Raw genomic sequence first — 144,179 nt, forward strand, 5'->3', positions numbered from 1 at the left:
AGGGCGTGGGAGTGCACATTTCTGCAAAGGTGTTTCCATTTGCATCTACCGCCGATCTTACGCAGACGCGGCCGCTTGTGCAGCTCCCTCCTGCTCCCCAGCGCCCTGAGAGCCACATCCCAGGTTCCAGTTCAGTATCATCGGTGGGAAGGGAACACATTCCTCCCGCTTACTTAAGAGCTTCACCGTTACTTTACCACAGAAGACAGTTACAGACAGTCATGCCCTTTCTAAAGGCACTTAAATGACCAGGATACCGCTGAATATGGGCAACAGTGAAAACAACAGACACTGTTACCTAACACGGATGGCCTGCCTGTCATCACACCATATCCTGGTTTTTAGTTTGAAGATCTGCAAATAAACCTTGCAAGGGTAGCGTTCATCAAGTGCAGAGGTACAGGAAAATATCATTAAAGTTCTTTTCTGTAAAAACGTACCTACCTGAGCTTGAAAGGAATTCATGTGCCAAACTATTTTATATTAAATATTTTAAAAGAAAAAAAATTAATCACATTTCCTAACTTCATTTTTTATTTATTGTTATTTCCAAAGCAGATACGCTATGATGAGATATTTTTAAAAATACAATTATCTATCCTCAAAACCCTGGTTATGCAGGAGACTAGAAATCTCTTGTCAGAAGACTTTTTATCAACCAGTAAAGTATAAAGATCAACCTGTACTCCACTCCACCAAAAAGTTCAAGTGATATTATGTCTTTACAAAACCTTATTTTTCAAGGAATGTCTTGCAAAGAAGCAGCTTTTATAATTAGGAAGTAAATCAAAAGAATACATTAATGTCTTGTGTTTGCCTGATAATAAACTGAGAAAACTCACAAAACGAATTATTGATAGATTTTTTTTTTTTTCTTTAACCAAAATAAAAGTAGGCTTTAGATTCACCTGGTAAGGCCTTACTTGGGCAGTGCACCAATACAATTCACTGAACTATATGCTTTCTATAGAATTAGGAATTAAACAAACCCCTTTTAGAGACTGACCTGAGATGACATTTAATGCTGAAACCAAAATAAATAACCTAGCAAGAACAAAATTTTTAAGATTTCAATCATTTCAACTTTGGAGATATTTGTTCACCAAAATTAATCAACATTTCTAAAATAGTTTAATACAAAATTATAAAAGAAAAGTGCATTAAAAGCAGAACCTTTAAACTCTGGCGCAATTACAATTATTCTGAATAACAGACTGCAGCCAGGTATACACACTGACATCCAAGAAAAACCTCAGGATATACAAGTCCAGCATCACAAGAATAAGTCAAATAAGGCTTTTTTTTTTTTCTCCCTTAAAAAAATATACAATACATAAAGCAGTTTGAAAAAAAAAAAGTAATATTATTTAACAGTTTTCTGACTTAAATATTTTCACATAACAAAAGGTTTTATATCACTATCAATATTACTTATATACATATGCCAGAAGTGTGAACAACAACAAAAAATCAAAAGATGCCCCTTCAAAAAATAACAGTGAAATGTCTCTTTCTTCAGGAATCTGAAATGAGCTCCTCTCTTAATATACAAAGTCCACACAATATTTATATAATAAAACTGCTCTCTTCTGAAACCAGCGAGGCAATGAGAGAGAAAATAAAGGCGATTATTTTTCAGGAAAAACAAAAACAAAAAACCAACCCCAGCTTTATGTCACAATGACAAGGATATCCATTTATTAATAAAACGAATACAATACTGATCTGAAGTGCTCGTTGGGAGGTAAAAACTCTGTCGCTCTCTCTGTAACTGGGACTAGTGCTTATTTACAAAATATACTGTTCGGCCACACAGAGGCCCATATATCTGTATATGTACATATGTATTTATATACAGAACATATAAATAATTTCAAAGGAGAGATTCACATGAAGTAAAGAAGTTTCCATCTTTGGAATGCTGTGGGAACGACACACACTCTGCCCCAGGGTGGGGAAGGATTTGGTTTGGGACATGTTCAACGTGGCACCATTGATGATACTAAAGAATTCCCTGAAATAAAAAATACACCTGCTTATGCACGAAGAGAAAACCATGGGGCTCGTACAGGTTCTTACCCTCAAAGTACAAATACGCTCTTAATTACTGAGGCGGACAGGGCTGCAGTCCCTTTGTTCCCAGGAGACCATTCTGTGATTTCTGACCTGCAGCGCATGGCTTGTGCTTTCTGTGGCAGCCGACCCGTGTACCCGAGTATCAGCTCGGGCAGCGCGCGTGGCATCAGCCCGCGCGGACAGCCGGATCCTCACCTGTGTGTCAGGCTTGCTCTACTCCCCGGGTGCACGCCCCCGACGCTGCATTCCTGTCACTAATGATTAGATATTTGTAATGGAGAGAGAACTGGTCCAGCCACCTCTCAAGGTACTAGTTATATTAACTTATGGTAGACTAAAAGTTAGAGTCAATTTCTACTAATTTCAAAATTCACAGAGAAGAAGATGGAAAAAACTTCCCTGCGTGTTGTAACATTTTTTCCGAACTTCATGCACCTATCTTATGTTTGTTTCATGAGCTATGCTTCTTATAACAGAAAGCATGAAGGAAAACCTATCTGGGTTTTTCCACGTTAACTTGTGTCTTTGCTAATACAAAGAAATCACACTACAATGAGAGTAAGATCCAGTTAATTTCTTTTTAACTAGACGCACTGGCCACGGAGTAGGTGAGACTGCTGATGTAGTACCTGAGTTCAGTGATTTGCAGATGAACGACAGCAACGTGCTTCCATCTTTCCCAGCTTTCTTCCTGAAGTCTCTGAAAGTCAATGATTCTTTAGATAATTTTATAGCTAAAAATTTTATAGCTATTGTGGTAACATTTTTAACACTTCAGGCTTCGAAACAGAAATCCCAAGTGTTTTGTTCTTCTCCACACTTCGTTCTGGAAATGTCCTCAGGGTCAGGCTGCGTCAGAACACGTTGGCCAGGGTCTGCCACTCGCTCGCGGGTTCGGGCACCACCTCGTCCAGGTGGAGAACACGGCTCAGCACCTCCCCTCCGTGCTCCTGGGCGCTGCCGGGCTCCTGCAAGGTTCCTGCCATGGTGATAAAGAAAGAGTCCCAGACATTCACTCGCACAAAATGATTCACATTTAAATAAGGACAACTTAAACGGAGACAAGAAATTCCTAAGTTGATTTGTTTTCCTTCCTGGTGAAAAAAGAGCCATCTGAGCTGCAGGTTTCATAATTCCGTCGGTGACGGCAATTACTGTTACTTGAATATGAACGCACACAGCGCTTGTTCCCTATGCTCATAAAGGCTATGTTAATATGACATCCTTGATGAGCGATTACTAATTAATACTAGTGATAACGACAGGCACAATTTTTCTAACAGAAAGTAAAGCACAAAGCACTAGCGTGTAGATGTTAGAACTTCCTCTTCCTCAAAAACTGCACAACATGAAGGGTCCTACCCCCGTGGCTCCCGGAAAGCCCTGGGCACCACTCCCGCCACGCTCAGGCCGTCCAACTCCCCTCGTGGTCACAGCACCCAGAGCAGCAGAGTGAGCCCGAGACGCAGGCTGTAACCCTCCCAGACTTGTCGGAGACACTCCGCGGGCTGCGTTCCATGCCCCCCGCCAAGCCCCCCGCCCCTGCCTGTCTCCCTAAAGGGCGCGGGCATTCCTGGACAACACGGGAAGCAAGGCGGACAGAGGGACGCCCCCGCCCTGCCGGCACCAATGCCGGGGAGTCAGCTCGGGGACACGGAGACCCGTCTGCAGAGCCACAGGGCACAGACTCGCCCGACCCGGACCCTGAGCCTGAGCCTGAGGCGGGGACGCGGGGCCAACCCCGCGGGGCGCAGCACACAGAGCGCCGCGCACCCTGCGGCCAGGACACCTCACCCGCGTAGCTGTGGGCCCGCTTCATGTGCAGCTTCATGTTGCTCTTCTGCGTGAAGCCCATGACGCAGTAGTTGCACCGGTAGGGCCGCTCCCCCGTGTGCTTCTTCATGTGCACCTGCAGCGCGCTCTTCTGGTTGAAGGCCTTCTCGCAGAGGGTGCAGTGGAACGGCCGCTCCCCTGGGGACAGACAGCACGGTCAGCGTCCCTGACAGACGGCGCTCGACGAGCACACACAGCACACAGTAACTCCGAAGAAGGGATGCGAGTTCCACAACAGGCTGAGGACGTTCCTCGCTCAGGATGCTAACCCGCAGGGTTCCAGCAAGGCCACTCCATGGGGAGCCACGAAAGACACCGTGATCAAAAGCTACGGAAAGTCCTAGAAGCACCCAGAAATAAAGGTAGAGCACATGTGGCTCAAACAAAACGTTTCTAATCCATTTTGAGCAGAAAAGCAAAAACACATTAAGGACACGGGAAGATCAAATCCAATTGACTAAAAGCATGATTTACACAGTATGTTTCAAATGGTACTTAATTGCTTTCAAGCTGATGTGGAAACTGACAAATGGAGGGAAAAGTTGCCAAGCGTGGCTTCTGCTGGGAGCCTGCCCAGGTGAGTGCCTGCCCTACGGCCACACTGCGGAGCCCGGCCCTCCCCACGCGGCATCTCTCTCTGCTTCCACCCCCTGCGGCCCTGGCAGTCCTGCCACCCCTTGCTGTCACGCACCCACTTCCAAGTCCCAGGGACCGGGTCCCTTCCTGCCCCAGGGCCTGGCACAGACTTTCCCCTTGGCCTAGAAGGTTCTTTCCCACTGCTCTGCCTGGCTGCCTCTTGGGGTCACGTGCCAGCACCCCCAGGACTGCCCCGGGAGCACCTGGTCCTCAGCCCCCAGGTGTCCCTCCACAGCCGACGACAAAGGAGGTCTTCCTGCAGCTCGCCTAGGGCAGGCAGAGTCCTAAAAATGGCCCCCCAAGGTCTCCTGCCCTGAACCCTGGGGCTGGGACTATGATGACGTCATGCCTGAGAAAAAAGAACGGCCACAGAGGAACCAGGTCGCTAGTCAGATGACTGGGGGTGACCAAAAGGGAGATTACCCTGCGGGCCCACTCTAATCACACCGCCCTTAGAAGCTGGGATTCTCTGGAGACCGAAGGGGAAGTTGAAGACATCAGGAGCTGGAGTGAGGACAGGGCACCCACGTGAGCAGGGACGTGGCCCCAGTGACAGCCACAAGGTGCCCACTTTACACACACGCCAAACCCTTCACATGCATCTACGCCATTAAAAACGGCAGTCATTTCTCTTAATTACGCTTTTGAATGAATGCATTATGAAGTAACAGCACGGCTGTTTTTCACTCAAGAGCTACTTGCTGGACACCCGGTGGGCACTGGGTCTGCGCTGACAGGCAAGGGGCATCCCTGAGGACGCACGGCCCGCGGGCCGGGAAGGGCTGCCGGGCACCTGCTGACCACACAGGAGGCCCTCACGCCAGCCGGGGCACCAGCGGGGCAGGGCCTCTCGGGAGGAGGCATCCGTGTGAAGGTGGGTCAGAGACAGCCGGCAAAGGGACAGAAGGGCCGGGAAGACGATGACCCGCCAGGGAGCACCGGGAAAAGGGTGGGCGCCAGACAGAGAGCTGGATGGGGGGAGAGACCTGCCCGTGGCCGGGGGGCCTCAGGGGCTCAGGGAGGCCTGGCGGGCTCTGCCGGGGGTGCTCAGGGGGAGCCTCCGAGGGCTCTGGCCCGGCTGCAGGGTGAACAGAGGCCTGGAGGGGCGCGGGGAAGACCAGCGAGGGTGGGAGGCCGAGCCCGTGGTCCCGAGGAGACGGAGGGGCAGAGGGAGGAGGAAGCCCGGGGGCCGCGGGGGACCCCGAGGCGGGGCGCGGGTGCCACGGTCCCCGCGGGGGCAGCCGAGGCCACGAGAGGCGGTGCGCGCGCGTCAGAGGGCACAGAGGCGGGCCAGGAGGCAGAGCGGGGCGGGGCCTGCCCCTTCGTGTTGTCGTCTTCCCTAAGGTAAACGTGACAGACAGGCGGTGACAGGAAAAGCCAGGAAAGGAGGCTCTGAAGATACGCGAGGGAGACGGGCCGGGAAGGTGCGCTGGCCCGAGAGCCTCTCTTTCCTGCGCTCGCCACGCCAACACAACAGCTTGTGCCTGAAGAAGTTGGCTGCGTGATAAACTGACGCACGATTAGGAAAAAAACTGAACAAGCAGCCCCTGCTTCACAAGTAACGTGCTGCGTCATAAATGAATATCTACACACCGCATCTTATCTTCTCACCAACCAGCGGCTTGCGGCAAAGACTGCTAAACCAGGGTCCCGCCGCGTGGTCACCTGTGTGGATGCGGCTGTGTCGCTCCAGCTGGCTTGGTTTGGCAAACGCCTTCTCACAAGTGTCACATTTGAACACCCTCGGCTTCTGAGAGCTCAAGGAAGGACCGGCTTGATGTGTCTGCATGTGCTCCTGGTAAAGACAAACGCACACGTGAAGAATACTGAAGATCACGACAGAACTGTACAGACTGGAAACAGGAGAGGAAAAACCAGTGCAGGAAGGCCCGTCAGTGGGAGGAGGACCACAGGCTCGCCTCCAGTCAGGACCCTCGTGGGCGTTCCTGGAGCAGAGTCCGAGGTGGTACCCAGTGGATGGGAGGCCGGGCCTGCGGCTTGCCAGGGAGACCCAGGCTCCCCCCGAGCCCCTGGGCTGCGTCTGGGCGGGGCGGTGTCTCGGCCTCCCTCCCTGTCGGCCACCATGACAGCTGTTAGAGGACCCGGTGGGTATTCTGCAGGATGTCCCTCAACTGAGAGGTGTCTGACGTTTTCCTCATCACCAGACCAGGGCTGTGGGCTGTGGGCCACGGGGAGTACCGTGCCGTTTCCATCCCACACTACCATCACTGCTGGCGCCGACTCTGATCACGCAGCTAGCGTCTGTCAGGTTCCTCCAGGGAAGGGCGGCCATTTTTACCCCCTCCCATCACGTGCCCTTGCTGCCGCTCGCCCCTAAGGAGCGGGGCCACCCCCTCTTGGGGGCAGCGTCCACAGGGGCTACTCGGGATTCTTCCGCACGGGAGACTAGCGTGCTCAGTCGGTCACGTTCCCACCAGTAACGACCCGTGGGGGTTTTGCACTGTGGGCTATAATCCAAGTCTACTTTGTTTTCTCGCCCCGGCTGTTCCAGCTTTGGCCCCTAGGAACTCTTTCAGTTGCCCCCGTGTCCCCCTGACACGATCCCGTCATATACTGCGTGTGGGTGTGATGGGGACTTCCTTATTTTCTGGCACAATGTAATTTTTAAAAAATTCCAGATTTCTGAAGGTCATCAAGAGAAAGTAACTTATAGGTATTAAAATGCCAGATTTAGTATTTCAAACTGTATAACACACCACTTTAGATGTTTATGGAAAAGTTATGTCGTATATAGTAACATATATGATTTTAAACATCTTAAATTTTCTTTAACCATTTTTATTCTTTTCCCTCTTTAAAAGGATTTATTCTCTATCAGGCTGTAACATTAGTATAGTTATAATTTCTGCACTGTCTACTAAGAGCTAAGTGCAGTGCTTAAGTACTTTATATTCCTCAAAATAACCATAAAATGTAAGTATTAACATCCTTATTTTATAAAGTAGGAAACTGAAGCTGTAGATGTTACATGACCTGACCAGGAGCACAGAGGTTCTAAGCGACAGAGTCAAATTCACACAGAGGTCGGACGGGGTTGGGGGTCCCTCAGTCATAAGTAGCACTCGCCAACCTCGCCAAGCTCGGGCTGCAGCCTCTGCAAGAAGACTCCAATTGACAGTCAGTGTTTTGCTTTTAAAAAAGAACACGGAGTCCTCTTTTCAGAACACATTAATACTGGGGTTTCTCATCTCAGAAAACAGTAGAAAAAGAGGTGAGAGGTGCAGGCAGATGTAGGCCTAGAGAACAGAAACTCAGTTTACTGACTGCCTGCCTCCTCTAAAGGCCCTGAAAAAGCACGTGCGGGATTCACTGTGCAATCAGGCGTCACAGGATTCTCATGCTTTTGGTAACTAAGCAGCAGCAGAGGAGGGGCTCTGGCCCAGAAGTCACAGGCCGGGACACTCCCCCTGACCAGTGGCCCTGGAAGTCACATCACAGTACCCTTCCTCATTCTTTCCTCTACCGCGTGGACGTCCCAGAGTGGGACCCTCAGGTTGCCTCCAATGACTGGCAGCTACGAACAACGCTGACCTAACCCTGAGCTTGGGCGGGCATATATGCCTTTGTGCCGGCTCTCGCGGTGGGAGCCGCTATCGCTTGGTTAGGTATCGCCTAATTCCCCTGTAGGACGCCAGACCAATTCTGCAGCCTTGCCAGCCATCACGGAAGTTCCTGCTTCCGCAGAGCCCTGCTCACAGGTGCCGACAGAGCTCTCATACGTGTCCCCGCGATGGGAGAAATGGCATCTCAAGGTGATCTGTAAATATGTTCCCCTCCACGGGCCTTTCCTCGAAAAGAGATGGGAACCGTGTCGCCCACTAGGAAGAGTCCTGACCCCACTGAGTCCTAAGCCCGTGCAGCGCCTCTGACCTTACGCGAAGAGCAGCGACGCTGGCGGGAGGGCGGCGGGGGCGTACCTTGAGGTGCGTGGCGCGCTTGAAGGCCTTCCTGCACACGGGGCAGACGTGGATGCGCTCCCGGCCGTGCAGCTCCCTGCTGTGGTGCAGCAGCAGGGCGGCCGAGGCGAAGGTGCGGCCACACTCCAGGCACTGGTGCAGCCGGCCCTCCTTCCCGGGCTGCCCACCCTGGGCCCGGCTAGGGGACGCGGCCGCCACCTGGAGCGGGTCAGAAATCCCGGCTTGAGGGGACCAGGCACTCCCGCCCCGAACCCAGCCCCCGAGCTCGGCTGTCATCTGTGGGAGGCGGCCGGCCTCTCGGCCTCCCGCGGGAGCCGCTGCAACGGGCGGCTCAGGCGCGCCTCAAGCGCACTGACTGGGCAGGCTCCAGGGAGCGGAGCGCGGCACCGGCTGGGAGCCCAGCCGCAGACCCGGCCCCCAAGTCACTGCCGTGGCCGCTGCGGGCGAGCTCCTCACCCCTCATCTTTACTTCTCTGAAAGCTTCCAGGAGTTTTTAGGCCTTTATATGTGGAACTCTATCATTTACTAAGTGTTCTGTCCACCCTCACCCCCGCTGCCAAACTGCGTTTAAGAAAAAGGACTAGTCAAAGGACAAATAGGTCATGTACACACACGTGAATGTGTATACTATGAAAAAGTATAGCAAGACTTGAAAGAATCAGCAAAGGTATTACAGGAAATCCTACAAAAAGAACAAAGGCAAGTAAATGGCCACGTGCAATCTGATCAGTGGGCAAATAAAGAAGATAGTGATAAATTTAAAACTAGATTTCCGCATTATTGGAAAATCATGGAACCAACGAGAGCCAGTGTTAGCCCCCCACCCCCGGGTCCTCCCTGCTCAGCACCTGTCTCCCTCGGGAGACACACCTCCTCAGGCTGGCCCCGAGCCCGGCCATGCAGGACTCCCCAGGACCCTCCACCCATCCCTTCTGAAGCTACATTTTTTGAAAACTATGAGAGATTGTGGATAAAACGTGTGCAGTACCTGATAGGTGATTTCTTCACAGGCTGCCGACGGCTGTGGAGTGGGGCTCACCAGAATGACCTGGGGCGAGCCCGCACCCCCAGGGCCCGAGAGAGCGGGGTCCGTGAGCAAGGCTGGGAACTGCTGACCCTGGCAGAGGTGATTACTGCTTTAGAAGTTGCAACATGATCAAATCCAGTCGTAATTTAAAAGATCTCTTATGGTGCAGTAACTTCGGAAAACAAGCTGGCAGGTCCTCAAACGCTAACCACAGAATCACCATATGACTCAGCAATTCCGCTCAGAGAAACGAAAACCTACATCCACTTGAAACCTTGTACAGGAATGTCCACAGCAGCACTATTCACAACAACCCAAACGGGCAGAGAACCCGGATATCCATGAACTGATGAACGGACAGACAAAGTGTGGTACAGCTATACAGTGGAACAGTATTCATCAATAAAACAGAATGATGACAACACGGCTACAGTGTGTGCAAGCCAGTGCAGGAGGCCAGTCACAAGGACCAGAGTCTTATGATTCCATTTATGGGAAGTGCCCAGAATAGGCAAATCTACAGACAGAGAGTGGATCAGGGGTTGCCAGGGGCTGGGGGAGACGTGCAGGGGTGGGGTGGATCTGGGGTCGAGGGAGGGACTTGGGGAGTGACTGCTAACTGCTAATGGGACAAGGGTTCTTCTCAGGTGATGAACTGTTCTAAAATTAGATATGGTGATGGTTGTACAGCTCTGCAAATATACTGAAGACCATTAAATTGCACACTTTAAATACATGGGTGAACTTTACGATATATAAATTATATCTCAGTAACCTTGTAAAAAAATATATATATAAAGAACATTTGTTTAAAAATAGACATACAGTTTTGCTATACCATACAAAACTGCTTTGAGTCTTATTGCCACGCCAGCACACCTTTATCAACTGACTGTGAATCTGAGACAGAGAGAGAGAATGGATGTGGTGAGGGTGATGCAGGGGGTGAGTGCAGAGACCATGTTCAACCTAAAGGAACCAACACTGTACTGCAAATGCTGGCTCCATGCTAAGAATACAACGTGAACTGCGACAATTAGAGCTGATTCTAAGCGTAGTTCACACACCATCAAAACACTCACTCCAAACCATGAATATGAAGCCTCCCCATCCATGCACAATGCTAAAGGGGTAAGGGGTCACGCGACCATAAAGAACATGGCCCATGTCGTTGGGACCCGCAGCTGAAGGTGACGGCTGCTGCCTCGTGTCCTCACGGGACTGACACAAGCTGAGCTCCAATGGGGAAGACAAAGAGCTGAGGAGCAGGCGGGGAGATGGAAAACAGGGCGAGATGGCACTGCGAACGCTCCCTCCATCAGAGAACCTCAGGTGCGCTTCTGACTGGAAAGACACTACCCAAGGCAGATGGGGAAACAAAGGCAACGGGGTAGAATATGGGGTATATGGGGCAGAAAATAAATTTACAAAGTCATCTAGAGTCTAGAAAAAAGAGAGCTTAAATTAAGATTCTTTACTTTCCATAGGCAATTTTTTTAAAAGTGAAATAATATTTTAGGTATCTCCATCCATCAGTCCAATTTTCTTACACAAACGTGGGATGGACTGAAAAGTTCCTATGTACCCTAATAAAGCATCATGTCCACTACCCCCCTTACATAGGGGAGTTAGTTGAATATTGCTACCTTCAAATAGCAGTTACTGTTGCACTTTTATGTGTCTGTGGCTGGCTTTGGCCCCCACTCTGATTAGACAGTTGGTACCCAGTATTGGTACCCAATTTTGAAAAATTAATCAAATTTGTCAATCAAAATTAATAAATTCACATTTCCTTATTTTATTAATCAAGAACAAATACAACTGCTGGCCAGAAATTCTGATACAACTGAATCAGTGCTGGCTCAATAAATTCATATATTCCCAACTAAAGCTAAGACATTTGAGACTATTAGCTCATACAGGTTTATCAAGGGGAAATTACAATTCCTTTTTGTTTTGAAACGACAACACTGTAGAAGAGATCAGCAGTTGTCAGGGGAAGGGGAAGAAGATGTGGCTAAAAGGGCAACCTGAGGGATCCTTGTGGGGATGGGCGTGTTCTGCGTCCTGACTCTGCCAACAACAACACCTGGAGGGTGCGGTGCCCTGGTCTTACAAGATGCTACCACTGGGGAAACTGGGTAGGGGGTCCATGGGATCTGTATCATTTCTTATCATTGCCTGAGAATCCACAATTATCTCAAAATAAAAAAGCTTAATTTAAAAAAAATCCTGAATACGATGTGATTTACTAGCTTACAGTTGGTGTTTCAAAGGCTAATATTAAGTATTCTTAATGCAAATGCCCTGATTCAAAAATCAAGTGCCTAATAAAATAAATGCTCAACAATTAGCTATACTTACAGAAATGATGACCTGAATCCGCTAAAATGGCATCATCTAGAAGTCACTTATTTTTGGTTTGCATTATTACTTGCAGTCTGTTTCTTCGCTATATTTCATTTACACTGAGGTGGAAATTGTAATAATTCTCATTCCCTAAGTGCACAAGAATTTTGTAGACCCCTGAGCACTGGCTGAGAGGAGCAGGGTTCCCCCTCAACTGCTCAGGGGGCCCAGGCTGCAGAGTCAAAATCGCCTGGGAAGGAGCGTTCTGGTCGGCCGGGACAGAAGCCCCTCATGTGCAGTGTCCCACGTGTTCCCTGGGGAAAGGGCCGGGCATGCTTGCAGGGGACCTCACAGGGCGTGAGCCCAGAGCGAGCAGAGGACACATCACTGTTCTACAAAGGGAAAGAGCGAGGACCTAGAAGAGCTAACCCATCTTCCCGCAGTCAAAACAGCCAGCACGCACCTGTGGCAGGATCAGAAGAGACCCTGCTCTGGATGCCACAGCCGTCAGCGTTTCCCTGCACAGTGAGAGCCCAGAGCGGAGACGAAGCTCCAGCCAGGAGAGCAGGTGAGCGTCTACTCCGCTGCCCAGCCTGCCTCTTCACAGCCAGGGACACGCACAGCGAGACACATGCACAGCCAGTGGCACGCACAGCCAGGGACACGCACAGCCAGGGGCACGCACAGCTGGGCACACGCACAGCTGGCAACATGCACAGCCAGGGACACGCACAGCTGGGCACACGCATAGCCGGCGACATGCACAGCCAGGGACACGCACAGCCGGGCACACGCACAGCCGGGCACCCGCACAGCCAGACACACGCACAGCCAGCGACACGCACAGCCGGGCACATGCACAGCCAGGGACACGCACAGCAAGACACATGCACAGCCAGTGACATGCACAGCCAGCGACACGCACAGCCAGGCACATGCACAGCCAGGGACACGCACAGCTGGGCACACGCACAGCCGGGCACACGCACAGCCAGCGACACGCACAGCCGGGCACATGCACAGCCAGGGACACGCACAGCCGGGCACACACACAGCCAGCGACATGCACAGCGAGACACGCACAGCCGGTAACACGCACAGCCAGGGACACGCACAGACAGGCACACGCACAGACAGGGACCAGCAGACAGGTCTGCTGTCGAAACTCTGACAGCACTTTACTAGAGGGATTCGTCACTGTAATTAATCATCCTTTCTCATGAGTTTTCTAATTAAACTCTGAAAGGTTTTTCGGCATCTTAAGCTCAATGCGTTATCTAAAATGTACACCCTTCTATCCAGCACATCTACTGCAGGGATTCATCTAAGAACATAAGTGATAAAGAGCATACGAATTTCCACCCTACTAATAACAAAACCCTGGATGCAACGTAGTGCCCCTCAGTAAACTCATCTATAAGACGAACGGTGGTACAGTCATTACAAATGTCTGCACTGCTAAAATCATTGATGGGAAGATATTCACAATATAATTAACGAGAGGGGGAAAAGTTACACTACACGATATACACGTGAGCTCGTTTCTGTAAAAGTTAGAAAATACGCATCTGTACGTATGCACAGAAAGGTTTAGGAGGGTATGCACACTCAGAAACGTTAAGTGGAGTTCCATTTGGGTAGTGGATTTTTTTAAAATGCTTTTCTGTATTGTCTGCATTTTCTTGTACTCCCCACTTTGCATTTAACCAATTACTTTTAAATTTAATCAAAAAAAAAAAACACTTCAGCTTTGAAAGAGCGTATTCAGAACACACACTCAGGAAAGTGATAAGTAAAGTTCCCCGGGACGACCCCGTGGGGCGGGGGGAACACAGGAACCCACCTGAGAAGCGATGTTCAGCGTGACCGTGTCCAGCCCCCCGGAGAGCAAACCCTGAGTGTCAGCCAGGGTCAGCGTGACGCTGGCCTCTCCCCCCACTCCCGATGAGGACATGACCAGGTTCTGGGCAGATGTGGCAGACGGGGACATGGGTGTTGTCAAAGGCAGGCTTCCAGCTGTGGCATTAAGTTCTACAGAAAAGGCAAAACGGGAAAGTAGGTAAGTCCAATGTTATTCGCACAGGAAGACAGTTTTCATAAAGGAACAAATCTGTCATAATCGGCATTCACATTGCCTAAGCTTGTGAAAGTGCATCAAGGAAATCACAGTATCTTTGATTCCAACGTTATGGCAAGGCTTTTGTAAATATCTACATGTCCTTACACGTAAATGTACTCTGCTTCTGAAGTGTAAACAGAGAAAAAGCCCTAAAAGAGAGTGAAAAAGTGACCCTAAGGCCCAGTCACCGCTGCCAGTGCAGAAGGAGACTCAGACAAGAATTTCCAGGACACTGTCCTCATCCAGGACCAGAGACCAGCCTGGAGAGAGGAATGAAACGGGACCCACTGAGCGACGACCAGCTCCACAGTGAAACATCTGACAACTCTGCTTACGTTCACCTATTCTGAAACACAGGCAATCAAAATCAACCTCATGCAATCCTTTAAATACTAATCTATCCTGCAGGACACCTTAATTTTCTTTGGAGAACAAAACAAAACACTATAATATTTTCCCCTTGTAGCTAATGATATAACAGAAAGGAAGACATCTGGGACAGATTGGGCAAAGAAAGGAAGGCCTTCTCTTCCACAAAACTGAAACTCATGCACCTACTGGCAAACGAAATGGGCTTAGCATGGTATTATCAAAGTCCTGTGGCGGGCACCAACAAAACACAATTTTTTTAAGTTTTTACTTGTAAGCATAACACACATGCACATGCACGTGTACACACACACACACACACACACACACACACACACACTCCTCACAAGCTGTCCTTCCATTCATCTAGCAAACGTGACTTATCACCCACTTGCGTCAGCCACCGTGCCAGGTGCTAGCGACCCCAAGATGACACCTGAAGCAGAAATTCCGAACACTAGTCCCTAATTAGGTCTGAACACAAAACACCACGAGACTCCCGCGGTCCTCTGCTGAGACCTGGGTCTGCCCAAGTCGGGCACAGGGAACCAGGCTACTTACTTGTAACTGGCGTCCTCCACAGATCCACACTCCCGGAGTCCCACACTGTGCTGCACACACCTGGAACCTTCAAAAGCAGTACAACCATTAGGAGGCTGGGAGTCTCCGCTCTGAAGCAGCCACGCGGCTCCCGAGAACCTCGCCAGCCCCCCCTCGCTCGCGTCTGCACAGCGCGCGTGCCCGGCCGCCAGGACGGGAGGGGAGTGTGGATCTGCAGAGGTACCCGGGCCACCTCCTCACCAGGCATCCCCTCCACACACCCGAACTCTCGCAAACGCATGCAGGTGTGACTCTATCGGGAGGGGTGAAGATGAACAAGAAGGACCCTGCAGGACCTGGCGAGGAGCAGCTACACGAGCTGCCGTCCAATCAGAATCCCTAAGGAGAGGATGGGGTCGGCCGGAAGGGCGTCGGGCTGAGAGAAGCGCGGTGGTGTGAGGGCCACACTGGCAAAGAGCACAGCCACAAGCTGGCAGGGCTCACCCCGGAGGAGCCCCCAGGACTCCAGACCTCAGCACAACTCCTGCAACTAAGGAGCCGCAGATCTTCTCCCCTTCCAACCAGTGAACTACGTCCGACGTTCCGAGGATGGTTAAGGTAGTGGAAGGTTCCAGGACGTGCAGCACACGGAATGCAGAGAAAACAGAAGCCTGCGAGTTCACTAACTAAGGGGAACCCTGACACAAAGTTCAGAGAAAAGATTGAACAACTTCACGGGAGGCCAGAGCTCATATTTCAACTCAAACAGCGTGGTGAAGCAACCTTTAATACTGTTCTTAATTCAAGAGACTTCCCACAAGAAGGATGATCCTAGTTCAGGCAGAACTAGTCTCAACATGGTTGAAAAGAACCTGTGTTTAAAAATTTTCTTACGCATGCAATTAAATGATTAAAATAATTAAAAACTAATTATATTTAATATAGAGCTCTTAGCCATATGAAAGTATTTGCTTAAAGCTCTAGAAACCATAATTTAAAATTCAAATTAAATACTCTTAACAGGAAAATTAAGATTCAATACTGAAGTAAAGACTGTAGACTCTTACTTTTAGTTCCCACTTATTTTTTCTTATTTCTTCTATTCCCCTAGGACACATCACAGCCATCTAAGCCCTACTTCACTTCATGACTCTAACTCAAAAAGAGTAACCTTTAAAGGATTAACAAGTTCTGTACTTTCATCAAACCCACTCTGTTTTCAGTCTTTGTTGGGATAAGTTTTCATAGCCTCTAAGAAAACTTAACGATAATTTTGGAGGGTTTCATAACAAGTTGACAAGGTGCGAGATCATTTTTTTCTTGAGATTAACAAAAAAGTGGTGAGAGGAGGCAGGGAGTCGGGAACGGGAAACATGCCCTGACTGGCCTCACCCCCAGGCAGAGTGGGAAGAGCGTCTGATTTTAAAGTGCATCCACAGGTGGGGACCGTTAACATTTCTGAGCTGTTGGGAAATAAGTAATTGATTGTACTTAAATCTAGGAGAAATGGAGGCCAAAATAACCTCACAAAGAACTAGCAAACAAAAAATTGATCTTTTCTCTCACTGAAAGCAGAACTCAATTTATTCATCAAAATTATCTTAAAAAGGGACTCAGATGACAATGAAAACACAGCGACCCAAAACCTATGGGATGCAGCAAAAGCAGTTCCAAGAGGGAAGTCTGTAGCAATACAATCCTACCTCAAGAAACAAGAAACATCTCAAACAAACAACCTAACCTTACACCTAAAGCAATTAGAGAAAGAAGAACAAAAAACCCCCAAAGTTAGCAGAAGGAAAGAAATCATAAAGATTAGATCAGAAATAAACGAAAAAGAAATCAAGGAAACAATAGCAAAGATCAATAAAACTAAAAGCTGATTCTTTGAGAAGATAAACAAAATTGATAAACCATCAGCCAGACTCATCAAGAAAAAAAGGGAGAAGACTCAAATCAACAGAATTAGAAAAGAAAAAGGAGAAGTAACAACTGACACTGCAGAAAAACAAAGGATCATGAGAGATTACTACAAGCAACTCTATGCCAATAAAATGGACAACCTGGAAGAAATGCACACATTCTTAGAAAAGCACAACCTTCCAAGACTGAACCAGGAAGAAATAGAAAATATAAACAGACCAATCACAAGCATTGAAATTGAGACTGTGATTAAAAATCTTCCAGCAAACAAAAGCCCAGGACCAGATGGCTTCACAGGCGAATTCTACCAAACATTTAGAGAAGAGTTAACACCTATCCTTCTCAAACTCTTCCAAAATATAGCAGAGGGAGGAACACTCCCTAACTCACTCTATGAGGCCACCATCACCCTGATACCAAAACCACACAAAGATGTCACAAAGAAAGAAAACTACAGGCCGATATCACTGATGAACACAGATGCAAAAATATTCCACAAAATACTAGCAAACAGAATCCAACAGCACACTAAAAGGATCATACACCATGATCAAGTGGGGTTTATCCCAGCAATGCAAGGATTCTTCGATATACGCAAATCAATCAATGTGATACACCATATTAACAAATTGAAGGAGAAAAACCATATTATCATCTCAATAGATGCAGAAAAAACTTTCGACAAAATTCAACACCCATTTATGATAAAACTTCTCCAGAAAGTAGGCATAGAGGGAACTTACCTCAACATAATAAAGGCCGTGTATGACAAACCCACAGCCAACATCATTCTTAATGGTGAAAAACTGAAACCATCTCCACTGAGATCAGGAACAAGACAAGGTTGCCCACCCTCACCACTATTATTCAACATAGTTTTGGAAGTTTTAGCCACAGACATCAGAGATGAAAAAGAAATAAAAGGAATCCAAATTGGAAAAGAAGAAGTAACGCTGTCACTGTTTGCAGATGACATGATACTATACACAGAGAATCCTAAAGATGCTACCAGAAAACTACTAGAGCTAATCAATGAATTTGGTAAAGTAGCAGGATACAAAATTAATGCACAGAAATCTCTTGCATTCCTACACACCAATGATGAAAAATCTGAAAGAGAAATTAAGGAAACACTCCCATTTACCACTGCCACAAAAAGAATAAAACACCTAGGAATAAACCTACCCAAGGAGACAAAAGACCTGTATGCAGAAAACTATAAGACACTGATGAAAGAAATTAAAGATGATACAAACAGATGGAGAGATATACCATGTTCTTGGATGGGAAGAATCAACATTGTGAAAATGACTATACTACCCAAAGCAATCTACAGATTCAGTGCAATCCCTATCAAACTACCGATGGCATTTTTCACAGAACTAGAACAAAAAACTGCACAATTTGTATGGAAGCACAAAAGACCCCAAAGAGCCAAAGCAATCTTGAGAAAGAAAAACGGAGCTGGAGGAATCAGGCTCCCTGACTTCAGAATATACTACAAAGCTACAGTAATCAAGACAGTATGGCACTGGCACCAAAACAGAAATACAGATCAGTGGAACAGGATAGGAAGCCCAGAGATAAACCCACGCACATATGGTCACTTTACCTTTGATAAAGGAGGCAAGAATATACAATGGAGAAAAGACAGCCTCTTCAATAAGTGGTGCTGGGAAAACTGGACAGCTACATGTAAAAGAGTGAAATTAGAACACTCCCTAACACCATACACAAAAATAAACTCAAAATGGATTAAAGACCTAAACATAAGGCCAGACACTATAAAACTCTTAGAGGAAAACCTAGGCAGAACACTCTATGACATAAATCACAGCAAGATCCTTATTGACCCACCTCCTAGAGAAATGGAAATAAAAACAAAAATAAACAAATGGGACCTAATGAAACTTCAAAGCTTTTGCACAGCAAAGGAAACCATAAACAAGATGAAAAGACAACCCTCAGAATGGGAGAAAATATTTGCAAATGAAGCAACTGACAAAGGACTAATCTCCAAAATTTACAAGCAGCTCATGCAGCTCAATATCAAAAAAACAAACAACCCAATCCAAAAAATGGGCAGAAGACCTAAATAGACATTTCTTCAAAGATATACAGACAGCTAACAAACACATGAAAGAATGCTCAACATCACTAATCATTAGAGAAATGCAAATCAAAACTATAATGAGGTATCACCTCACACCAGTCAGAATGGCCATCATGAAAAAATCTACAAACAGTATGGAGGTTCCTTAAAAAAATAAAAATAGAACTACCATATGACCCAGCAATCCCACTACTGGGCATATACCCTGAGAAAACCATAATTCAAAAAAAGTCATGTACCACAATGTTCACTGCAGCTCTATTTACAACAGCCAGGACATGGAAGCAACCTAAGTGTCCATCGACAGATGAATGGATAAAGATGTGGCACATACATATAATGGAATATTACTCAGCCATAAAAAGAAACGAAATTGAGTTATTTGTAGTGAGGTGGATGGACCCAGACATCCACAGACAGACCTCTGTCTGTCACAGAGAGTGAAGTAAGTCAGAAAGAGAAAAAATACCGTATGCTAATACATATATATGGAATCTTAAAAAAAAAAAAAAAAGGTTCTGAAGAACCTAGGGGCAGGACAGGAATAAAGATGCAGATGTAGAGAATGGACCTGAGGACACGGGGAGGAGGGAAGGGTAAGCTGGGACGAAGTGAGAGAGTGGCATGGACATATACACACTACCATATGTAAAACAGCTAGCTAGTGGAAGCAGCCACATAGCACAGGGAGATCAGCTTGGTGCTTTGTGACCACCTAGAGGGGTGGGATAGGGAGGGTGGGAGGGAGACGCAAGAGGGAGGAGGTATGGGGATATATGTATATGTATAGCTGACTCACTCTGTTATACAGCAGAAACTAACACACCATTGTAAAGCAATTATACTCCAATAAAGATGTTTAAAAATAAATAAATAAATAAATAAATAAATAAAGTATTCCAAAATCAAAAAAACAGAGGGACTCAGGTAAGAACAAAAAGACAATGTTAAATTCCTTAAAAAGCTGTGCTAAATTTCAAGCCTCTACTACTAATAACTTTCTGCCTCTGAAAGGGTACTTACAGCATACTTGCCCATTTTCTAGGAAAGCCCTTTGTCATGGGTGTTACCTGGATCGGATCTGGAAATGGCCTTCAAACCCGTATCACACACCTGACCAAAAGCACATGCTCTCGTTCTGGATGTGAAATTCTGACTCATCGGGGCACATCGATTTATTTGTAAATCCCTAAATGGTAACAGCCTACTTCCAACTAAGGCACAAAGAGCGCAAAAGCTGCCCTAGAAGCTGCAGCCCCCCACATCCTGCTCACACAGAGAGTTAACGACGACAACCACGCGCACAGTCACCATGCTCTGATCAAGGGCCTGCAACATGGCTTTTACCGGGTGACACTGAAAGTTTGTATTTTGGTGCTCATCTTAGAAGAGGCATGTTCAATCTCAAAGTCATTTCAATTTCAGTTCTTATTGGTGTGGCCTGAAGCTCAGCCTGGGGCTGACTGATTCTAAGATAAATGTTGCCCATTAAGATGCAATCTCTTGACAATAGGATATAGATGAAATCAGCTACTTAATTATAACTAGCACTAGTGGAATACGCAAACCTCTCTAAAAACATCTGCCTAGAGTCAAGGACCGAGTGGTTCAGTGTATGAAGAACGGTTTCCTATATTCAGGGTTATTCAAAGACCCCAAAGGTATCTGAGATTGTAATACAACTGAGTTGCTTATATAAAATTAATCCTGTATTTATAATAACTGATACTACATTATTAAACACATGTTCTTTAATTATGAGCACATCTTTTATTTTCTAATATCATCAAACTCCTGAAAAAAAAATTTTTTAATAAGGTACCAAATTAAGCTAAAGTGGCATCAAAAAAGAAAAGAAGAGAAAAGTTCTCAGCTGGCTCTACAACAATAAGTCTAAAGAGAAAAAAAAATTACATCAGAAGAAAGGGGCATGCGTGTTGTTTTTAAAGAAACATCAGTGCATGGCATACAGGAGCCCTGTACACAACTGACCGCTCTTCCCCTGCCTGTGAGACCATCACTCTGTATCTGTGGAGGCAGATGTACAAGGTGGAACACCTAATGTCTGACTCACAGAAGACAGAGGTTTTACGAAATGCAGGTGGCCAGAACAGAGCCCTCTGCATTCCTGGGCTCTCCCTCCATCCCCTTCTCCATTCTGATCAGAACATCATCAACTTTAAGTAATCTGCTGTACCAGCAAACGTCCAGGGTCACCAAGTAGTGCAAAACACCCCTCCATTTAAAGGGAAACACCTAAAACTCTCCTTGTCTTTCCATCAATTTGCCCAGGACTCACTACAGACATGAAGCAGGGCTTCCAAGGAGACATAAGATTCCACCACCTACAGCCAGTTTACTCCTCAGGGAAGCAGGAGGCGGGGAGAGCCTGACCTCTCAACATTCCAGGACAGAGATCCCCACCAGAGCGTGACACCACTCATTCGGGCCAAACACAAGAGACACATCTTCATGTCGCAACATGCACCACGCACCGCGCACCGCGCACCATGCAGGGTGGCAGAGGTGATCAGAACCCTAGAGGTGATAAGAAAGAACGCAGTGTCTAGTCCTTAACAAAAAGATACAAACTAAGACTTTCAGGAAACAGCTGCAGAAACAAGTTTGCTATGTAACTTGAGTAGTACATGATATGCTGTAGATGTCTTACCTATTACAGGCTAAATTATAACCTGAAAGTACTAGCTTTCACAGCTACTTAGCATATAAAACAAAGTTCCCCTTAATTGCAAACAAAACAAAAAGACTCTCATTTCAAATTAATAAGTAAAAGAATTCAGTTCTGGGATACAATTTTCTTAGAGCCCCAAAATTAAACAAGCAAACCGACGCAGGAGGGACAGAGTTAAGACCAAAGTAGAGACAGGAAAACACGGAGAGCAGTGGTACAGTGGAAACGATCATCGGCCAGAAGTCCAGATTGTGGATCTGCCCAGATCCGCCAGCACGAGATTCCAACAAGGCTCTTGGCCACCCGGGCGTCAGCGTACCCTTCAGCAGAGGAGGGGGTGGGCAGGAAGTCCCTCAGGGCCCTGAGCGGAACCTGACTGTGTGCTGCTGCCTCAGCTCAGCGCCTGCTCCAGTTCAACAAGTCCCCACCCTGCAGCACCCGCAGCTCCATCGGGCCCGCGCTCGCGGGGGAGAAACGCCCCCCCCACGGCCAGAGCTCCCGCCTCGGGAGGCCGCCCCCACTGGGTCAGCCGCCCCCCCCCCGCAGACGTGCTCCCTGGACGCCTTTCTCCCCTTTATGTATCGCTACTGCCGTAATTCTACACTGACTTACGGCTTCTTCAATAAACGTCTGCTCTATTCGTTTCTAGGATCCAAAATGCAAGGGGACCGTAGTTGCCTTGTTCAACGTTACACACCGAGATTTAGTATACTTCTTACCATATAGTATGCACCACAATCTTTTGTGAATAGAAGAATTACTGGATAAGAAAGTATTTCAATTAAGCACGAAAAAAAGTCTAGCTGGGGGTACAAACATATCTAAAGATTAAATTCTTTTTCTCAAAAAATGATATACAGAGTTGGAAAATAAAGAGGGCTAAGAAAGTAATGAAATCTCTACAAGGTAAGGAAAACAGATATGTCATGCTCAACTGTTAATGTTTACTTATGAAGCTGTGACTTATTTTACTGGAGCTCTTTTACTTTTATTTTTTATTAAAGTCTATATTTCAAAACCTTAGTAAGATGCCTTCTTTTAATTCTGCCATCCTACATTCAGCTGGCACCCAAACATTCCCACCACAGGGCACAAAGTAACGAGCCAGAGGCACTTTCAGCCTGGGTGACACGGGGACAGCTTTGTGACTTGCAGACATACACAATGCCTTGCATATTTGAATAAGATTATTTACCTTTGTTCTTTAGAAGGTGGAAACAACCTTAAAAGGTTAATAACACTTGAGACAGCTCTGTGTCCTAGAATTATACATAAGCCACTAATCATCACAGAATCACATCAAACGTATTAGAACATGCAGTTGACACACTTGTCACGCGAGAAGACAGGCGACTTCTCTCCGCTGACCAGGTGCAGAGCCCTATAACTATGAAACGTTATGAAGCCTCTCGTGGCTCGATCATTAGCTGCATACCTGAAGCGTTTAATGTTGCACTCTGTGAGAGAAGTTGATCATTGCTTATGGTCAAGGTGGCACCCGTAGATTGATTATTGATTGCAGGTGCTGATAATCTTATGCTTCCGTTCAGTTCACTACTTCCATTAGAACTGTGCTGTATAAGATCTTGACCTAAACAGAAATTAATACTGTGATATCTGAAAGTAACACGTTAATTCACATACTGGCAAGTATGTTAAACATATAATAACATCCTTTTAAAAGTGAAAGCTATTTCATTTTTAATACTATTTAAAGAGAAAAAAAAATGAAAGTAAGACCAAGAAATACACTTCCCAAAAGGAAACTATTTGTTCACACTTTTTAAGCTATAAAGTTTTTAAGTGCTTCTTAAGAGTTCTACTTTAACCCAGCATTTAGGCACTTAGAGCTACACACTTTGTTGAATTAAATTTAAACCGAATTGGAAATACTTCCAAACATGGTGGACCCCCAGCTGCAGCATCGAGGGGCACGAGGGAGGGTACCAAGGCCTCCCTTGCGGCAGCAGTGGCCGCTACAGGTCTCCTGCGGGAGGGTCACTGCCCCACGGCGCTCTGGACGCGCACAGCAGGCTCAAACACGCCGTGATGTCTGTACTCCCACCGAGAGACATGGGCTTCTGTCAGCTTCATTAGCTTGTAACCTTTACATTACAGCATAATTGTACAATGTAATCAGATAGTATGGAAACAGAGGAACATGAAAATTAAAAACCCGAGCTGTTTCAATGAAAACCAAAAGACAAAAGGATGCTGCACTCAGCTTCATAATCACCAACACCCTCATGCCACGCAAGAGAAACATAACTGGGGAATGAGGCTGTGCAACAGGGGTGGAAATGTGGGCAAAATAAAACGTGCAGAACTCCTACCAGCAGAGCAGACCCATTTTCAAAGACCTGCGGATAAATGCTCAAAATCGTGTAGGCATCGTTTTTCTGACTCTCTGCTTGATGTGGCTTTTTATTAATAACTAGACTAAAGACATCAGGTAAGAGGACTTTTACTGTACAAGATAACTGGGGGAGACTGAGGGCTCTCCTCACCTTTTACCCAATGTCTAACTTTTTTCCCAAACAGCTTATGAATTGCTCAAGGTCTGTACACCTTAATTGAAGTAATATTTGCATTCTAGCATTCATAAGCATTTATAATTCTGTGCATTCATGGAAAAAAGAGCATTCTACAAAATAACCGAAAATTTCTATAGCATAGCTAGATGCTTTCCACAGGTGACCACAAATTAAAAGTTTTTCTAGACTTCTCAGAATGGGATAAGAAAATGTTGAGTTAGGAGTCCCCACAGCCAATTCTCATTACACACAATAATGAGAAGTAAAGGAATAAGAAATCTTAAGCCCAGAGTTTGGGCAACCCTTATTTCATCAACTGACAAAGATTTCTCCTAGGATAACCCTTTTAAGCTATTTTTTTTTAAATTGCAGTTATATTCACCTAATACACTAAAAATTAACAATAAAATAACTAAATGACTGATAATAGGAAAACATGGGAGAAACAGAAGTACAAGCCACAAACACAAAAACACATTTGCCGAACTATAAACAAGAATCCCACATTATGTGCTTTTTGTATAGGACTAGCACAACCCCTCAAATATTGAGATTATGCAAAAAAAGTTAATTCGATCAACAAAACAGCTTTCTGAAAATAACTCTTCCATGTTTCCAACATTAAAATTCAAATATATATGTATATATATATATATATATATAAATACACATATATTAAATAAAAAAGAAGAAAGTTAGTGAATTAGATAAAATTCAAAGTTAATTTCTACTGCCTGTTAGCATCTAAAAACCACTGCGTGTCATCGAGAAGCAAAGCTCCATCCAGGAATAGTTCCTCAAACTTCTCACATACACTGAAAGGAATAAAGACACCCGTTAAGAAAGAAAGCTTTTGGTTTTCTTCTCAATAACTCCTCTTTCTTTTCCAATCATGGCTTTTGCAGAAATCTCAGGCAACAGGGGTAATAACTACACTGGCCGCTCACACGGCTGTCGGCCCAGTGCTCCAGCCGCCGCCATACTGTGTCTCCAGGGAGGTTACTTTGACCCCAGCAAAATGTTTTTCTTTTCTTTTCTTTTTTTTTTTTAAAAACCAACAGTCTCATAAGGTGGTTGTGAGACTTAAATGAGTTACTATTTGCCAGTCACTAGAATAGGACCTGGTGCACTGCCGGGGTCAGAAAGACTGTCGCTGAATTTCAGAACCACTCAGTTAACATGACGAGCTCACAGCTAAGAGCCACGTGGGCAAAGCGCACCTGTGAAATATGCTCCAAGCTCACTCAGATGAGAACATACTGTGAGAATTAATGCTCTGTAAGGGGAAGAACTGACCATGAGCATCACAGGCCTGGACCAGGGAACACATTAGCTGGTGACTCACACGGAGGATCAGCTCGCCAACCTCGATGGCCTGGGCTGCCAAAGGGTGTCTTCCACCCACTTATCTAGTTGTCGATGTTCTACCATAATTTTCTACATAATCTGAGAAGAATTCTGAAAAGGTCAGGGGGGTAGGTATCTGTAATCTCCTAGTGTAACCACTTATACCGATTCAACTCCTTTACCTCAAAGGAGCATGGTAAGAATTATGAAGCCATGGTTTTCTACTCTTGGCTAAACAAAATATATTTGACAAAGCTAACTGGCTCAAACTGGACATGCCATGAGGAACCACCACGTTTAATCCCTGGTATCAGATGGGGACTGCAGGATATCATTCTCACTAAACTGGAGTTTCTCACATAAATTACAAACACTTCCTGAGGCACTGGATTTAGGCAAAGCTCAGTCTTGCAGGAAAAAGATACAAAAAAGAGTTACCTAAACTGCAGGTGAAAGGATTTAAAAAATTTTAAGACTAACCGGAGATGGTCAGGGTAATTTCCTGCGGCGACCCCGAGGACGACGCAGCGGTGGGCCCAGCAGCCTGCGCCAGCACCTGGCTCAGGCTCGAGTTGTTAATGGTCAGGGTGATCTCGTGGGGGCCACTGGAGGTGGACACCAGGCCTTGTGATGTCATCACCTGAGAGAGGTCTTGCGTCCCTGGTCATCGTTATAAAACAGAACAAAGCTGGGCTTAAAAAAATAATCATTTCCTCCTTTTTCATATTAAAATATTTTAGTGCAACTGTTACCTTAAAAAGAGAAGGATTCAAAATACAGTGTCATCTCTAATTCCTTCAACTAAAATGATTTAAAAACAAACAAACAAACAAAAAGCCTTATGATGAAATAGGAAGCCGGTTCCATGAATGCAATAATCTCTGTGCATATACTGACTAAACATCACTTATCATCAGAAAAGCTTATTCTTAGGACGTTTATTCGTTAAGCTTTATAAAGAGGAAAAAAACAGCACCCCAGTGTCCCCAAACCAAATCTGTGACTGTCAGCAGCGAGCCGAAACTCCAGCTGTCACACTCAACTGAAGCGGCAGCTCTCACCACTGCTGCTGGTGGTCAGCACGGAATCCTGCTCCGAGAGCGGGCCTATGGTCAGGTTGGCAGACGTCACCGTGGGCTGCAAGGACAGGCCTGAGATGGGCTGGAGGACCACGCTGGCCGGGACCGTACTGTCTGGTGTCTGAAGGGAGCTGTGCTGCGGGGCCAGGCCGGGCTCCGAGGTCGGCTGCGGAGCAAGCAGGTTACCCTGCTGTAGCGTCTGCTGCAGGACGCTTGGGTCAATCTGAAAGCACAGAGGTTGTTGTGATGGAAATGTCACGCCGAGTGTGACTCACACCACCTGAAAGCACAGAAAAGCCTGGCGGGCGTCGCACCTGTAGCGTGATATTATTAATGCTGGAAGCGTCGATCCCAGAGATTTGAACGCTGGGTGCAACCAAGTTAGCAGCCAGCTGTAACTGTATGCCCTCGAGGGTGGCCAGGCTTCCATCTGTCAAAGACACTGTCCAGTCGCCACCAGCTGCAGAGGAAGAACAGGAATGACTGCGTACCAGACACTTTCTCAAACAGGAAAAACGCACTGGGTTTCTAAATACAGAAGTTCTAAATACATATCGACATGACCTAGCTAACAAATACTAATATTTACTTTACACAAGCACGTACATATCTAATTTAATCATCACAAAACAAACCTTGTGAAATAGAAAATAATATTATTCATTTTAAACACATCAGGAAACTAGGCTCAAAGAGATCACACTGAGTAGCCCAAGATTTAAAACAACGCTATTATTTTGTCTTATTATGCTTTAATTGTGCCATGGGTCACGAAACTGAAAGAAAGCCACTTAAGATGTCCTGTAGCTATTAACAGTTGCTACGTTATTTGTGAGTGCACAAAAAACCCAACTGACTAAAATTTAATGCTTTTCAAATACTGTGTGACCCAAGAGCAACTGGATAACTCTCGTATATGAAAAACAAGGTTCACGGGTAGCTATAAATTACGTCTCGCTATTAAGTTTGTGAGAATACTAAAAAGGAAACAGGTTTAAGCCCATCAAACTAAACAAAGAGTTGAAGCGTGAAATGCAGAAGTGATGTTAGAAAGAATGGGAAACGGAAAGGAAGCTGCGTCTGGAAGTCAGGACTTCAACCTCCCGCGGCCCCGCAGGAAACCCTCAGGAAAGGCAGTGTCCTGAGGCTGAAGGTCGCGCCGCCCCCGCCCCCCCCCCCCCAATCCCGGCGTCGACAGCCCTGGTGCCTGTCAGCCCTACTCACCGGACACGGAGGCGGGAAGGACGGCCTGCCCCAGCAGGCCCTGCTGCAGCAGACTCTGGTCCAGCTGCCCCGCCAGCACGGGGCTGTTCATGATGAACACGCTGGGGTCGGAGGAGGGCGGAGGGGGCGCGCTCACGGGCTGCGGCCCTTCCGGCGGCCCCCGGGGCCCGGGCTTCCTGGCTTTCTTGGGGTCCGGTTTGTAGTGAAACTGCATGTGAGTCTTCCTCCGCCCAGACGTGCGGAAACGCAGCTCACAGTGGGGACACTTGAACGGCTTTGCTCCTGTGTGCAGACGCATGTGAACCTTCAGGCTCCCCTTGGTGGAGAAGGCGTTGCTGCAGACGTGGCAGCTGAAGAGCTTCTGACCTGGGAGAAGGAGCCGAGCGTCAGCGGGCCGGCCGAGCGCTCGCCCCCGTCGGCCATCGGCCTGGCTGCCACCGCGCTGCGTCCACCGACCCCTGCGCTCCCCAGGGCCCCTCGCTCCGGAGGGCCAGTGGCTGGAAAACTTAAAAGTAAGCGAAGTTCACTGTCGAGGATCCGAATTCAGTCTTTCCACGACACAGAGGCACGGCGAGCCCTGCCGGAAGCGGGGGCCCGCCCTGCATCTCGGGCTCCGCTCCCTCCCTGATTTTACGAAGCATGAGCTCACGCCTCACAGGTCTTCTCCTCTGACAAAGGGGAGCCCGAGCCGCCGGCACAGGTGGACGCCACCTGGCAGACTGCGCTCCGGGCGCACGTGCCCAGCTCCTGGGGCGCCAAGTCCTCTAACGCACATGGGCCGCGGGGGGAAGAAGGCCAGGCAGGCGGGGCTGGGCGCGGCGTCAGAGCCCCGACCCTGCCCTGGAGCCTCTGCAAGGAGAGAGCCCGCCCGCCCCTGTCGCCCTCTCCTGCTCCCGGAAACCACCACGGACTGTGCCCAGGGCCGGGCTCGGCGACTCGCCCTGGGACTGGCGGCGCCTGCTCCCCTCACACTGCTCGGGGCCTCAGAAGTCACCTGAGAGGGGGCCCTGGAAGGTGTCTTCCCAGAGACTTTCTTCCTAGTCCTGACACCCGGGGGCCAACACGGAGGCTTGGTGCGCAGGAGGCGTCCTGAGTGTCGCCGGCACCTGCCACGTGAGCTACCATGCGAGACCCGGGACGCAAAGCCGCTAAGCGGGTCCCTCCCGACCCTCGGCAGCGCCCAGGGCTGCAGGGGAGGGTCAAGCACAGATCCTAAGGAGACAACAGAAGAACTGTCCATAGAATAGGCAGCTGAAGGACTTCGTGTATCTGTTTACTGAATTCCACACACGAACCCATCAGAAAAGAATCACAGGGCTTTACGCCTATGTGTGAAATTCCACTTGTACTCCCTTGGTCAATTCTGCTTACGGCCAAAACTTCAGAGTGTAAATTGGTTTGATAATCATAATCCTACACGTCCTAACAACGCTAACATTTACTCCGTGTTTACCAGGTGCTACTTTTACTTTTCTAGGCGATTTAAACTCCCAGCGGGGGGAGTGGGGGGGGGGTACTCGTGTTAGCCCCATTTTCCACACGAGGGATGGGCAGGTCAGAGAAGTGGCTCACAAGTGAGGACAGACTCCAACCGGGCAGAGGCCCAGGGCCCGCCTTCTCACCCACGAGGGCGCACCGTGCAGAATCAAGAAGCAAAGGTTGAGTACGTTTTACTTAGGATGATTAACCTTCAGTTCCTCACATTAGATGAAGAAAATGGCCATGAAATTTGGACGTTAATTGTTTTCCTTTATCAGATTTTCCCCCCACAGAAACAGAATTGCTACCCGGTAAGTGTAATCAGATTTGTGAAATCCCCAGTTTTCACAAAATTTCAACAAACTGAATCTCTGGCCTGAATGAGACTAAGAGTTAATCTTTCTAACACAGGTATTTAACTCTGACTGAGACAACTTATAACGCCACATCTGAGACCTAGATCCTTTCCTTTGGTGTCAGAGATCACTTTCTCCATGTTGGGAATCACAAATCTTCTATATTCATTTCTTCGTGGCTCCTGATTTTTAAGCTTCCTATCATCTTGAAAGTATGTGTGCAAAATACATAGGAACAAGTATAAAGTGCTGTCGGAAGGCATCTACCAACAGTGCAGGTGTTTGTTCTTACCTGTGTGAGTCTTCACATGGCAGTCTAGGGTAGATTTAACAGTGAAACTCTTCCCACATTCATCGCATTTATATGGCTTTTCTCCAGTGTGGATTCGAACATGCCTAGCCACAAAGCATTTGCAATTAAGTGTCTTTCTTTTTAACTTTATACGCATTTACAAACAACTTCATGATTTAAAATTTATAGCTATCCATATAAATAAAAATTATGCGTGACTATGTACTGAATAAATTTAGCAAAACTTTTAAGCTTCACTCTATATAAATAATACCATAAACAAATCCACAAGACAACAAAGTAATCTGCAAGACCAATGAAAACAAGGCTAACTTTCTTGAAAACCAAAGAGAATCTTACAAATCAGCAGTAAGACAAGAAATATCACAGTAGAAAAACAGGCAACACACAGGCAGTGTAGAGAAGAAACACACGCACCCAAATGCCACATGAAAAGGTATTTCCTAGACTCAGAATTTAAAAGGAGCACGTTAAAATGACAAGCCACCCCTTTCCTATCAGTCTGATGATGACCCACCGTCGGCTGGGTGGCCTGGGAGCAGGTGCTCAGAGGCTGGGGGATGTAAGCGGCACAGCCCTCGAGGCCAGTGGGTGTGTCCATCAGCACTGACCCCGGGCGCCCACACAGGTGCACACAGAGCACAGGACAGTGGGGCTGGCCTAGTGCTTCCACACTGAAAACTAGGCAGTCATCAACAGGGGTCTGGGATGCCCACACGACAGAACAAGACGTCGCGATGAAGGATGAAAGAGGTGGGCAGGTACTGACAAAGTTGTCTGAGACCCCACGATATGTAAAAATTAAACCAAGACCAGAACTGCAAAAGTTAATGCTGACGTATGTGTAGACATTTCTGAAAAAACACACAGAAGAAATTGCTGATAGCACTTGTCTCTGGAGAGGGGAAGGCTCTCCCTTCATCGCCTCCTCCGCTGTTTTCAGTCCTGGTTCGCTTCACAAGGACACCTGTCCAGTACACAGTGGGGGCAGCTGAGCCTCGAACGATTGTTAAATGAAGGACAGAAGGAGAAGGCAGGTGGGCTGCCAGGCGCAGCAGGCTTCTCGTTTCCAGGAGCACCTGCCGCCTCGCCCCCTCACGGGGGGTGCAGGCGTCAGCAGTCCCGCCTCCGGGGCTCACCTGCTGGCCCGGCTGGCTGCTCGTCAGCACCACCCGCCGGCCACGCGCTGCAGGCCTTCACAGCGGCGAGAGGACGCCCCCGGGGCTGCCCAGCACGACGCCCTCATCCCCGATTCGCACTCCTGCCTCCCGCTGGGGCCCTGCCCCTCCCCACAGCCAGCGCGCTGCTCCCCTGTGGCCCCCGCCCGCTCCTCTCCGTAGCTGAAGGTTCCAGCGTCTCACTCTCGGCCTCGGAGTCACGCCGTCATCTTCTTAGCTCGTTCCTCCTCCCCACCCGCCGGGACACGACGCCGTCTCGGCCCCGTGACCCAGCTCGGCCGGCCGTGCCCACGGCCCCTCGCCCGTCTACCCGTCCCTCTCTCACTGGCACACGTCCCTTCCCGGCCGGCAGGAACACAAGGGCAGGGGTTGCTGGCTGCGCTCACGCGACGAGCGCTTCCAGCCTAGCAGCTTCTCGGCAGCCCGCCTGCCCTCCCGTCACGTGCAGGGCTCTGTGCGACAGAGGGGCAGGAAGACGCCCGTTTGGCTTTCCGAAGCCGCCGGCTCTATTACTACCCGCCCTGAAATCCCGACGGCTCCTCCCTTCAGTCACCCTCTACCTCTCACCCAGCAGTTCCACCTCCTGAGGCAAAAGACGAGCGCTCGCCCCCCCGGCCCCCCAGCACCGTAAACGAGAAGCCTGCAAACGCTTTAAGAGAGCGCTGCGCTTCGGCCTTCTCTCCTGGAGCCCGGCTGCCGGCTGCCCTCCGCCACTCCGCCAGACCACACGTCAATCACCGCCTCGCGGCTGACGTGGCCTCGACCCCCAGCGCTCGGGCCACCTCCCCGTGCGAGCGAGCCTCGCGCCATACGGACCGGTCGCCCTGCGGGGCGGGCAGGCACCCGCTGCTGTTCTGTGCGCCTGCAAGGCTGGGCTCAGCGCCGCGTCTGCCTCAGGAAATGATTTTTAATTCCTTTTACTGCTACCACCGTCACACAGAAATAAGCACAAGCAACCCACAGAGCAAGCAAACTTCTAGCTGACGTGCTGAATGAGCTCGCAAGGAAGCCTCAAAGCGCACACGGGCCTGAAACCAGAACTCAAGAAAGGCAGAAGCCACTCTAGAGGCGCCAGGTTCAGACAGCGCACCAAGGGCTGCAGAGGAGCGCACGGACCGCACGTCCACCCCGGGGCCGCGGGGCCTGCACCGCACCTGACCAGGTCGCTGGGCTTCTTGAAGCTCTTGGGGCAGTAGGAGCAGCAGTTGGCGTGCTTGGGCTCAGCCTCCAGCTCTGCCTGCCTGTCCTTCATCTCGCTGATGCGGTCCTTCTCGGCGGCCGACTGCACCAGCACCTGCTCTGAGACGGTGGCACTTTCCTGCGGCCGAATCTTGGCCAGCTGTGCCGTCTCCTCCTCTGTGAAGGTGATGACCTCGGGACGAGCCTTTCTAGACACATTTTTTTCAGAACTGTCTTCCTCTTCCTCCAGACCCATCTCTAAACAAAATGTAGGAAAAAGGATCAAATCCTAATAAAAAACTAAGTTGTAACAGAACAAGTAAAACTAAACATTTAACTTAAATATGTAAAGTTAAAATTAGCAACTCAGTGAGGCTATATTTGGGATGGTAAAGGGTTTTTCCCCACCACTGTCTGTTGAGAAGCTGGTCAGGGCGGAAAGGCCATGCCTCGGGGGAGGGGTCACCGACAAGGGCAGATGCCGTGGCTGCCCGTCTCCTGCCAGCCTTGCCAGCAGGCCGGCAGTGGGCTCCGACAGGGTCAGTGTCCGCACGAGTCAACAGCACTCATACACACAGACGTTCATTTATCAACACGGGCGCAAAGTGAATTAGCCTAAGAAGATGAGCAGCCCAAAGGAAGAGACCAAACTGATAATTAGCCAACAGCCACCAATTAAAAAGACTTACTGAAAGGAAAAAAAACACTTAAAAAAATGTATGTTTAAGTATTCTCTCAGTGAAATGTAAGGATATATTTACATCCATTAAAAAAAAGAATAAGCTGCTGTTAAAATGCAACTGAGAAGGAAAAAAAGGTTTGGCTGGGGACAGGGGACGGGGGACAGGGAGACTTTATTATTCCACAGATGGCTAAAAAATTTTTTTAAAAAACAGCAGAAACACTAAACAGCAAAATGGACGGCGGTCAGAACCAAAACAGTGAACTAAAAACTGACGGATGGGCCTCCGAGTCGCGCCCCCATCTCAGCACGCTCACTCTGCCAGCATCAAGTGCCAAGGGCGTGAGGCGCACCGTGCTGGCCGCAGCACAGACAGGAGCCCAGGCCCCGGGACACCGTGTAAACTATCAACAGCATAACTCACGCTGCGTGTGGAACAAGGTCGTTTAAAAAATTTAAAACGCTGTGCACTGGCGCCATGTGTCAGGATATGCAAGGTGCACGTTCTGTCACCGTAATTTCACTCTGGAACTTGCTGAAAAGAAATCATCTCGTAGGTACAAAAAGCATAAGCACAAAATAATCCTCCTGGGATTACTATACTTGGTGTGGGAACTGGGGCCATCAGCTCGTCTACCGTTTAAGTTAGCTTCACGGTATCTCGTGTCGATCAGATGAGAATGTGCGTGGTGAATAAGCACAGCGTCGAGGGTTAAAGCCCCCTGACCGCCAGCTCTTCCTGTTACACTGCAGCACTGGGCAGCCACTGTGCGTCCAGCAACAGGAAACTGTGTAATGAAACACAATGGAATCCTGTGCAGTTGTTAGAACTGATGTACATCCGTGCTCACTAATCTCAAATTCGCCTGTAATAAACACCCATAGACGACAACACTGCATTTAACGTGATTTCCTAATAGGGAATTCAGGTCCCCCTACGCGTGCGTACGTGCGTGCGTGGGCGACAGCCTGCCTGTGCGGGGATGCTGGTATTTTGGTGCCTGGTGACCAGTGAGGTAAGAAGTTTTCCTCTTCGTGCCTCCCTGAATCTTTCTTTCAAAGAGCAAATTATGATTGCTTTCATAATCAGAAAATGAAATAAGTTAATATACGGGTACAAATCACCTCTGAAATGAGTTAATCACTAAGTTTCAGCATCGGCTGATGATAAACCTGAATCAACAAAGGGACCACACCTCCTCCTTCTGCCTCTCCCGGTGCTGACCCAGCCGAGGGGACTGTCTGGTGCCTCTTCATGTGCTTTTTACAATGAACTGTGGTTCGGAAACCCTGCTCGCAAAACGGACACTTGTAGGGCTTCACGCTCATGTGCGTGGCCGTGTGCCTGGTGAGGCTGCCGTTGGTTGTGAAGGAAGCGTTGCAGACGCTGCAGCTGAACGCCTTTTCTCCTGCGACAGCAGAGACGGGGTCAGAACACGTTCGTTACTTGAAAACCGTACGCAATCAAAGCAAAGATGCGCTCAACAAGCTGCAAAACCGAAGGGCAATGTACTTGCTGTGGTCCCCAATTTTTAGGAATTGAGGGTCTTTCAAGAAGAGGTTATTTTAAGAAGACGGACGGTCATAATGAAGCAGACAGACCATACTAAGCCCTGACAAGATGTGAAATCACTGCTGGTGGACAAGGAAAATGGTGCGGCCACTCTGGAAAGGCCACTCTGGTTTGGTAAACCCCAAGGTTTAAACAGCTAGCGTATGACCAAGCAAGTCCACTCCTAAACAGAGAAGCGAAAACTTGCATCCACACAGAGACGCACAAAACGTTCATGGCCAAGATTACTCCTGACGGCCGAAGAACGGCAACACCGCAGCTGTCCAACAGCTGAGCAGCGGACAAGCAGAACGCGGCCTCCCCACACAGCGGACTACCAGTCGGCTATACAAGTAAGTGGGACCCGTGCCACAGCGCGGATGGACCCTGAACACGTGCTGAGTGAGGGAAGCCAGTGACAAAGGGCACCGTGTCGCATGGTTCCGTTTACAGGAAGAGCCCGGAACAGGCAAATCCACACGGACAGGAAACAGGTCAGTGGTTGCCTGGGGCTGGGGGCCCTGAGGGGTGTGACGAAAATGCGCTAGAATTCATATGCTCTAGAATCACGTATGGTTTTCCTTGTGTTTACATCCAGTGCGAGGCAGACAATGACCTGTGTGTGTCTTCTCGTGGGACTTGAGGACCCCAGAGGAAACGAAGCCACGTCCACAGAGCTTGCACTTGTAGGGCTTCTCCCCGGTGTGTGACCGCACGTGCTGCTTCAAGTGGCTGGACTTCTTAAAGCCTTTGTTGCAATAGTCACATCTATACACACAACACAGACCATGTTAATTCACAGCATGATCACAAATGCAACACCTGAGAAGGGAAGAAAAGCAAACACTCTTCACCAACAATCAGTAAACAATCAGGCATAACTGTTACAAAAACCAGGTATGCTCTCCAACATTTAAAACTCTGAAATACTAGCAAGAAAAACTTGTTAGATCAAATTCTGCTCAGACTGTACCCTTAAACACATTTTATTATTTCAAAGTTAGTAAAACCTATAGCAATCCTCCAGGAGAAATAAAATTTGATTAACTACAAACTATTCCTTTAAACATAACAGGGAATTTATTATGTGCTATTTTCTTTACCAAGTCATAAGACGCTGCGAACCCTTCCGCTGCATTAGGGTCAGAATCACCTCTGAGCCTAGACACTTGGAAATGTCAGTTCGTATACTCTTTAGTTGATAAAATACTTTACCAAACAGATGTTACTAGAGCTATTTTGAATAATATATAAATATGCAGTGTTATTTTCCTCTCAGTTGCTATGAAATATATTAAAATTAAGGATGAAACAATTATAAATTTCAAAATTCCTATTCACATATTAAAAAATTTTTTTTAATTCTGAAAGCTTATTCCATTTTATTTCCCTATTTTTTCCATTTCCAGATTTTAATCTGTGACAGGAAGGTACACAGAGCACACAGCTCAGCACACAGCCGCAAGTTCTTAATAAATGTTGAATGAACGAATGGGGAATGAATGAATGAATGGCCAGAAGTCCAGGAACGCCCAAGCAGATGTCACAATGGAATCACAAGAAAATATTATACTAATCTCACTTAAAAATACCGATGCAAAATCCCAAGTTAAACATTATTCAATAAGTATGAATAATGGAATAAATGGAAGTGAATAAATGGAAGTGTGACTAAAGTAACAGGAGGTTATATATGAAACACACAAAGAGCCTTGGACAAAAAGGCACAATATAAATCCAAGTTATCTCTGAAGACACGGTAACAGTGGCCTAGAGTGGGGACAGAAAGCTACAGCAGAATAGTTTACGGGCACAGGCTGCTGCATCCAAACCCCGCCAATGTCACTGACTAGATGTAGAAGCTTTAGCAAGTGAGTCTCTTTGGTCTCAGATACTTTCTTTATAAAACAGGGGTGACAATAGACCCTGTTTCCCAGAGCTTTTGTGAAGCTGCAGGAACGGTGCAGGTGGGCGCTGGGCGCAGCAGGACGGGCTGAGGTCTGAGCGTGCGTACCCGGAGGAGCGTGTGTATCTGCAGGAGCGTGTGTACCTGGAGGAGCATGTGTATCTGTAGGAGTGTGTGTACCTGGAGGAGCGTGTGTATCTGTAGGAGCGTGTGTACGTGGAGGAGCGCATGTACCCGGAGGAGCGCGCGTACCCGGAGGAGCGTGCATACCCGGAGGAGCGCGCGTACCCGTAGGAGCGCGCGTACCCGTAGGAGCGCGCGTACCTGTAGGAGCGTGTGTATCTGTAGGAGCGTGCGTACCTGGAGGAGCGTGTGTATCTGTAGGAGCATGCGTACCTGTAGGAGCGTGCGTACCTGTAGGAGTGCACGTACCCGGAAGAGCGTGCATACCTGTAGGAGCGCCGGCTCTGCTCCTCGCTGTCCTCCAGGAACGGGGGACGTGGCGCCTGCAGCTCCAGCTCCTGCTGGGATGACTCCTGAATCAAACGACTTGCCTAAAACGTAGCAGAAGCACAGAGTGGACTGCTTGAACATCTATGAATGAATACAAACACCTAACAACTAAGGATAAGAACACTCATAAATGTGGATTTAAAAGGGAGAAACCTCAATTAGGTCGTTGCAATCAATTGGGCCAAATTAATAACAAAAATCATCTATACCAATTTTATTGAAGAAATACTTATTTTATTTTCCATTAACTTGCTTTAATACGAAGTTTAACCAAGCATGAAACTGATCTTTCCATATTTTTTATGTATATTAAGAGACTACTCTTTCATCTGCTCTACTCTTACTGAGAGTGAACAAAACGGCCTGCTTTCTTAAAATACTAAGTCCCCTCGCTTGTCACAAAATCACGGGGGGAGAAAGCATGTTCCCAGCCCAGGAGCAGCAGGCCTGGGGACAGCAGCCCCTTAACCCGACACTTTCTGGCCACAGGTGGTGCAGCCCAGGGACTGGGCAAAGATCTGCAGGAAACACCCATGTTCAGCGGACAGAGCGCAGGCTGACCTTCAGGACGTGGGGGACAGGCGCAGGAGGGGCCAGAACAGTGGAGAACCTGTCTGCGTGCATGCGTTTCCCCTGGTTTCCGGGACCCGCCCCGAAAAGCCACGAGTGAGCGGGTGTGCAGTCTTGCTCAGAGGGCCGAGTGAGGGCAAGCCACAGAGAGGCATGCCCCCCACCACCCAGATTCAGCACCTACCGTCAATTACGCAGCTTCGAGCTGGGGAAACATGCTCTGAAAATTTCACTGGAGGGTCCAGGTCCTCCACTTGGCAAAAGTTACCCACAGGGGCTTTTAAAGAGAGAAAACAAGGACTTCCTGGTGGCGCAGTGGTTAAAAATTCTGCCTGCCAACGCAGGGGACACGGGTTCGAGCCCTGGTCCAGGAGGATCGCACATGCCGCGGAGCAACTAAGCCCCGTGCGCCACAACTACTGAGCCTGCGCCCTAGAGCCCGCGAGCCACAACTACTGAAGCCCGCGCACCTAGAGCCCATGCTCCGCAACAAGAGAAGCCACCGCAATGAGAAGCCCGTGCACCTCAACCAAGAGTAGCCCCCTCTCGCCGCAACCAGAGAAAGGCCACACGCAGCAACGAGGACCCAACGCAGCCCAAAAAAATTTTTAAAGTAAATATTAAAAAAAAGAGAGAAAGAAAACAATTGATTTGCCAATCATTTTCACCACTACAGAAAGATTTCCAAAAATGGCAAAATCAATACCAAAACAAAAACTTAAATGCCTCAAACTTGAATAAGAGATGAAAATTTTAAATGATGCATTTAAATATGTATCTTTAGTATGTCAGCCTTCATTATATTTTCATTCTAACACGTTTCTTTTAAGATTCCACAAATTAAAATGCTTAGGTTTTCTCGCTAAAGCAATGTGATATCCTTCAGATGTTACTGAAGTCAGTTACACTCTCCTGACTTTCCTGACTTTTAACCAAAAAGGTAAAGCCACATCATGGGAATGGAATCTTAAAACGAAAATGTTTTAAGGGAACAGAAGCCCTATCTGATAAACATTGAGGTTTTCACAGGTGATGCAGCAATCTTAAAGTTGCAACAAGTTAACATGCCCTCTTAAGTAAGCAAATTTTAAATAATTACAGTGAAGAATAAGATAGAATCTGCTCAATGATGAGACTTCTGCAATACTCACTACATTAATGGTATCAGAGCTAGGAACCGGAAGTAAGTTCTGCTGATGGAAGCTCGTGGACAGGGCTTGAGACTCCAGTGTGCTAGAATCTTGTAACTGTTGGACGGGTGGAAACTGAGTCTGTTGATTGTATGCATCAGTCACTGTAAAACCTGAAATAAATTAGAAGACATGAGTTCTACAAAAAATACTAAAGTTGCACACACACACAAAACCAAAAAAGGTTGGTTTTACAAATAAAGGTATTTAAAGGAACATGTCTACTTTCTGAACGGGAATCAGGATTATTAGTTTTTATCAGCAGGCTCTAAAGTGACCTGCTCACAGGCAAGAGGCTAGCTCAGCTCCCATCCTTGCAGGGCAGGCTGACACACCAGCCACAAATAAGTCCCAATTTCTACTCAATTACCTTTCCTTGGCTAGAAACCAGGCGTAGAATGGTCATTAAAGTCCCTTTCTGGAAAATCTGAACAGACTACAAAATAGCGTGTGCGTGCATGTGTACACACACACACACGCTACCCACGCAAGAGGTTATCTGGTTCGATAACTGGTCATAAATTTGAGAAGAGCACTAAAACAAACACTCAAGGTTGCTGTGAGGTTAAACCCAACCAGGCGCAGCTCACTGGAGAGCCGCGGGGAAGCCCGCCACTGACCCTGTGACAGGCCCGCTGGCTCGAAGGGCTGCGGCGGGGGGGCCTGCTGCTCGTACTGGCCCACGTGCCCCTCCAGGGTGCGCTGCGGGACCACAAGCCTGTCTGAAGACAAGAAGCACAGACGAGGGCGGGAGATTCGTAAACCCGGAAGCCGCTCCACATCTACCAACCTGTCCAAAAGGATGCTTCGGTGAGTTTCCAAAAAGCAGCCTCCTTGTTTGGAAAAGACAGTAGGAAGACAATTCATACAGAGGGTACAAACTTACATACGTTGGGTTAAAAAGTACAAAACCCTGCTCACAGACCAAATACTTCTTGGGACGCCCATAAAGCAAACAGCAAGCTGACCGGCCAACCATCTGTCAGGCCCGCAGGAGGCCGGAAGCCTGAGCCGACTCTGTCACTGAGCTCACCGTCCCCCCGGTGAGCCGGCGTCTTTCTGCAGCGAGGCCTCCCCGCAGGAGGCAGCGCGCTGGCCGAGGGGCCTCAGCTCCCGCAGCCAGCAGCACCCAGCCCACGGCCTCACGCTGGCAAGTCCGGGAGCCGCGCACCAGGACACGCGTGATCACGCAGATGGGCGCTCAGTGAAAACCAAAGACTCTCTCGCGGTAGGCTCAGGGGTGAAAGTGGGTGACAAGCAGCGCGTATCGAAAGGTCCCGTTTCTACCATTCTAAAGGCACCGCAGACTCTCTCACGCTCAGACACACGGCACAAACTGCGCTTTAAAAGGTCAGAGACGAGAGGGCCAGCGGGGACTGGAGTACGAAGGGCTGCAAAACTCCTGAGAGTTAAAAGCCCTGAACCGCTCACCTTCATCTGCTTCCAAAGGCTGACCCGCCATCTGCTGGCCGAGCCCCGCCTCCACGCCGGCGGGCGGCCCCAGGTCCAGCACGGCCCCGGGGTTGTCGGCCACGGCCTCAGCGGTCGGCTGCAGCGCGGCGTTCTCAATCTCCACCTGCACCTGGGTGGGCACGTGCATGCCCTGCTGGTCCACGGCGCCGTCATCTATCGGGCAGGCCTGCTGGTGCTGCCGGAGCTGCTGGGCAAGCTCAAATCTTCAAAAAATGGACAACAGTCCGCAGCGTCAGCTGCTGTCAAACACCACGGGCACGCGAGGTGCGATTTATTCAGTGACAGTTTTCATTTTAAACTGTTTCACTTTGAAGTCGTGGCAGCAATCCAGTTGAGAGTTAAACACTACAAATAATCTGAAAGAAAACCCACGTGCCCTTATCGCTAAGCGCTTTCACAGACTATAGGGGCCTGAAGGCAACAAGGATTTTTCAAAGTCTGAACAATACAAAAGATGCCACGTATCAAAGCTCAACTCTCCCAATTCAAATTCTGCGATGAGCTGAGGTGTTCAAAACAAGAAGTGCACGAGATGAGGCAGCGCCCTGACAGGCTGCCTTCAGCGCTACACACACGCGCGGGAGAGACGGGGCCCTCCTGCAGCCTGCCAGGCCGTGCGCAGCTCACTGGCCAGTGGGCCACAGGCTGCAGGACCTGGACCATGAGGCATGTGGCCGCGATGGTTTTCTGCAAGATCATTAGTCCTGTTAATATTACTTTCACGTGTACAAAACATACCCGGCATAGTTTCATCAAGGCCAACAATTTCTCTTTCAAAGAGAAAAATGAACAATGAATTCAGTGAATGAATCAAAAAAACTGGGGAAAAAACAAACAAAAAACCCCAGGTCAAACAATGATCTGATTAACAGGCTGTGCAGTATCTCAGCCATGAAGGGGCTACTCCAGTCAGACTCACACAAGCTCTACCCGACGCTGGATGCCAGAATCACGTGAATCTGCCGATTCAGGATTCCATTCTGAGCTCCAAAAGCCTTTCCTCTTCATCTTCTGATATCAAAAACCGTCACTTCTCAACCACTTTTACGGAGGAGGGGGGTAACGAAAATGTGCTGAAAAGCAGCAGAGGAAAGAACACGCGCTGTCACACCGCCGCCACAGGGTGACTGCACAGTGGTGTCACGGGCCCACGGGCTCCCCTCCGCCAGCCCGAAGGAGAGGAAGCATGCCCGCTGTCGTGACTGGTGGAGCCTGCTCTTCTGTTCGTCTGCCTGGGTGTCTTCACAACTCTTACGACAGAGACTGTTTATTTTTAATGTAAGTGTGTGTGGCATCTTAGGAACTTCCAAGACTCCAAACAAAGGGATCAAACGACTGGAGCTGCTGCCTGCTTGCAGGCAGGTTCAAAGTACACGCCATCTGCAAGATAAACCCCCAACTCTGCAATGACACACCTACCCGTCCTTACGCTGCCACCTGAAAGTCACGCACACTCTCCCCTGGCGTAAGCGTGGCTCGCGTCCCTCAGCGGAACCCTGGACAAGCAGTGGCCAAGGCAACACCCCACTGACAGAGATGACCTGGCTGAAAGCAGCTGACCCTCTTCCCAGAAATCACACCACTGGCCTCTGAGCCTGTGAGCTCTACTCCCAACACTACCACAAAAGTACACCGTGAAAGCCAGGCGCCTTGCAGAGAGAGGCACTATTCACCATGCTCTGGGCAAGCCGTGACCACGCCCCACTTCTCTTAGCAGGGCACCGCTCTTAGGCGATCCTGCTACGGGGAGCAGGAGCACGCACTCTGAGCGTCTCCGCCCCCATGAATTCCCCAGTTCCTGAACGCGTGTGAAACATAGAACTTCCTCCATAAAATGCAGCCAAGTATAACTGGATATATGATTGGCAAGAGTCCCCCAACTGACACCACCAATCTCATATTCCCTAGATGGTCTCAAGAAGCACTTAAACTCCTCGGCTACACAATCAACTGTGCCAAAATCGAGGACAGTCAATTCTGTCAAGTGTGCTTTGGCATCCAGAGGGATAAAACCAAAACACTCTTTCTCAGAGTTCCCTTATTCTAACAGTTGGGAGTTTTGTTTGGTAGGTAATACCTGGACACAGACATCCGGGTTAAAATACGGCTCAAAGGTAAACATTCTAGGGCAGAAGGCTAATATTCTTTCCTGGTAAGCCTGGTAACTCTTGTTTTCAAAGTCTCCTAGGAGGTGGTCGTGGTCACCTTGTCCAGGCTTTCCATTACAATACAGAATTCTGTGGCTTCACAGAAGCACCACTGAATAAGCTCCAGACACAGTCAGAAATGTGTCTCTGTAAGGGCTCTTTGGGTCACCTCCACTTACAGATGAGGCAGCCCTCTAAGCAAGCAAAAATCTAAGTGAGCTTTAGTGATGGATTTATGTGTTAGCTAAAACATATTTTCTTTCTGTCAACAACCTACAATAATTACCATTCAGATAACACTAATGATATGCCTGGAGATCACAGAGTTGACCAAGATTTTCTTTTCTGAAATCTTCATTACCTCATTATAGTAGACACTGTCTATCTAGCATTTTATCTACTACTGATTATCAGTTTTAAGAGAGTTTAGAAAGCATTTAGGCCAACACTGACTACTTCAACACTACATTAAAAATACAAATGATGTGCTTTAGTCTATAGCTCTCAATAGGTCATTAAACACTGATACAGAAGTTTCTTTAGCTCATACACCTCCCGCTAGAAGTAATAATAAAGGAAACAAAGACAACTATTTCTTCAAAATGCTCCCCACCATCATCTGGGAATTATAAGGATTGTTAAAAAGTGACCATCAGAATTATACCTACCTATGGGTTTTCATGTGCTTTTTGCAATTTAGTGAGGTCTTAAATGTTTTCTGGCAATAGGGACACATATAGGGACGAAGGTCGTTATGGATGCCCATATGTCGCCGTAAGCTACCACCAGTAGTGAAAGCTCCATTACATATCAGACACTTGAAAGATTTAAGTCCAGTGTGCGTTCGGACGTGTGCTTTGAGCACTCCTGCAGAAACAAAGCCTCTTCCACACTGAGAACATTTAAAAGGCTTTTCACCTGTATGTGATCTAAAAAGAATAAAAATGGTAATGAATAAGCGTCTTACGCTTTCACACTGCTTCCTAATTTAGCACGCACTCTAGTAATTCTCTCCCTTGGCCACCCCTTTGCTGAGCTCAGCAGCAGAGACTCAGCTCTCACGTCCCCACAACGGGACCTGAGACTCAGCGCTCAGGTGACTCATCTGAAGTCCTGGGGCTCGCATACAACCGACACAAAACCAGACCCCACATCCTCTTCTACGTTCTGTCCTCTTCTCATGACCCCTCACTGTCTCTCGTGATCAGGTTTCTGTCAATACTTCCTTTTCACTGTTGCTAGCACCTGATGAATACAGCCGAAAAACTGTGAAAGAGCATAATCCTAATGAAACAAACCACATACTTCTCTGACATGTCCCAGAGATTGCAAATACTGAAATATAATAGGAGAGTAAATAAAATTCAGTGGCGGTTTGTGGGTAAAACATTTTGGTCAAGACACTGAAGAATGAAAATATCAATTACCAGTAAATATTCTGGGGTCAAAAGTGACATTTTAAATAACAAAAGCTAACACTACCATTCTTAGTATTTCCACAAGTCACCAGATCACTAAATCACTGTAACTATAAATTTCCATCTCTGAATCTACGTTACCTTACCTGATGTGTTGTTTAAGATGGCAAGATTTTTTATAGGCACGATGACAGTAAAAACACTTGTATGGTCTATCTGCTTCATTTACAAAATTATTATTAAAATAACTTTGAAAAAGCTGGTTTCTTGGAATGGGCTGGATAAGACCTACAAACCAAAAGAAAATCAGGAATAATTCACTGTCAATGCTACTAATAAATGTCAAACGGCATCTGCTTTACCCAGAAGATAAAAAATCCTGAGGAGCTAGATTCCAATGTTGCGACTAATTGCTATTTTAATTTGTGTTAGGAACTCGCTATTTAAAGAACACCTATCAGGAAACACTTAATAGAGTTAATATAAGATAGATACTCTTTTCGACATAAGGAACATTTATACTGTCACAATTACTTCTGTTTGTTCTAGAGCCAATTTTTCATGGATTTCTACATTTAACTTTCTATATGAGCATCTGTTGGCATGCAATTTATACAACTACATCAACATTTAGGTTAATCAGAGTTTTTAAGTCCCTTATTTGTTCAGTATGAAGACTGTACCCTAGGTACTATAACAAATTCAAGACAGAAATGATTCCAACATGATCTTTTGTTCTAAGAAAGTCAGGGTTTTCATATAAATTTTATTAAAAGAAAATCTGTAAACAGCAAAATTACAACCTTAAATATTTCAGGTTTTACATACTTTCAATGAATAAAGAATGCCCTTACGTTGACCGTGTAATAAGTATGTCTTGATCAAGCAACTGAATTATTTATGAAGTTCAGGACAAACATACATTTGAACCCTCTGAGTTACTTAACGTTTACCTGGAACAACAAGAGGAAGGCGTACACTGTCAGTTCTACCTGGGCTGTTCCTCCTCTCTCCCCGACAACGCAGCTATCAGCCAGGACTCTGGCCTGGCCACGCTCCCTGCTCCCTCGGCTGTGCCACTCACCTCCCTGCGACGATTACCAACAGGCACCTCCGCGCACGCTGCCGTCCAGACTGTCCCTAACAGTGCGGCTCACGGCTCAACCCTGTCCCCTAAAACCTGCTTGTTCCTCCCAACTCTCCTAGTTGTACGTAAGGAACCCCAGCCTCCTAGTCATGCGGGGGCCAGGGATTTCAGACTCTTGGAGCCGCTCGTTACGTTTGCCAGTTGCCAGTCCTGGAGATCCCACTTCTCCAGTGTTCTTAAACTTGTTTCCTCGTTTCTATTTCCACTGCCACCATTCTCGAACAACGGGGGGAAAGACGGCAAAGCTGGAGAGGATTTGACATAGAAATAGAAATTGCTTCACTCACACGTGAGACGTAACTGAACGGACCCGCACTTCCCGATGCTGCATGAGAAGCTCATTTACTTTTCAAAGAGAATTCAGAACCTCCCTTGTGGGACTTCCCTGGTGGTCCAGTGGTTAAGACTCTGCCCTCCCAAGGCAGGGGGCACAGGTTCGATCCTGGTTGGGAAGCTAAGATCCCACATGTTATGTGACACGGCCAAAAAATTAAAAAATTTAAAAAAATAACAGAACCTCCCTTATGATGTGTGTACAATCCACAGGGCACACACTCGATGAGCTGCCAAACCTTCTCCCATTTCACGAGGATTCAGGACTGGGGAGCTGCGTGGGGACCACGCAAAGACCTTCCCTCCGGGCGCTCCAGCATCGCTCTACCCTTCACGGCATCGCCCTGCTTTTTCCCAACAACTCCTCTCTCGCACTCAAGAAGAGAAAACTTCAGTCCTTCAGTCCACCCCACCACCTTCCCCAGGACACACGTGCTAAGTCTGCTGCAGACAGGCTGACACGCCTGGTGCTCAGAGGCAAGATGGCCATACAAGGGCTGATTCCCAAACCCAGACGCACGTTCACTCTTCTGCGTGGCTCTGTGTCAGACACGCACCTAGACCAGCCTCCTGAACGTTCTGCTCTGCCTTCTCGTATCACCAACAGAAGAAGGTCCCTGCCACAGTGAGCTGGGACCCTAACGGCAATCTGCTCAACCGCCTCCCGTGGTCTGCCACCGAGAACGGGGCCACTGCGACCACCCGGCTCGGCCTCCTGGCACAGGTCCCCACCTCCCTCCACACCCACCGCCAGCTCCTACCCAAGCAGCTTCGTGATGTGATCCTTAACGAGCCTCACTTTCCCACCTCCACGCTGACTCATTTCTGTCCCAGCACTTGTTGCTGCTGGTTCTCTTTCCTCTTTCCCCACTCCCTGGGCTAGAGCTTCTGGAGCCTGAGGCCTGCCCCATGGTCACGGATGTAGCCCTGAGCCAAAGAGCACTGGCCAAGTAGGACACGTGGATACGATCGAATATATTAATGATCCTGTTCTCAGTGTTTACAAAATCAGAGAAAGAAGGGAAGGAAAGAAGCACGCACAAATTCCAACCAAGATCGTTGATTCACGGTCTGACGGTCAACCTTTATTGGACATCTACTTTCAGGGAATCATGTTAGATTCTATGAAGAGAACAGAAAACTCAAGTGAGTATTTTCCAAACTGGCAGCCAAAAAGGGTGGCACCTCTGGTCACTGCGAAGCTTGTGAAACTGTGAACCTCAAATGCTCTGCAAGGAAGGTCCACAGGCAACACATAACAGCAACTGTTAGGCACAGTTCCCCGGTATCTTATGCAAACAGGTTCAGTAACTATTAGCATAAAGTACCACTTAATTAAAACTGTAAGCTCCAAGTAATATCTGATAAGCCATTTTCTTGTTCATTGCTGAACTTAACGGAATGAGTGATTTCTAAGAAAAACACCAATAAAAAAATTTAAAACTCTCCTCCCACAATTAAAATGAACTGTACAAATATACAAACGTGAGAAATTAATTTTATAGACTTCATCAGACAAGATATACATTAAAAAGCAACACAGGAAAGTGAAATAATTTTAAGCAATTAGTTATATAAATTATTTCTATAAATTGTATAAATTCGTGAAAGTAGGTAAAGTAAATGAAATTCACAAGGTAATTTTTTAAAAGTAAAAAGCCCTCCTATAGTTGTCTTGTATCTGTTTCATAGGGAAAAAAATAAGATATTCACAAATAAGAAAACAAAAGTATTGCTTTTGCCATTTCCCACATCAAAAAAAAAAAAAAAAAAGCCATATTGGGTGCTGGGGGCATGGCTGTGCAGGGGTTCACTGCCTCCCAGTCAGACCTGAGGGCAGTTAGCAAAGCGGGGTTCCAGGTGAGCACCTCCCTAGCCTGCAGTGCAGACACAAAGCTTGTCACACGGCAGAGCCGGGCTGCACCCCTAAGGCTCCAGGCTGCACCCGATTTAGCACCTTCAGAGAGCTCCCCACCCGTCTGCCACAACAGGCCCTGACTTCCAGCCTGCACTGAAGCAGCCTGACGCCAGAATCTACCGGGAGACTTCAGACTGGCTGTCCGTGCCAGGCCTTGAAGCTGTGAGCCCTGTAAGGCCCACAGACGTCCCTCCTCTCCAAGTCACCCCCATTCTGGTGCAGGGTCCCCCCTCCAGCCCCACTGTTCTTCCAGCTCTTTCTCCTGTGGCTTCTGGAACCTACGTTCCACAGCAAACAAGTTCTCCATCATAAACAGGTCCCATAAACAGAACATTTAGTTACTCCTTTCTTTTCCGAAACAGTGGGTCTGTGGTCGAACGGCTTGCCTTGAAGCTCTGGCTCCTCAGGACCATTCTGAATCTGAGGAGCTCTAGCCTCCTGTCCCGGCCCATCTCTGTCCCCCAGTCTGTCTTCGCTTCCTCCCCAGTCCCACCTGCCCTCCACGAACCGAATCCCTTTATCCAATCCCTTGCCAATATGCACTTGTGCAAGTCCTCTGGCCCTTTCTCAAATAATTCACAAGATCATAAAAAGAAAAACAAAAGAACGTGCCCAGTAACACCCCTCAGAGACAACCATAATGAACGGTTTAGTATCCACTCTAACAAAAGAGTCTGTAATGTGAAAACATAAGTGGGATCAACCATACACACTGTTCTGGAACTATCTGTTCCTACTTCATACATATACTTAACTCTCCAAGTCATTACATATGACATCATTCCCATCGCCCTTTGGATGCCGGCAAGGAACTCCACTGTACCAGTGTACCCAGTTCCCTTAATGCACTTCTGGCGGACATTCTGCCTGTTTCTAACTGTACACTACTGCAGGGCTGCAATAAACAATCTAGCACATACAGCTGTTACCTTAGTGTCTCCCCACTAGACACAGAATTACAGCCTCTGGGCAGCATCCAGGCATATTTATTTTTAAACAGAACCCCAGATGATTCTGAGATCTTTGGGGGTGAGGGTAGGGGTCCCACCTTGAGCTCCTCAGAAAGTGAAATAACAGGCTTCATTTTTCCAATGCTTTATTTTTCAAGTCTAATAATTTTACAAAGTTCTGTTAAAAAGCTAGGCTAATTATAAGGTCGTAATCTTTGAAGAAAAAAATTAAAGGTGAATTAAACATACATAAAACCCCTAAGGTCTTGGCCTCATTATGTCATTTCTACTAGACCATCAGTCCCTTTATATATATATATGTGTGTGTGTGTATTTTATTTTAAGGAAACTACTAATCTTAAAGAAAGGCATGGATAAATTTCAGCTAATATGCCTCAAAAACAAACTAGAGATGTCCTTAAAACTTCCTAAAATTCCTTCTATACTAACAGAAGAAAAAGCTTTATCTTGTTATGGTGCTTGGGGAAAATACAACTTAGTCTTACAAGAGCTACCATAAACCACAAAAGAACAAAATGATGACAAACATAACACATATTATATATCACACATAACATATAAAATAAATTTGGTATACTAGGTTAGACAAATATGTGAAAGAAAAAGCAAGATAAATGCACTAATATCAATATGATTAAAACATGAATATAAACTTGGAAGATCAATCATTACAGCGCTGAGGTTTAAAATAATAGATAACCAGGGACTTCCCTGGTGGCACAGTGGTCAAGGCTCTGCGCTCCCTAGGCAGGGGGCCCGGGGTTCAATCCCTGGTCAGGGAACTAGATCCTGCATGCCGCAACTAAGAGTTTGCATGCTGCAACTAAGGAGCTGGCGAGCTGCAACTAAGGAGCCCATGAGCCACAGCTAAGGAGCCTGCCTGCTGCAACTAAGACCCGGTGCAACCAAATAAGTAAGTAAATAATTAACTAATTAATTAATTAATTAAAAACAAAACAAAAGCCCACTTTTAATTTAAAATAAATAAATTAAAAAAATAATAGATAACCAAAGCCTGGCTCACTTCGAAGAAAATATTTTCCAAACATCTATGCTCCGCAAAAATGGTGGCAGCATACACCATTACACACACTCACACATATGCACAGTCATATATAGAAAACACAGTGATTTCTTTTTTAAAAACATAGATATGTCATATACACATATGATTTGAAAATCCAGAAGCAGCTACAGATCAAAATATTACGATCACCCTGACTCCAATACTTCCCCAGTCTGCACAGTTTTATTTAAACTTAGTTCTTGAATTTAGAAGAGAAAGCATTTAGAGTACAGTATACCGCATGTCTAGTGAAAACAGCCGCAAGTGCAACGAACTACTACACGGTATCTGTGTTCAGTAAAGACTAGTGGTGCTCGATGCCAAGATCCAGTGGCCACCTGGGCCCCTGGCGGCTCCTCCACACTCCTGCGCCGGGGGCGCAAGGCTGACGGGTGTGGGAGGAAGTGAACTTTACTGACCACACCCTGACCCAGACGTCTGAGGACCCAGGTTCTAGTTCTACCATGAGCTCTAGTTGTAGAACCTAAAAGCAATGTTAGAACCCTCTCTAGGGCCCACTTTTTACATGTGTAAAAATGAAGAGTGAGGAATGTAGGCAAGTTTGGGAAAGACTATTTTTAAGTTCCCACGCAGCTCTGGAAGTTTTTAGAATTGCACAACTATATGGGACTATTCCATCCAACAATGCTCCCTTAATACGCAGAGATTAAGTTACTTGCTGTAGTATTTTCTGATGCATTCTAATACTTTCCTAAGTGACAGTAATTAGTGTAAAAGGTACTGAGCTTCACGTAACCAGACTGGACTGGAACATCTCATCTCCCAGTTAAGTCAAATAATTGTAACCAATCTATGCTAAACCCTCTCTGGCATGTTTTTATCAAGATCTGTCCCCCAAACATAATTACAGTCACATTTTTTCTACATAGCCCCCAAGGAGCTCAGATTCTGAGAGAAGAGACAGACACAAATACAAATAACGACGAAGTGTAAAATAAATATTTAAATATTTTACATTTTACAATGTGAAGCCAGCTCTATGAATCACTTCCCCCATGTGTCCCACTCAGCCTAGAACAAAGGAGAATTCTGCTTCCACTAATTTAGTCTAAGATACAGGTGTCTGTGAAGCTAAAAGCACAATGTTCTCCATTTTAACCTCGGAAAAAGTCTGGAGAATCAGGGCTCCAGTTCAACTCAACTAAGGATTTGTAAACTTAAGGGCAAGAAACCCACAGGCGTGTAACCTGAGTCATGGCAACCTGAAAAAACTGGTAATTTGAGGGTTACCCTCAAGCATGAAGGATAATTCTAGGGCTGCTAAGTAAGTTTTTAGTCTGTCCTAACTTTTAGAGATTTTTTTGCATTTCAAGAATAACACAAATCACTGAGAACCTAGAGACATTAAGTGAAATTGGTCTGTTGTTTTGTTTTGTGAGCTGCCACAACTGCACAAGGACATCAGAGTGTTCTAACCTACCATGGGAGTTCCGATCAGTGTCTATACCCTAAACAATTAAACACCCTAAGAATCACAGCTCCTAGGAAGCTTAGCAGAAATCATGCGTAAAATCACTGCAGGCTGGTATTTGGGGAGTATGCTCTTGAACTTGTTGTCTTTGGGGGTTTTCCCGTTTCTTCTAGAGTTAAGTCTGATAAGTACATTATTCTAGAAAAAATCCATTTCATCTAAATTTGCAAGTGTATGAGCAAAAAGTTGTAGAGTATCTGCAAACAATTTTTATCTCATCTGTATCTATGCTTACAGCTTGACTCTCATTCCTAATATTACAGATATTTTCTCAGTCTTTAGTTTACTAGAGATGTGTCAAGCTATCTATTTTACTGTTAACTTTTTAAAAATTGTAAAATTATGTTCACTAGAATTTTGTCTTCTATCTTAAATTATTATACTTATTACTTTTTGCTACTTGCTTTTTTATTTTTCTATCTTTTTGAGTTATATATTTTATTTATTTTCATTCTTATTTTTTAGTAAGAAATACTTCTTAAAAGCTGTTATCAGTCTTTTCTGGTAATAGCTTTGGTCCATCCAACTGTTTATAAAAATGTTCCCATTTCTAGGACGTAATTGCAGTTTTGAGTCTTACCTTTCCATATAATGAAACTTTAGATAGCTATTTTCTATTAATTTATGTTTTCATTGAACTGTAATCAAAGACTGTATTCTTCACAGTACCTATTTTTGAAAATCTGAAATTTCTCTATACCCTCGAATGTGATCAACTTCTATTTCATGCATATTTAAAGAGTGTGTACTTTGGAGTACAAGGCTTTAAAGCCATTCAATCACCCTTTTTATATGTGTGCTTCAAACCCTCCTCAGTCTCGCTGTGTTTACACCAATCTAACTGAGGGTCTCTCACTATGGTTCAGAATTTGAATATTTCTCCTTTCTTCTGTGTTTGGTTTATATATTTTGATGCTACGCTCCTAGATACATAAAAGGTCGTGACTACTGATCACTTTATTAGGGGACTCTAGCTGATATTAGTCTACAGTATCTCTCTTTTTTACCATTTAAGCTTTATTTACATTAAATTATGTTTTGTTTGATATTAATTTCATTCACAGACTAGATTATCTCGCCTAAGACGATGAAATACAGGAGAACTGCATAAAGATGTAAATTCTTGCACAGAACTTAATGAGTTTCCTTTAATCTTATTTTAGGACCTACAAAAATCATTTTTCTGAAGATTCTCATAAACAGTGTTTTCTTTTTAGTTAGCTAACAAAATCATAATTTACCTTGATCATAACAACACCAAGCCTAAAAAGAACTTGGAAGCTGGCAGATTTACCTTTTAAGCCAAAGGTTAAAGCAGCCCAGATAATGATCTGTTACACAGCACGCGGGGCTTCCAACATGTAAGTGACATAGCATACTGGGTGCCCCACTCAGGACACCCGCCCACCCCACAGGTCCACTGAGGTACAGTCTTCCTCGGTGAGGACTCACATATGAACATCTTCACTTACACAGCACCTCCCTCCTGCCGAGAACATAATCTGAGCAGCAGCTGAGCCAGGACTAGGATCTTAATCTAACTGTGAAACTTGCTGGCCCATAAAGCAAAACAATGCTTAACAACAACTCCACTAGCACCACCCGCACAACTATCTCACTAGGCAAATCGCCATGTTCACACGCCCTTTGCGAGGACCAAGGGCGGACAACCTTACCTACGTCCGTTATGAGGATCGGCTCCTGCAAGGGGATATCGGGGACCGGAGCGCTCGCCTTGCCGACACGGACCTTTGCAGGTTTACGCTGGTGTCTCATCTTTCTTAACTCCGTGTGTTTAAAGTGAGAAGCAATGTGAGTCTTCCTGTGGCCTGAGGTTCGAAATTTCTTGTCACAGTGGGGACAAGCAAAAGGTCTGACTCCTGATAAAAAACAAAATAGACTGTAAAAGTATTCCAAAGAAATACATCTCAGTTAACGCCAACATAAAATTCTAGTATTTTAATACTGATCTGAATTCTCAATTTGTTGTTTCATGCCATATGTTTATAACTTCATGGACATTATAAATTAACATATAAACATGTTTATATGTTTATAACTTCATGGACATTATAAATTAACAGTTATTTTCCCTTGCTTGCATACAGTGCACATTACAGATGTTAAGGCAGGTAATAAGAGCATTTTAAGTAAAAAAAAAGAGCATTTACTATTTTCAGGAGAAAGCCTAAAATTGTAAAACCGATGTTCAAACAACTAGTAGTCCTTAAGACACTAACGTGAGTAAGGCTGCTCTCCTCTCTGAAATCATCCTGTCTGTAACTGGAGTAACGACGGGGCCCCAGGCTTGCTGCTGGGATTCTATACACTTGTGTTTGAATAGCACTTAGCAGTGCCCAGCATTTGGTAAATGAGCAGTAAATGGTGGCTGTTTGATTGTAAATAATAATGTCACTGCTGCTGCTGCTGACAGTAATAACATCCTCTTAACAATCCTCTGCTATGACTTCCCTTTTCTGAAGGAAACTTCCTTTTCTTACAATTTTACTGGCAAATGAAAATGCAGATTCCAAAGAAAGGCATATATCAAAATAGTCTCATTTCAGCTTTTTGAAATACTCATCCACAGGCTCAGCTCAGCCCAGGAACCTCAAAGGGTTAGGAGAAGTTCCTGCTAATGGGTGCAGGGTTTCTTTTGGGGGTGATAAAAGTGTTCGAAAATTAGATAGTGGCATGGGTTGCACAATTCTGAACTGCACACTTTGAAAGAGTGAATTTTATGATTTGTGAATTATATCTCAATAAAACTGCTATAAACAGAACTGGAGCCTGAATATGAAAGTTCTTGTGCCTTAATACTGATGACAAAATATCTGAAAGGTACAGTGGGTATTGATATTAAGGTCTCAGCACAGACACTCCCAGCCTGAAGTGTGCCAGCTAAAGCCCAGAGGCCCCACGGGGGCGATGCTGGCCTCCTCCTCGGGAAGGCCCTCCCGGGCTGCATCTGAATCCCGTCACCCACGGCGGTCTCCCTCCTCACTCCCTGCACTCCTGCCCTCACTCGTAAGTGGTACAGTTTAACGCTCCCTCTTTAGGCCATCGGCGCCGTGAGGACCAAGGTCACGTGGACTTTGTTCAACAGCGTGTACCGTGTGCCCAGTCCACAGAAGGTCACTGTCACGCTCGTTAAAATAAAGAGCAACGAGTGCTCCACAGGCTCAGCCGTGACCGCAGACCCCGCTGTGAACCACCTGCGGCGGGAGGTCCCCCCGTACCTGTGTGCAGGCGAATGTGCACCTTGAGGCTTCCCGAGGTGGAGAAGCTCTTCATGCAGCAGTGGCACTTGAACGCCTTGATGCCCGTGTGCGTTTTGACGTGGGCCGTCAGCGTGCTCTTCACGGCGAAGGCCCGGAAGCACTGTGGGCACTTGAAGGGCTTCTCGTGGGTGTGGATGCGTATGTGGCGCACCAGGTCGCTGGGCTTGCGGAACTCCTTGGTGCAGCAGGGACACACGTGCCACCGCACACCGTTCTCCTCGCGGATCGACCCTGGGGGAAGATTGCAACAAGAACGGTCCAGCTTGGCCTCGAAACCGCATTGCACCAAATATTAATGTCCTTCTAGGCTTCAATTTAGACAGCACACCATACCTATAAAAAGCTATAGACCTTCTGCCACAGCAGAGGCTATATGATCAACTGTGGAAAAAGCTGAAATCTCCGTAACTGAAATGACTGATGACTATGATTGAATCTTGCAGAAAATCCTAACAGTCCCATATGAACACAAATCATAGCCTAAGAGAGACAAGAACGCTAACTAGACAGGTACTATGATATAAATCAAGAATTAGCAGGGCAGACTTAGTCTGCTATAAGTGTAAGTAACAGTAGATGTGATCAAATGACTCCAAAATTAACTCAAAGAACATGAAAAGAAGGAATGAAGTTACAATAAGTATTGTCTGAGCTGATCTGTTATCACTAATAAAAAAATGCAAATAAAAATAATGAGGAAATGGTAAATTCTTATGCTATAGAAAGGAACTGATAAATAGTTAAAACAAAGAAATAGCATATTTGATCATGAATGAGTTCATGATTTATGATCAAATACAGAAGATTCTTTTGCAACGCTAAATATTGCGTTTGGCCAAAAAGTGCCTTTGGTTTTTAAGTAAAAATAAAAGATGCACTTTTCATTTTCACCAAGAACTTTATTGAACAACGTATTCACCCTTTTGTTCCACTACCTTCTGCCATTTTTCAGGCAACTTCATAATTCCATCTTCCTAAAACTTTTTATCTTTTTGAGCAAAGAACTGTTGTAGGTGCCTTTTACAATCTTCCAGGGAATTGAAATTTTTTCCATTACAAGAATTTTGTAAAGATCAAAATAAATGGAAACCTGAAGGTGCAACGTCTGGTGAATATGGCGGATGAATCAGAACTTCCCAGCCAAGCTGTGACAGTTTTTGCCTGGTCATCAAAGGAACATGCGGTCTTGCGTTACCCTGACGCAAGACTATGCGTTCTCCGTTGACTAGTTCTGGATGCTTTTTGTCGAGTGCTCATTTCAGTTGGTCTAAATGGGAGCAGTACTTGTTGGAATTGTTTGGTTTTCCGGAAGGAGCTCGTAATAGAGGACTCCCTTCCAATCCCATCATATACACAACATCACCTTCTTTGGATGAAGACCGCCCTTTGGTGTGGTTGGTGGTGGTTCATTTCCCTTGCCCCACGATCTCTTCCGTTCCACATTATTGTACAGTATCCACTTTTCATCGCCCGTCACAATTTGTTTTAAAAACGGAACGTTTTCTCTTCATTACATTTAAGTAGAGAATCGCATGCGGAAATATGGTCAAGGTTTTTTTCACTTAACTCATATAGAACCCAAACATCAAAGCGATTAACATAACCAAGCTAGTGCAAATGATTTTCAGCACTTGATTTGGATATCTGGAGTATGTCGGCTGTCTCCCGCGTGGTATAACATTGACTGCTCTCAATTAATGCCTCGATTTGATCGCTATCGACTTCAACTGTCTACCCGACAGTGTAGCATCGTCCAGCGAGAAATCTCCAGCACGAAACTTCACAGACCACTTTTGACATGTTCCATCAGTCACAGCACCTTCTCCATACACTGCACAAATCTTTTCTTGCGTTTCGGTTGCGTCTTTACCTTTCTTGAAATAATAAAGCGTAGTATGCTGAAAATGTTGCTTTTTTTCCTTCTCTTCAATATTAAAATGGCTACACAAAAATTCACCAGTTTTGGTTAAGTCTTTTTTTAAATGCACGCTGATACGACAGCTGTCACATACAATCTAACAAAATTGTTTCGAATGAAGTTAAAGACAACTAAGTGCTACTAGAGCCATCGTATGGAAAAAACCAAATGAAACTTTTGGCCATCCCAATACTGTTATTCAACCTTGATCCAGGTTTGAAGCTATTCCTCTCAGAAGAAAAATCGCAAGTGGAATTTATGGAAATGTAATTAGTAAAATAATATGTAAATTGGCAAATTCCTAGTTTGGCAGAATCAGCTTTTTAAACTTCAATTAGATGTATTCACCAGAAATTAAACAGACACCTAAAATAAGGTAAGGAATCCACTTGAAATCAAAGAGATTTGGGCCATGCTGATGAAATTCATCAGAAAATTTTCACTCTTTATTTAACTGTGTCGTTACATAGTTTTATTAGGGAAAAGAAAAGCTCTTGTTTCCTTCTCTTTGTTATCAGTAAATACAAGGAATTTTCCTTATGTGCCAGTGAATCCATAAGGAGAGAAAATGTATTTTCCTGAATATAACACTCTTTATAGGACTAATTAACATAGAGAAAGAGGTTAGGTAAAAGAATGAAAAGTAATATTTTTCTAAAAACAAGAACAAAGAGAGGAACATACACACACCACAGTGGGTGGGGGGAAAAGAGTAGAAAACAAAGGAAATGGTTTTTAAAGTGAGAGAAAGATATTTATTTTAGGTGATATTGCTTATACTAAGGAAGTCTAAAACTTAAGATTGCTTAAAACTAATAGGTAAAAATTAATTTAGAAAAAGTGCAATAATTACCTAAAGGTCTTATCATGACAAATCAGAAAAACAACGTACAAAAAGGTAAGACAGAACCATAATATCTATCAGCTAAAATTTGGAAATCATCTCCCCAAATCAGATTTTTTTTTCAAACAAAAATGAAAATATGTCTTTAATTACATAAGATGACATAAAACTGTCACCAGGTTCTAATTATTTCTGGGAATGAACTGGAAGAGAGATACAAACGGGCAGTTGAAGCGGAAGCTTCAACCTGAAGCTGTCTCTAAATCTGGCCTGCATATATTTTGTTTGGCCCAGGGAGTGTTAGAAAAAGAAAACTGAATCCAGATTTCTGCCCCTCTGACAAACTGAATGATCTGGAAAACCAGTTCTGCATTCCCACATGGCAATCTTTCCTGGTGCTGGGCAACAGCTTTTCTCTTCAAATACATTAATAAATTTTAAAAGAAAAAACATGCATAATCATCTTCAAGACGAAAAGGCATTTACTAAAATTCAACGTCTAGTTTTAAGTTTTAAAAAACTGCCTAAAAACAGGAGGAGGTGAATAAAACATATCAATACAACATTTGACTTGACAGGAAAATACTAAAAGCAATCCTATTAAGGTGAGGAAAATGTCCACTATCACACTGCCATTAATTTATCATGTTTGAGCGATACTAGCCAATGTAACTAGATAAGATAAAGAAATACACAGTAATAACTATAAAGGAAAAGGTAAAATCATTGTTTACAAGTGATATGATTATACACCTAAAAAACTAAAACTCAGAAAGAGGCCCATATTTTAGTAAGTGAAAATCAACATCCTTCATACCTACCAACAAAATCCAGAAGAAGATTTTAAAATACTACTAAAATATGGGAAAAAAAAGAAAAGATCTGAGTAAATGGAAATGCATACCCTATTCTTTTTTCTTAAGTTATTCTTTTTACTGAATGAAAGATTCTTTAAGTTCTATAGTGCTTTACAATTTTCAAAAGTTTCACACACATGATTTCATGTAATACCCTATTAACCCTATTCTTTGGTATAAAGACAAAAATTTATAAAGGCATCAATTCTCTCTGATTAAATCACTCATATACAAATACCAATAGGAATTCTTTTAGAACTAGTTTTGGAAGTTTAGCAGTCGCTTTTAAAGTACATATGAAAAAACAAATATGTGAAAACAGTAAAAAATACACTTTAAAGAAAAGTGTAGTGAGAGAGGACTAGGCATCCTAGTTACAAAACACACGATAAAGCTAAAACCACTTGGTATCACAACACATGAATAAAAAGACAGATTACTGGAATAAAGTCCAGAAAAGACCCATACAGGTTTGAGAGTATAATATATGATAAAAGCAGCATTGCTTTCCAGCGGGGAATATGTGACTTATTCAATAAATGGTGTCTAGGCAGCTGGGTGCCCATCTGGAAACAAAAAATAAAACTGAGTCAAAGATTTGGTTTAAAATATGAGAGTAAACAGATAGTAACTGGACATATCATGGTGATCGTTTTGTAATGATGTATAAAAAAACGGAAGTATAAGTGTTAGATAAAAGAGGCACTTTTTCCATAATGTCAGTGTTGAATTCTAAGTATTACACGAGTCCAAAAGTCATAAAACACTGACAAATTTGGCTACATAAAAACAAAACATTTCTCCCCCTTCTGCTATAAAAAAGAAAATACCTCTCCCTTTTAACTCAAAAGCCAAACAAATTAGAAAAGAATACGTGCCGTAGATACAGCTCACAAAACACTACTAGGTAAAGAGAAAACGAATGCAGCAGAACATTTAGCACTTGGAGGATCTAGGTGAAGGCAAAAGGCAATTCTCTGTATTCACTGTTCCCACAACATTTCTGGTAAGCCTGCAATTATTTCAACATCAGTACTTTAAAACAATCTTTACAGAACTTACCCTCTGGGAGCTCTGACACTTCCAGAAATGCACCCTACAGATATACACGTATCCACGACAGCATTATTGGTACTGGCAAACACCTAAATATTATTTACCCATAAAAGTGAATACTATTCAGGCATCTTGTAAAACAAGCTATCAGGTGGAAAAAAGTGAACCACAAAATAATATGTACAGTATGCCATACATCCTGCTAAAAAACAATAATATATAATGTATAATAATATGCCTAAGCTCGTTTAAAAGACACAGAAGACCCCAGTGACGGCAGCTGCCTGAGGGAGGGGCGCATGGAGGACCAAGATGAGCAGGGAGGGGACTCCCCGCTTTCCACTGTACCCCATCATGTACCTTTTGAATTGTGGGGCATGAGCAAGTTTCACCTGCTTTTAAAATAACTTAAAAACATACGTATTCATTACGCACTTGGTATGTGTCAGGCGCTATTCAGTTCTCTTCCATTTATTCTATCCCTTTTATCTACCCCTTTTACAGATGAGGAAGCTGACATTTTAAAGGTTAACTGACTTTATTACAGCTTCATAATGATTTATACGTCACAAGTTTTATGATAAATATAAAAGCATCTGCTAAACGTTTAACCGATACACAAAATACCTCTTAAAATAACAAAGCAAATTCTACTAAAAATATTCACTCTCACAAAACTGAATAAATCAAATAGTGATAGCTATAGATGGCAGAGTTCAATTTGGAAATGTAATTAAGGTTAATTTTAAGCTGTTAAGAAAATGTTATGACTTACGAGACAAGAATAGTTTGCTCAGGGTCTTCTTAGGGTATCAGATGGTATCAACTACCCCTGAAGAGGTATTTTCAGAAACAATCATTACATTAAACGTATACTGGTCCCTATAAAGTTTTAATCAAGGGGAATATCTTTATATAGAAACATGTCCCCATAATAATTTTCTCATCACAATATCAGAGAGATGGTTAAAACAAAAAAAGCTGGCTCCAACCTGTAGTAAGGATCACATTTAATCTAAAATTTACTAGAACTACATAAACTTGCTAAGTGCTCTAAGTACTTCATTTATTCAAGTATTTCAAAAATTAATTTGCATAATCTTTACAAACTCGATGAACACACCACTCCACATTAAAACAACGTACAATAAGGTTAGCTGCAGTTCCATTTTGGAATCTCCATCTCATACTGCTCAGTGCGAACGAGAAAGCTGTCTCTAACACCTAAAGATAAGGGACGGCCCAGGACGAAGTCTCCCTCCCTCGGTACTCTCAGGAAGCCAGGTCTGGCCTCTCACCTGAAGACGGGCACGCTGCCTGCAGTCACACCAGAGCACGTTCATCGGCTCAGCGTGGCGACTAGCAGTTAACTCGTACGGAACGTTGTGCAAGGACTATGGGTTTCCATCAGTTTATCAGGGGCACGTAAAGGAGACGTTCAAGAATGCACAGCTAACGTGTAACCTACAAGGCTATCACATAGCTATTAAAAATATGTGGCAATGGCCCTTTATTTCCTTCTTGCCTCTCTAGAGCCCAGGAAAACCCAGACAATAAACTGCTTAGATTCCATCGTCCTATTTTTCACTTGGGGAGGAGGGGCCAGATCAAAAGAAAAAGGAGAGTAGGGCCGCAATGTTCTGTGGGTTGAGAAACGAGGATCTCACAATCGTACGTTAACAATGAGAAAATACATTTTCAGAAAGAAGTGTTAACCGAGATGACAGGGTTACTCCACGCTCTCCAGAAAGAAAGCACTTGCTCCCAAGACATCTCAGAGGGGCAGAGTAGTTATATTCACTGAGAAACTATTTTCAAAGGAATGCTTTTCCCAAAAGGCAGGAACCGATTTTCTTCAAGAAAGATGCAGTAATGCCTGCTCCCGTGCGATGAGCCATACTGAGCGCCGTGGGGTGTTCGGAAATGAAGGGAACGTATTCTAGCTGTCCTCAAGTGACATGAGGGACCGCGGGGGTCCTAAACATTCTAGTCTGTAGGACTGAGACGAGGGAGACTTGTGCTCCTACGAGGAGGCGGCATGATCTGGCCTCAAATGACCACCCGGAGTCTGCACAGAGAACAGGAGAGGAGGGTGAGGAAGAAGACATTCATGATGCAGAAAAGCCTGGGGAAACCCGTGCCATTCAGAAGACGTGAGAATGTTGAGAGAACGGCAGGAATCCAAGTTTACCATAACAGAAGCTTGCATCCAGGTGACCCGGGAGGGAAGACCGAAATGCACGCTGGGGCACGCTGAGGAGGGCTTGTGGGCCGAGAAACGGAGCAGGTGCCGGAGCAAGTGTGGCAGGAAAGGGCCGAGGGTTTCGAGCAGAGGGGCTTTAGAAGCATGAGGCGGCGGCACTGGGGGATGAAGGGGCAGAGACTGGCAGGAAGGGCTGGAGGGGACAAGGGGCCTGACAGCGGCGGGACGAGTCAGGAGGGGCCCTAAACACAGGGACGTCGGTAAGTTTAACGAAGTTTACGATAAACAAATGCTATTAGGTAGACGCTACCAGAGCCCTCAACAAACATACCACCTTCAGAAGGAAAAAGGAGGGCGTGTTCCTTAAAAAGCAGCAATAGGCCACCCAAAGTGTCTAAACCTTAAAGCATACTAAAATTACCAGGTAGAAACGGTGATTTCTTCTTTACAATCTTTTTTTCTTTTTTATCCGACTTCTCTGTGGTCTCCTGTTCTTCTTCTCGCTCTGCGGCCGCAGGGTCAGCTGGCTCCCTTGAAACGCTGGGAGCGTCTGGAGTCTGGCCCTGAGCAGCCGCGGCCTTGGCGTGGCTGGGGTCGCTGGGATGCGCTGCAACTGGAATTGAAGACAGCCCACTGTTTTCTAAGGCTTGCTGAGACAGAACAGAACTAGGAGGTTAGGAGGCACGATGCCCACACCTGCCCGCCAAAGTCAATTACAAAGACGCGACCAAGCTTGACCTACGGAACTCTGACTCCACCCCACTGGGCGTAAGAGCTACATCGCCAAGCAGTCATCTCTGAGCGAAACGCCCAGCCCTTGGAGGCTGAAACATCCCTCCTGATATCTGACATCTCACCTCCACCCAAAATCTGGTGCGGCAAGCATTTACAGTTCTAAATTCAAGGGCACTGAAATTAATTCACTTGCCTTTTAGCAATTTTCTCTCAGACAACTCTAGTTGTCTGTAACACATTTAGGAATCACTGGTTGAAACCACAGCGGGGTCACCCTCACGACATCAGCCGTCATGACAACCTGAGATTCTTCACACCCTGGCCAACTTGTCACCACAAAGGTAGAGGGGAGAGGTTAGGGTTCACATCAGTAAGTAAACAGAGGGAGAGGAGAGAGAAGGCCGTCTCTGCTTGGGAATGAAGGCGGTGACTACGGAGCTGGGCTGGGAAGAAGACTCAGAAGAGCCCTCTGCCCTCCACGCGCTCCAGCGCCACACGAGCAGGGACGCTCACACACTGTCAAGACAGGCAGTGCTATCTCCAAGGATGCGCGGCGGGAAAGGATGAAATATTCCTTACCCTCTGTCAACACGGATAGATACAAGGAAGTTCTGAAAAGCCTACACTTTTCAAGAAAATTCACTTACAGAGAAGAAATTAGAGTTCTAAACTTTTTATTTAGCGAGTAATAAATCATTTCAAATACTGCACTGTCCATAAGTAATCAAACAAGCATATTTTGTTTCAATGTAATTTTTTCAATTACGACACATTTTTAAGGAAGATCCCTTTCCTTTGACAAGACCTGAATATGTTGCGTTCAGTGATGATACCCAGTCGCTGAGAAACACAGACCGGAGCAGGTAAGTGTGTCTCACCTGCAGGATGTCCTGGCTGACCCCCACCGTGATGCTCAGCTGCTGGGCAGCCTGAGGCGGCTGGCTGGACCCCGCAGGCCCCGGCTCCGACAGCTCCAGCAGCTGCTGGATGACATCGGCCACCGCCTGGGAACTCTGCTGACTCGGAGCAGACGCGACCTGGGCTTCCGTCTGCTGAAGAGGTAAAGTCTGGAACAGCGTGGCCTGAAACACAGCAACATTTCGTTAAAAATACAAACAATTACGTTAATTTGTACACCAATTTTTTTAAAAAAGGAAAGAAACAGGCATATCTCCCTTATGAGCATTAAAATCCCAAAATTAGTATCCCACATTTTTTTTTAACATCTTTATTGGAGTATAATTGCTTTACAATGGTGTGTTAGTTTCTGCTGTATAACAAAGTGAATCAGCTATACATATCCAAACATAAATTTTAAATAAAATGCCTCACTGATTTTTAAGTTAGACACAAAACTGGCCCTTAAAAAAATATACTCAATGAATGTTTCTAGCACAATTCACGTCCTGTAAGTGGTGGCAGAGACCATTCCTTCCAGATGGGGTGAGGCGCACAGACCTCATCTCCCTCTTAGTCCATTAAAATGAAGGAGTAAAAGAGTTGCAAAATATAGAAAATAAGAAAGAAATCACTGTGGTTTAAAAAAATTTTTTTAATTCCCGAAAAACAGGGGCATTGGAGGAATAAATGCTCTGTAAAGCTACAGCCAAGAACACGTGAAGAGAGAGCTGATCTGATTCCTCAGAAACCCAGGAACGTGAAACGCATACACAGACGAGGGCAGGGGCAGAGACCTGCCCTGTGCCATGCTGTAATGGTGGGTAACAGGGCGTTCTACACCGGCCCAACTGACGGGGCGCGCTCCACCGAGAGCGAGCCCTGACATAAACTGCGGGCTTTGGTTAATAATAACGCACCAGTGCGCATCCCTCAGTTGTAACAAATGCACCACACCAATGCAAGGTGCGATAATGGGGATAATAACTTATGTGAGTTGCTGGAGAGGAGTCTACAGGAGTTTTCTGTACTTTCCGCTCACTTTTACTATTAACCTAAAACTGCTCCAAAAAATAAAGTCTATTAATTAAAATACTTAACACTGACAATGAATCCCCTGTCTTCCTCCATAGAACAGATGGCAATTAGGCACTTACCTTCAGGCAAAAAAATGGGGGATTGCCTCTAAAAGAGATAAAAATGAAAAAACTATTTGGGGAGAGCTAGGGCACCCTTTGTGGCCCTTAGTTCCGTAGATTAAACAAAAAATCTTTTACATTCTGCCACCAGGGACCCCAATTTTAAGAGCTGGTTCCCTGGCCAATTATAAGTAACCCTGGAGTTCAACCAGCTCTGTTCACGCATAAAAAGTTCAGAGGCAGGCTTCCTGATGCCCCCTTCTTAAATACAGGCAATCAAGAACTATAAGACATCTGAAAGAAGGAGGAGTGGGGAGATGCACAAGACAGACAATTCAATGACTAGAAGAGAACTTTTAAAAGAAAATGCTGATTAGATTTCAAAGGAAAGTACATCAAACCAGAAAAGAGTATCTTGAAAAAGAAACAATCAGATCACAAGGAAAGATCTCAGAAATTAAAAACCTTACTAGCTTAAAAAAAATTCAAGGAAAGAATTATAAGACAAAGTTGAAAAAAACCCTCCAAAGTAAAGCAAAAAGGTCAAGATTTAGAAAATGGGAGAGGAAAAATAAGAGACAGTGTTCAGGAGGCTGAACACTGATCCCTAGACAGTCCTGAAAAACGGTACGTATAACCTGACACAGAGCGCTTTTACACACGCAGATGAGGGTAAAAGGTGGCGTGGATCCCAGGTTTCCAAACCCCTATACTACAGTTTCAGTTTTTTTACTGAGACTATAAATTTAAAAAATGATTTGCATTATCATTCCAAGTAATTCACTACATCTACATATTTGATTTGCATACTGCCAGAGGAAATGAATATTTGCTTGATTTATACATTGAAAATTTTATTTAAAAAATACTCAGTCCAAACTAGAATTTAAGACATAATTATTAGACTCTAATTATTTCTCCAGTTTTAGAACTTCTTTACAACATCCTCCCTGATCAAGAGTAAGTTGAGGAATCATCTTAAGCTGCAAATATTGTGAGAAAAGAAAAGAAAAAGTAAACACTAAATGTGAACTTCATGCTTGGGAACTAAATACAAACTAGGCCTATTTTCTAGTTTGGTAGGAGGCAGCTGATGACTTAACACAGACTATCGTCAGACGGCATTCATGAGCTACTTCAACACTCCTGAGACTTGTACGTCCAAAGTCTCTGCTGTTGGTTAGGACACTGAACTCTATGCTTAGATGCTGCCATTTATGATCAATTGAGAGGGTAGTAGAAGTAGCAGATCAAGGCTGAGCTATGAAAGTCTACAAAAAAGGAGTAAAAGGGGGTGTGTTTGGGGGGTCATACAATTTTAAATACATGTACTGAAAAATACAATTGAGTTTCCCAAAAGTCCAAGGTCTCAGGAAAAAGTATCACTGTCACATTAGACCTGGAGAAATATTACTTTAAAGAGAGAAGTGATTCTTAAAATAATAACATAAGGATAAAGAATATTCAATAATAATCATCAATAACACTGTAGGAACTATAATTTCATAAATTAATGATTACATGATTACATTTTGTCTTATTTCTAACCGGTTCAGATGACAGTCCATAAATCAGAATCACGTAATATTATTCTAAAGTTTTTAAAAATTTGATTTCCTTTCACTCATTAAACAAACAAATAAAGGTAGCACCATACTTCCATATAGGAAACTTTCATAGCACCTTTATGGTACTAAATACTATTCTAAATAATATTCAATTTTCAAGGTCATAATTAAGATGACAGATTTTGGTAAAAGAATACCTTCTATCAACCAGCGTACTAAGCTTACCGTTAAAACGTGAGCAGTCTCTGCAGCACTTGTTGAATTCTGTGGCCCACCCATATGCATCTTGCTGATATGAGTGTTCAAGCTACCTAAACTTTTAAATACACAACTACATTCTGTACAATTATAGGTAGGGCCACTCTTGACCTTAAAAAAGAAAAAAGAGAAAATAAGTTTTTACAATTGTTAGATTAAAATATTTAAATTATGGCAAATCATAATTTACCATTCAATTAAAATGACAGAAATAATCTAACCCTTTATCATACCTTTTCTTATAAGTTAGATAGGTCTAGAATCAATGACCCAACTCTTTAAACAATATTGCCAGTATGAGATTAATTGAAATTTCAGTCTTTTCTATAAATCAGAACTGGTTCAAGTGAAAAATCATAGTTTTCAGTTATTGTGCTCTAGTAAAAAAATGTCTGACATGTTCTCAACTTCTTAAACGGTCAAGCACAGTGTTCAATAACGAAGGCCAGACAGTTAGATATAATTTTACTCTGAGCCTTGAACATACAAGTCAGGATGGATGGCCACACAATGTATACATTTTCCATCACCAATTCCAATAGTCCACGGCAGGGACTACTTTTTTTTTTTTTTTTTTTATAGTGACTACTTTTTAACACTGTGACAGAGCCAAGAGTGGAATACAGAGCAGTAACACGGACAGGGCCACCCAGGCACAGAGGAAGCACCTGCAATATCCTCTCTGCACTACTCAACAAGCCCAGCCGGCTCTGAACTTGGCTAAGACCTCCCATTCCACCTAGCACCTTGTTAAGAATGAACTTTACAGCTTTAGACTCATCACAGAATTAGATAATGTTACAAACACTCTTTAGAGGTTGTTCCTGTCCCACCGCAGGTCCCAGGGTGTCCCCAGGCTGGGGGCAGGCGAGTCCCCGGCCTTCCCTGAAAGGGTTTCCTAAAGCCGGGAGCAGCAACGAGCACGCCCTGGGACTGTTCCAAGGTGCCGTTTTCCAGGTGCTGTGCATTTAAACACACTGTTACTCCTCAGCAATCACCTTTACACAGAGGGAGCTCCACAAGAGTCACTTACACGGCCCAAATTTATTCTTCTCAGATCGAAAGGTAACCTCACGAATATGTATACGCTCTTCCTAGTGCCTCTGGGTCTTAGATAATAAAACTTAGTCTTCAAAAGCAACTTCATTGCATATGAAATTCTCAGTCTCTTTACAAACTATATGAAGTATGTAGGGTTTTCTTCATTTTAGCGTTACTTAAGGATTTACTCCAAGGAAAAAATTAAAAGATATACATATGCTTTTAGGAATGTGATACTTTTCATCCTCCAAAGTATTATAGTTATATAAAATAAATGATCCATGATAAAAGTATTTGTGTTGCTTAAGTATTTCTTCATAATCTACAATTAGACTAAATAAGACACCAAATCATGACAATTAATAAGAGCAAAGGTGGGGACTTCCCTGGTGGTCCAGTGGCTAAGAATCCACCTTCCAATGCATGGGACATGGGTTCGATCCCTGGTCAGGGAACTAAGATTCCACATGCCGCAGGGCTACTGAGCCCGCACGCTGCAACTAGAGAGAGGCCCACAGGCCACCAGAGAGAAGCCTGCACGCCGCAACAAAGAGCCCGATGCAGCCAAAAATAAATAAATAAATAAATATTTTAAAAAATAATAATAAGAGCAAAGCTGAACCAGTTTAAGAGAAATACTTCCAGAGTTTGCAAATCAGTATTACCTGGAGACAACAAAAAACTTAGGAACATCAGTTTGGCTGAAATAGCTAGCTAACATGCAGCATGGAGGGAAGTACACCGACCAGGACTCTGCTCGATAGAAAATGTGAAAGGGCCCATATGCAAGGTCAGAAATACTAGCGCCACAAAAATACTTTCTCCTCAATTTCCTTTCTTGTCTTTCAATTTCTTACACTTGGAAGTGTCTGTGTTTCAGGTTCACTAAAGGGATGACACAGGCTAGCACTCAGACTGATGGACCATAAGAATGGTATTAGGATTATTTCCACACATTTACTCATCAGAGCTATAATACTGTTGGTAAAAAGACAAAAATAGTATTTTATATTTCTCCCATGTATAATAAGCCAGAAAGGTTCAAACGTGTGTATATATATGTGTGTGTGCGTATATGTGTGTGTATGTGTGTATATATATGTGTGTATATCTGTGAGTATACGTGTGTATATGTGTGTGTATATCTGTGTGTGTCTATGTGTGTATGTCTTGTATGTGTATATGTGTGTGTATGTCTGTGTGCGTACGTGTATGTGTGCATGTATGTGTGTATGTCTGTGTGTGTATGTGTATGTGTGTGCATGTATGTCTGTGTGCGTATGTGTATATGTGTCCGTGTATGTCTGTGTGCTTATGTGTATGTGTGTGTGTATGTGTGTATGTGTGCGTATGTGTATATGTGTGTGTGTATATGTGTGTGTATATATGTGTGTGTGTATCTGTGTATATGTGTGTATGTCTTGTGTGTATGTGTATATGTGTGTATGTCTGTGTGCGTATGTGTACATATACATATATATGTATTTTTTTAAACAGGGTCTGCTCTGCACAAACTCTTCATCTACATTTAAAATGGAGAATTTCTCAGGTTCACTCTTAACTCAAGAGCCATCCGTGCAGCCTGTGACATACTGCACACCTGTGAGGACCACACCCCCAAGTGTGACGCTTACCTCTGAGTGAACTCTCTGCACGTGTGACTGGAGATTCCCTTTCTGAGAAAAAGCGGCAGGACAAAAGGCACAGGCGTGGGGTTTTTCACCTGTATGCTTAATCATGTGAGTTTGCAGCGCCCCCTTCTGGTTAAAAGCTTTTCCACATTCGCTACATTTAAATGGTCTTTCACCTAGAGAGGGAGAAAAATGATCAAAATATCATTCCATACCGTGCGAGCATCTGATGGATTAAAAGAAAGTACTTAAGTTACCCACACTCAAGACCCCGAACCTACCCCTCCAGGCAGAACGTTACCCTGTGGCCGCAGACTCACACATCCCACCACCTACTCAAAATCTCACAAGTAACACCAAGGTTATCAGCAAACTACGGAAAAGGCAAGATTAAATTTCAGGTCTAGCTGGCTCTAAAGCACCTTTTCTTCCCTTAAGGTCCCACGGGAAATCACCCAAAAGTAAATGCATCTCGTACCTGTGTGTATCCTAATATGCCGAGTTAACTGACTTGGCTTTTGGAACGTCTTTCCACAGTGTGGGCATGAATACGTGAATCCACTCCTGTCGATGTTCCGATTATAAGACCTTGTACTTGACACCCTAGTATACATAGAGGGAAAATACTCAGTAAGTCAAATCCCTTGTGTCACCACTTCTAAATCAAAATCCTATGGGAAAGGTTAGCCAACTGGCCATCAGAACGTGCTTTAATGAGAAATCAATCACATATAAGTGTGTAGGACACACACACACACATACATGTATTAGTTTTGTGTATCAATATCATAACACTCATTGTTTTGGTCGGGGAGGAGGCAAGTCGGAATGTCTCTTCTAGATAAAGCTTCCCCTGTGATGATCAAACACAAAGACCTGTGCAGGTGTGAGTTCTACGCCGACACGAGTGTGCGCTGCCTGCTCCAGGCTCCTCCTGGATGCCGATGATCTCCAAGGTTCCATCTCCAGCAACTCAGATCCCTCCTCTGAGCGCCAGCCCTGGGCACCTAACTCTCTACTTGACATCTCCTGAAGGCTCCCCGGCGCCTCAAACCTAGCAAGTCCCAAATGAAACCCTGTTTATTCTCAGCCTGCTCCGTTCCACAACAGGAGACGGCAGCTCCCAGCTGTGAATTAAACCTTAGAAGTTACACTGGATTCTTCCTTCTCCCTCACCCCGACTTCAAGTCCATCTCCAAAAGCTGCTGATCTCACCCCAAAACACCTCCAAAGAAGCTCCCGCCTCTCCACCCTGCAGCCAGCAGCGTGGCCCTAGAGCGGCGCCGTCATTCTGTGGCCCCGACCCACGGGTCTCCCTGCTTCAACCTCACCCACACGGCAGCCAGGCCGCGGCCTGAAGGCTGGGCAGCCGGATCCGTGTGCAGAACCCTCCCAAGTTTTCCCACTGCCCTCGGGGTAACACCCGCGTTCCCGGATGGGCTCAGCGCCCTCCAGCTCCAAGACCCTGCCGCCTCGCACTCAGCCCCGTGAGCTCCACTCCACCCCGCAGCCGGCTCCCATCACACCGGCCTCCCCCTGCGGCTCAGACTGTGGCAAGTGCCCCCCTCCCCGCCCACCAGGCCCAGAACGCCCCTCCCCAGACCTGCAGGCCCGCATGCCCCTCCTCCTCACCTGGGTCCCACTCCAAATGGTCCTCCTCAGAAAGGCCTACATCAGACAGGCGCCTCAGCGACTGCCCCAGCCCTGAAGCGTCACCCCAGGTGAATCCAATTTACTTCCTTCTCAACACGCCCACTGTCTGAAACCCGCACTGGCTAATCCGCTTGCTTGGTCACTGTCTCTCTCCCCTGCTAAACGGCAGCTCCGCGAGACGGAGGCGGCCGGCCTGGCCCCCGGAAGGCCCAGCAGCCAGCGCGCTCTAGCGCACGGTGGCCACATAAGTACCTTCAGTCGCCTCTCCAAGACCTTTGGGGACAATCAACAGTGCCTGTGCTAGAACGTCACCAAAATAAAAATCTAGTGTGACAGGACACACGCATTATATTTTGGGAGTTTAAAAATCTCCGAAATAACGAAGCATCAGGTGGGAACCACATTAGTCAACAACCAGTAACATGAAGGGAGTGGGAAAGACAGGAGAACTTTGACCATATGGAGATGTGCAGTCCACGCTTCCAAAACACAGTGCCGAAGAGAATACATAAACTACTACAAAGCATTCAGGCACTTTACAAGCTTTGTCAACTGGTGTGGGACCTTTTGCTGTGGTGGTGCTGGTTGTTAAACAGCACAGATAGCTCCTAAATATTGGAGCTTGGAAGGGTGGCAAGTTAAACTGATGATACTGTCATTAAAAAGTTAATCAATACGGGCTTTTATAGTTTGTTGTAGAGATCAGCTCAACGAGTGTGACCACTGATCATCACCATTAGCTAACTTAGCACAAAGGGCCAGGAACAACTCTGCATTTCATATCATTAAGAAAAGGAAATAGCAGTAAAAAATATATAATCAGGAATAGGTCAAATACAAAATTTCGAAGCCATGTTAAGTTTTACTAGGAATAAATGTATATATGTATGTAAATATAGGTGTGGTTGCTAATATTATGAGCACTAAAGCCAGACTATTAGGGATTAAATCCCTAACACTTGACTTATGGCTGTAAAACCTTGGGAAAGTTACTTGGTCTCTCTAGCCTACCTTTTCTCATCTGCAAAATGGGGACATAAAAGTATCAGGCCTGAAGGGTTGTTTGTAATGATTAAATGAAGTTTTACTTATATATTTATATACACACTAAGCACAGTAACTATTTAAACATGTGCGTTCTAAATAGGTAGTATAAATAAACCAATTCAGTAAAAAGGGTGCTAATGTGGCCTTTGTGAATCCACTCTACACACCTTGTTACCTGCCCATAAAAATGTATTGCCAATAATACTTTGTTCTACACCTTTTAACATTTTAATATAGCTAAAAACGTCTACCCACACAGTATGACATTTAAATTTTCGACCTTTCCTGTCCTACTGTAGACCCGACACATAACACATGCTATGAAAGACATCCCGACACCACGTGAGATGAGTTGCCCTGTTCTTGTTTCTAAAGCAGCCAAGACATGTAACCGATCAACCAATCATAGCAAAGCAGGCCCATTTTTAATGTGCTGTATAATTGTTTCTAGCCCAAGCAAAGGCTCACACCTAACTTTATAGTGAGTCTTCATGTGCTCCTTCAGCTGCGGTGGCGTCTCGAACCCCTCCCCGCAGGCCTTGCAGGCGTGAGTCCGGCTCGCAGCCAGCTCCTGGCGGTGCTCCTCCATGTGGACGGCCAGCTGGCTCTGCAGGGTGAACTCATCCCCACACTCAGAGCAGATGAGGTTCTGCAAAGGGAAAGACCGCCCATGAGCACAGCCAACACTTCAGAGCCATCGCCTCTTGAAAGAACTCACACTGTAAATGGCTGATACACAAAGTATGCTTTCCTCTGGAACAAACACTATTTCACCTCTCAACAAATATACCATCATGTCCACATATGAACATATAAAAATGATCTCTTTCCTGATAGAAACATAGGGAAAAGGATGAGAGAACAATACAATATCTGAGCAAAGCGAATTGTTTCAAACTGGCTGCTGGGTAAATGGCATTTTGTCCATCTATGCTGTGAAAACTTTAAAGAGAAGCAGAATGACTTCAATACCACAAAAGGGTCAGGAAAGAATTTAAATTAAGATGACAGTTTAACAGACTACCTTAAAACAAAATGACAGCTGGTAAATTTTTAAATGGAAACACCTATCATTCTTTCAATCTGGTTTATGGGTAGTCGATTACGAAAAGTCCGCGACTCTGTCCAGAAGTGCCTGGCTGAGCACCTGAACAGAGCTATGGAATAAGTATAAAATACACACAGGATTTCAAAGACTTACTGAAAAAAAAAGGAAGAATGTAAAATAGCTCAACTGTTAACATTTGAATTAGAATATTTTGGATATATTTTCATAAATATATTAAAATAAAATGTATTTCATCTGTTTTAACTTTTGGAAATATAGCCACTATAAATTTTAAATTACTCAGATTTCAATTAGGATAGCACTGGTCCAGATGTTCTGGAGTTGGGTCTTGGTTCACGTGAAGGCTGCCAGTCACCAGCTGTGTGTATCTGGGGGTGTTGCCTGCTCAAAGTCTGTGAAACAGTGGTGACAGCAATGCCTGCCCTCACAGGGTTGTTATAAAGTTAAGTACAATGATGCATGTAAGATGCTGAACGGTGCCTGGCACAGAGGAAGTACTCAGTAATGAACTGCTGACTCAGTACAAAGTTCAATGAGTTTACTCATGTGACCTTCTATAATACAATTATTTATTTAAATGATCCAAACATGGAAAAGAATGAGTGTAACTTGTCAATGAGCATAAACTATTATTTCCAAACAACAAAATATATAGCTATTTCTTCCCATCAGACTGTCTTCTAATTACTGCACCTGACAGTCTCGTAAATGCATAGAAAGAGCATTAACATGAGGTTGTTCACTGATACTACTCAGAGCATCCTTTGCAGAAAAGACAAGGATGAATGGAATACTCTGAGCAATCCAATAATGACGTCAACTTAAGTAACTTTAAATTAGTGTTACTATATAATAATTTAAGGAAATAATGAACTACTATCTTGTTAGTATCTTGCTGATAATAAAGAGATCTCTTTCTTGGGAACTGTCAAAAATTTAAAAACCACCTAACAAAATTTGCTGCCTATCTTGAGTGTGGCACTGGGGACATCCACACCCTGAATCTGTACAGCAAAGTATTCTCCTTTCACTAATGACTTACACACAAGATAAACCCTGACTTGTTACCCTCCCACCCGCACCGTGCTTCTCTCATTGCTTTGGCTCAGACCCATCCTCTTTTCAGGTACTTTTTCACCAAATGAGCAGATTAGTATATTTCAGGAGACATCTACATGGATATTACTCAGAAATTGATCAGAATTTTCTGAGTGGAAACTCTGGTTTATGTACAATTTGCTCATACGGCGAAAGCAGGATCAAGTACATGCTGGGCCACAACCGAAACAGGCCTCATGATGGAAGGTTTCGTGCTGCCGCCGTGTTACACCCAGCCAGACCCAGGAGCCAGGTTGGGCCTCCCTCCCTGCCCAGGACCTGGCACCTCGAGCAAGTCTTAGTGGGGAGTGCAAGGCCTGTGGGCAGCTGGCGGACGTCCACTTTACTGCGTTCCCCGCAGTCGGAGCTCCCGGCAGGCCCTCTAGGCAGAGGCAGAGGCAGTGGCTAGTGCCTGCCCCAGAAGCAGGTGGTCCTGGGGGAATTCCAGTGATCGCTAAGTGCCCAGCAGATCATCCAGGGAAACATATGGCATTCTTATCAACCCCCATCTGGCTGAAGATATAATAATTTTTTAAAGTCAAACAGAGTATAAAATACGATAAATACTAACCGCCTTTAGGCTACTCACCCCGTAACACTTGCCCTTCCTGCCTCCCCTCCCCCGGGGCCACCCATGACCTTTCTCTGCACCCCCCTTCCTTCTCTCAGAGCCCCCAGGCTCCAGTGCCCAAGTGCTGTCCTTGCTCCTGCCCGGGCTTTCTCAGCAGCCATCCTTCCCTTCCTACAGGAGTCTGCCTCAAAATGGCACTCAGTGCAGGAGAAAAACCTTAGCCCACCCCACAGGACACCGCCCTCCTCTAGCCCCGGCAGCACTGGTTTCCACCACAGTCCACTGGGCTCCTCTCTTGGCAGGTGCCACCCTGTCCAGAGGCAGGACGGGCTGGGGAGTGGAGGGCCACCTCACAGGGCCCCTCTGCCCTGTGAGGGGGGCGGGAAGCACCGTGCAGACCGGTCCATCCTGCATCACCTGGCTGAGTCTCGGTGCTGCCGGTGGAGAGACTACACAGGCGGGGAATCAGAACAGGCCCTGCTTCTGCCCGGCAGAGGATGTAAGGCCAGCTTCCAGCCGGGCTCTCTAACACCATCGGAGGGGGGGATCTGGGTGCCACCTCCTTCCGCCAGGAGACGGATGCAAGATTAGCTCCCGACTGAATCCCCGGGGTCAGGGGAGCAGAGGGCCATCTGCTTCCAGGGGACAGGGAGCCGGATGGGGTGGACGATCGCTCTCCCCTCAGCCCTGCCGAGTTCGTCAGTGGGTACTTGGCTGGAATAGGGTTGGCAGTGTCAACAGGATTTTCTCTTGTGAGGCCACCCTCTTCCCAGTTTGGGCTGTTGGCAAGCAATCTTCTGGCGTGTTTCCGTCTATGCCTGGTGGCAGAAGGCTACAGGCTCTTCCAGCACCCTGTCCACAGGACGGCAGGCAAAAAGCAGCTCAGGGGACTCCCTGCCACATGTTCCTCAAGTCCTGAAAGCCCTCAGCTGCCCGCCTCCTTCTTCCCACCCTCAGGAGCCTCTAGATCTCTTGGCTGTGTGATCTCTAGGTATTTTCAGTTGTAAGAGGGGCACAAAGGGTCTACTTCATCTTAGCTGGATTCTTATCAGTTCATTTTAAGTGCAACTAAAGCTAAGGAATTATTCCTGTAGTCGATACTAATATACCACATTCAAATCAATTAACTAAGAAATAAAAACATCCAAAACAGGCAAAGGTAGCTAAAATGCATTATTTAACATACACAGAAAAGACTGATAATTGTGTTCCGGTATCTGTTCTTCTTCTGTACAATAATGGGTTTCTTAGCTGAGCACGCGGCTGGGTGCCGACTTTCCTAACGCTAACCACCTGTGTGGCGACCATGCTCCTTCCACTCGACAGGATGGCAGCAGGCTTTCACTAACGACTTACAATCACGAGATAAACCCTGACTTGTTACCCTCCGCCTCTGGACCTGGCCTTCCCACAGCAGGCGGGCCACCTCCCTCCCTCCCTCCCTCCCTCCACTGTAAGCCACACTGTACAAGAAACACTCAAAGAGAGCAGAGCATGTGGGGTCCTGGACTACCTCGGCCTCCCCACCAGCTCTGTACTGTACAACACCAGACTGTTAGGTGAGAGAGGAAAACTCCGAACCTGTACCCGAACACAACGCTTTTTCTTAAAAAGAGCGCCCTATTTTTTACATATTGCCAACACATTTTCACATCACAAATAAGCACTGCAAACCTTTTCTGTTGTTGTTGTTCTGCTCATGAGAAATCACTAGTCCTGAATTCCTGTTCAGCATGGGGTTACTAAGGTCAAGTTACTGAATATCACTTCTCAACTTCCAGAGCCTTCTCCCCGGCAGCACAGTGGCGCAAGGGCAAGAAGATAAAGCATTTTCACAGTTTCCATTCCCAGCTTCAAACCACAGTTACACAAAAGCCTCTCTTCTGACTATTCCAACCCTTTTCCTCTCCTGTGATTATTTACTGATCTAAGAGAGAATCTGTTATATTCCAAGAGAGAAAATAGAAGAGAGGTTAGTAGTAATAGAAATGAAAGTCAACTGGTTTCAGAAAATACACGCTTCTCAAAGGCCTTTTGGGGAAAAAAAATTGGACGTCAGAAACTATGAACTGTTTACGTTCCTCAAAGGCCTTTTGGAAAAAAAAAAAATCTGGAGTCAGAAACTATGAACTGTTTACGTTCCTACAACAGTGAAAGACAAAGACAGCTGGAGCTTCACCAACGCAATGAGGATTCAGATGAGACCAGGCTGCACAAGCTGCCGTCACAGCTGCTGCGCGTGACGGGGCTGCCACCTCAGGAGACAACGTCACAGCAACGAGAGACCGACACAAGCACACGGGGTGAAAGCAGACATCAGAGACTGTGAGCTCCACTGGGGGGACAGTCTGGAAAAGAATCCGGACAAAGGGTGTGGAAGAGAAAACAGAATGAAGGGAAAGTTTTGAAAATAAGGTATAAAAACCTAAGAGCGTCTGGAAATGATGAATTACCATTATTTCTCTTTCCAGTTATGGAGGAGGCAGAGAAAAATTTTAAAGGTGTATCTGAAGAAGCATTAGGATGGAGCACAGCAGTTTCGCTGGCCTGCATCGGTGGTGTGAGGCTGGCAGAGGTGCGGGGCCTCGGCTCCACACCCGCCCTATACCATCACCCCCAGGGCTGGGTCCACGCGGGGCGCCGGCACAGGTGGAACTGCTTCAAGCACCTCCCCCCACCCCACCCGCCGCCGTGAGCCCCCTAGAGGATTCTCACACACACACACACACACACACACACACACACACACCACACACACACATACACACACACACACCAGGCTTCACCCCCTTGCTGATCCGGCCTAGACCGCATGTTACATCATTTCAACCCTCTGCCAACACCTGACCCATTCGCTATCCGGTCACACACGCTTCGTAAACCGGAACCTTGATGCAAACAACCATCTGACCTCCTACCGGGCTGAAGGACGCTGTGAGGAAGCCACATGCTCCCCTCCCACCCAACACACACAGATCCGTTCGCAGCCATGATCCCTGTAGTACGTGTAACGCAACCCACGTAACACAACCCACATATCTGTCCCTGGTCAGGCTCTGTTCCCACTTCCCAAAAGCAGGCTTCCCATACCCATGCCTCTCTCCAACCACCTCATTCTTCTGTGAAGACAAGGCAACGTCTCCATTTCACAGAGAAAAGTGAGGCTGTGCAGCCCCAATCCAGCCCGAGAGGGAGGAGGCAGTGACCATGACAAACTCGCAGGGGCCAAGGGACAGCAGACGCCCTCAAGGGAAGAAACACGACCCTCGACAACCGTCCCACGTCACGTGGACGACTGGCTCAATACCGTTCAGTTTCAATGACATCGTAACGTTGTGAAGCTGGCTTGCAGTAGTTGCTGTGGTTAAAAAGCAGGGAATGAGTGAAAATCAACGTGAAACAGGAAATTTCAGGGTTTAAAAAGCTACGCAGTACCTAATTTACATACAGTAGTTTTTCAAATGGCTACTAAGTTACTTAAGACATAAATACTAATTGGACCTCTTAGATTTAACTACTTCAGAAAAAGAACTCTTAGTGTTTGGCTCAGTGAAAAACTTGCTGAGACACAGAGACTAAGGAAGCTGCAAACCGAGAAAGGGAAAGCTGCCCTAAGCCAGCAGGCAGGGCCTGGACTCCCACTGTCACACCTGCGTCCCCTGTCCACCTGAACCTGTCCTCACGCTTTTCTTCCAGGGTCAAAGGCAGAGGTATCTCTTCTGCTCACAACTCCCTTCTCCACCTACTCTCATAGGAAGTCAGTCCTTGCCCCTCCCAATGGCGATGTCTGAAGATGGATTATTAGAGCAATGTTAAATTCTTGAGTGTGGTAACTGTTTTGTGATAATGAGGAAAAGTGTCTTTGTTTTTAGGGGATACAACTGAAATATTTAGAGGTGCAGTAGTAACGTGATGCCTGCAACTATTTCAAAACTGTTCGAAAATTCGAGGGGTGAGATCTGGTTTACTTTAAAACCCCCCATGTACTAGGTGAAAACAAAACAAAACCAAAAATCTCATCACCTAATTATTACTTGTAGATGAGGTTGTACACCTGAAAACTCAGAGAATCTGGTAGAATAGCAGGCTACAAAACTAATATACAAAAATGCACTGCTTTCCTATAGACAGATAACAAATAATACATATTTGAAAGACCTGTTAAATGATATTTTTAAAAAATGTTAAAACATTTAAGAACAAATTTAAATAATGTGCTGAACCCATCTGAACAAAACATTACTGAATGTTTTGACAATAAAGATTCAATATTTTAAACATGTTCAATTCTCCCCTTTAACAATCGGAAAATTTAATGCAATCAAAATTAAAATACCAATTAATTTTTAATTAGGCAAAATTCTAAAGTCCACATTAATAATAAACCAGAAAAGTAAAATAAGAAACATACAAGCATTTGTTTATCATTACAAAGAGAAATACAGCAAAGTCAAACTGGAAACCAAGAACGCGGTCCCAGGAATGGGGTGGGGTTACAGAACGGAGCCAGTCTCCTGAGTGCCCCTTGTTTGCATCTTTTTGACGGCTACTACTTACCACCCTAATGTTCAAAGACTAACTCCCCGGCCCTCAATCCCTACTCTGCCTGCATGGGGCTGTCGCTGGTCGTACGAGCCCGACCCTAATTGAGGGCAGTAATCTGAGGGCCGCAGATCATAAGAATGGCAAGGGGGCCTAAAAGAGAAAGCAAACAAATGCAACAACCCTGTACTGACTTCAAATCCGAAACGCGCTTCACGTACAGTGGTTTGGGCCAAGCAACTGTGAAACGACTTCCAGTGTTAACACAGGACCACCGAGCGCGTGAGGGGAGGGACGTGTGCGCTGCTGCGAGCCGCGTCCCGTTGTGGAGGAAGGGACACACAGCCAGGAACTGCGGGGCAGGTGGGCGCCCTGTGCAGAGGGACTGGGGTGGAGGAATGAGTGTGAACTCAGGATTTCTGAAATACAGGTGCGCCCTACAGCTTGTGGACCTGCATTAGAAGACACGGTGGGATTTTAAAAGATAGTGACCGTACACTCGGGAAGCATTTCTAAGCACATCACAAGACCCGGAAGCTGTCAATGAACAGACGGCTCACCGCGGCCACACACAAAGGGCAGAAGCAGCCCACCCGGAGGCCTGCTGCGCACGACACAGGTGCACACAGTGCGCACAGCGTGACACCGCTCGGCTGCTGGAGCCACACCTAGGACAGAGTCAACTGAAGAAAAAGCGCAGGACACTGCTGCGGGGTGGTATCACTGGGGATGCAGGGACGTGTGTGCGCACTGAAAGCCCCTGGGGGGTGCAGCAGAGACTGCTGTGCAGGCAGCTCCCGGGAGGAGGGCTCAAAGTCGGGCCTGATGGAGACTTAAGTCTCACTCTAACCCCTTCTCTGCTGTCTGAGTCTCACTGTGTGACCTTATTCCAAAATTAGACACTTTCTGCCTTTTAATATGAAAACAATGGCCATTTCTGGACAGCGCTACAGATGAGTGAGACAGGCAGGCCTGCAGTCTGCAGGAGAAGGTATAAAGCAGCTTGCGCTCTCGAAAACATAGCATGGCATTCTATAAAGAACTTGAAAAAGCCTTGTTAATTCAGTAAATCCAACTCTAGGAATCTATCCTAATGAAACAATTAAAGGTACATGCAAAGATGTATTATTTATAATACTGAAAAAGTATAAACAACTTAAAGGTTAAATAATAAAGGAAATGGTAAAAATATCATGATGCTATATCCAGATGCTGAAGACTTTAACAAAGCAATTTAAAATAGTGACATGGGGAAAACACTCATGATTCAGTAAGTGAAAGAGGAAAAGATGTATTCACAATGTATTAAAGGAAAAGAGTGGGTTACAAAACAGTATGTATTTGCACTAAAAAAACTATCCTTAGGTATATAAACTATTATGGAAAGTATATGTATAGCCAAAAAAAAAGCCTGAAAGACTACACAGCTGACCCTTGAACAACACAAGGGTCTAGAGCGCCGACCTCGCGCAGTTGAAAATCCGAGCATAACTTCAGGGTGGCCCTCCACGCCCACGGTTCCCCATCCTTGGAGTCAGCCAACTTCGCACCATGTAGTACTGTCATACATACTGACTGAAAAACTCCACGTTTAAGTGGACCCGCACAGTTCAGACCCGCGTTGTTCAAAGGTCAACTGCATATGCGTTCTCTCCCACTGGTGTGATTATTGGTTCTTTTATGTTACTTTTGTTAATCTTTAGTTTCTAACTTTTTCCAAAATAAACATGTATTACTTATACAATAAGATTTTAAAAGATAAAAATAAATTATTTTATATAAAAAATTAAAGACATAAAAAGAAGACACAAACCGATATACAAAGTATAATAAACTCAATTTTCAGGATGCAAATTTTATATATGCAATTTAAATGCTGTATGTTTTTCTGTCTCAGGAGGAAACTATACCAAGCAGTTATCTGTAATTATCCCTGGGTGACTGCTTTTTACCTTTGCATTTCCCTAGCTTTCTATGGTAACAATGGGGGGTAATACTTTAAGCAACAGATGTGTATACGTCACAGCGGGCCCGCCCGTCCCAAGAGCAGGCAGGCCGCTCTGGTGCACACCAGCGGCGCGTCCCTGTCATCCTTCACTCTGTCCCAAGACTGGGCCTGTGGCCCTTTCAGGACTATTCACTGTGGTGCATAAACTGTTTTGGGTCATCAAGAATTTCCTCTCTTCTCCCAAATTCCCACGTGTCAGACGATCCAGGAGCCAAGCAAGGAGATTCTACCATCTTCAGAGGCAGAAAATTTACTCTTGGCCACTCAGAATCCTAAAAAAGTTAATTTTTATTAAGAAAAAAAGAGTGGGGGGCACCTCTGCCAGCCACTGTGGACATACTTTGATCCCCCAAATATACTACACACTAAAATGTCTCTGCCCCAAGGTGCTGACATGACCCCGAAATAAACACTTTACCAGTGACCTGGAGACTAGCCAAGGCAAATTTAATGATAACTGACTCCTTGAAACCTATACGAAAGGCTTTTTAAAACTAGTTTAACCCTAACATCCTCCTGACTAAGGATCAGATGCATTTTAAAAATCAGTGAACAAAGTATAGGCTGAAATAATTACCTCTTCCTTCTCATGCAGCATAACATGTGCTTTGAGACTAGCCACTCTGGAGAATTTCTTGTTACACACGGGACAGGTGGGATCCTCCCCATTGTGGGTACATTTGTGAAGTGTCAAGTTGAACTCAACATTAAAGGTTTGGGGGCACTGGTCACATCGATGTGGCTAGGTGGAGAAAAAAGTCGAGAAGCCACTGAAACACAATCTTTCCACAATCAATGTCATTCAAATATTAACAAGCACCATAATCCACAGATAAGCTTTCTAAGGAACTTCTGAAGTCTTTCTGGACCTGAAGTCAATAAATCCAAAATGCACACAGTATAACTCCTTACAGAATTTCTCAAAGGAGTATAAGGAGACACCACATCTATATAGAAAATATTTCTAATAAGAAATGCTGCATATAAATGTATCAGAATGTAGCCGCTATGAAAATAAAAGTGAGACACTTCAACTCACTGGGTGGGATTTTTTCCCTTCTTTTATGACAACTCCACTGCTGTAAACAAAATCACTTCAAGTAAACTAAGTAATTGTGAAAACTTTCACTAGATTTTAACAGAGCTGCTTATCCCCATCTAAAATTTCCCCCAAATGGAAGGTATTCTGCCACTTACTAGTAGAAAGATAATCACTGGTATTTCTCATGTAAATATCAGGACCCTAATGGGTCAGTGTTTTCAGATTCTTCAGCTTGGGAGAGTAACGCCCATGGGTACTGGTGTCAGTACCACGTTATCATAGTTACAGCAGCATCATTCATGCCGAAAGTAAGGCTGGAGTTGGTCAGATCCCGTCCTCCAGAAAAGAGATCCCTGGTGTTTTTCTGGTCTCAGATGGCTCACTAGCTTACATCCTCCTAACCTAGAGAAAAGTCGGCAATCACTCTTTTCACTGTAGTTTTAACTGCCACTTTCCAACCAACAGGCAGCTCATTCCGTTAGGACACTAACACTCTTGACATACCCCACCAGGGGCACCGCAAGGGAGTTCAAATACCTATTTAAGGGGGTGCTGCTCCCTGCGGAAATAAGATCTAAAACATCTCAAATACCTTCTTAAAATGCAAGACCACTTAAAGGTACCACTCCCTGCTGGAGAAAAACACATCAAGATAAGGGAAATTGAAACTACTGAACAAAGTCACATTTTAAGATTATTTCTTTGTCCATTCATAAATAACTTCATTAGATTCACCAGACTAGTTCTCACTTTCTCTCATTATCTAATGATGGGTAGAAATACAACTACAACTAAAAACAAAACATCAAAATACTTATTTACATAATATGGAATGTTCCACAATTTAGGAACAAGAAAAATGTTTACATGTTGATTTTTACAATTCCTCCAGTTTCAACGCTCACATTTTTGACATCCCTTTTTAGAATACATACCTTGTCATTTCGCTCGTGATCCCTCATGTGGCGTTGAAACTGGGACTCTTTTGGAAAAGATAGCAGACAGATTTCACATTTATGGAAGTTTGGAACTTGATAGGCATAATTAGTGTTCTCCGCATTCAATGTTAAAACTCCATCTATAAAATTGCATAAGTATAAACAATAAATACCAGTTGTTATTCTCAGCACATAAATGAAACTAAATTATTTGGTTATTGTTTCGAAACCAAATTATGTCAGATTTATAAGAGAATTCAGATGAAATGAATGGTACCTTAAATTTTTTTAATGGACATGTTTTTAAGTTAGAAATGAGAAACGTTGAGATGACTGAGACATGGGGCTACAGGGTTCTAACCCCTGTGAACAGGACTGTTAGAAACCTGGAACTAAACTCCTGAGGCTTAATACCCACTCAACGACACACAAAAGCCATCGTGTTTCTTAACCTTGCCTGCCTGCTCAGTGCTATTTCTAAGCCACAACAAATCACAGAGGCACTTCTCCTCTAAGTCACTTTGAGCGTTCATCAATAACCCAGTTTCTTAAATCACTCAGTACACAAAACTCTAGTAGAAATATAAAAGCTGATTCACAAATTCAATCTACCTCTGAAAACTGCTGCAAAGCAAGATAAAGTCAAAAAGGCAAAAACTTTTGTTCTCTCACACAGTTATGGTTTTAGGAAGGTAAAGGATTGCAGTGCTTTGAACAATCCTCAAGTTTTACAGTGTGCTTTCTAGTGTACAGTGTGCTTACATTTAGGTAAATGGCTATAAACTTAAAAGTATTTTCAAACAAGAATATGCAATAATCACAAAAATTTACCAAGAACGTCATAAAATAAAGACGTCCTAAACGTCTTCAACTCTTGAAAATAATACTCCAAGTCTTAAAATTTCGGCACAAATATACAATCCATATTAACTAGACAAAGACAGAAATATGTCACGTGCAACTCTTTGTATCCAGCTTGACCCCAAAATATTAGAAATTTGGAAGTAGGGTGAGGGGTTAATTTTAAGACTCAATAAAACTCAGGAATGTCTTCTATTTCTCAAACGTCCATGTGGTGAACACAGCATTCCAGCATTTTCTCTAGACCTTTACATGCCTGTTCTGAGCAAATGGCCTGCAGTCCCCTATTTGGCCAACAGTCCTCCTGGTCTACAGCAGAATCTGCTTAAAAGCAAGAGCTGTGAAATTCCAACGATGGGAGGTGGGGTGAAACCATGCTGGAGACAGAGCAGAAGGGGATGGAGAAAGCCGACAAGAGCTCCAAAAAATCCTCCCGGCAGATCCACCAGTGAAACAATTCCAGTTTTGATAAATACTGATGTAATTCAAAAGACTGTAACTTCATTCAGAAACAAAGTGGATCTACTAAGGGAAAGATATACATAATTTTTATTCTATTTATTCTTAACTCTATCCACATTCAAAATCTCTACACCAAACTAATAACAAAATGTTGTATGACTCCCCAGGGCCAAATAAAATGATTGCTGGGACCACATTAATTGATATATTATTCCCTTTGGAAAAGTCTGTACTATGGGAAGAAACACTAAAGGCACAAGTAAAATATCTGTTGACAACTGTGTTTTAAGAACTCAGTAGTGTTTTAACCTAAAGCCGGAATACAATAAGAAAAGAGGCCCTCAACTTAATTTCTAAAATGCAATATTAAAATGCTATTTCAGGATGTAGGATGAAACAATTTTCATAGCCTCTATGTTGAAACTACTTAATATGTTATCTAAAAATGAGAATTATTTTGATTTAATTAACTGCAATTGATAGATAAACCCCTGAGATAAAAAATTGTACATTTAAAACTGAAAAATGATGTCATTTTGCTTATGAATTAAGACTTTTCTAGAAAATAGTTTTATCCTAAGCAGCAAGACTTCGCTCTTTAACAAAGCTCCAAATGTAATAAAATGACTTTTTCAGTAGGTCCCTTCCCGCTGTTGATAACGTAATATTAATTTGGTTCAATGACAAACTTAAAACAACAACAATTCAAATTACAGCGTAACTGGGAAGGAAAAAAACAAAACAAATCATGTTTTAGTTTCCACGTTGAGTCTAATTTTAAAGTCCACAGCATCTCTAGACTTTCACTTTGCTTCGCGGCTGTTTCTCTCGGCACTGAGAGAGCAAAGCCTTTCTCCAGGGCTGGGGGGTGCTATCCCCACACTCGGCTTTCTTTCTGCTCAGAGTTGACCCTTTCTGGGAGAGTCCTAGGCCTCAAAACAACCGCTATTATGCACCAGCTCTTCAAGTTCGTTCTCATGTCTGGTCCCCAGAGTACTTGTTCAGAAAGAGGTCTATGAAATTCACGTATCTTTAGGATGGGCTTCAGGAGATCCACCAACGCCAAGAAAACTACACGCCAACATACACGCGTGTGCACGTGTCCACTGTCGGGGGTGAGCGGTCTCTGCAGCCACAGGCCCCCGGATCTCTAAGGAGCTAGAGACCTAAGTTAACGTGTGATCAATTCACATCAGTCCTCCTGAGTATGGCTGCCTTTTTAAGAGGCAGCTACAACTTCACACGAGACGCTGGGCCGCACATATTCCTACTGCTTCCCCAGACAGAATGGGAGTAAGCACAGAGCCACTGCATCTGGCAGGGCTCAAATCTAACAGCTCATCCAGAACAGTACTTTTCACCTATGTGCTTCTGCCCTCCGAGAGGACGGGGAGGAATCGTCAGGAGATCTCACTGGTGCAAGGAAGCCTCAGGAGGTAGGACCCCAGGCAGGACCCAGACTGTCCCCATACACACGTCCCCTCACACACAGACAGGCCCACCGCTCTCCTCAACTGCTCACCCTTCCTGCCACCAGGAACTCCACTTCACTATCAAAATTAAACAATAACCGGTTTACGAAGATCAGAAATTGAGCACCTTTGCTTCCTTGAGAAAAACTTGAAGACCAGTTTCAAAATCAGTTTAACTCTTTACGTAGAGATTCTAAACAGTATACAATAATAGTTGTGTCTCTACCACCCCAAAATGATAAAGCCTATCACAGAGTTGTGCAGATCAAACAAGATGACGCTTCCTGGTGCTATGGGGACAAAAGCCTATCAACCGTCTCGGAGCACGGCCACCTCTTTAATGCTCGTCCTTGCTACTCAGTACCCTACCCATCACTCCAGACCGCGCTCTCCCATGGGAACTACCCGCAGGCAGGCCTGGCATGTAACGGCGGGAACCAGATGAGCTGGCTTTCAAACTGCTCTTCCCAGACGGGCCCAGCAGGTCAGGCCGGCCAGCTTATCTGCACGGCAAAGGTCGTCCACATCCCCTAGGTCGGAAGAACCTAGGTGCATCTCTTCTGCGCAAAATACCTACGATGTGACACCAAGTTCCAGCAAAACCTACTGAATTTATAGCATTCGGGGATTTAACTCAAATTCGCATCTCTTGACTGAAACTCTTAAGCACTGTGCGTTTAAGATCTCAGCTACCCATAAATCCTGATGAGGCATTTTCAATTTCTAAAGTAACTAAACCCCAAACTTTTAATGTTTTTATTTTGTTTTGAATAAAAATCGTTGTTCCAAAATAGAGTTGCGCTCCCCATCCTCTGCCCTCAACAGGCACTAGCCTCACTTCCCTCTGTCCATCATTCCCTACATTCCTCCAAGAACCCAGCTCTGTAACCATCAACCACCTGCTCCCACTCTGTCACCCTCTGACACCACAATGCTCTCTAAAGTCACCAAGCAGGCCTCTGGGAAGTCTGACAGTCATCCCCCCTACTTCAAATCGGTACCACCTTGCCTCATCTCCACCATTCTTTCCCCTCATTTCTACTTTTTTTTAAATTCCTTTCTACTTTCTTTTCTCCCATTTTCTACTGCTCCTCCCACACTTGTCAACATTCAGGTTTTAGCACAGCTGAGCTTTTTTAGGTAAAACTCTGAAGTGAAATGGGCAAAACTAATGTAGGCTGTGAGATATCAGGACAGTGGGTAGTCTCACGAGGGTGCTGATTGGATGGAGCATGATGGGGATTTCTAGGCTGCTGTTAACGTCCCATTTCTTAATCTAAGAAATTATATAAATAATTATATGAATTATTAATATAACCCATATAATCTGGGTGATGATTATATGAGAAAGTTCTCGTTGTGAAAATTCACCGAACTGAACATAATTTCTATTCTTCTCTGTATGTTGTATGTCTGCTTTGTCCCTGTATCTCCAAAGCATCGTATGAGGCCTGGCACAGAATGTGTGCCTAACAAATATTTGCTAAACATGTGGAGATAAGACACAAGCTAATGACTTTTTGGGTCTCTTCCCAGCTGTTTGAGGCTCCAAGACCAGAATGTCTACTTCTACTTTTAGCCTCACTGACTCATGCTCTCCACCTCGAAATTACCTAACTTCACTTTAATATTCTTCCAGCTTGTTATATATGCACTAACTGTTCTTATTTTGTACATATACTGTTGACCCCTGAACACCGCAGGGGTTGGGCACAGATCCTCCAACAGGCAAAAATCCAAGAAACTTACAGTTGGCCATCCATCTCCACAGTTCCTCCGAATCTACAGATCCGACGCACCACAAATGTGTGGTACTGTAGTATTCACTACAGAAGACAATCCACGTGTAAGTGGACCCACGCGGTTCAGACCCGTGTTGTTCAAGGGCCAACTGTATACCTTAGCCATTTGGTGGCTCCTAAGAGCCAGGTGAAATGCACCTACGTTATTTTCTTTGTAGAAGCTCTCTCAGAAAACCAAATACTCTGGGTTAACAGCACCAGCCATAAGCATCTGCTTTCCTCTAGGAAAGAACAAACATATGTCAACTCAAAAGTGGCTGCACCGAGAGAGGTGGGTAGTGTCAGGAAAGACCCTTGTACTTTTTGAATTTTACCTGTTATCTATTCAAATGTGTTTATTTATACTATTAAGTAGGTACTCATTTGGAAATGAAATATACTCATATGGAAAAGTAATCCTCAAAATACAGACCAGGGAAAAAGCAGTATGTTCTAGATGCTACCATTTCTTTAAAAAAGAAAGGAAGGGGCAGAGATATACCGTGCATTTGCTTACATGTGCATAAAATATCCCTGTAAAACTACAGAAAAAAAAATATAGCATCAGTTGCCCATATAAAAGGCAACTATCTGACTAGGGAATGGAGCTGGGAAATGGAACTTCCTTATTTTTAAATTCTGAAACATTATAATGTATTAGCTGTTCAAAAAGATTTAAATTAAAAAGTAAGAAATAAAATTTACTTGGGGGAAAAGGTGAGTTATATAGTCCATACCCTTGTTTTATAGCTAAGGAAAACAAGACCCCAGAGAAGTTAAGCTGCTTGGTCAAAGATCACACAATTAGCCAGTGACAGAACTAGGAGTAATTTTCAGCTTGTAATTAAGCATGCTTCCACGACTCTTAAGGTCATGGTGTCTGAGATGAGACCCCACTTTCTACCTTGTGCCTAGTGCAAAAACAGCAGATGAACTTGGATTTTATCAACAGCATCTCATACCAATTGTAAGCCTAAGCCTGTTTATGTTCTTTCAGTATAAAATATATTCAACTGAGAGCCAGGCCACAGTCCCTAGTTGTCGAAACCATGAGTAGTTTCAACGAGACAAAACACTGGTACTGGTACCATGGTAAACGATATGAAATATATCCGTGACAGTTAAAGATAAATAGTTGGTCAGAAACTCATGAACAGTCCCTAATAGGGCCAGGTTGCTCCTTTTCTTACAGCCAAGGCTTCCCAGGAACAAGTCCAGCTTTACTCAGATGTGCTTTCAATGCCTGTTCTGGCAGTATCTGTATGTGTGACGTCTTCTTTTCATGCCTCAGTTGACTGTATTTTCTCTTATTATTTTTAAAAGGAATATCAACCCTCTTCCACATATTTGCTTTTATCACCTATAAATTTTTATTTTTAAAGAAAGACTTTAAACTCATGTAGATGTACATTCAGACTTACACATACATTATCCAAATTTAACAAAACTAAGTATGTTAAAATTATAACAAAATAAAACCCTAGTTATCTATAGCCTCACCTTCTGGCTAAAACACAGAATTCTAGGCTCAAGGTCTGAACGTAACAGAGCTTTTCTGAGAATGATCCAGCAGTGCATTGCTGAGTATAATGCTTCTTTGGACACTGCAAAAAATTAATTTTCTATACATATGTAGGATAATTTCTTGTTGATCTGTTTGCTGTCACTATTCTGTTTTTCATCTCCACAAACATACAATTTATGGCAGCACCGCAACAGCAATAAGCAGAGCTAGACAGTGCCATGGAGAACTGTGGAGAGTTCACTCCGAGAAGCAGTCCCAATTTCCAATAAAATATGCATGCGCCTTACATGCTATTATTAATGTATGTATCTTAATACAGAGGTATCTACAGATTAAAATATGGGTCACAGGTCACAGACCAGGGAGACAGTGAAGTCTCAAGGGCGGTCTCAGTCCTGCCGATGGTTAGTGAGGGGGTCTCTGCAACCCAGATGACCGCTCAGTTCAAAGATGAGCGTGGGGCTTCCCTGGTGGCGCAGTGGTTGAGAGTCTGCCTGCTAATGCAGGGGACACGGGTTCGAGCCCTGGTCTGGGAAGATCCCACATGCCGCGGAGCAGCTGGGCCCGTGAGCCACAATTGCTGAGCCTGCGCGTCTGGAGCCTGTGCCCCGCGACGGGAGGGGCCGCGATAGAGAAAGGCCCGCGCACCGCGATGAAGAGCGGTCCCCGCACCGCGATGAAGAGTGGCCCCCGCTTGCCGCAACTGGAGAAAGCCCTCGCACGAACCGAAGACCCAACACAGCCAAAAATAAATAAATAAATAAATAAAAATCAAGTAAAACTTTAAAAAAAAAAAAAAAAGATGGGCGTGATTTCCGTGTTGCCTACTCAACAGGGTTGTTGTGAAGATCCAAAGGAAAAATATTTTTTAAAAAGGTAAAATGCACGCCCAAGAGGATGGTTAAAATTAAAGACAGACAAAACCAAGGATTTATGAGGATATGGAGCGACTGGAAATTTCATATACTGCTAGAAAGAGTGAAAACTGACCAAAAGAAGTCAGACATGAGAAAACTTTCCATATGATTTCACCTTATAAAGTTCAATAAATGGGCAAAACTAATCTAGGCTGTGAGATATCAGGACAGTGGTTAGTCTCACGAGGGTACTGATTGGATGGAGCATAATGGGGATTTCTAGGGTGCTGTTAACGTCCCATTTCTTAATCTAAGAAACTATATAAATACTTATATGAATTATTAATATAACTCATATAAACTGGGTGCTGATTATATGAGAAAGTTCTTGCTGTGAAAATTCACTGAACTGAACATAATTTCTATTCTTCTCTGTATGTTATATATCAACAGAAGGTTTACCCCAAAGTAAAGTGCTATAATATGCAACTTTCCTTTTTATTCCTGTTTTTTCTTCCAGACTGGGGTCAACTAACTAGGGTCTAGCCTTTCTGGTAAGCAGAGTCTCATGGAACACAGCCACGCTCTCTGGTTTACGTATTACTGTGGCAGTTTTGGGGCTGCGACAGCAATTCAGAGTTACAGCAGAGACCTTAACGCCCACAAAGTCTAAAACATTTACCGTCTGGCCCTACAGAAGGAGCCTGCTGCCCCTGCCCCAGAGGGTAAACCGGGGTTCCATACCAGCCAGCCAGCACTACTGCAACCCCTGCAACGTCTGTCACCCTCCAAGCTCCGTGGCACCCCAGGGACGTCCCGGAGCGATACAGGCATACAGGGCTGGCATACACCGTGCTTTACCTTCTACAGTAAATAGCCTTCATATTTACTTAGGCATAATCTCCTTAAAACTAAGACCTTTGTCTTAGTCATGGGATAGAAAGACTGGACATTCCCCTAAATAATAATTTTCAGAAAATTAATGCAATAAAGGCAGCTATCTCTGTATTTCACCATTCTGCCCGATACCTATGTACTTCACTCCACGTCTTCTTACCCCACCCGCTAAAGGCTTTCTGCCAAGCATTTTCAATAAATGCAACAATGAACATCAGGGCCTTGGTTTGCTACACAATGATTAGCAATTACATATTTCCTAAAAATGTGCAGAGATAGTGTTTTCTAAGTGTGACAAGTGTACCACCAGCAGTCTGTGAGGTGATTTTAGGCAGCACAAGAAGAACTCAAAATTTTACTGGCTATGTATTTATTTTAAAATGTCTTAGTATAAAGTATACTTGAAATTTAGTATGAGGTACTAGCACATGGATAGACATACAGACCAATGGAATAGAACTGAGAGTCCAGAAACAAACCCATACTTCCATCGCGAACTGATTTTTCAACAAGGGGGCCAAGACCATTCACTGAAAGAGCAGTCTCTTCAGCGAATGGTTCTGGGACAAGCGGATATCCACGTGCAAAAGAATGAAGGTGGACCCTCACTCCACACCACACACAAAAAATAGCTCACAATGGATCAAAGACATCAATTTAAGAACTAAAGCTATAAAACTCTCAGAAGAAGACAAAAGGAAAAAGCTTAATGACTGTGGAGTGGCGATAGTTTCTTAAATATGACACCAAAGAAAAAGTAGGTAAATTGGACTTCATCAAAATTTAAAACCTTTGTGCATCAAAGAATGCTATCAAGAAAGTAAAAAGACAAGCTACAGAATGGGATAAAATATTTGTAAGTCATATATCTGATAAGGGCCTAGTATCCAGAATATATAAAGAATTCTTACAAAAGCCACAAAAAACAAACAACCCAATTAAAAAATGAACAAAGGATTTGAACAGACATTTCTCCAAAGATACACAAATGGCCAACAAGTACATGAAGAGATGCTCAGTGTCATTAATCATTATGGAACTGACAAGCTGATTCTAAAATCTAGATGAGGGACTTCCCCGGTGGTCCAGTGGGTAAGACTCCGTGCTCCCAACGCAGGGGGCCCTTGTTCGATTGCTGCTCGGGGAACTAGATCCCACATGCATGCTGCAACTAAGAGTTCACATGCCACAACTAAGAAGCCCGCATGCTGCAATTAAAAGATCCCGCATGCCGCAGCTAAGACCCGGCACAGCCTAAATAAATAAATAAATATTTTTTAAAACCTCTCAAATCATATTAAAAAAAATTAAAAAAATAAAATCTAGATGAAACTGAGAAGTACCAAAAATTATCAGGATAACCATGAAAATGAAAACCAAAGTAGAGGACTTAACATTTACACTACCAGATACCAAAACTTGGACTAAAAGTAATTAAGACAATAAGAAATTGAATAGGCAGAAACCAAAAAACAATGGAAGAGAACTGAATGCAAAAACAATTCTTCACCTCCATAGTCACCTGATTTACAACAAACATGATACTACAGTACAACAAAGGATGATCTTTTCAATAAATAGTGCAGATTAATTAGACATCCACATGTAAAGTCTTGACCTTTCCACCATAAACAAAAATCAACTTCGGTTGGTGTATCAATCTAAAGGTGAGAAGTAAAACAATAAAGCTTCTAGATGAAAACATAGGAAAATGTCTTCATGATTATAATTGTCAAAAATTCCTTAAACAGGTCCCAAAAGTACTATGCATAAAGGAAAGGACTGATAAATTGGACAACATTAAGGTTAAAAACTTCTTTCATGAAAAGATTATCCTTGAAAGAGTGAACACGAAAGTACAAAGAACTCATATGCAGTACACATAAAGAACTCCTATGGATCAATAATAAAAATACATGTTAACTCTTCACCAAAAATATATAGATGACAAGCATATGAAAAGATGCTCAATATCATAAGTCATAAGGGAAATGCAAATTAAAACAGTGAGATACCCAATAACACACACCTATTAGAAGGGCTAAAAATCCAAAATAATCAATAATACCAAATGCTGACAAGGATGTAGCACAACAGGAACTCCCATTCATTGCCTGTGACAGCACAAAATGGTGCAGCCACTGTGGAGAAGTTTGGCAATTCCTCACAAAGCTGTTTATAGTCTTACCGTTTGATCTAGCAATCATGCTTCTTGGCATTTACTCAAATGAGCTAAAATCTTATGCCCTCACAAAAACCTGCACATGAATGTTTACACCAATTTTATTCATAATTACCAAAGACTGGAAGCAACCAAGATGTCCTTCAAAATGTAAACAAATATACTGTGGTACGTCCACATAATGAATATTATTCAGCAATAAAAAGAAATGAGCTATATCAAGCCATCAAGAGACATGGAGAAATCTAAAATGCACACTGCTTAGTAAAAGCCAGTCTGAAAAGGCTACATACTATATGATTCCAACTGTCTGCCGTTCTGGAGCAGACAAAACTATGAAGACAGTGAATCCTAACGTAAACTATAGACTTTATTTATAATAATGAATCAAAATTGGTTCATTCACTAAAACAAGATGTTAATAACGGGAGGCTGTGAGGAGAAAAATAAGGAGCATAGTATACAGGAACTCCAAACTATCGGCTGAACTCTGAGCAAGCCTAAAAACTGCTCTAAAAAGTCTACTAACTAAAGACAAACAAACATTCAACTCAGTAGGAAAATGGCAAAAGACTTAAACAAGAGCTTCACGAAAGAGAACAAATGGTTAATAAACATAAAAACCTTATTAGCACAGAACTGCAAATTAAAAATCAAAATGAGATAACACTACACATACCAGGAGGGCTAAGATATTAAAAGGACAGACAATGCCAAGTGCAAAGACAAAGACTACAGAGCAAATGGAAGGTTAATCCCCTGCTGGTGGGAGAGTAAACTGGTACAATCACTCACCATTGCCCACCATGACCCAGAAACGCATAAAAGTTCCTAGCAGCACTTATGTGTAATAACCCAAAACTGGAAACAACCCAAATATCTATAGTAGAAAGGATAAATTAAATGATAGTATGTTCATATAACAGAATACTATATAACTATGAAAAATGAACAAATTTCTGCTATATAATAACAAGGATAATCTCATAAAAACAAATACTGAATGAATGAAGCCAGAAACAAAAGGGTACATACTATGAACTCAATTTAGTTCAAAAACAGCTAAACCTAATCTACGGTATCAAAAGAGGACAGTGGGGGTGAGCAGGTAATAGAACGATGGGAACTTTTAAGGTACTGCTAATGTTCTGGCTACATATGGAAATTCATGAAGCTTTTCACTTAAAATCTACACACTTTTCTACATAGATGTTCTATTCAATTAAATTAGGCACCCAAATACAATAATAAAGGGGTTTCAAAAAACACATTTCTGGCTTCTCCTGAAAAAAAATCATTAGCTATGGCAACAATTAAATGGAGCAAAGTAGGAGCCTGCCCCTGTGGAAGAAACAGGGACTCTAATTCTGCGAAACCCCAGAGCCAGCTATTAACTGCTATCACCCACTACCTTTAACCGCCTCGCTAGCTTGCATTAGTGTCTGAGGTTTTGAATTCAGTTAAAGAATTGAGGTATTAAGAGAGCACAGTCTGTTCCTGCAGTTTATTAGATTACATACATTTTTCATTTTAACCCAGAAAAGCAACAGGTTTCACGTTCGCTGAGAGAAATGCTAGGGGAAGGCACCCAGCCTCCCTCCCTCCCTCCTTCCGAGCAGAGTGGCCTCAGCCTTGACCACACAGTGGAGTCTCCTGTTAGCTTTAAAAGCCGTGATGCACCCATAGGCTCGGACGTCGCTGGATGAGGCCCGGTCATCGAGAGCTTTAAAAGCTCCCCACATGACTCTATAATGCGCTCCAAGGGTGAACACCACCACCCGAGGCCTTGCTGTGATATTTCACGTGAGAGAGTTCTACCACAAAAAAGAAGTTTGAAAAATACTGCTAATTCCTTGAGCACTGTCTTTGCGTATGGAGACAATGTAAAAACGCTAATATACATTAAGCATTTTAAAACTGCTGAATTGACTCTACCTAACGAAGAATTAGGTTTACTATGGTTTTCCCAGGCTAGGTTTGTGTCAAAGACCAAGATTTTGAACCCATGTTAACTCACTACTTGATGCCAGGATCATAAAATCTTTAGATTTTGTGTCTTATCTAATCACACTTTCTTCAAAATACTAAATACTCCAAGTTTCTGTCTACCTAAAAAGTTCGATTATGGAGAGTACAGGTTGCTCCTTTCTGAAGAAATCTTTTCATCCTCCAATACCTGATATTGATAGAAAGTAATTATTTTAAGCAGAATCTATCTCTCCTTAACCGTTACCCACCAATGACACCTAGTTTTACCAGGGAAGCAGAGTCCCCTTAAAGCCTCAGAGCACTTCCCCTGCTGCCCGGTAAGAAGTTCAAGCTCCACTTCTGTTAGCTATGCCAGCAGTCTCCTCCCCTTGAAGGAAGATTACAGAGTTCCTGAATTCATGGGAGAAAATCTAAAATGGCCTGAATTGGTAATCTGAGCAAGAAAGGAATTGTTTATTCGTTTGGCTCTAGGTCTGCCTGTCTCAGCTCTCTGGAAATGAGGTATTACAAATATCCCTTCAACAGAAAACAGAAACTTAGCAGGAGGCCAACTAAAGGTTCAAGCTAGGGAGAAAAGGTTTGCACCATGCTATTGGAAAAACAGAAGCCATACAAGATCCCAAAATGTAGTTTCCATCCAGATCACATTATGGCTTATTAAGAGTAAACTAAAATAACAATGATAAAAAAAATCCTATCTCACTCATCTTTATATTCCCAGGACAGTGCCAGGCACAAAGGCAAGTGCTCAACAAACGTTCCCCCATCAATTTATGTAATAGATGAGGCTTACTTCTTTACTTATGTCCTAAAGCTAATTATTACTTTAAGAAACGTTTTTATGCTACTGACAAGGGATTAATCTCCAAAATATACAAACAGCTCATACAGCTTAATATCAAAAAAACATACAACCCAATCAAAAAATGGTCAGAAGACCTAAATAGACATTTCTCCAAAGAAGACCCAGAGACAGCCAACAGGCACATGAAAAGATGCTCAATATCGCTAATGATTAGAGAAATGCAAATCGAAACTACAATGAGGTATCACCTCACACCAGTCAGAACGGCCATCATCAAAAAGTCTACAAATAACAAATGCTGGAGAGGGAGTGGAGAAAAGGGAACCCTCCTGCACTGCTGGTGGGAATGTAAATTGATACAGCCACTATGGAGAACAGTATGGAGGTTCCTTAGAAAACTAAAAATAGAGTTGCTATATGATCCTGCAATCCCACTTCTGGGCATGTATCCAGAGAAACTCTAATTCGAAAAGATACATGCCCCAATGTTCACTGCAGTTCTATTTACAATAGCCAGGACATGGAAGCAACCTAAGTGTCCATCGACAGAGGAACGGATAAAGAAGATGTGGTGCAGATATACAACGGAATATTACTCAGCCACACACACACAAAAAAAAGAATGAAAGAATGCCATCTGCAGCAACGTGGATGCACCAAGAGATTATCATACTAAGTGAAGTTAAGTTAGAGAAAGACAAATATCACATGATATTATTTATATGTAGAATCTAAAAAAAAATAATGATGCAAATGAACTCATTTACAAAACAGAAATAGACTCACATACATAGAAAACAAACTTATGGTTACCAAAGGGGATTGGGGGTGAGGGGGAGAGATAAACTAGGAGTTTGAGATTAACATATTCACACTACTATATACAAAACAGATAAACAACAACGACCTAACTGTATAGCACAGGGAACTCCACTCGATATCTTATAATAACCTATAATGGAAAAGAATCTGAAAAAGAATATATGTATATGTATAACAATCACTTTGCTAAGTTGCATTAAAAAAAAAAAAAAGGAAATGTTTTTGAGCAGGCCTCCTCCTCATTTCTGGGGGTTCCAGTTTTGACATCATTTTCCTTGGGAAGCCTAGACCACCAGTGCCTGTTATCTGCTGCCATAAACAGGGTTCCTGCCGTCAGAGGACACACACTGTCCTGAGACCCAAGGCAGAGACCTCGTCTCTCTTCTTAAACCCTGCACCCTCAGCCCCTAGCACCGTGCCCACCTATGACAAGAAGGGCTTCAAAATGCTAGCTGAATAAATGAATTAACCCACATGTAGGGCTTTATAGTTATGAAGGCAGAGCAACGCAATGGACCCTTTGGACTCAAAGATAGATTCAAATCCAATTCTGACACTTACTAGCTGGGTAGACCTTCCCTATCACTTAACCTCTCTGAGCCTCATTTCCCCTATAAAAATACAGGAGAAATATAGGTGTTGTGTAAAAATCCCCACCTCCTACCTTCCACGTTTTTCTTAGAATAAAATTCATAACGAGTGACACAGAAAAACAAAATAATTTCAGATTATGAGAAACACCAAAATCGTAAACTGTTAGAGCAACAGTCCCCAAACCTTTTGGTTTCAGAACCCCTTTATATTCTTAAACATCACTGAGGACCCCAAGACCTTAACTTTCTACAGGTTAGAACTACTGACAACTGCCCTGTTAGAAATTAAAACTGAGCAACTTTCAAAACACTTATTCACTGAGAAATAAATCTATTACATGTTAACATAAATACATATTTTTGGGAAAAACATACTCTCCAAAAAAATAGTAAGAGGAGTTTTCACTTTTGTACATCTGTTCAAGGTCTCCTTGAACAGAAGACAGGTGGATGCTCGTATCTGCTTCTGCTTTCTCTCTGTTGCAATATGTTGTTTTGAGTGAAATACACGAACACAGCGCAGCCTCACAGGGTTGGGCGTCGCCACCACGGCTCCTGCTGAACAGTCAGCAGTTCCACCCCTAATGGCCTGTGTATGATCAGTGCAATTGTGAACCAAGTGAAGAAGCCCAACGGACGTAGTATCACTACGAGAGTATTTACCTTGCAGATGCCTGAAACTGTCTCCAGAACTCCCAGGGGTCCATGAACCAACTCTGAGAACCGCTGTGGTAGAGAATGACTGGGTTAAGGCAGGGAAGGCAACGTTCAGAAAGGTCTAGAGCAAGGAGGCCTCTCTCAGGAAGCTGAAGCCCAGAACGAGCGAGGGATGGATTCTCAGAATAGAGAACAGCAAAGGCCCTGAGGCAGAAACAAACGTGGCCTCGTCCAGGAACAAAGGACTGGGGGCCAGGAAACAGAACGGAGGCAGACGAAGGCCAGATCAATCAGGATCCCGCAAGGAGTGGGGCTGTAAGTTAAAGGGATGAAGGATCCTTCGGACAGTTCGGACCGGGGTGTGGCCATCTTATTTACATTTGAGAGAGGCCTCCGGCTGACAGGTGATGGAGACCAGTCGGCGAGCTCCCACTGAGGCCCGCCTCGCAGTCACACTGGAGGGGGAGGGAGTAGGGCCGACTGAAAACACGCCTCTGAGAGAGAAGCTACAAAATTATGAAGCGCCTTGGGGAGTAAGGGAAAGAATTATTTTTCAGTTGGGGACCTGAAAAAGCAGGTGAACGGTGATGCCATTTGGTCAGACGGGAAAGACGGGGGGAAGAAGAGGTCCCAGCCGTATTCCAATGTAAAGTTCACGTTCTTCCTCAACCCTAAGCCTCTTCCAAGTAACTAAGAACTGGGGGACACTGCACTTTACGTTATTTTTTGCGTAAATCATACTGACGAAAAAAAAATTAACGCTGACCAAAATAAGGCCCGATCAGGGAGCAAGGCCTTTAAGACCTCCTTCCAGACACCATCAGCCACTAACGAGAACTCTGAGCAGCCACGAGCCAACTACAAACGTGCACACCTGGACTGTTCTCCAGCGACACCTCTTCCGCGGAAACTCGCGGGCGCTGCACCCCGGCTCCCATGCCCGTGAACTTCAGCAACTGCAGTCAGAGCACTGACAACGCCGCTAAGCTGACACCTAGTCTCTCCCCCTCTCTTCCCAAACGCCGCAGCGGCAGAATGGAACGGACGCAACGGCCTTCCTTTCCAGACACGACCTCTTTCTCTTCCGAAACCCGGGGCGCCCGCCCGCCTGGGTCCCGAGCCTCAGGGGAGGGTGACGCTGGGCCACCGAGCCCGGGCCCGGAAGACGGTGCACCTGGACGCGAGCCCCGCACGGTCTCGGCCCACGTGTCACCGCGGGGGGACCCGCTCCCGAGCCCCCCGCGGGCGCCCCCCCGGGGCCGCGGCAGCTCGCGGTCGGGCCGGGCCCGCCACCCCCGGGGACGCACACCGGGCCGGCGCCTTCTCGTCAGAAAGGCCTCCCACGACCTGCGGCAGCCGGGCCGGGAGGGCGGCGGGCGGGGGAGCGGGAGGAAGACGCCGAGGACGGGGGAGGAGGACGGAGTGGGGAGGGGGGAGGAGGAACGGGGGGGAGGAGAAGAGAGAAGTGAGGAGAGAGGAGAGGAGGGCGGCGGCGCGCGCCTCGCCCCCGGCCCCGCCGCCCGCCCGCGCGGCCCAGGAAAGTAGGCCCAGCCCGGCGGAGGGGCCGGCCGCGCCGCGCCGGTATCATTCCGCCCGCACCCTGCGACCCGGCAGTCGGGCGGCGGCAGCGGTGGCGACGGTGGCGGCGACGGGGCACCCACCCCGGCCCGGGCCTGGCCCCCGGCCCCCGACCCAGGCCTGCTCCGCCGCCCCCGGCCCGGCCCGCTCCCGGCTCCCCCCGCGCCGCATCGGGGGACTATATTCGCGCGGAGCGGCACAGCGCGGCCGGCCCGGGGCCGCTTACCGGTGTCGCCGCGCGCCTTGCTCTCCTTGGGCTTCGGGGGGCGGCCCCGCGGCATCGTCGGCGGCGGCGGCGGCGGCGGCGGCCCACCCCTCGGCCGCACACACACTCACACACATACACTCGGCGGAGCGCGCACGCGCGGGGACCGGGCGCGGGGGCGCGGCGCGCACCCGGCCGAGCGGCGGAGGCGGGCGGAGCGGCTCGGGCGGCCGCCGAGCCCCGGCCGAGCGCCCGCGGGCCTCACGGGGGGAAGGCGCCCAAGCGAGCGAACGGGAGAGCTCGAACCGTGCCAACTTCGGCGGGTTCCATGGCCCGGCGGGCCGTGTTAGGGGCGTTGGGCGCGGGCGCGGGCGCGCGGTGGGGGCGGGGAGCGGCGCCGTGCGCATGCGCGGTCGGCCGTTCGGGCCTGGGCGGACGGAGAGCGAGCGGCCGCGGTCACCTAGCGGCGGGGCCTCCCGAGGTGTTGGGCAGCCGAAGTCAACGCAGCCGGTAAGGCCGTCGGGAAAGTAAGTAGGAAAGGTGTCCTTGTAATGGGCAGAGATGGTGAGAAGGAGCTTTCCAGGTGGAGGCAGATGAAAGAAACCCAGCCACGGGTCCTTCCTGTGCCGCGTGCGTAGTCTGCGTCCTGTGTGTGTATGTGCGCGTGTAATTCCAGGAAAGCTGAGCGCTCCGTCTCCCCGGGTTGCTTCCGGAAGGCCTTTGAGAGCATCCCTGTGAAAACCACAGGGGCAAAAAGACTGGGAGCCTAAATTTACCCAAAACATCGACCTTGGACTGAGGAGGACCCACCCAGAAGTCACTTACGTTCCTATCCTCTGATGTAATGGCATTAAAATTTACGATTTCACATGTGTCCATCTGTTATTTTTGTTGTTGTTGCCCATACTGACTTAACCCGAAACCCAAACAGGAACATGATGGCAGAGTGTTAGGTGAGGTCAAGCAAAGCCAAAAGAAAGTAGTCTAACATCGTCTTAGTATCCTCAGAAAAATTAATGCCAAGCCATAAATAATGACCACCAACTACACGCAGGGTATTATGAGGGAATACAAAGGTTAACAAGGCAGTCTGTCCCCCCGAAAAACTTGGAACCATGGGGCAAGAAACACAAAACTAGTCAAAAATCCACAGAGAACCTTGAGAAGACAAGATTAATTATAGTTAGAAAAATAAATACAAAAGACTCCTCTCTTAACTGAAACTTAGTAAGTGGTTGGGTGCTAACAGATGGGAAAGGGTTTTCTACGTGGAGGCAATAGGGTAAAGAAGGAAAAACTAAAATGAAGAGTCTTATCTGTTAGGGGCTTTATATACATCCAATTCCTGAAAAAACTAAACACGCTCAGGCAGCCAGTGAATGGCAAATGGGATTTAGCAGTTAACATTTCCTGTTCTTTAACTTCTTAGTATGTTTTAGTGCCTTACATAAAATACTTCTAATCCGTACAACATTCCTTCAAGGTACTCTTTTACAAATGAGATTCAGAGAGGTTAAGTAATTTGCTTAAGGCTACATAGCCTGTAAGCAAATCCAAGACCCAAACCAAATCTGCTTACCTGTTAATCCCATGCTCCTAGTTGCATCAAAGCAGAAGTCTACATTAAGTTTAGACAAAATATGACAGTACTACCATATGCATGTTAGGGCTGGAGTACCTTGTAAGGCTGAGAAAATAGATTGGAGGCAGATAATAAGAATCCTTGGTCATTTATAAATCAATTTGGATGATGGTGATGTGTTTGTGAATGTATACCCTATTTCTGAAAAGGATTTGAAGCAATTTATATCAGGGTAAAATAAATACATGAGGAAATCAGGACAATGGAAAAAATAGAAAAAGTGAGTAAGCATCCAAACTAATAAAATCCTTATAAAAGGCAAATAGAAAATCAAACTCCAGGTTTCTTAGCCCAAGCAGAAAAGTAGACATAATTAGTTACAAGATTCTCACTTTATCCGTGAAAGAGAGCTGCACCTCTACCACTGTACCCCCCATAGGATTATTTTTTCACCATACATGCATACCTACACATATCTGCAGAGACATTTTTACTTTTTCCCTTCTGATTTGGATGACTTTTATTTCTTTTTCTTGCCTAATTGTTCTGTCTAGGACTTTTCAGTGCAATGCTGAATAGAAGTGGTGAGAGTGGGCACCCTTGTCTTGTACCTAGTCATAGTGGGAAAGCTTTGAACATTTCACCATGGGTAAGATGTTAGCTATGGTTTTGTCATATATGGCCTTTATTATGTTGAGGTACATTCTTTCTCTACACAATTTGTTGAGAGTTTATCACGAAAGGACGTTGAGTCTTGTGAAGTGCATTTTGTGCATCTATTGAAAACATGATTTCTAACTTTCTATTAATGTATATCACGTTTATTGTTTTTCATTGCTTCCCAGGAATAATTCTACTTGATCATGGTGTATGAGCCTCTTAATGTGCTGTTGAAATCAGTCTGCTGATATTTTGTTGAAAATGTTTGCATCCATGTTCATGAGAGGTATTGGCCTATAGTTTTCTTTTTTTGCTGTGTCTTTATCTGGCTTCGGTATCAGGATAATTCTGGCCTTGTAAAATGAGTTTGGGAGTGTTCCTCTCTTCAGTTTTTGAAAGGGTTTGAGAAGGATTGGTGTTAATTCTTCTTTAAATGTTTGGTAGAATTTACTGGTGAAACCATCTAGTCTTGGGCTTTTCTTTGGTGGGAGGTCTTTGATTACTGTTTCAATCTCCTTACTCATTATTGGTTTATCCAAATTTTCTGTTTCTTCATGATTCAGCCTTGGTAGGTTGTATATAGGTTGGTTTTCTCTACTCACCCTCCTGGGTGTGTCAGAGGGTTCCATGGAGGACTGCTCTTTTCCTTTTCATTTTGAAGTTGATGACTATATCAGACATTTTAAAAGGGGGCATAAAACATATCCTCCCCAGAATCACCACACAGGGCACAGCTAGAAAACAGGACCAACACCGCGGAAGCTCCATGTGTGACCCTGAGAATGTCCTCCCCCTAGAGATACCTGCTCTCCTGATACTATAATAATCATCCCCTTGCCTTTATGGTTGTACAGTCTATTTAGATGTCTTTAAATAAATGAAGTATTCGTCAGTTGGCCCAGCTTTGGAACTTTTTCTTAAAGTTCTTCCAAATTCTGCTTCTTGCTTCTTTGCTCAGTATTGTGTTTGTGAGATTCAATGATGCTGATGCATATAGCTGCAGTTCATTTATTTTCACTGTTGCATTTCATTGTAAGACTATGCCATAGAGTATTCATTCAGTCCATGGTGGACTTTTGCGTTATGTCAAGTTCTGTTTTGTTTTGTTTTTAATTCTTACTGGAGTAGAGTTGATTTACAATGTTGTGTTAGTTTCAGGTGTACAGCAAAGTGAATCAGTTATACATATATCCACTCTTTTTTAGATTCTTTTCCCATGTAGGCCATTACAGAGTATTGAGTAGAGTTCCCTGTGCTATACAGCAGGTTCTTACTAGTTATCTATTTTATATATAGTAGTGTGTATATGTCAGTCCCAATCTCCCAATTTATCCCTCCCCTCCCATCCCCTGGTAACCATAAGTTTGTTATCTACATCTGTGACTCTACTTCTGCTTTGTAAATAAGTTCATTTGTGCCCTTTTTTTAGATTCCACATGTAACTGATATAATATGATATTTGTCTTCCTGTGTCTGACTTACTTCACTCAGTATGGCAATCTCTAGGTCCAGCCATGTTGCTGCAAATGGCATTATTTTGCTCTTTTTTATGGCTGAGTAATATTCCATTGTATATATATATACCACATCTTCTTTATCCATTCCTCGGTCGATGGACATTTAGGTTGCTTCCATGTCCTGGCTATTGTAAATAGTGCTGCAGTGAACATTGGGGTGCATGTGTCTTTTTGAATTATGGTTTTCTCCAGGTATATGCCCAGGAGTGGCACTGCTGGGTCATATGGTTTTGTTTTTAAATGAACATGCTGCTACGAGTAGTCTTGTACTTGCCTTCTGGTGTTGATTTTTTAAATACAGTATGAAAAATATTTGTGCCTATTATTTTATTTTTTGCTTTCAATTTGTTCCATCATCTAAGTTTACTTTTCTCTACTTTCTTGCCTTCTTTTGGATTGACATTTTTTTCTCGTTCTACTTTTTCCCCTTTATAATTTGAAAGTTATATGCTGTATTCTGTAAGGGAACCCTAGAAACTTCAAGATGATACTTATAAAAGTTGAATGTTAATAAATATCTTTACCCTTCTCCTAATTTATATACCACGTAGTTCTGTGTTTTCATTCTACTTTTAAGCTTCAGAAGATATTATTATATTATTTTATTTAGTCTAATTTGTCTAAATATACCTACATGTTCCAATTTTTTTGTCCTCCACATTCCTTGGATCTCTGACCTTCATCTGCTATCTCTTTCCCTCTGTCTCATACACGTACTGTACAACTTCACTTAGTAAGCATGACTAGTGCCAAACACTCTCATTTTTTGTTCACCTGAAAATTACTTTATTTTGCCCTCATTCTTAAAAGTAGTTTTTATGGTTAAATAATTCTAGGTTGACAATCATTTTCTTTCAATCCACTGAAAGTGTTCCTTTTTTAGCTTGGCTTCTGTCATGGGTGATGAAGAGTCTTATCAGTCTTTGTTCTTTGGAGGTTATCATCTTCACTGGAAGTTTTTAAGGCCTCTCTCAGCCATTCGTGTCTTGCAGATTCATCATGGTATGCCTAAGTATGGATTCTTTTTATTTACACTTTCAAGAATTCATTGAAAAGTATAAGTGAAATTTCTCTTTCTCCTGGAATCCCAACCAGATTTATGATAGGCCTTCTCATTTTATTTGCCATGTTTCTTAACTTTTCTTTCATATTTTCTGCCTTTTTTTCTCTCTGTAGTGCATTATGGATACTTTTTTAAGATTTATTTTGCAGTTCACCAATTTTATCTTCTGCCATGTCTTCAGTTAAACCTATTCATTGAGTTTGATAATTCAGTTATATTGTGTTGTATCTCTTGTAATTTGGTTCTTTTTCAAATCCATTTGGTAAATTTTTCCAACTTTTTAATGAGAAAATTATCAAACAAACCTTTCAAAAAGTTGAAAGAATAGTCAAATGAACACCTGTATACTGACACCTAGATTCAAGCGTTTTACTATTTTTGCCATATTTGCTTTATCTATTTATTTTTTTCTTTCTTTTTTCCCCAACTATTTTAAATAAGTTGTAGACATCCCATTTTACCCCTAAATAGTTCAGCATGAATCTCCTAAGAATACTGGAATTTTCTTACATATCCACAATACCATTATTATACCTACAAAAATTACCAATAATCTCCTAATATGGTTAATACCTAGTCCATATTCACATGCTCCCAATTGTCCCTGAAATTTGTTTTCCCAATCAGGATCCAATAAGGATTCATGTCTTTAAGTTTTTATTGTGCCTCATTTTATTTTTTACAGCTTTATTTAGATGTAATTTACATAGAATAAACTGCACATACTAAAGAGTGAAGTTTAATAAGTTTGACACATACAGATGTGAAACCATCAGCACAAACAAGGTGTGAATATATCCCATCACCCCTGAAACTTCCGTATTCCCCTTTGTATTCCTTCCTCCCCCACTGCCTGCTCCTCACTTCCCTGGCGCCCACTGATCTTCTTTTTGTCACTATAGATTAATTGCATTTTCTAAAACTTTGTATAAATGGAATTCATACAATATGTATTCTTTTTGTCTAACTTCTTTCACTCAGAATAATTGTTTTGAAATTTATCCATGTTGTTGCATGAATCAATAATTGATTACTTTTTATTGCTGAATATTATTTCTTTTCTTTTTGTTCTGAGATATGATTGACATATAACATTGTATTAGTTTCAGGTGTACGACATAATGATTGGATAATTGTAAATATTGTGAAATGATCACAATAAGTCTAGTTAACATCCATCACCACACACAGTTACAGTTTTTTCCTCATGCTGAGAACTTTTAAGATCCGTTCTCTTAGCAACTTTCAGATATACAATACAGTATTACTAACTATAGTTACCATTAGTAACTATGGTTACGTTTTATAAAAATACGGAATGCTTCACAAAATTGCAGTCGTCCCCGTGTAGGGACCATGCTCATCTTCTCTGTATTGTCCCATTTTTCGCACTGTTGAAATAAGCACGGAATAGTGTTTCGGTGTGTGGAGGGACCACGGCTTCTCTAACCACCCACCTGAGATGGAGGTTTAGACTGTTTGCAGGTTTTGACTGTTATAAACAGGATCCGGACTAGGGTGAGAGAAGCAGGGCACCTTGTGTGCAAACTTAAGGAGGTGCTGTCAGGTTTGTGCAAATGTCCCACTTGCCTTGCCCTCATACCAGCCCTGATTGCAGATAAAACTGCTATGAACATTTGTGTCAAGTCTCGGCATGGACATATACTTTCATTTCTCTTGGGTAGATACCTAGGAGTGGCATGGCAGGGTGATATGGTAGTATCTTTTTCTAGAAGCTACTAAACTGTTTTCCAAAGTGGTTGTACTGTCTTACATTTCTACCCACAATGCATGACCTTCCAGTTGGTTCACTTCCTCACCACCACTTGGAATGGTCAGCCTTTTGAATTTTAGTCTTTCTAGTGGGTATGTAATGGTATCTCATTGTGGTTTTAATTTGCCTTTCTTTTAATAATTAATGATGTTGAGCATTTTCATCTGCTTCTTTGCTGTCCGTGTATTGTCCTTGATGTATTGTCTGTTCAAATCTTTTGCCCATTTTTAATTGGACTGTCATCTTATTATTAAATTGTAGAGTTTTTTAAATATTCCAAATATAATTTATTTGTCAGATATATGTTTTGCAATATTTTCTCCTAGTATGTGGCTTGCCTTTTTATTTCCATAACAGTGTTTTTTGAATAGCATAAGTTTTTATTTTTTTGAAGTCCAAACTACCGATTGTTCCATGACTTTTATCATTTTTAAGAAACTTTGCCAAAGTTACTAAGATTTTCTATGTTTTCTTCTGGAAGTTTTAGCTCTTATTTTTAGGTCTTTCTCCATCTTGAGTTAATTTTTGTATATGGTATGAGGTAAGGGTTGAGTTTTATTTTTTTCAATATACTATCCAGTTGTTCCAGCACCTTTTATTTAAAAGATTATCATTTCTCCATTGAAATGCCATGCCAACACTGTTTAAGCTTAAATGATCATATATGTATTGGTCTATTTTAAACTCTGTTCTATTACTTTTTTGCTTATTTTTTCTCCAGCGCTACACTGTCTTTAATACTGTAGCTTTATAATAAGTCTTGAAACCAAGTAGTGTTAAGTTCTCTAAATTTGTTCTTTTGCAAAGCTGTTTTGCCTATTCTAAGTCATTTTGACATTTCCTGAATTTTAAAATCAGCTTGTTAATTTCTTTTAAAAAAAAATCTGAGTTTTTGAGTAGAATTACTTTGAATCCTTAGATTGATTTGGAGTAAATTCACACCTTAACAATATTAAGTCCTCCAATCTATGACCACAGTATCTTTATTTGTTCAAGTCTTCTTTAATTTCTCTTTGCTACAATTTGTAGTTTCCAGTGATCAAGTCTTGCCCATCTTTTGTCAAATGTATTCCTCCCATTTCGTATTTTTGAGGTTTTATTAAATATATTGTTTATCTAGCTTCAACTTGATTGTTCAGTTGATTTTTCAATATTGTCTCTTTATCCAGAAACCTTGTTAAACTTATTTATAAGTCAGTCTAGCTTTTTCTGTAGATTCCCAAGGGTTTTTAAAATAAATGATTATGATTTCTACAAATTAAGTATTTTACTTATTTTCCAATATGGAGCCTTTTTTTCTTTTTCTTGCTTTGTTGCACTGGCTAGAACCTCTAACAATAGTTCTATTACTAATGGATAGACACGATAACAGCAATTTTTTTTCCTCTTTCATATTAGAAAGAATTCAGTCTTTCCCCATTAATTATATTTTTGCTATAGGTTTTTTATAGTTGAGGACATCCCCTTCTTTCCCTAGATGGTGAGAGTTTCTATCATGAATGAATGTTTGATTTGCTAAAATTTTGTGAAGAACTTTCACATCTATGTTCATGAGGGTTATTAGTCTGTAGTTTCCCTTGTAATGTGTTTTTCTGGTCTTACCATCAGAGTAATACTGGTCTCATAGATTGAATTGTGAGGTATTCCTTCCCCTTGAATTTTATGGAAGAGTTTAGCATTAGCACAGTTTTCAAGTCATAGAAATAATGTTTAGGTTTTTTGATTTGTTGTTGTTTGTTTCTCATCTGTCAAGAATTAAATACCAGCAGCCAGTTTTCAAGTTAAAATGAAGATGGAAGCAAACCATTTGGGTATTAATTTGCCACCAGGCACATTTACACATTTAATCTCTTTCAGTTGTCCCAGGAATAGAAGTGTAGACTCCCATTTTACAAAAGTCTGTCGAAAGAGGTTAAATAACTTGCCTAAGGTCACACAGTAGGTCTCGGAGTTCAGATTGGAAAGCAGGGCTCTAGGTACCCAGAGCCCTGTGCTCCTTCCCACACCAACTGAGCAAGTTAAGTACGTACCTCGCCGTTCGGGAAGCTGAGATCAGGGAGTGGGAATCTGAGCTCACTCCAGAGTTGCTTGAATTCACAGATTCCAAACTGAACTAGACTCTGAAATCTGCCTGAAGCTGAAACTGCCTGGAGTACTTTCAGAAATAAACCAACTCAGTTTGGCACCTAAGAAAATCGAAATATTATGATAATAGAAATAATGATAACTTATGATAAGTAGATAAATAAAATGGTTACTAGGTGTATAGTTCGGCACCTAAGAAAATTGAAATAATATAATAGAAATAATAACTTAAGATAAGTAAATAAAATGGTTGCTAGGTGTATAGTTTGGCATCTAAGAAAATTGAAATAACATGATAATAGATAATAGAATAATAATAATAGAATAATAATAACTTATGATACATAGATAAATAAAATGGTTACTAGGTATAAGCTAGAACCATAGTAACACCGATCAGCCTGTCTCACGACGTTCTCAAGAAGCACTCAGTAGCCCAAGAAAACAGGCACAGGCCCACACGGACGGGATGGTGTGAGCACAGGCGAGGAAGCCACCGGGGGTGGGTTAGGGTAAACTAGGGAGCTACCGAGAGCACGATTTCTAAAAGCACAGTCAGCTGACGTGAAGTAAGGAACGACGTTATTCAAACACCACTCAAGCAAGGAAGCAGACGATGCGTGCAGGGGGAGAGCGTCCTGGACAATAAGGAAAGCGGCTGTGGTCCCTGATGAGCAGCAGTGATGGGCTGGCACAGCGGGAAAATCACGTTTGCCGTCAGTGAGGAGACGCTAAGACACCGGAAGAAAGAACGATGGCTTAAAAACTTCCCACACATTTTCTCCCAGAGATTCCTCAGAGTTGCTGACAGAAAACAGAGGTGTCAGGCTGTGTGAGCCCAGGAAAATCGCCTTACCTTTCCAGGTCTCAGACCGTAAAATGAGAAAGCTGAACTAGTGTCTCTCTGAGGTCCCGAGCAGTTTTAACTCTGTGACTGCTCTGTACTTCAACCAAACACCATCAAACACTATTTTTTTTTTTTTCCAGGGAGAGTCTGTTGGATAACAGTTAAAAGTCGGTGGCCCTTGAGCAGGACACTTCCAGGGGTCAGGGGTCGGGGTGTCCTGCTTGCCCACTGATCACAGGTGTGAGCGTTACTGTGGGCTGTAAGAAAAACGAAAATGTACTCGTGATTCAGTAGCAGACTCAGACCCCAGCTTCACGATGCGGCTCAGTGGCCGCCCCTCCCTGGGAGGCCGGGCCCACAGAACCAGCCACGTTTAAAGGGAGGGCACATGCCACCCCATTTGCCCTGAGCCCTGAACACAGCCAGCCCCAGTGCCTGTGAATGTATGTATCTTTGTGCATCTATTTTCTCTTCCTGTATTGTGATGAGAGATGTATCTTGTTCCTTTTCACTGCTGTAAACAGTTCTGTTATATAACTATGTTAAATTTTCTTATCCTGTTGGTGAAATTTAGGCTATTTCTTTTTTTTTTTATGATTACCAATAAAATTGCCCTGAACATTCTTGTACATGTGGACATAAGTGTGCTGGGCTGTAGGAGTGGAGTTACTGAGATTAAAACGATTCCTGGTGTGACTGCGCGATAACCTGCATTCCTACCAGCGGCGTCTGAAAACACCCTCATAACCGTCCAGTATGACCAGACTGCTTAATTTTTGTCAACCTGTGGGGTCTTATTTGAGTTTTCCTAATTTCTAGTGAGGTTGAACTTTTCTTCCCTTGTTTTTCCTCTTCACTGATTTGCCTGTTTTTATTTTTGCCTATTTTAAGCATTAGGTTTATGTCTTTTCCTATAAGATCTATAGTAATTCTTTATATATTCCGAATACTAATATTTTATCAGGTAAATGTGTTATAAACGCCTTTCCATTCTGTGGCCCATTTTGGTTTGTCATGTGAGAAATGCACGTTTTAATTCTAACATAATTTCGTGGACCAGCCTTTTCCCCTATCGCAAGAAGAATCCAAGTTGTTCATCGTGATCCTTTCTGATTCCCCCGGAGACCCCTCCCCAGCCCCGAGCCTGTGTCCCCCGCGCTGCGGTGAGCTGACCCGGGCGTCCCCGCTCTGGGCCCGCTGGCTGCCCTCCCTCTGTCGCATCCAGCGCGTCGTCCCCACCCCGCCCCCAGCCACACAGTCACACCATCACTTTGATGCTGTCCGGTCTCTTAGCGCAGGGTCGGTCTCCCCCGCTAGGTTTTGGATTGTCGAATCCGCTTCCCCAGGCGGGGAGATCTGTAGGGGAGGCAAGGCCCGTGAGGCTGGGGACCAGCCCGGGGTGGTCCGGGTGTGAACGCCCCACCCCGGGCTGGGGAGCCGGGGGCGAGGCCGGGTCTCAGCGGGTGAGCTGCAGGGTCTGGAGATTCATCATACAGGCAGAGGCGGGGTGGGAGGAACAGGGAAGGGGACCCGGGCCCGGGACAGATGCAGGTGGAGCCAGGCTTGCGCGCTCAGCCAGCGCCCTGGCCGGTCACCATCACTTCCCACCGGCGCCGGGACCCAGAGGCTGCGACGTGCCGCCCGGGGCACCTGAGCTCCCCGCGCCCCCCGCCAAGGTGGAGGCCGCCCTCGTGGAAACGGCGGGGCTGGGTTCCATCCCCAGGTGACTAGATCCAGGGATGGCAGTGTACACACGGAAGGGAAAGAAGGAAAAGACAGGAGCAGAATGGAGAAAATGAAGAAGAAATCAGAGAGACAGAGTCGGGGAGGAGGAGCGCCACCTGGTGGCAGATCCCGCCGCCTGCACTCTCCCCGCCGCAGCGCAGACCCGGGCCGTTCATGATGCAGGCCTGACCTCCAGCGCTGAAGCGGTGCTTGGCACGTACTGGACGCTTGTAATAACAATATTCATTGAGCAACAACTCTGAGGAGTTTTGTTGTTTTTTTTTTAATATGGAACGCTTCAGGAATTTGCGCGTCATCCTTACTCAGGGGCCATGCTAATCGTCTCTGTATCGTTCCAATTTTAGTACATGTGCTGCCGAGGCGAGCACCTGAGGGTTTTTTTAATTAATAGTTGATTTTTGAACAGTTGTACATTTTCAGAAAAATTGAGCATCTGGTACATGGAGTTCCCACGTACCCTCCCCCCAATATACACACTTTCTCCTATTAATAAAACCTTGCATTATTATGTTACATTGGATGCAATTAATGAACCAATATTGAGCCATTAGTATTAACCAAATTTCATAATTTAAGGTTCGTTTCTGTACAGTTCTATAGGTTTTAACAAATGTCTGTTATGTATCCACCATTACAGTATCACAGAGAATAGTTTCACTGCCCTCAAATTTCTCTGTATTCTACCTAATCACCCCTCTCCCCACCCGCCTTGAACCCCTGGCCGACACTGCTCTTTTTACTGTCTCTATATTGCCTTTTCCAGAATGTCATATAGTCAGAATCATACAGTATGTATCCTGTTCAGACTGGCTTCTTTCTGTTAGCCATGTGCATTTAAGATTCCTCCGTGTCTTTTCTGTGGCTTGATAGCTCATTTCTTTTTAGTGCTGAGTAACACTCCATTGTCTGGATGAACCACAGTTTACGTATCCATTCACCTGCTGAAGGACATCTTGTTTGTTTCCAAGTATTCACGACTATGAATAAAGCTGCTATAAACATCCTGCAGATTTTTGTGTGAACATTAAGCTTTCACCTCCTTTGGGTAAATACCAAGGAGTGTGCTTGCTGGATCATATTTAGTTTGATAAGGAACTGCCAAACTGTCTTCCAAAGTGGCGGCACCCTTGTGCATCCCCACCAGCAGCGAATGGAGTTCCTGTTGCTCCACATCCTCGCCAGCATTTGGTGCTGTCAGTGTTCCGGATTGGTGTGTCCTGGTATCTCACTGCTGTTTTCATTTGCAATTCTCTAATGACATATGATTCAGAGCATCTTTTCATATGCTTACTTGCCATCTGCATATCTTCCTTCATGAGGTAAAACTATTCAGATCTTCGCCCATTTTTAAAATTGGGCTGTTTGTTTTCTTGATGTTGAGTTTTAACTTTATTTTGGGTACCAGTTTTTTAATCAATATGTGTTGTGCAATACATTTTAAAGCATATGAAATAAACACAGAGATATTTAAATAAAACATATTTGTTGGGGTGTTGCCTAAAATTATTTCCTATACCATCTGTTGTATCCATACAACATTTTGGGGTATATTATTTAAATCTCCCAATTAAAGTGAAAACGCAGCAATAACATAGAATCATTTCTGTGGACATATGATTAAAGCTAAACAACCCTCATAGTATCCATGGACGCTCACGTCTCATAGTCTGCAGCCTCGGTTAGATGTCTGTACTTTCAAACGGATGGACTATCATGACCCCTGGTGCAGGAGGCTTAACACACACCAACATTCATTCAGCACTGTCTGCCTGGGGAACCCAACATGCAGACTTCAATTATATTTATTTCCCAGTTTTTTTCATACCTCAGTCCATTCAGGCTGCTATAACAAAGTACCATAGGCTGCACGTCTCATAAACAGCAGACATTTATTTCTCACGGTTCCGGAGGCTGAAAGCCTGAGGTCAGGTGAGAGCGTGGTCGGGCTCTGGGGAAGCTCTCCTCTGAGTTGCAGATGGCCATCCTCTTGCTGTATCCTCACGTGACAGAAGGGGCGAGGGAGCTCTCTGGGGCCTCATTTACAAGGGCACTAATCCCACCACGAGGGCTCCACCTTCATGACCTAATCTCCTCCAACAGGCCTCACCTCCTAACACCATCACACGGGAGGTTGGGTTTCAACACACGAATTTTGGGGGCGACACACATGTTCAGTCCATAACAATACCTTAACATACATAAGATACATAATGTAAACAAAGAAGAACAGAGAGCTTTGTGCAATTCTGCAAGGGTTAACCCACTGCAGCCGCTGACCAGCAGTATCCTCTGCCTCAGACGGAGGGAATGATGGTAACAGGATGCTCTGTGCCTGGACAAGCAGGCCCCTTAGACAGGCAGAAGTGTATTTCAGCAAGAATTTTAATGAACTCAGATTCTTGCATCTTCCTGTACATGGAAAAGCGCTAAAATCATTAACTTGAGATGCGTGTTCGTTGTGACTAGTGGTAAATAGTGTTTCACCAAGATGTGTACTTGATGCTTGAGCCCAAGCACCGGACTCTCCCCCAGACTCTTCAGAGCAGTTTACTCAGAGCTCCTGAGAGGCTGTCTCCCAGGCTATCGTCCTCAGTAAGACCCTGAATAAAACTTAAACTCACAGCTCTTATGCTGTGAGCTTTTTCTTTCAGTTGACAGCAACAATACCTACTGCTCCCAGAGGTAGGTCTTGTTAATAGCATAACTTTAGACGTGCTGACTATACCCAAGGTGAGTTTTAATTTCCAATGATGTGTAGCAAAGACGATGCAACTTTCTATTGCATACCAGATCTTTCCAAGAGATGTTCTGTATAGTGACACCAATGAATGGGAGACAGGAAGCCAGAGTTCTTATGGTGACTTATATTTACTCATGGTGTAAGGCACTTAACTTCTTTGAGACTCAGTTTATTAACATAAAGCAAGTGGTTGCTAATGTTCTCGCTAGTTCTAACACTTTTATGATTCAAAGATTTTTTGAAACTTACCTTTTTTTAAATAAATGTATTTATTTTATTTATTTTTTTAATTTTTGGCTGTGTTGGGTCTTCGTTGCTGCATGCCGGCTTTCTCTAGTTGCGGCGGGCGGGGGCTACTCTTCGTTGCAGTGTGCGGGCTTCTCATTGAGGTGGCTTCTCTTGTTGCAGAGCACGGGCTCTAGGCGTGCAGGCTTCAGTAGTTGTGGCTCGTGGGCTCTAGAGCACAGACTCAGTAGTTGTGGCTCGCGGGCTTAGTTGCTCCACGGCATGTGGGATCTTCCCGGACCAGGGCTCGAACCCGTGTCCCCTGCATTGGCAGGTGGGTTCTTAACCACCGCGCCACCAGGGAAGCCTTGAAACTTACCTTTAAGACACAGGAAATGGCTACATTAAGAAGTCCACAAAAGTTGAGGGATATGTCTGACATTTCACCACAAGAGGAAGGAAACTGAAGCTTTTGCTTTATCCTCAGCTAAGGTCTGAAACAGACAGCAAAGTTGCAGGTAGAAAATCACAAGCCCATCTGAGGCAACTGTGACAACCTTGCACTTTGTGTGTTGGTGTTGGGCTGAACACATTTAGGAACAGAAGTAAATACGAATAAAACGCGGTGAAAAAGCTTCAGTGAAAAGTCCAGTCTAGAACGAGACAATCGCCGTGCCTTTAGACAGTAATGTCAACAGCCCAAGGTTGACCTGAGAGCCCAGCCCCGGAGCTGGACCGCTGAGCTCTGCGTGTTGGAAAAGCCAACGGGCTGAAGGATCGCCCTTGCCTTGCTTCCCGTCTGCCTCCCTCAGAGGTTGTTGTGAAGTGTAAACGGTGTGTGTAAGAGCCTTACACAGCACTGGGCACGTGGACGGCCTTCAGCGAAGGTCAGCCCTTGTTGCGCCCGACAGGCCACTTTCTAAGCCTCTGGGCTCTGGGCACCATATTGGCTGCTGAGCGAGTTCCGACCTGGCTCCGCTCGCCCCTCCCCGCTTCCTGGACGCGCCCCTGGCCTGCCTGGAAGCCTGCCTTCCTTCTCGTTTCTCTCCCTTCTTCAGAGGCTATGCTCTTCGACTCTCCAGAGGACCTCATCCTTTCAGTGACTGGCAATTTCCCTGGCGGTAAAAGGAGAGCGTCAAAAAAGTAGGCGAGGCGCATAACGCCGTGTAGCCTTTGAAATTTCAGGTAAGGCCGGGAAAGGCTGACGGGAGAATTTGCTTTCCTCAATCAGTGATGCACGAGAGGACTCCTCCTAGCACGTCCTCGTTTCCATATACTGAGCATCTGGGGAGGAGAGGGGTCCTGGCCCGCCTCTACCAAAAGCGGAGCCCTGTGTGCCGGGGGCGTATCTGGGAACGGGGCCCCAGGAGCAGAACAGAGAAGGGAGGCCAACACGGGGAGGTGGTCTCCAGCTGGGGCCACCGTGGACGCCCCGGGACCTTCCCCGAGCCCCCTGCCCGGCTGAGGGCAGGAACGCTTGCGGGGACGTCACGGCCCCTGCCCGTCTGGGTGGGGGAGCTTCCCCAGCATGAGTGCGCTCCTCAGAAGCCCTAGGGCGGCACTGTGCGGAACTGGAGTCCATTCCTGTCCCTTGGGGTCCAGGAGGGTGTCCCTTCCCGCTGTCCCTGCCAGGCGGGAAGGAGTCCGGTCTGCCCAAGCTGCCGCCGGGAGGCCACGGGAGGCCCCGTGGCTGGTCCCTCAGTGGCGTCTCAGCGTGGACCCTGTGAGCGGCCAGGTGGGTGCCCTGCAGTGGCAGGAACAGCCCTGCAGAGCGAGCCGGGCTGCCCTCCCTCGCCGCCGCCGTGGCTACTCGGGGCCTGGCCCACTGCGCAGGCGCCGGTGGCACACAGGAGAGGCGGGGTCACAATCCCCGAGACCGTGAGCTTCACCACGGCCGTCCGCAGCCCCTCACCACGATACACCCGGTGCTTTGTTCTGTTTCGTTTCCTTGTTTGTTTTCAGGACAAACGATTTGAACAGAGATGTGAGGGGACACATCGCCTGCATCCCGTCCTCGGCGGGGACCCTGACCTTGGGCGGCCCTTCCAGGAATGCGGCTTTGCTCCAGAGTCACTGGGTTGGGGGCTGAAAGGAAACTGGGTCCGTTTGGGGCACTTCTACTTGGCCCGTCCTACCAGAAATGTCTCTTGCTCCTTAGGACAAGCAGCCAATCCGAGGACCTGCCAGTCACTTAGAGCACGGACGCCACTCGTACCGGATGGACTTGATCAACTAGCCCGGTGTCTGGCCCCTGACACCCGCACTGCTGGGTTGTGAACGTGGGAGGGTGTGTGGTTTGCCCCCGAGGCAGGGCGCCATCCGGCTGCAGCTCCGCAGAGAGTGATGGAGCCCGCATGCGGCCCGGCGGCTGGAGTGAAGTGGGGCAGGGGGGGTGCTGAGGACGAGGGCAGAGGAGCCCGCACGAGAGGGGCTCGAGCTTCAGGGCACCGGCACCACAGAGAGACACCGGATACGCTTATTAGCACCGGCTACCGAGCGACACCAAACAACAGACCGCAGATGAGGAGCCGAAGAGACAGCGTGTGTAGGGGGCGCCGCTGGCCTGGAGTAGGGCTCTGCGGGATGGGCCCACTCCGCCGCCGGGGGGACCAGGCTGCAGCCGGAGGCCGTAAGTTAGAGAGAGGGCACAGGGAGGACACAAGCTGGACTCAGACCCTGGGGGACGGGACACCAGGGGACAGTCAGGGTAAGTGGTTGCAAACGTACTGGAACCAGGAAGGCATAGCTCCAGACGGGCAAAGCAGAGAAGTCAAGATGGAACCCAGGCTTCCCTGGTGGCACAGCCGTTAAGAATCTGCTGGCTGATGCAGGGGACACGGGTTGGAGCCCTGGTCCGGGAGGATCCCACATGCCGTGGAGCAGCTAAGCCCATGCGCCACAACTACTGAGCCTGTGCTCTAGAGCCCACAAGCCACAACTACTGAGCCCATGCACCACAACTACTGAGCCCTGCGCCACAACTGAGCCTGCATGCCACAACTACTGAGCCTGCGCTCTAGAGCCCTCAAGCCACAACTACTGAGTCCACGTGCCACAACTACTGAGCCCACGTGCCACAACTACTGAAGCCCACACACCTAGAGCCCGTGCTCCGCAACAAGAGAAGCTACCGCAGTGAGAAGCCCACGCGCCGCAATGAAGAGTAGCCCCCGTTCACCGCAACTAGAGAAAGCCCGCGCACAGCAACAAAGACCCAACACAGCCAAAAATAAATAAATAAATTTAAAAAGAACCCAAAAAACAAGAGGGAACCCAGGAAGCCTCAGCTGGATGAGATGCTGGATTCTGCCTGAACACCTTTCGTCAGAAGTTTCACATATGCCTTGTGCTGTGGCAAAAATAAAAGTTAGGGCTTGTCGGCCTGGGGCCACGACAGAGGTCAGAAGTGCTGAAAGGTGAAGACGGAAGGTGAATCCTGCAGCCAGTGAACAGTGTTTTATTTTAACCGAGTAAAGCCCGGCATAAACCGAGCACTGCCGTGGATATAGCATGACTATTTCTGTTGACCACCGTCATCTGAAACGGGACCTCAAACATGGAAATAAAAACACAAAACTCCCAATAGCAGCAAAAGCGGGGCCTCTGGGCATCTAGCAGTCATCGCCCTGGAGGCCAGGCGTTTCACTCTATGAGAGGGACCCAGCTTCCTTCACCTCGCAGCCACACAGGGGAAGAGAAGTAGCAGGACAGACAGACAAGCAGCGCTGGCTGCGGAGAGAGGAGCTGGGCCGGCTGGAGGGGGAGCTGGCGGCTGCTTCAAGGGCCACGGGGGCATCACTGACCCAGCAGCGGCAGCGTTGCCAAGGCGACTCAGCTCCCAGGACCATCATTTACTACTGTGCATGGGCTCAGACACGTCTTGGCTCTGCAGGATCTGGGGCGGGTGGGACGGCCCCTCTAAGACTACTTCTTCAGCTATGAAGCTGAGGTTTGGTATCTGGGCTCGTGCAGTTGAGACAGCTGATGTGGTTTGTGGGAAATGCTCCCATGGCCAGATGCAGAAGGCAGACGGTGAGTGCTCTCTTCCTTCGTCTGATGGAGCGCGTCCCCCAGGCTCGTATCCTGGTCCCGAGCCTGAGCCACCTGGGCTGCGATCAGGCCAGGCTGGAGAACCCCTGCCCTCTGCCCCGCAGGGGCCTCCAAGCCTAGACCACCTCCCTCCTCCAGCTCAGGGCTTTCGACCTGCCTGGTGTCTGGACACTGAGAGGGGCTGCAGGTTTCCCCCGAACTTTATTCTACAAACACGGGGAGGGTTTAGGATGGTGGTGGGGAAGGCCAAGCTCCCTGGGAGACTCTGGACCTGAGTGACCAACACCAACCGAGGCCTCGCTTCAGGTGTCTTTCCTCCCCCTGCATTTCCTCCTCACGCCCCGCTAGTGTAACACATGCAAAACAGACAGGAAAGAAGGAAGTCATAGCTGCTTATGTGCACCAGAAGGAGATACTCTTGCAAATAAAATGAAGTTTATAACCATTTATGACTGCATTGGAAACACCAGTTGGAGGGCTTGTCCCCAGATTGGGTGGGTTCATGTACTTGAACTTGGGCAGTGCCGGGGTGGTTCTCATCTAGATGGGCAGCTGTCCTCCCGGGCGGCTGAACCTGAGGGGCAGTGCCAGGCATGTCCCTGCTACTCTAAAGAGAAATGCCGCACACACGAAGCTGCTGTGGGCAGAGAAACACAAGCAGTGGTATTGATCTGAGGCCCTAATTAGAAGTCAGGGGGGCAGGCGCTCCACCCACTAAGCATGGATTTGCTCCTGCAGCCGCTGGTTTAATGACGAGCAGGTCCTCGCAGCAGCCCCGGGGGAGGGGCAACAGATCTGCTTATATATTTATTTGCTTACTTAGTATTTATGGCAAACAATTCTTCCAAAAAGATATAAACAAACATAGGGGGAAATAAATTCCCTTTTAAATCCTAAACACTAACATCTTGCAAAAGGCTAGCACAACAGTCACAACCAGAATATGCCATGCAGCGATCTTACTCAGATGCCCCAGTTTTACTTACATTCATTTGCGTGTGTACTGAGTTCCATACGATTTTATCACGTCATAGTCTGTACATCCGCCAGCCCCACACTGAATAGACCCTATACCACAAGGATCCCTTTTCCAGCCCACCTACCTTCCCCTCCCCCATCTCTCACCCCTGACCACCACTAATCTGTTCTCCATTTCTAAAACGTTGTCAACTAAAAAATGTTATATAAATGGAATCACAGATCGCCAGGAACCCCCAGAAGCTGAGAGAGACAAGGAAGAATCCTTCCTCCCATCGGGCATGGCCCGGCCAACACCTTGACTTCAGGCTTCTGACCTCTGGACCGTGAGATAATAAATTTCTGTTGCTTTATGCAGCCCAGTTTGTGGTACTTTGGGATGACAGCCCCAGGAAACGAACACAACAGAGAAAAACTGCAAAGGTACACCACCAGCAGATGTACATGGGAATGCTGCGTTTGCCCTCAGGAGCAGAAACCTGGGAAGGTTTCACATACTCATCAACAGGAACATGGATTAACAAATTATGGTATCATAAGAAAACAGAAGCAGTGAAAAGGAAGACATTACAGCAACATGCCACGACACGGATGAATCTCGGCAGTAAACACTCAGCGAGTAGAGTAAGCTTCACAGATGTCGTGAGCATGGCACATTTGCTGCAACGTTAGAAGTCTACTTTCTGGAATAGTATATACATCCATATATAGGATAATGTGACGTACTACAATGTAAAAAGGAGCACAAGGGAAGAAGAACAGGGGGTCTGGCCAGCCAGGAGCGGGAAGGGAGTCACACAGATGCAGTTATTGCCAAGTTCAAGCGTTCATGTGCAGTGGTGGGCTCCTAGGTGTTCATTACACTATCACAAAGGCACAAATTTATAAAAGCGCCAGGCATGGGCTTACCATGACAATGTTTCATGAAGCCGGGATAATGATTAATTCTGTTTGGTGCACAGGAATCCAGAAAGAAAAAGACAACTACAAGCATAACCAAGTCCCATTCCCGTGGGCGGAAGGGAGACGAGACAGAGCCACCGCAGTGCCTGGGAGTCCTGTCCTCCAGCATCGAGGTTATTTCTGAGTTTCCACCTCCTGGAAAGCGTGGTGATGGAGAAATGCCATGTCACACTTACGCACGAATCCTCCTAAGGGTGAGCGGCGACGCGGACGTGACCTCGCTGGAGCCGAGCCTCTGTCTGTACAGATGAGGGCGAATCACACTCCAGAAAGCACGGCCCACTTGTGTTCCCACCAGCAGCACATCCGTGTGCCTGCTTCCGGAATCTTCAGGAACACAAAGCGTCACCATTTAGGGGAGAAAAATCCTTCCCATCTTGTGCAGCCACAAGGTGCACGGTACCATGTTCTTATTTCGCGTTTCTTTAGCAATATGTGAGGCTGGACCTCTTGTATTTGTTCATTGTCCTTTCCAGTTTTTCTTTTGTGAATACTTGCTTGGATCTTTGACCATTTTTTTTTGTTGTTGGGGTGGAGACATCGGGCTGCCTTCTCATTGATCTGTAAGGGTATTTTATACTTGAAGCATGAGCACATTGCTATGGTGATTAATCAGTAACTGAACCAAAGCACTCCATGGTCTCTGACTGTGAACTTGGTAGAACGTCTCTGGCCCCTGGAGGATGCTGGGCCCGGCGCCCTGGCTCTGGAACCTGCTCTGCGGCGGCGTGTGTGCCCGGCAAGCTCTGGGTGCCGCAGGGCAAACATGCGGGCAGGAGGGGCTCTGAACAGACGCGCCCTCTCACCGTCCCCTGCTCCAACGGCCTCTTCCTCAGCGCACAAAAGCATGAAGACGTTCACGGGGGTTAACAAGCCACACATTATGCTTCCAGAATTATTTGACATTTGGATTGCCCTGAAGTGTGAAAGGCTCCCATTGTGTCCAGACTCACATGCGCCACGAGCTCTCACGGTGTCCTGGTTAGAAGGCTGCTTTTCCTTTCCATCCGTACATTACAAGCACTATCCTCTTGGAGTCGGAGGACAACGTTTCAGTTATACAACCAGAAAAGAGCAATTTGTGCACGGGCGTCAAGTCAATGGATCATTAATCCTCCTACACCATACTTGGAGCCTATGTGAGGATTCCGCAGAGGCTTCTTTCCCCACACATGGGTTAACTGGAGGCTCCGCTTGTCAGCAGTGAAAAGGAGGCCTCACGTCGAGAGGATGGATGGGCAGACGGAGCACAGAGCAGAGCAGGAGAGAGGAAAGGGAGAAGCGCAGGGAAATGTCCTGCCCTCCTTGGAGGTCAATGTATGACCCTTTTAAAAGAGGAAGCCATAAATTTTCATTTCTACCCAAGTCATTTTATAACATCCTATTAAAGAGGTATTTGGTTAAATCACTTGTTGTTTTTCAAGGTATGTTTATAAATAGAGGAGAGATTCCACACTGTCGCTACAATGGAGACGTGACCTCATCCTTAAAACGTGCTTCCCGTGGGCACCTGTCGGCCGCCAGGGATATAACTAGTCTCCTGCAGGTGGTTCCTTCTCCCCTTGTGTCGCAGTATCCTCTCCGTTTTACTCCTTCCTGTACTGACTGATTCACTGAGCGAAACAGGAAAGCGGTTTTCTCCTACATGCTAACCCAGCCCTGGGTGAAAGGGCCTCTCTGGGGAAGACACCTGAAGGGTGGGTGGGACAGAGGACACTAGGGAAGAAGACGGTGGGCGGGGTGGGGGGACTCCGGTGTGGGTGCAGGACCTGGGGGGGCAGCAGGGCGGCAGTCCCCCCCCAGCCCCGGCGCCCCGGCGCGACTGGAGCACGAGGCGTAGCTGGCAAGGGCACACCGATGGGTGTTTGCTTGCCCAGGCCCACAGCTGACCGTGACGCAAGATTCTAAGCAACCCCGCTCCCCTCTGACAGGTGCGTCGCACCTGTGCCGACCCTGCACCTCGAGGAGTGCTCGGCTGTCTGCGGCCACGGCCAAAATCGGGTCCAGCTGGCACCCACGTGCTTTGGCATCTTCCTGGCTCCAGATGCATTTGCGTATCTGTACGCTTTACCGTATCTTCCAAGCAAGAGTAAACAAGAGCAGAGAGGATCGGAAATCGCCGTTCACCCGGCTCACTCTCGCTGGCCTGCGTGGCTCCCAAAGGCGCCCGGGGCATGTTCTTGTTTCTTCCTCCTTTTGTGAGACGCCTCGTTTTAGAGGCAGCTTCTGTTCTGGGGCTCAGAACAGACACCTGCTTCTTTGCTCTTGTGCTCGCCCAGCATCTGGTCTCTGCTTTGCGCTCACGGTAAGCTGTTGAGATCTTCCGCTCTGTGAGCAGACCTGGGCCTGGGTTCACGGCCCCTAAAACGTCAGTCTCGGCCACCCCGTGCACACTCAGGCCCCGTTACCAGCCCCTCTGGTGGCCCGTCTTCTTATTGCCCACACACTTCATGACAGGCCACCTGCTGGACTAGGGGTCAGGTCTGGGATGCTCTGTGTCTGTGCCGGTGGAAAGTCAGCAAGTGAGGGGAGAAATACCACGCGAGTGGGTGTTTGATATGAACATCAGGAGGGTGGAGAACGGCGTGAACCACTGACCCCGCTGATGCCACACTGTCACTTGGAGGACAGAGGTTACAGCCTCTTGATTCAAAGAGCTCATCTTCCCATAGGGATTCTAGACTAGATTAAGGAGAAAACACATTTTTCACTTCATTTGGCTTTCAGTAGCATCAATAGATTGATGGATAAAACACAATTTACAACAAAATGGAAAGAAATGTAAACGTAACAACAGGTGCCTTTTGTGAATTCTTAGCAACCATGGCAATCAATTCCACCTACTTTCTCACAGCTGATGCTTGAAGGTTAATCCATTTCATAAGCTCAGAGCTGTAAGAGAGGACAAGGCTTGTCTGCAGAGCGTCTGCGTGTCAGGAGCACGAGATCACCCTGCCGTCACGTCTGGTTAGAAGAGAGTAACTTTCCCGCTCTGCTCCCTGGCAAACGTGCTCTGTTCACCCAGCCGGTTTTCACTGGTTCATCCATTCATTCATCATTACAAGTATTTGTTAAGGGTCTACCAGGTGCCGGCACAATTCCAGATGCTGGGATAAAGCATCGAACAAACAGGCATGATGACCCTGCTATCAAGTAGCTTGCATTCCAGTGGACAAAGACGGAGTAGAAGCAACCAAAAATACAAGTAAATAAGGAAAGCACTGTGCAGTGGTAGGTACCATACGAGAGTTAAAATAGAAGGAGACAGTTAAGCGCTGAAATCTGAGTAAAAAGGAGAAGCCGGCCTCGTGAAAATCAGGGGGACTGGAAAACCTGAAATTGTTAAGACACTGTTCTGATGTTAGCATCAGCAGAGTGATGTAAGACTCAGTGCAGCCCCTATCAACATCCCGGTGGATTCTTAGCTATGAAACCAAAAGCTTGAGCAACAAAAGAAAAAATAGATACACTGGACTTGATTGAAACCAAAACATTTGTGCATCCAAGGACAGTACTGAGAAAATGAAAAGCCAACCTACAGAATGGAAGAAAATATTTGCAAATCACATATCTGATAAGGATCTAACATTTAGTATACACAAAGAACTCTTACAACTTAAAAATGAAAAGACAAACAACCGAACTAAAAAATAGGTAAAGGACTAAATGGACATTTCTCCAAAGAAGATATACAAATTGCCAATAAGCACATGAACAAAATGCTTAACATCATTAGTCAATAAGGAAATGTATATCAAAACTGCAATGAGATACCACTTCATACCTCCTTAGATGGCTATCAACAAAAACTGGAAAATTAGTGTTGAGAAGGATGTGGAGAAACTGACACCCTTGTACACTTCTGGTGGGAAGGGAAAATGGTGTAGCTTCTGTGGAAAACAGCGTGGTGGTTCCTCAAAAAGTCGTAAGACCCAGCAACTCCACTTTGAGGAATATACCCAAAAGAATTGAAAACAGGGACTCAAGCAAAAACGTGTACACAAATGCTCTAGCAGCACTATTTACAGTAGCTGAAAGGTGGAAACATCCCAAACACCCACCAACTGATGCATGGATAAACAAAATGCAGTAATCCATGCAATGAAATATTATTCAGCCATAAAAAGGAATGACGGACGTTCTGACACCTGCTACACCATGGTCGAAACTCAAAAGCATTCAGACACAAAAGGCCACATACTGTAAAACTCCACTTACGTGAAATACCCAGGATAGATAGATCCATAGAGAGAGGAAGCAGATTATTGGGTGCTGGGGGTTGGAGGGCAGGGAGGATGGGAGTGACTGCTTAATGGGTGTGGGGTTTCCATTCGGGATGATGAAAAGGTTCTGGAACTAGACAGCGGTGATGGTCGCAGAACATTACGAATCCACCGAGTGCCACCGAGTGGCGCAGTTTGAGATGGTTACGGGATGTGAATTTTATTTGATGTGAATTTTCTTTAATAGAAAACAATCAGGGGGCAGCTCAAGGGGTAGGAAAAAATGGACTCTGAGAGTCGGAATCATCCATGAGGCTGAAACACATGGCACAGAACAAGGAAAGGAGAGGCTGGGTCACACTGAGCTTCTTAAGGTTAGGACCAGGAGTTACAGCGGTGCGTTGTGAAGTCACTGTGTGTGAGAGCAGGGCAGTTACACGCCTCACTGGTGTTTGGAGCGGCGCTCCGGCGTGTGGCCGGAGGGGGTGGGGCTGGGGAGCGTGGACCTGCAGGCGGCTGTGGGCCGAGTGGTGGCATTAGGACGCTGCACATTTCAGGGCCGATTCTGCCTATTTGGGGTGAGGGGCGATGGACTGAACATGGTTCTGAAGAGAGAAGACCAACAGTTCGATGAAAAGTTTGAAATCTGCACAGAATAGTAAGTGTGTTAATGAAGAAACCAAAGGGGAAACATTCCTGTAACTTACATAACCTGGCCTCCGAAGGCGTTTTCTTTCTTTTAAAAAGTATGTGTCCTCTTTCACAGAACATACTTTAAAAGAACAACAGAAAGCACAAAGTCCATAGGCGAGAAGCACGTGAATTAGGGAGCTGCGGAGCTGAGGGGGGTCTTTGCAGTGACCTGACCCCACCTCCTCACAGAGCCCATGAGGCCACGGACCCACCACGTGGGCGGCAGAGGCGCGCCTGGCACCCGCCGTCCTGCCTCCGCCACGGTCGGCTCTGTGGCCGCGCGAAGCTGCCAGGGCAGCCTCGCCGCAGACGGCGGGGCTCAGATCCCTCTCCCCGACCTTCCAGGCCGACCTCGAGCCAGTTGCCCAGCGCCTCTGCTTCCAGGGATCTCAGCTACCAAACAGCGGGCGGGTTTGGGCTTGAGGACGGCCTGAGCCGGTGCCTGCCGTCACCCCGGCCTCCTGACACAGCCAGCCGCCGCGGCAGGTGGTCGGAACTCCTTCCCTGACAACCAGGAGCCTGTGTGCGACCGTGAGGCCGGGGGACGCCCCGGGCCGGCCTGCCCTGCCCCACTCGGCTGGCTCTCACCTGGGGAAGGCGGGCGGTTCTGAGCTCCTGGCTCCAGTGTCCCTCCTCGGCCAGTTTTCAGATACGCTGACCCTCTCAGCTAGTTCTCTGATACATCAACTAACAGAACTTTGTGCAGGTTTGGGGTTGCACGTGCGCGAGCGCGGTGTCTGCCCGTGCGTGTGACGGAGGAGAGGAGGATACGGGGGTGGCGTGATGCTCTGCCGTTGTTTCTAAACATTATTATTTTCTCCTTTTCCTCTAAAGAGCAGACTTTAAAAAGCAATTATCTGAGAGCGCCTCATGGCATTTTAACTCTATAAAATTAGTCACGATGACATGAAATCTTGATTTGGAAACCCTTCAGAGGAAACCACTGTGCTGCTCCTGAATGGCTGGAGTAATGATGCCACCTTGGCCGATGACTTCAGTGATTAACACCTTGGTCATCCTGAAGCCATGCTTACTTTACATCTGACCTCAGCCTGATGCCTGCCCTAGAATTTCCCAGGGAAGAGGAAAAAAGACTGCAGTATTGTCAGAAACAGTACTGTTGTCAGAAGTTACGGTCTCCGGAGGTCGTATTTCATGTTTAGTACAATTTTGGGGGTTTCCTCTGAATGAGTAAGTTAGAGAAACCTCTCTGCATTTCAGCTCCAGTCTCTAAGGCAAAATGTACCTTTCAAGGCTATTTATTCTTTCATTTCTTACTTTTTTTTTTAATGTGAGAGAATAAAGGCTAAAGTAAAAAAGGCTTTAATATTTCATTTCTCTGTTTACAGGAAAAAAATCCAAAACATAAATGTTATACTTTCTGGCGTCGGTCCTGTCTTCTTTCCCATTTTGTTTTCCTTTCTTTTGAAATGCTTCCTTCTCCTGACCTCACCCTCCCCATGGCCTTCATCAGCATGGCCTTTGTGTGAAAACTTCCCAGGAGGACTTTGGTTAAACACGGCGAACAGAACATACATGATGTGTTGGCATCTCCTGAAACCCTACCAAAATGACCATAAAGGGGAAAAAGAGTTACAAACTCGTAAGAACAAAGCAAATAGAAACTAAATTGGTAACAGTTTTGGGAGATGGAAAGTAAATGAATGAGCGGTACTTGTCTTAGTAACCGGAGGAAGTTTAAGCTAAGTTTGCTTAATGGGAGTCGACCAGAAGAAGCCGGCCGAGGTGTGAAAGCCTGTTTCTCCCTCTGGAAGGAGGTCAAAGGCTGAAGGTGAGAACAGGCTGTGTGTTCACAGGAGCCCCCAGCCCTGCCCCCTCAACTTCGGTGCCAGCAGCGACTCACCCAGCATCCTCCTCCCCGCCCTGCGCCCCACGGGAGACCCAAGAGCTTTCTCCGAGAAAGGTGACTCGCGGAGGCTCTGGTCCCAAGGCCTCTGGTGCAGCCGAGGGCAGCGGCCAGGCCCCCGCCGGGAGGTGACCCAGTGACCGTTCTTGTGAAGCGAGTTTTCCTGGAACACAGACACATTCATTCCTGGTCACGGTGGCTTCTTTCGAATCACCACGCCCTGCAGCGGCGTAGAGGGGGTGGAGTAGCTGCGACACAGACCTAATGGCCCACAAAGCCTAAAAGACGCACCATCCCGACTTTACAGAACACGCTGCCACTCCTGCCTGAGAGCAAGAACCACCGGTCAACCACGGCACTTCCATCAGCTTTAACCTTCCCTCCTCTGATCAGGACTTACTCTTGCTAAACACAGACAACTACAGACGGCTGGACGCATAAAAAAGAACGAAACAGTGCCATCTGCAACACCATGGACGGACCTAGAGACTGTCGTACTGAGTGCTGTAAGTCAGACACAGAAAGACAAACATCCTGTGATATCACTTGTGTGTGGCATCTAGAAAAAGGGTACAAATGAACTTATTTACAAACCAGAAATAGAGTCACAGACTTAGAGAACAAACTTATGGTTACCAGGGGGGACGGGGAGGAGGGACAAATTGGGAGATTGGGACTGACATATACACACCTCTATACACAAAGCAGATAACCAATAAGGGCTTACTGTACAGCACAGGGAACTGTACTCAGTACTCTGTAATGGCCTATATGGGAAAAGAACCTAAGAAAGAGTGGACCTGTGTATATGTATAACTGATTCACTGTGCTGCACATGTGAAACTAACACAACATTGTAAACCAACTATACTCCAATCAAAATTCAAAACAAAAAAAAAGATGGCTGGACATTTCAGGAAATATTCCATCATCCAAGACAGAGACAAAACAGGCAGAGAAAAGGAACTCTGCGGAAAGAAAAGACAGTGCAGGGAGCTGAAGAAAATTTCAAAAAATATTTCTTTAATTAACATCCTTGCAGATATAGGAAAATATATTTTTTCCATGCAACATGAACAAGATGTTTAAAAGGAACACAGATGAGTAAAAAGAAAAAAAAGGGTTCTTGGAAATTCAAATAAAAAAGCAGAAATAAGCTGATTCACTTTGTTATAAAGCAGAAACTAACACACCATTGTAAAGCAGTTATACTCCAATAAAGATGTTCTTAAAAAAGCAGAAATAAAATAATTTATTGAAATATTGGAAGATACAATTGAAGAAATCTCTCAGAAACTAGAACAAGAAAATAGACATAAAAAGAGAAGAAATTTCAGGATGTCCAACTGCTGATAAACAGAAGTTCCAAAAAGAAAAAAACATGGAGGAGGAAACCACAAAAGAAACAGTACCAGACAAGTTCCACAAACCTAAGGACATAGAGCTCCAGATTGAGAGGACTGCCAAGTATCTACGCAACAAATGGACATCCAGTACATCACTGTGCAATTTAAGAGCAGTGGGGATGAAGTCAGCGTCCCAGGATTTCCCCAAAGAAAGGAAAAGAGGGAAAAACACAAGTGACTTTTGGAAAGTTCAGAAATCAGTGGCACAGGACTTCTCACAATCAAAGTTAGACACTAGAGGATGACGGAGCAACGTCCTGACAATTCTGAGCAGAAACGATGCACTCACAGAATTCAATTTCCATGAAAACTGTTGACTGAGCACAAGAATAAAGATGTAGTTGAACATTCCAGTCTCCCGCTGTCTGCGAGTTTCCCAAAGATGTTCTGGCAAAGAGTAAACAGCCAAAATTATGGGGGAAAAAAGATGTGAGTGAAACGGAATGATGTTAAGGAAAGCTGTATCCTCACCTTCTATTTAGAAATAGTGGGATAAATAGCAAAAGAAAGAGCTACCTGCACACTTTGCTCACACACACTCACGCTCAGTCTCTCAGAAGCCCTTACCTCCTCTCACACACGCATGTTCTCCCACAAGACTTTCACACGGTCTCTTTCACGTTCTCACGCTGGGACACTTTCCCTTACATATTTTCACATGTTCCTGCACAGTCCCTTACACACATTTGCTCACACACAGCATGACAACCACTCTCATTCACACCTGCCCACACGTTCTCTCACACAAGCTTTCACACGCACTCACAAACACATTTTGTCCTGTCTTCACATAGTCTCACCCACGCTCACACTCTCGCACACAGACTCTGTCAAAAAGGCCTCCCATTCTCTCAACGCAACTTTTCTCACAAATTTTCAGGCACAAACACTCTCTCACACGCATTCTCACAGAAGCGCTCTCACACACACTGTCCTGACCACACGCACACACTCACGTAATGCTCGCTCACGTGCTTACACATTGCCTCACACTCTCCTTCACAAAGCCTCACACACACACTCACACTCAGTCACACATTCACATACACACACACACATTAACACACCCACTCACTCTCACGCTCACACACCCATACACATACTCACACACCCACACACACACCCACACTCTCAAACACGCACTCACACACTCAGTCACACACTCACACACTCACATACCCTCTCACACACAAACACGCACTCACACACACACACCCTCAAATGCATTCTTTTACATGCACATTCTGACACACACTCTCTCCCACACACACAGACCCTTTTTCCCCCTTTCATCTCATCCCAGATTCCCACAGTGGCTGATTTTTTTATGGACTCCATAGCTTTTCAGTTCAAATGTTACGTTTCCTGTCACCACCAGAACTATTTTGACTCTTCTGTCCTCAATTTAGGTCTTGCAGAGTGACTTTAATTGGTCCCTCTTGGGCCGGGGGCCCAGCGCTGGTCCAGGCAGCTGCAGCCGGAGAGCTGAGGCAGACGTTCCTTAACAAGGACTCGAGAACGGGGATGCTGCTCTCTGCAAAGGAGAGGCTGCCAAGAGCCGAGCGGGTTCCCTGAAGATGCAAACCATACGCATCAAATACTTGCTGGGCTCCTGTCACGTACTGGACACGTGCCGGGACCCGTGGAGGCTTTATCCTGTTCTCAAGAGATTTACAATCTGTTCTTCAGGACAAAGTGGGACAAAAGAAATATTCAATAATTCAAGGTGGTCAGGAGTTTCGGTTTGGGAAGGTGAGGAAGTTCTAGAGGCTAATGGTGTGACAGTGGCACCTCTGTGGGGCAGCAAGGCCCCTGGACCGCACGCGTGAAACGGCCAGCAGGCTACAGTTCACGTGTGGACGCTTTGCCACAGTAACTGATGCTGCAGCCGAAAGTGCTGCTGGCGTTTGGAGGCAAGGGAGCCATCACGGTGACGACGAGGCGACGACCCGCCCTCTTAAGGGCGGTTTCACCTCTAAAAGGGTGTCCAGGGCCGGAGGACGCACCACCGCCGGGGCCTGTGTCCCGTGGGGACGGGCTCCTGTCCACAGGCACTGGCCGCTCTGGGGCTGCGTGAACGTCACCACGCGAGCAGCCCCTCCCGCTAAGCAAGTCTCATGTCCCCCAAATATGTTCCATCTTCCTTTCAAATTTGAAAGTGGAGTGACATTATTTCATCATTTCTGAGGTTGTCATTTACGTTCATAGCGACCTGGAGAAGAAAACCTAACTTATTCAAAAGATCACAACCACTCCTGGCTCTGTTGGAATCTCCTCCCTCACCTAATTGACTCTGCCCAGCCCTCTGTGTAGTAGTGTCAGAGGCTCACCAGGAGAAGCTATCAATTAAATTCAGCGGTTTTCAGTTACTATAGTCCTTGCTGTCGCCACGCTAGTGGGTCATTACTCGCTGCTCTGCCTGGAAATGGGCGGGACCAGAACCACGCCATGAGTACAGCTTGGAGCAAACACTGCAGGTCTGTACTGGGAAACGGGGCTTTAAATGTATTGAAGAAAGCGGATCTGACGTCTGAAGGCTGTTGTATCGGTAATAACTCACCACTAAAGAGGTTTCCAGGCAGGCAGCTCAGTGAGATGGAGGACGACCTGCTATCCCAGTGGCTCCAAGCTGGCAGGACCACTAGCACCTACGGGCGCACGTCTCCCCCCGTGGGTGGAACTAATTCAGCTGCACACCTGCACGTGCAGTATTTTGTATTTGTTTAAGGCTTGGTTTTCACATGAAGTTAAACCTTTTTCCAAATACAAGAGATGAATGACTAAAGAATTTTTTAAACTTACGACAAAATATATAGTATCTTGAAATAAACCAGGTTAGCAAACACTTCTAGTGTCTGTATTGTCCGTAACGTTTTCAAATGGAGACGAAATCACACCTGTGAAGCTGTGCGTGAACTCGTCGCGGAGCACTGTCCTACAGGTGTGGTCCTAGGAGGGCATGACGGGATGTCACCATGTGTCTGTGGCCACCACGTGACCCCCGCGGGGCGTGCTGCCCCAGGTGGCTGCCAAGGCACCTCCACCTGCACTGGTACCAGGATCTCAGCGGAGAAAACTCGTTGCAAGGACTAGCATCCCTTTCAGCCTGTGTGTTACCTCCGGGGAGTGAAAATCCCTCATGAACATTCGGCTCCGACAAGCTGAGGCCCACAGACCCCGGGAGAGTGTCTTACGGGCGGCTTGGCTTGGCTTGGCTTCCACGCACCACCGACGGGCTGGGCGAAGCCGAGCGGCTGGGTTGCGGGCCCAGGGCCGGCTGGCTGGGTGAGGTCAGAGCCAGGAGGATCCAGGACCCCCTTTGGTACCAGCGAGAGCAGCTCCATCCCCGCCCCCCGCACCCGTGCAAACGCATTTCATAAAGCGGCGGGAGCGCCTGGGTGCCACGGAGCTCCACGAGGGTGAGACGTAGGGGCGAGAAGTACCGCCGAGGGGCTGTGCCTCTCCACGTGGACGGCTGCCGGGCCTGGGGAGGGAAGGGCTCGCACAGAGGAGGGAGGCGCAGGGATGGGGGTCCACATTTGTAATTGTGAGGTCAGATCTGAAACACCCCCCTCCATTTTCATGGTGAAGAAGCAGCACTGGTTATGGCGATACTAGAAACCTTACTTTGAACGGCAAAGGTTCTGTCAGCCGAGTCTCTCCGACCCAAGCACTGCATGGCTGGGACTCCATCAGGACCAGGTCCACGAGGACCATTTCCAGAACCGGGGTTTCCGCGGATGCACGCCACAGTGGACCTCCTTCCCGGATCCAGGAGCAGTTGTTTATATGTTTATGTGCACAATTTTCCATTTTAGATGAATTCTTTCCTAATGCTGAGCTCGTTGAAATATAAATACTTCACGGTTCTATAAACAATTTAAGCTTCTTTTTGATCTTTTAGAAGACTGTAAGTTTTTCCTTACTACAAATTAATACATTTCATCGAAGAAAATTCACATGAGCAAAAAGAAGAAATAAATAAGCCCTGTGATCTCACCAGCCATAAAAGGCTGAGCATATGGGGACAATTTTTTTTAAATTCAGGACTTACTATGTACACTGTTATCGTGTACTTTTCCATTTACTACTTGATTATGAATATTTTGGTAGGTTTTCCCACCCTTTTCTAAACTATCCAAAAATTTTTTTAAGTAAATAAATGAATCATCATTACCCTTAGCCACTTGAAAGATGTTCCAAAGGAAAGCGCCGAGCGTTCTGATCTTCCCTGGACGATTAAAGCTGGTGCCCCGGTTAGCCTAGACACAGGCAGAAGGGAACAGTCAGCTAGTAAACGACAGCCCTGGGGCTCCTGGTTCCCTACGCGGAGGGAAGCACGTTTTAAGGCCTCAGAATGGCGGGCTCCCCCTTTCTCATCCTCCGGCGCCTCCCGATGGCCACTTTCAGTAAGTACTTCCTGCACTGTGCTTGCATTTTGTTGGTCTGTTTATGCATTTTATCAGGCAGGCCCGCTGCATCTAACGTGCTAACCGTGTCCTCTTTCCAACTGATATATACCTGCTGTTCCTCCTCGTTTTGAGGGCTTTTCCTTGGAAACTCTCAATGAACGTTGCACCCACTCACTGCTTTCTGGCAGCCTCTTCTCATGACCACTACAGGCCAAAGATGAGAGTGGTTGTGCAGACCTCCACCAACTCCGCCCTTGGCGGGCAGGGCGACTTGGCGCTTGGATGATAGTGTTTCAACCGGAGAGCTTCAGCAGCAGCCCCGGCCCTCTAGCCAGCTCCTAGGTGTATGCGGGGTGGTGGGGGGGAGCGCCTGTGAACTGCAGGAAGGAAAAGACACGATGGGTGTCGTTGGTTGGTGCTAAGAGGTCCTAGCTCACAAAACGTATTTTTTAATATACTTTTTTTAAAAAAACCATGTTGCTTTTTAACACCTTTCCTTTTAATCCAATCATTTAAATGTATACCTTCATTTTGGGTTGAGGAAACAGAGCTACATTTAAGACCGATCAAGATGATGTGTGTATTGGCCAGGGTAGAGAAACAGAACCAACAGGATGTGTGTATCGAGAGAGATTTATTTTAAGGAATTGGCTCACATGATTATGGAGGCCCAGAAGGTCCAAAAATCTGCAATGTAGGACGGCGGGCTGGGGACCCAGGGGAGCTGTCAGGTGGCAGAATATCTTCCTCTCAGAAGGGCAGTCTTTTTCTATTAAGGCCTTCAACTGATTGGATGAGACCCACCACATAATGGAGGGTAATCTGCTTTACTCAAAGTCCATTAAATGTTAAATGATTTAAATGTCAATCCCATCCAAAAAACACCCTCACAGAACACCCAGAATAAAGTCTGACACCCTCACCCGGCCAAGCTGACACATACACCTAACCATCACAACGTGCTAGAGACCTTCTTCAACCGTAACTTGCATGACTTTCAAAAAGTGGCCTCGGGATTTCCCTGGCGGTCCAGCGGTTAAGATTCTGAGCTTCCACTCTGGGGGCATGGGTTCAATCCCTAGTCAGGGAACCAAGATCCCACATGCCACGCAGCGTGGCCCAAAAAAAGAAAAAAAAAAAGGCCTCAAAACACAGAGCTGGGACTTCCCCGGTGGCGCAGTGGTTAAGAATCCGCCTGCCAACGCGGGGGACACAGGTTCGATCCCTGGTCCTGGAAGATACCACATGCCGCGGAGCAACTAAGCCCACGAGTCACAACTACTGAGCCCGTGTGCCGCAACTACCGAAGCCCGTGCTCCCAGAGCCCATGCTGCGCAACAAGAGAAGCCACCGCAGTGAGAAGCCCGCGCTCCTCAATGAAGAGTAGCCCCCGCTCGCCACAACTAGAGAAAGCCAAAAAAAAAAAAAAACACAGAACTTCCAGGGACATTAAACCAAGTCGTAAAACTGCTGGTGCACCTCTGCCCGAGCAAGCCCACGTCACAACACCCCTTCTGCAGAGGCCTCGGGAGCAGCGGGAGCTGGGAGCCCACTGGGACCACTGCAGCCTGTATCTCCTCTCCGCCTGGGCCCCTCCAGGCCTACGCGGTGAGTTGCCAATCTGGTTCCAGCTCTCAACCACCTCAGTGACCCGCCTACAGCTTGTACTCATGTGTCCCTTCCTCTCTGTACTTCAAGACTGTTCCACCAGCCCTTCCTGGGGACCCTTGGAAACCTCATCTCTGGACCACCCACTTTCCCCACCTTTGGTCCTGGCCTCAGAGAGACCACGACAGACACTTTTTCATTACTTACTTTAATATCTCCATGTAGTCATCTGACGGGTTACCATGCTCTATCAATTCCCTTTTAAAATCTCTGAAAATTTGTCCCTTTTCTTTCTATTCCTACTGCAGCAGCCCATGTCTGGACCTCCAGCACCTGGGGTCCATCCTGTTAAGTATGCTGCCCCCTGCTCCAGCTTCATCTGCCCAGGACAGGGCTATTCTCTAAAACATAGATGCAATCATGTCATTCTTCTGCTTAAAAGCTTTCACTGGTTTCCAGAGCCTTCACTACAGACGCTAAACTCCTCAGCATTGTGTATGAAGCCGTAACTCCAGTCTTTTCTTGCACATTCCAAACTCTTCTTAAATTCCTATTATGAGTTTGTGTCCCCCAGAAAGAAATGTTGTCGTCCTAACTCCCAGGACCTCAGAATGTGACCTTATTTGGAGACAGGGTCTTTAGAGAGGTAATCAAGTTTAGTTTAAATGGGGTCATCAGGGTGGGCTCTAATCCAATAGGACTGGTGTCCTTCCAAAACAGGGAAATTTGGACACAGAGACAGATACGCACAGAGGGAAGACGATGTGAAGAAGAAGGCAGAGATCAGGGTGATACGTCTATAAGCCAAGGATCATCAGAGATTGTCAGGAAACCAGCAGAAGCTAAGAGAGAGGCATGAAACAGATTCTCTTTCACAGCCCTCAGAAGGAACCAACCCTTCTGACACCTTGATCTTGAACTTCCAGCCTCCAGAACTGTGACAGAATAGATTTGTTGTTTAAGCCCCCAACCTGTGGCTCTTTGTTATGGCAGCCCTAGGAAGTGAAAACAAATAGTATTATTTTGGCCGCTTTTCATTTCTCAAATGCCCTCACAGCATCATGGCTCCAAGATGGTACTCATGTCACTTCTTGGGCCTGGATGTCCTTTTCTTCTTGACCCTTTAGCAAACTCCTACTCCTTCATCCTCCATTTCCTACCAAGCACCAATTTCAGGTCGACTTCTGCCAGCCACAGAGGAGGCAGGCTGCTCACCTGGTTGGTCAGAATTCCACGATGCTGCATTTTCTATATAGAAGCCAGGTTACAGGACACCAAGAAGCACAACCCTGCACTGCTACCTCTCCCTTTCTCCAAGGGGACGAGTCGGTGGACTTGGGACCCCGGCCAGCTTCTTCTCTCCATGTGCGCCTAAAGCTGCCAGCTAGCGCCTGCAGACTCCGGCCATGTTAGTAACTGGACTTTGGCAAGACTTCAAGATGTGGATGTAGATGCTGGCGGAAGGTTGACTCCTCAGCTTCATGAGATGGAGCTACTGTGCGCAGCTAAGAACACAGGTCACTGGTAACTCTCCCAGAAGACCGAATGTGAATGGATGAAAATAACAAAACAGAGTCTGAAATTATGACTGTCCCAGAAAATAGGAGCCATCTAGTCATAGCACCCAGGAGAAAATTCCGCCTGGGATCTTGGCCTCAGGAACATGTTACCCTAAGCAGCAAAAAGGAGCGAGTTGGTGATGACTCACTTTCCTTCTTGCCTTGTTTCTTCTGTAGCAGTAGGAATGGTACAGAATTACTGCCATCGCAATGGTAGCAAGACGAGCCATAGTAATAGTTATTGTTTGCAATTATTTTATAACCGTTTGCAAGTTGCATCAACCATAATATCATCACTTGATTGTTAATATGAAGAAAAAAATCCCAAAGCAAAGAAACATAAAAGACACTGTCATTGTATTGAAAGGAAAGGGATTCTTGTCGAAACAGATTATTTTAAATTTCCACCGTTTAAGTCCTGCCCTCTCACTTCAACTTGAAAGGTCACAGGCGGTAAGTGCTGCCAGCAGTGTGGATCCGATGCCTCCGAGGGGCCGGCCTTTGCGGACGGACTTTAAGCGGCGGAAGAAGGTGCAGGTGGTGAGTCAGTGGTGAGCGACCCTGTGCAGCTCCCCACCCTGCCTCATCGGCAACAGTGAAGTGGCTGTTTCCGTCTTGCTTCTCTTTCCCTGAGTGACCTTAGCACGAATCGTGGTGGACAGTCTGCATTCACATAGAAATCTCTTGACCCGAATGAGCACAACTCCTCTTTAACTTCTCAGAAGACCCTTTCAAATGCCTGGCAGGCAGTTAATTTGGGTGTTCGTTGGTCCCGGACCCACAACCCGGAAGGGATCGGGGAACAGCCGAGAGGCAGCAACCGGAGGGGTGCGTGTGGAGCCCAGCAGTGAGCTCTGCGTTCCCCGTCTAAGGGTCTCTGAGGGTCCATCTCATGCCCTCGGCCGGTCACCTGCTGGAGTCTCAACCCAGAGAGAAGCAAACCGGGCCTGGAAGCTCCTCCCCGACTTGGTCCAGGCCACGCGGTCACACCCTCCGTGGCTGCCCCTTCCCGGCCCACACAGACCCCTACTCCTGCGGCGCCACCACTGCCCCTCCCCTGGCCACCTCTTCGGTGCCGTCTCCACACTGAAGGGAAGTGAGAAGTACCTGAACACCACAGGGGTGCTGGCAAGCTCTGTCTCTGCCCTCGACGGGGTCAAGAAGGCAGACTCTCAGGCTCACCCCAGGCCTCTTGAGACAAGATCTGCATTCTGGCCAGATGCACGGGTCATTTGGGGGGCACATGGACGTTTGAGAAGGGCTGGGCTGGGTGACTCTCCCTACCCTTGAGTTGCCAGTGGGATAGGACATGTCAATGCCTGCACCACTGCGGGAAGGCCTAAGTGTAACTCTGGAAAAAGAAGGCAAATTGAAGAAGAACAGAACTGACAGAAAATGGAGAAAGAAGGAAGGAAGAATGGAAGGAAGGAAGAATGGAAGGAAGGAAGGGTTATGGAAAGGGAGAAAGAAAAGAGAGCTGGAGAGAGACATTTCTATGAATATAATTTATATGAATCTGATTCACTTAAATGAACATGATTCTGAGTGGCCAAGGCCTGTGGACAGTGGATAGGACTTCAGGTCTAATCAAAAGATACAATTAGCATTAACCTGTTTCTGGTATTCAATCTAATAAGGAGCTAAGAAGCTTAACAACTGGAAGAGTTCCTACTGACGTGAATTTCCTTTCTGCCTCTGCAAGAATCTGGATTGTTACCCAAACAACAGGCCATCACCCTAGGATTTTTATTGCTATTTTCAGAGACTATTTTTTCCTAATATAACTTCAGGTTTGTAACCATATCTTTCTTTTTTATTTGATTGAAAACAAAGGGCATGATATCTCAAAATATTGGAGTGTATTTAGAAATATGGCTCCCCCATCACCTCACTCCAAATGTTTGAGACAAAAGAACCAATTAGACATTCATTCTACTTCAGCCTTTCATTCCCAGAGCTGCTATTTCAATGGACCCAGTATTTCCAAAGAAATATATTTTGTATTCTCAAATATATGAATTGATAATTTTAAAAAAATATTATTTTAGGGCATTTGTGTGTGTGTGTGTGGCCACGGGTGACCAAACCACAAATGTCAGTAATTAGGAGATCTGTCAAAGAACACCTCTCATCTCTGGTTTTCCTATTACTATTGAATGAAGTTCATTAGGGGAAATGCTGAAAACCCACTGAGGCCAAGGGCTGAATTTCACGCGCTGCTGTACCCTCCGCACTTTGCCAAGCAACATGGCAGGCACACAGGAAGCTTTTGATAAAGGTTTACAGAATGATCCTGTACAACATTAGCACCAGAAATTGTTCCGCGCCTCAACCAAGGACAGGAAGGCAAGTCCTTTCCACCACTGCACTTGCTGCACGGGGTGCGCTACAGCTGGAGCGGCAGAGCCTGCCCCCGCCATCCCCCCTCGGCCTGGAGCCGTGTGTGCTCCAAGTGCACAGCACCCAGAACCTCAGGACGTGACCTTATTTGGAAATAGGGTCTCTAAAGACACAGTCAAGTGAAGACCAGATCCCACTGGATTAGGATGAGCCCTAATCCAAAGACTGGTGTCCTCATGAGAAGAGGGAAGTTTGGACACAGACGCAGAGAGGAGAGGTCCACGAGAAGACACAGACACGCGGGGAGAGGTCCACGGGAAGACACAGACTTCACGGGGAAGAAGGAGGCAGAGACCACAGTGATGCGGCCACGAGCCAAGGGACACCGAGGACGGCCAGCAACCACCAGAGGCTGGAAGACGCCGGGATGGATCCTCCCCGAGAGCCTCTGGGGGGAGCGTGGCCCCGCTGGCGCCTTGTTTTTGAGCTCTGGCCACCAGAACTGGGAGAGAATAAACTTCTGCTCTTTTACACCAACAAGTTTGTGTAATCTGATGCAGCAGCCATAGGGAATGAATCTACATTGCAACCTTTGTTTGGGAGGCCTCCAGGCCACTGGGTCTTTGTAAGAGGCCCGTGGAGCATGTACTTGACTGTGGGGCTGGCCCACTGCAGCCCTGGGAGCCTCTGCGGGCCTGGCAGCAGGGGGCACCTCAGCCACAAGCGGCGGTCGCACAGCTTCTCGCTCCTGGGCGGACGGACGGGTAATAAAACAGGCCAGCAGGGCACTACTTCAGCAGGAGTTCAAAGGACATCCAAAAAGGTTGTTCGCTTCCTTTTAAAAGATTGGTAGGATTTCTGTCTTTTTTTCCCCTGAGGGTTGGAGAGGGAGGGAGGAAGTAAACTTTATCAGATCCTCTCAACTGCTGCGGGGTAACTGGACTCAGTAAGTTAAAAAATATTAAAGTCCCGGGTGGTACCATCCGTCCCAAGTGAGGCCAGGCACACGGGGCTGCAAATACGTCAGTTCAGGAGTATTCTGGGAGAACACACACTGACTCTGAGCCCTTTTCAGGCTCCACTGGACGAGCTTACATCAAACATAAACGGTCCAAATAAACAAGTTAAAAGGCAAGACCGAGGGAGTGGCTTAAATAAATGTGACCCAACCATACGCAAAGGGCATTATGCTGATTAAAAAAGGATGTCAAAAATTCACATCATAGGATCCCGTTTACATAACACTCTTGAAGTAACAACAGTTCAGAGATGGAGAACAGATTACTGTCTGCCAGGGGTTGGGCGTGGTGGGCGCAGGCTCGCAGGTGGGACTCCACAGCAACAGCCAGAGGGGCCCCTGCAATGGACCAGCTCTGCGTGTTGACTGTGCAGGTGGTGACATGAAAACGCACATGTGAGAAGGTGGGTTAGAAGTACACACACATTGTACAAGTGTTACTTTCCTGGCCTTGACCCTGTACCATAGTTAGGCATGATGTAACCACTGGGGGAACTGAGTGGTGAGTACAGCTCTCTGTACCATGTTTACAGCTTCCCATGAGCCTCCCATTATTTCAAAATAAAAATCTTAAAAACACTACAAAATTTTATACATGGTATGAGTTCCATCACACAAACAATTGTATTTGGACAGAATGAGATATAAGAAATAAATGCATATTTTAAAATTTTTTTACAAAAAAAGTTAATGCCATAGCTTTCCGTTGAGGCATCAATATCAGGGTATTACGACTTTCACAGGCATCACTCTTCAGCATAAATGGAACCTGTTTCCTTCTCTGGTTCATAAGATAATAACCTGGCGAGAAAATGTGAGTGATCAGTAAGCAGTGAAGTTACAGAAGATGCTCTGTTTCGGTGAACTGCTTTTGTCTTCCTCTTCATAAACCGAGCACTCATCCTTATTTTAAAGCACGTCCTGGAATCACCACTGGACTAGTACAGAAACACGCGTCGTGTCTGGTGTAGATCGTGTTCTGAAGAAGTGGTGTTGCAGTCAGATACAGAGTAGGTCAGCGTCACCCGTGAGGTCACAACTCCACAGGGTCAAGAAAGACTCCAGTCAGGTTTGTTTCTTACGGGGAAAAGTATTACAAGTATGTCTTGGGGGATATGAAATTTCAGGTTTTCCAAGAGAAGTAATTTTTTTCCTTGCACCACAAACAGTTCTTTTCTGGAACACATGATCAATAAGGATGAAATGTGTTATAGCTGACAATGTGGATTCAGCCTAATTCTCAGGCCAGGGTCTTAAAGTATTGCTCTAATGCACTGTTGGTTTATCCATATTGCGTTTTTTTTTTCTAATTGGAAACTCAACGTATTTAAACACATAACCCGTATAAAAGTCATCTTTTCTGAAAATATCTTGAAGTTTAGCACTTTGTTTTGAAGGCTGAGATTTTCGACACATCATGAAGTCAGCCGCCTGGCAGAGTCCCTGCTTGCTGTTCCCAGGAGGTGATTTAACATAGAAAAAGAACATTCCACTTGGTGATCTTCATTGGTTGGGTTTTCTTCATCCATTGTTCAATGTTTATCAGGTCTTCACCTTACTCCAGGCACTAGCCCAGGTGTTTCAAGGTTTTTTTTTAAATGATAAATATTGAGAACTTATTTTGTCTACAGTGAGAAATTATACAGGTGAACTAGATAGGATCCTGTTCTTCCATGAACTGAGTGCGAGGGATGTAAGGAACTAGGAGAAACCCACGGCAGTCTTGCTAGCCCACTTGTTCTCAGCGCTCTTCAGGTATTAATTCGCTAGGTACCACGTATCCAAAGATAACTACGACACTGTTCAGGCCCTCGATGGTATCCCGGTTCAGTTCAGGGTCAAGAGGAAATAGATACCAGGTGCAAGTGCTACAGAGACAGAGAAACGGGGAAGGACTTTGCAGGCAGAGAGGAAAGCACAGGAAAGACGTGGAGGTGTGAGGGCTGTGCCTCTCCCAGGAAACCACTGGAGGCTTGGGGTGACGGGGAAGCAGGTGAGAGTGAGGACTGACACGGAGAGGTGAGAACCCAGAGAGGCTGTGAGTGCTGAGCGAAGGGGTCAGGCAGCAGCAAACAGGTCATCAGACATCTCAGTCATCAGAACTGAGGTGCCCAAGGAAGGTCCAGGCAATGGCCAGTGGTCACAAGGAGATACTGGGCTTGAGCACTTAGAATCCTCTTTTCAAATATGACTTATTAAACCAATTATCTGCTTCTTTTGTCCTATTCACTCTATTTCTCTAACACACACGCATAGTCACACGCACATGTATGTTGCATAGTCTTACAGATTTACCTGCTGGTTCAAATATGGTCCTTGTCCATTCCTTTAAATAGTTTTATGGAAACCCAAGATAAGTAAAATACAATTCTCTCTAAACAGATTATCTGTACAATGCTAAACAGTAGTGAGACTACATTCTCCAGCCACACAAAACTGTTAACATTATTTTATTACCACCTCCCTCTACCCCAGAAGAGAGTAATTAGGACCCAGACAAGGGAACTAACCTAAGGGGTCTGTGATCCAAAATCTGCATGACAACTCCTCCAGTGCCAGCAAAGATGCTTGAGAGGGTTTTTGTTTGTTTGTTTCTTTTATTATTATTATCATTATTATTTTTTGCTTGCAAGTTTTGTTTTGTTTTGTTTTTTAAATCCAGCTGCTTTCTATTTTTTTTTTTAATTTTTATTTATTTATTTATTTTTGGCTGTGTTGGGTCTTCGTTTCTGTGCGAGGGCTTTCTCTAGTTGTGGCAAGCGGGGGCCACTCTTCATCGCGGTGCGCGGGCCTCTCACTATCGCGGCCTCTCTTGTTGCGGAGCACAGGCTCCAGACGCGCAGGCTCAGTAGTTGTGGCTCACGGGCCCAGCTGCTCCGCGACATGTGGGATCTTCCCAGACCAGGGTTCGAACCCGTGTTCCCTGCATTGGCAGGCAGATTCTCAACCACTGCGCCACCAGGGAAGCCCCCTGCTTGCACGTTTTAATTACAGTTCTGCGTGGAGGTCCGACTACAGCTGTTACGTATTTTCAGCAGCATGAACAAACAACCTCATTAATTTATTTACAAATAAACTCCCAATGCACTGAGCATCTAATCCTTGGTCAGCAGCTGTTCTTCTAGCAAAACTTGTCCAGTGCATCTAATGCTTGGTCCACAGGTATCTCAACTACAGCAGGGCTCCAAGGCTAGACCCAATCCTGCCCTGCAAATAAACCCTTTGAAATGCTACACTTTGAATGTTATAAAACCTCACAATAATGCAGACACTTCTATGTTGGATCACCTTCTGGAAGGCGCCAGCCATTTACTTTAAAGAGCTTTCCATTTAAATAAAATACTCGTGACTGATGGTTTTCCGCCTCAGATCCCTGGATCCAGGAAACAGGACGCTGGTTCAGTCTTGTCCTGTCTCTCGTGGTGCCTGAAGGCTTCCTCCCCCTTGTGCTCTTTTAGCTCCCGTCACAACAAAGAACACCGCCTTCCGTGCTGCAGGCACTGCCCTCAACACAGCACCTCATTTAACGCTCGCTAAGTCTCAGTGGGGTTAGCGCTGTTTTTACCTCTGACCCCCGACCCTTTCATGAAGAAAGCGAGGTTTAGAAGGGTTCAGTAATTTTCTCAGAAGCATACAGCTATTAAGTGGATTTAAATCTCAGGAGATCAGATTTAAATCCTGTTGGGCATCTCGGTGATTAACGGCCAGTTTCAGCCAATTAGCACCTTCTGAAGGGCCCAGTGGTGCTGAGCCAACCCTTTCCTCCCAATCCCCCTCCCCTCCCCCTCCCAACTCCCCACCGATGGGATTAAATGTCGCAGGTCTTCACTCCACAGAAATGGAAGGGCTTTCAGAAACGCACAGGAAACAGAAGAACAGGACCCAGGTACTGCTTTCATTTTCCTTGACTCTGCAGCCAAGGGCTCAGTTCTTCACGTGCCATGTTGCACTGGTGTTGAAGACCACGTGCTATTTTTACAGCTGCCTCGCCAGCTCTCCCCATGTCAGTCTCCCCGTAAACAGCCTGAAGACTCCCCTCCCTCAAGCTGGGTCTTTACTTTGTCTTTGCCCCTCACGGACGTAAAGCGGCAGAGAGCTGCACAAAAGGCACCGGCGTGGGGGACAGACGCGTCTGGCGTCACCCTGTGCCCGCATTTCTCTTTGCAGAGGCTTGGGGTTTTTTTTTTTTCTTTGTTCATAAAGTGGGATAATGACAACCACCCCACAGTGCGGCTATTCTGGCAAATCAGGTGTCAACCACCGCCCCCGCCCCTGCCGGGTCTCCTCTCTCTGGCCGGTGTTACGGAACTTTCTCTCAAGCCCCTCTGAGCGGTGCCTTGGAGCCTGCTTCCCCGGGAGGGCTCTCCTGCGCCCACGCCCCAGCTGGCTGGACCCCGCTCACTTTGCAGTGGCTTCCGGCCTGGGAGCCCTGGACCCTTGTCAGGCTGCGGGCCTCTCTCTTCAGGCATCAGGACAGAGTCTGCGAAAGCGTCCTCAAGCAGCAGCAGCACCTGGTCTTTCCCGTGCCCTGCGTCATCCCTGCCTTCTCTCTGTCTTAAGGCCTGGCTTTCAAACTCACTGTGCCGCACAGAACCAGTCTAAATTAATGTGAAAAGTGAGCAGTGACGGGGTTCTGCGGGCACCTATCTCCTCCTGAAGCTCTAAACCAGCACAGCGAGGTTTAGAAGGCATGGAAATACTACTGACAATTGTTTCAGAGTTCTGATGGTTCCTCTTCTTACAGCAAACCCCTCCCGACCCTCTCCTCCAACTCCAGCTTTACAACTGTGCCTTTCAGCCCACCAAGGATAAGAAGGCAATCTCAGCCACTTCCTCTCAATGGTTTCTTCCTTTGGCTCCCCAGTGCTTGGAAATAAGTGCTCGGGAGCACTCAGTTAATTCTTGGCCAAGACCTTGGGCCCGGTTACTGTCTGTGAGGAGGGAAGTAGGTGAATTCCATTCTCTGGTTTTTGTGCAGAAACCACTGGCATATGGTACCTGCTCAGCAAGTGTAGCAGTTATCACTATTCTGCCCAGTGAAACGCTGCCCGCCACCTCCTCGTGCAGAGTCACCATCTAACTACTGCCCGCCTGGACTGCCGACACTCTTCACCGGTTTCCTTAGGTGTAAAATTGAGATTACAATTCTATGACCTCACAGAATTACTGCAATAAGTACACAGGTAATATATGTAAATCACATTATGCAGGTCCTATTACAGATTGTTTTAAAAAAGCACTTATTGCTCTCAGCCAATAGTTTTAAAAAATGTTTGAAGCAAACTTCACAACGACATAAAATCACGCATTTTAAAGTAAACGATTCAGTGGCATTTGGACACTCACAGTGTTCTGCAGCCACCAGCTCTTCTAGTTCCACAGCGTTCTCATCACTTCAAAACAAAACCCACGCCCGTTACGCAGTCAAGCCCCCTCCCCCTCCCCCAGCCCCTGACGGCCAGCAGTCTGCCATCTGTCTCTAGGGATTTACCTATTCTAGATATTTCACATACATGGAATCATATCAATACAACATGCAGCCTTCTGTGAGCGGCTCTCCTCACTTAATACAATGTTTTTGAGGTTTATCTGCGTTGTAGAATGAATCCATACTTATTTCTTTTTTGGTTGAATGCTATTCTATAGTATGTATGTAATCCGATTTCTTTACCCATTCTCAGCCGATGGATAATTGGGCTGTTCTCGCCTTCCTGACTATCGCGGCCAGTGTTGCTATGAGCATGCATGTACGTATATTTGTTTGAGTTCCTGTTTTCAATTCCTTTGGTTATATACCTAGGAGAATAATTGCTGTTCATATGGTAATTCTATGTTTAACTTGTGTGTGTGTATTTTTTACCGAGGTAAAATATACATAAATAAAATGTACCACGTTAGCCATGTTTAAGCCCGCAGCTCAGTGGCATTTAGTACATTCACGCTGCTATGTAACCGTCACCACCATCCCTCTCTAGAAGCTATTCATCTTCCCAACTGAAGCTGTGTGCCTATTAAACAATGACTCCCCCGGCCACAGCCCTGGTAGTCGCCTTCCTACT

General features: G+C 45.6%; 1 protein-coding gene and 2 non-coding genes across 18 annotated transcripts; all 3 read right to left on the reverse strand.

Annotated features, from left to right (window-relative positions):
• Positions 1-522: 522 nt before the first annotated feature.
• Positions 523-99,493, reverse strand: ZNF236 (zinc finger protein 236). Of its 16 annotated transcripts, none has more exons than XM_057526169.1 (33): positions 98,786-99,493; positions 96,988-97,050; positions 82,076-82,122; positions 80,676-80,840; positions 71,281-71,459; positions 68,589-68,713; positions 68,114-68,286; positions 65,406-65,549; positions 62,455-62,658; positions 61,263-61,491; positions 53,922-54,194; positions 52,359-52,562; positions 43,902-44,043; positions 43,006-43,266; positions 40,149-40,393; positions 39,338-39,439; positions 38,679-38,830; positions 36,895-36,998; positions 35,155-35,306; positions 34,183-34,395; positions 32,280-32,562; positions 29,927-30,030; positions 27,800-28,165; positions 26,890-27,035; positions 26,558-26,798; positions 25,977-26,156; positions 23,051-23,206; positions 13,703-13,890; positions 9,472-9,600; positions 8,484-8,681; positions 6,157-6,340; positions 3,871-4,047; positions 523-3,055 (listed from the first exon to the last, which is right to left on the reverse strand). In XM_057526169.1, the coding sequence occupies exons 1-33, from the start codon at positions 98,838-98,840 to the stop codon at positions 2,931-2,933; spliced, it is 5,709 nt and encodes a 1,902-aa protein (XP_057382152.1). In that variant the 5' UTR covers positions 98,841-99,493; the 3' UTR covers positions 523-2,930. The 16 variants fall into 16 exon arrangements, 14 of the variants coding, with proteins under 14 accessions (XP_057382152.1, XP_057382147.1, XP_057382150.1 ...); XM_057526164.1 differs by having other exon boundaries at positions 82,076-82,218; XM_057526167.1 differs by lacking the exon at positions 98,786-99,493 and adding an exon at positions 97,856-98,441.
• Positions 99,494-104,893: 5,400 nt separating this feature from the next.
• Positions 104,894-104,995, reverse strand: LOC114236532 (U6 spliceosomal RNA). The gene has a single exon (XR_003622471.1). It is a non-coding gene; the product is annotated as a U6 spliceosomal RNA (small nuclear RNA).
• Positions 104,996-110,299: 5,304 nt separating this feature from the next.
• LOC114236531 (U6 spliceosomal RNA) lies at positions 110,300-110,406 on the reverse strand. Its single transcript, XR_003622470.1, has one exon. It is a non-coding gene; the product is annotated as a U6 spliceosomal RNA (small nuclear RNA).
• Between the last annotated feature and the right edge of the window lie 33,773 nt (positions 110,407-144,179).

The sequence above is a fragment of the Balaenoptera acutorostrata genome, chromosome 13 (assembly GCF_949987535.1).
Source record: "Balaenoptera acutorostrata chromosome 13, mBalAcu1.1, whole genome shotgun sequence".
Classification (NCBI taxonomy): Eukaryota; Metazoa; Chordata; class Mammalia; order Artiodactyla; family Balaenopteridae; genus Balaenoptera; species Balaenoptera acutorostrata.

Excerpts from the sequence above, each read along its gene's own strand:
- ZNF236 (XM_057526163.1), bottom strand. The coding sequence starts at position 97,919 with ATGGGAGCCGGGGTGCAGCGCCCGCGAGTTTCCGCGGAAGAGGTGTCG. Across the intron at positions 39,440-40,148 it reads GCCTTTGGAAGCAGATGAAG|ACAGGCTTGTGGTCCCGCAG; the intron begins GTGAGCGGTTCA and ends TCTTGTCTTCAG. Across the intron at positions 38,831-39,337 it reads GCCAGCGGGCCTGTCACAGG|GTTTTACAGTGACTGATGCA; the intron begins GTCAGTGGCGGG and ends AATTTATTTCAG.